A 117,706-nucleotide genomic window follows, 5' to 3' on the forward strand; every position below is an offset into this window, starting at 1 on the left:
CTGGTCAGGGCAGGAGAGTAAATGCCTTGGATAGGAGAATGATTTCTTTTTGTATCAAAATTCTGTGGTAAAGAAAATTTGCAAATGTATGAAGTTTTGCTTCATCTTAAAATTTTGTGTCCCAAATGTATTCAGTCTTTATTGCTTAGGTTAGCAGCCCTTGAACTTTTCCCCCAAAAGCCAAGTGTCTATATTCTTGTTTTTCTCATAAGTTCTTAACTCCAAAGATACTAGAAGTTCTTTGTTCTGCAGTTTCAGAGTAGGTGGGAATGTGGAGGTAGGTGGGTCTGGGCAAGGGAAAGAGAACCTCTCTGGTCACTGCCCTCCTTTCCTGCCGTAGCCCCAGAGGCAGCCTGGACTGCTCCCTTTGCCCTTAACAGTCCTACAATTGCCTGGCCCTGCACTTTCCAGGAAATTCACCCCTTCTTTCCATTCTCAAGGCTGCTGCTTAGTTTAGGATCTTATTACCCCTTACTTGAACTATTGCAATAGACTTTTTACCAGGTCTCTTTGTTTTTAGTGTTTCTTGACTCCAGTCTTTTCTGCCCAGTACAGTCAGGAGAAGTTTCCCACATTACAGCCATCCTCATGTTTCCTCACTTGCTCAAAAACCTACAATAGCTTTCCACTGCTTAAAATCTAAATTTAGCCCTTATTCCAAACCTTCTACATATGGCCACATAAAGCTCTTACCCCTGACTACACATTCAAACACCTGGGGAGCTTTTTAAAAAATACTGATACTCACACTCTACCACCCCCCAACCAGTGAAATCCAAATCTCTGGAGAGGGACCCCAGACATTGTTTGTTTCTGTTTTTGTCTTTTAAGCTGCTAGGATTCTCAAGTGCAGCCAGGGTTGAAAACCACTGTATTAGTCATTTATACTGGGGAGTTTTGAACTGATTCATCAGTCTCTGCACATCATAGACATTCAGAAAATGTTTGTTGAACCAAAGTGAACTGTATCATAGATTGCAACCACATTGATCATTTACTGTTTACCAGATCGCCACATTTTCTTGCCTCCACACCTGTGCAGAAGAAATCTCAGTAAATGGATGGGTGCGGGAAATCAGTCTGCAGTTGTCCTCTTCAGACCTGCTACAGTCTAGCCACGAAAGTGGTACTTTGCACAGGCCAGCTTTAGTGTCTCACTTCACCCTACATCTGTGGAAGAGACATGCTATCAAGCCAGCTCACAAGGAAGCAGGGAGACTGGATAGGGCAGTGAGAGAAAAGGAGCCAGAACTGTAGGGAAAGGAGGAAAGGAATATTGTGAATAAAAGGAAGTCAGACCACAAAACCTGAGGAAAGAAGCTTGTATTGAAAGGGTAAAAACTACTTGATAAAGAGACTGACTTCTGGACTCCTGAAAGCCTTTCCACTCTCCCAAGCCACACAAGTGCGATACTTACTGGTCTGGACTGAGTGGGGAGAGAGAAGCAGTATCTGATTGCATCCCAGCTGGCCTCAGAGGCACAGACCCTCCAAAGTGCCGTGGGCCAGGTGCAGAGACGCTGGTGAAGACTCTGCTGGGGGTCAGGGCAGGCCTGGGTTTTTTCAGCTGATTACTTCCACGTACTCCTAATTGAATACCACCAAAGAGGAAGAAAAAAACCACTTAAGCCTTATAATGCTCTCTTGGGTGCCAGACACCTTAAAAGCCATGGTGGGAAGCATTCACTAGTGGGGGGGATCATTCCCTAGTGTCATGGTGGATACTTGTTGTTTGAGAAGCAAGGGTTTCCACTTCCATTTGGCACCCCAGAGTTTAAAATCATAATGCCTATCCCCTTTGACTTTGGTCACCTCTGGGTTTCAGTTACCCCAGTGGAAGGAGCTTTTCATATGGGGGTTGACAGGACTGGAGACCGCTAGGAGCAAAGCCTCAATGACATGAGGGCCCAGTGAATCCTGTGACTTTGGTCTGCTTCAAGTGGATTTTGAGAACAGTTTTCAGATCAGACCAGATGTTGTTCCCTAGAAAACAGTCCAGTTTGTATTGTGCCTCCCAGCCCCTCCCCACTATATCTCAGTATATTAACCCCATCTGAGTTTGGAGACCAGTTTGTTCAAGGATCTTTCAAGTGCGTGAGCCCGGAGTGGAACTTCAGAGGCAAGGCTTCTTTCTTTTTGTGAGGAGCTTTGCTTGAGGCACTGAGAAGGCCTGTTTGGAACACTGGAGCATTATCCTCTTGAGAGGAAGTGCCAGGCTGAACATTAAAGACTTTGCTTCTAGGCTCAACTGTTCATTCACCAGGAAGTCACTGAACTTCCCAAACTTCTTTAAAATTCTGTGAAGTGGGATCAGTCTAATATACCTACCTCGAATGAGGATAGAATGAACTCCATATGCAACTATGAGAGTTGTAAAGATGCTATTCAATATAAAGATTTAAGCTACTTGTTATTTGTATCTCTGCAAGTGTTAGAGTTGAGGTGCCGTTACTTCCACCTGCGAGACCTCTACCTCCTCCAGCTTCCAGCTAGAGGACTCCTCAGATAGATTCACATTCTTTATCACTAACAGAGCCTCAGCTCCAAATATCTTTTCTGGTCTGCCCTGATGTTCTGAACTGGAAAACTGAGAACCTCAAGAATCAGAAGAAACATTCCAAATTTCTACTCATTTCCCTTAAGACCCAGAGCAGAGCCAGGACCTAAAGAGATTGCACCGTATCTTTTAACCCTTGGTTCCATCCCACTCTTGTTTGAACCTCCCACTTTTGTTGTTCCAACTATTTCTTGAGGTGAAAGAATTGGAAGAGAACTTTGATCCTCTTCACAGAAGTCTTTATTCTTTAGTCCAGGGTTGAATTTTTTGTTAACCTTTGCCTACTTGGGGTTAGAAGTGGGCCTTACTCTTACAGGATAAGCCCCGCATCATTCATTGTGCCTGTTGGATCCAGAATCCAGCCCTGTCGCACTGAATAACCATGGACTTCTGTGTCCTTTGGTGATTAAACCTGCTTCCCTGAGGGCTTGGTTCAAGTTCTACCATCAGTGTCTTCTTGAACTGATAAATTCACTCAGGGCTTCCTTCTTTGAGCTCCAGTGGCACTTGTGGCCTGTTTCCCACAATTTGGTATGTGTTTTTTTGCTGTTTTGCAGTGTTTTCTTATTGTTTTATGTGAGTCAGGTCACTGAACTGTCATGTAACCTCTTGTTATGTAAGGATAGGACCATGTTTGCTTTCTAGCACTGTGTTGAGTGCCTTTCAGTCAGCACAGTACTTCCTTACTTTCTTTTGCTGAGCCCTTCCTTGAAATAATGTCCGTGGTGTTGAGCCGTGTGTTAGAAAGCCAGGTGGACTTGTGCCCTAACCTCCGCCTTTGGGAAGCCATCTTACTGCCTTGACTCAGACATTGTATCCTGAACCTGTGCCGCCACCCCAGTGTCACCTTGTGCCAAAGGTCTGAATACAAGCAAGAGCTCTCAGAAGAGGGAGCCAGCATTTAAGCTCCTCTTCCAGCTGCCAGGACAGATGACTGTGCTACTCAGCAGGGTGGGCGGGGGAAGATGTGCCTGGACTAAAGTCTGAAAGGCGGAGGTCAGAGACGTAGGAGGAAACCAAGAGACAGTGGTGACAAAGTCACTACTATCTCGTCACAGAAACCAAGGAAAGCAACAGTTTAAAAAAGGGGGAGGTGAGTGGTACCAAATGGCTCAGGAGAGGTTTTCTGGGCTAAGGACCAAGATGAGTCCATGGGATCTAGCAGTTAGCAGAGGTCTTCCCTGACAACCCCATCTAAAACACCTCCACCCCGGGACTTCCCTGGTAGTCCAGTGGTTAAGAATCCACCTTCCAATGCAGGAGACACGGGTTCAATCCCTGGTTGGGGAACTAATATCCCACATGCCACAGGGCAGCTAAGCCTGTGCACCGTAACTACTCAGCCCATGCGGTCAGGAGCCCATGGACCGCAACTAGAGAGAAGCCCGCGCGCCACAACAGAAGATCCCACATGCCTCAGTGAAGATCCCGCATGCCACAACTAAGACCTGATTCAGCCAAATTAAAAAAAAAAAAAAACTATCTAAAACCAAAACCAAAAAAACCGTCTCCACCCCATCATTCTACCGCATCTTCTTTACTGTCTGCATACTGTCATTAACTAAAATCATCCTGTTTATTTCTAGCATATATATATATATATATATATACACACATATATATATATATATATATATAGAGAGAGAGAGAGAGAGAGAGAGAGAGAATACTCTGTGAAAACAGCAACTTTTGTCCTGTTCACTCTTGTATTCTCAGCTCCCAGAACAGTGCCTGACCATAAGATAGGAATAAATGCACAGACTTATCCAAAGTCACCAGCTAATAAGTGGGACAGCTTTGGTTTTTTAAGGAACAGAGCAATAAATATGCACACAGTTTGAATAATAATTTTAAAGATTTAAAATTTAATTTAAAACTTAACAAATTTAATTTATTTTAATTAAGTAAATTAAAGTTAATTTGTTTAACCTTTTATGATTATAGAAGGTTACCTCTTAGAAGGTAAAAGAAGAAAAGCATATGAGAAAATAAAAACTACATATGTAGCCATTTGTCTTTATTTAGAGATGAGTGATAATGCAGTATCACAAATTGAAACTTCTGAACTTTCTACAAATTACACAGAGAAGGAAATTTAGAACCTTAAATGCTTTAATATTTAATAAGAAAGAATCAAAAGGTATGAAATAAGCATTTGACTCAAATTAGGAAAAAGAATAACAAAATATGCTAAGAAAGCCAGGAGGAAGGAAAGGATAGCAGATATTGCTGAATTTATAAATAGGAATCTTGGTAGATAAATTCACAATGTTATTCTTTGAAAAAATAAAGTAAACAAAGAGGAAAAAATATATATACAAAATTAGAAGTGAACAAAGGGATACAACGAATGCACATTTTAAGAAAGTCCTATTATAACTAAGCTAATGAATTTGCATCTCAATGAAATTGTTAAGAAACAGATCTCCAGAACTTTTTCATCTTGCAAAGCTGGAACTCTGTACCCATTAAACCACAACTTTCCTTTTTCCCCTCCCCCGAGCCCCTGGCAACCACCCTTCTGTTTTCTGTCTCAATGAATTTGCCTTCTTTAGATACCTTATATAAGTGGAATCATACAGTATTTGTCTTTTTGTGACTGACTTATTTTACTCAGCATAATGTCCTCAAGGCTTATCCATGTTGTAGCATGTGTCAAAATTTCCTTCCTTTTTAAGGCTGAATAATATTCCATTGTATGTATATACCACATTTTGTTTATCCACTCATCTGTCAGATGACACTTGGGTTGCCTCTACTTCTTAGCTAATGTGAACAGTGCTTCTGTGAACATGGGTATATAAATATCTCTTGCTGTTTTTAACTGCTGCAGAGCATAGGAAAATAAAAAAACAAGCATATTTCATTTTTGTGAACACAACCTAATAAATCATATACACATATATTTCACATCAACCTCAACAATACAGATGCAAATTTCCTAAATAAAAGCATTAATAAATTCATCAATATAGTGAAGGAATAATGTATCATAACTGCCAGCATTTGTTGTGCATCCCCATTTAGAACTTGTACATGACCCCCCAGCTAGTAAGTGGTGGGCTAGGATGGCAGCCTAGGTCTGCCCAACCCTAGAGCCCATGATGTATTTGATGAGTTTGTTGAGAAGGTAACGTTGGCCCCACAAAAGAAGTCTACTAATATAATACCTCACAGAAGAAGGTCAAAAGAAAATAAAGACCCAAGACTCTTTCGTAGATAATAATAAAGTATTTGACATGAGAATCAACATTTATTCTTTATTTTTCAAACTCCCCTAATAAATTAGGAAAGAAAGAAGCTTTGTTAACATGATAAAATATATCTTCTGAAACAACACCCAGCATCATTCTTAATAAAGAAATAATGTTAGGGACAAGACAAACCCTTTCTAACTACTGTTATCTAACAGTGTTCTGAAAGGATAATCTAGCCAATGTACTGAAGCAGAATAAAGAGTATACTGGAAAAGAGACACAGTTTTTGGCTGCAAACTAAGTATCTACCTAAAAACCTAAGGATAGGGCTTCCCTGGTGGCGCAGTGGTTGAGAGTCCACCTGCCGATGCAGGGGACACGGGTTCGTGCCCCAGTCCGGGAAGATCCCACATGCCGCGGAGCGGCTGGGCCCATGAGCCATGGCCGCTGAGCCTGCACGTCCGGAGGCTGTGCTCTGCAACGGGAGAGGCCACGGCAGTGAGAGGCCTGTGTACCTCAAAAAAAACCCAAAAAACCTAAGGATAATCAATCATTAAAAATGGTTAGGCCTAATAAGAGCAGCAAAATTGTCCACTAAAAGATATAGATATATATATATATATATACACACACACATATATATATATATATATATATAAAACTTCTTTGTAGCTTTCTAGTACAGGCAATAGCCAGTTGTGATTGGGAAAAAAAAATTCTCATTCACCCTAGCAACCAAAACTATGAAATACCTTGGAACAAAATTAGCAGAAAATGTTCAGGACTTACATAAAACTAAGCTGTACAGAGGGACATGAAGAAAATAAATGGAAAGATATATTCTATATTCCGTGAAGGGAAGATTTAATGCTTTAAAGATGTTAATTCTTTAATTAAACCATAAATTTAAATGAAAGTCTACAAAAATTTTATTTTTTAACTTGAAAAGATTATTCTAAAATTAATCTGGAATTGGGACTTCCCTGGTGGCACAGTGGTTAAGAATCCACCTTCCTGGGCTTCCCTGGTGGCGCAGTGGTTGAGAGTCCGCCTGCCGATGCAGGGGACACGGGTTCGTTCCCCGGTCCGGGAAGATCCCACATGCCGCGGAGCGGCTGGGCCCGTGAGCCATGGCCGCTGACCCTGCGCGTCTGGAGCCTGTGCTCCGCAACGGGAGAGGCCACAACAGTGAGAGGCCCGCGTACCACAAAAAAAAAAAAAAAAAAAAGAATCCACCTTCCAATGCAGGGGATGTGGGATTGATCCCTGGTCAGGGAACTAGATCCCATGTGCATGCTGCAACTAAGAGTTTGCATGCCACAACTAAGGAGTCTGTGAGCCGCAACTAAGGAGCCTGGCTGCTGCAACTAAGATCTAGGGCAACCAAAATAAATAAATAAAAATAAATAAATGATTTTAAAAATAAAATTAATCTGGAGTAAGTGAAATAACCATTTCTCAAAATTGAAAGATGAAGAGTGTTGGGGGAAATTTTATTACCAGGTAATTCTTATAATAAACTTATAAGTTAAAGTAATAGCATACTGGTGGAAGAATAGGTTAAGAATTAGCAAAGTTTATTGTTCAAGGAGATAAGACAATGCTGTAGATGGCATGGACCGTATCTTGATGGAATTTGGTGTTGGTATGATGCCAGTGGCTTTTTTCAAGGCAAAGTGAGGTGAAGAGAGGAGACAGAGGGGTAGAGAAGCTAACTACAGGGAATGAATGAGAAATATCTAAGAATAGTCTTACTTTCTTTAGTCTAGGTGATGTTTTCACTTCTTTCACCCAGTAATAACCCACTACTATTTGTCCAACACAAGTAACTTCCTATATTCTCACTCAGGCCTAGGAAGAAGAACAGAAATAACCCGTGGGCCACTGTGGGAGTTCTTTTTTCGAGTTGCCGAAGGCCACAGAACTGCAAATGAGTGGTGTCAGACTTCCCAACCCACACTCAACCACGGTGCGATACTGCCTTCCTAAAATATGTATAGATATATGCATTCATTAAAACTATGGGAAAGAAATACACCAAAATATTAATAGTAGTTTTCTGTAGGTGATAGAATTATGGCATGATTGCTCTCTTTTTTTCCCTCTATACTTTTTTGAGTTTTCCAAATATTCTACAGAGAACATGAATCATTTTTATATTGGACAGAAAGGACAATGCCTACTATTTTCAGAAACCAAAGCTCCACTGCCCCTTCAATGTGAGAATCAAGCCAAGACCTTATTCTTGGACGGCATCAGTGAAAGGGCCTTAGGAATGCTCTTGGGCACAGCAGCAGAGGCATGTCATATATGGAAACCTTCCATGAGGGTGACCTCACCACTGGAACCCATTCAAAATAAACCTTGCTGCAAGGGCTAGCAGCAGAGATCTTTGGACAAAACCTGGAGGATGGAAAGCTAAGAAAGAATTGACCTAAAGAAGACAACCTCCGGGCTTTGTCCTGAAGAACTCCTGTGCATCCATCTGGGCTTACTGGCAGATCTCCCCTGTGCTCAGTTCCTAAGGAAGGATTACTTTACCTCACCTCGCCCTCCTCCAAAAACGAACTCCCACAGAGGCCCAAGGGTTATTTCTGTTTTTTTTTTTCCTGGGCCTGAGTGAGAATATAGGATGTTATTTGTGCTGGACAAATAGTAATGGGTTATTGATGGGTGAAAGAAATGGAAACCTCACCTAAACTAAAGGAAGTAAGACTATTCTTAGATATTCCTCAGTCATTCCCTGTAGTTAGCTTCCCTACCTCTCTGTCTCCTCTCTTCATCTCCCTTTGCCTTAAAAAAAGCCAATAGCAACATACCAAAGCACAATTCCATTAAGATATGGTTCATGCCATTATAGCATTGACCCCTTTGCCACCTTGAACAGCTCTTAACACCCCTGCCTACCATGCTTAAACATCTGTGTCTAGAACTTCTTTCACCCAGCTTAGTCTTCTATACCTTTCCATTGGCTTAGGAGTTTTAAGTTATTTTTAATTGAACCATAGTAGACTCAGGATAAGTTCACACAAATATTTTACTTCCCAGTCCCAGTGTTGCTCTGCAAGCACAAGGCCTCTGATATGGCCCTAGGAGCTTCAACGTGGCCTAGGAAGAGACCATATAATGAGAATAGAATCCTGTGTTGGTTTGAATTCTTTTCATTGTGCTTACAGAAAACTCAATTCAAACTGGTGTTCAGGCACAGCTGAATCCAGTGCCCATTGTCATCAAGGCTCATTTTGTGTTCTTCTCTTAGCTCTTACATACTCAATATATGTTCATTTAATTACATTTTTCCAATATGGTACTTTTGACAGCTATAGGTTTATAACCTATTGTCTTGATAAATCCAGCAGGAAAAAGAGAATTTCTATGTCCAACAGTTCCAACAAGTCCTGGCATTGAGTCGTTGGGTCATGACTTTGGTCATGACTTCATCCTTGGACCAATCACTGTGGCCAAGGGGATGGAATGCTCTGATTGACCAGGCCTGTGTTGTATATTTATACCCCATCTGAACTATATGCACTAGGAGTGGGAGAACATTCATTCTCCAAAGAAAAATCTTGATGGCATTAGAGGGAGGAATGGATGTTGGGCAGGCAAAAGCAACAGATATCTACAATAAGTGCCTAGAAGAAAAAGCTAGGGCACCATCACCACTGTGGGCACAATGACCCAAAGTGAGCAAGCTAATAAAACGCAAATGAAAACACCAAGTGCTGTTGGCTTTAGATAACAGCAGCTGGACTATGGGGTAGTAACCCTTTCACTTCCCAAAAGGTGGGTCACACATCCAGACCATGGGTCATTTATTTAATTTGCATTTATTGAACACCTACTGTGTGCAGAGCCCTCTTTAAAATACACAGGAAGTAAATGTTATACTCTCTGTCTTCAGGGAGAAAATAATGGAATAAGATAAACTATACTCCCATGAATTAGCACGAGACCAATTTCTTCGTATCGATTCGTACACAGAATGAACACCAAATCTGTTCGTGATTACTGAGGGAACCCAAGTTAAGGAGAAATGAATGTTTTCATCTTAATTTATTTATACTCTTAATTTATTTATACTCTACTTAGGTAATTTAATTTATACTCTGTAATTTTTTTGTATTCCACTTTTAATTCTCTCAACAAATATTAACTGTATACCTACTAAGTGCCAAGCCCCATGCTAGAGTCTGGATACCTAGTAGAAACGTTTTCCAGGATATGTAAAATACTACAAAGAGAAAATAAATTGAATGTAGAGGCAAAGGTATATAGAATACAAGGATACAACAAAGCAGATTCAGTAATAGAGCAAAAAAGTAAACCATGATCACTTCCATTCCCACCATGGATAGGCCACATGATATGTGATGTCATAAATAATATAAACATTTGTATAATAAAGCCAAACAGCACATAGAGGGTTATGTTTTTCCATATAAAAGATGGCATCTCACTACAGCACAATATGTAGTAAAAGTAATTCTACTGGAATGCAGGGAGTGGGGGCAGGCCGTATAGTTCAGCTCAGATACCTAACTTCTGTAAATCTGGTTTAACCTAGGGATGTATTTTGTAATATCTGAGAGCTCGGGTGGACTGCATGGATTTTAAACAACTCCAAGTTTCTCTTTGGTGACATTTTAATAAATATTTAGTGACAGTGAACTTGGAATTGTAATCTTTGGCAAGTACCTGGAGTTTAGCTGCCATTCTTTTTTTTTTTTTTTTTTTTGCGGTACGCGGGCCTCTCACTGTTGTGGCCTCTCCTGGAGCACAGGCTCCGGACGCGCAGGGTCAACAGCCATGGCTCACGGGCCCAGCCGTTCCGCGGCATGTGGGATCCTCCCGGACCGGGGCACGAACCCGTGTCCCCTGCACCGGCAGGCAGACTCTCAACCACTGTGCCACCAGGGAAGCCCCCATAACTGCTGTTCTTTATTGGCAGCTAAGTAAGATCCAAGGCTGTTGACTTTCAAACTTTTTTTTTAACACAGCTCACCAAGGTGGAGTAAGAGAGCCCACGGGCCCACTTAGTACATTGATTCCCACTTTACAGCAGAAAAGGTACTTGCAGTAACCACAAAGGGATTTTGTACAGCAAATTTGGGGAATCAAATTTTGAACAATATGGTTGTCTCATTTATGAACTTGGGAATAACATGGGACTACCTACCTAGGTAATAATTTTGATCTGTAGCCCTTTTCTGTCCATAGTTTACTAATAAAGACTGTTTTGTATACAGACCATTCCTTTTCCAAAAAAATATATAAAGCCATATCATCAGAATAAAAAAGGGTATCTCCATTTCTTTTTTTTATAGCAAGGGGCTATGCAACTAACTCATCCAAAGATACTATCAGGTTTTTTTGTTTTTTTTTTTAATGAGTGGAAAAGTACTGGTGTCAGAACTCAGCCTGGATCAGCCCTCAGGAAATTCCCCCCATTCTGGCCCATGAACTTCCTAGGTGTTATTCAGCGTTTCATCCCACACGAACTTGCTTTCCGGGGTAACCACTCAAAAAACTCTTCTGGAGTCTGCCCTTATTACCAGATTCCATTCTCACCACAAGATATTATTGAAGTAAAATATATGTTTTCGTTTTATTGAAATATAATTGACGTATGGCACAATATAAGTTTAAGGTGTATAACATAATGATTTGACTTATGTACGTGAAAAGATGACCACAGTAGGTTTAGTGAACATCCGTCATCTCATATAGGCAGATGAAATAACTCACTTGGGAGAGTGTTAGACTGAAGAAATAGAAAAAATTCTTTTCCTTGTCGTGAGAATTCTTAGGAGTTACTTTGGAGAGTTGTTACTCTTAACAGCTTTCATTTATAACATAGAACAGTGTTAATTATCTTTATTATGTTGTACATTACTTCTGCAGTACTTATTTATCTTATAACTGGAAGTCTGTACCTTCTGATCACTTTCATTCGATTCCCCCCCTCCCCACCCTCTGGTAACCTCAAATCTAATCTCTTTTTCTATGAGTCTGTTCATTTGTTTACTTTTGAAGAATAAGCGACCTATAACAGTTCCTGGTATACAACATAGTGATTCGATATTTCTATACATTTCAAAATGATCACCATGATAAGTCTAGTTGTCATCTGGCACCATACAAAGATATTAAATAATTATTGACTATATTTCCCACATTGTACATTTCATACCTTGACTCACTTATTTTGTAACTGAAAGTTTGTACCTCTACCTTCCCTCACCTATTTTTCTCCTCCCCTTCAAAGTAAAATATTTTAAGGCAGTGAAAAAATGTATCCTAAACCTTAACTTTTGTGAAGTCCTGAGTGGTCTCTTACTATTTTGATTTTTCACAACTTTTTCATTTGACTTGTTAAAGGTTATTTTGGCTACCCAAGAACATTTTGAAAATTAAGGCTGATTCTAAGTTATTTGCATTATGTTATGGGAGAACCTCACTTTCAGAACACTACTAGTTCTCAGCTAATACCAAATTGCAAATATATCTTTTCCCTCAGCGCTAGGGGAGGACGTAATGCTGCAGTTAAGAGCCAGCTCCAAAGCTAAACTGACCTGGGGTGGATTCCTGGCTCCCTCACTGGCTGACTGTGTCACTTCAATAAATGCCTTACCCTCCCCAGCTTCAAAGTCCTCAACTCTCTAAAATGTGGAAAATACCACATTTAGATAAGGGAATGCATACAGTTTGTAGCACATAGACCCAAGTCAATAAGTAGCAGCTATCAATAATAGTAATAATAATAATAATAAGGCCCAAGGCCAGTAGTTTGCTCCAAATCACACTTTGCGGGCTCTCGTCTTTCAGAGGAGCATCCTTGCCTTTCTAGAGAGATGGACAGAGGATCCTAACAGCCCAGGCTCAGCTGAGTCCCTATACGCTGAGGCCTTTCCCAGGGAAACCAGAGCACTTAATCACAAAATGAAGGTGGGGGGGGCGTGCCTTTCATTAAAAGCCACCCTTCTGTGGGCAGGCCTGAAGTGTCAGATAAAGCTTTACCTTTAGATGACTATCCAGCAGGGCTTCCCTGGTGGTGCAGTGGTTAAGAATCTGCCTGCCAATGCAGGGGACACGGGTTCGAGCCCTGGTCCGGGAAGACATAACCGCGGAGCAACTAAGCCCGTGCGCCACAACTACTAAAGCCTGTACGCCTAGAGCCCGAGCTCTGCAACGAGAGAAGCCACCGCAATGAGAAGCCCGCGCACCGCAACGAAGAAGAGTAGCCCCTGCTCACTGCAACTAGAGAAAGACTGCGCACAGCAACGAAGACCCAACACAACCAAAAATAATACATAAAAATATAAATAAATTTATTAAAAAAAAAAAAAGAACCATCCAGCAGGGAGGCTACCAACCCTACTTTTAAAGCCCTCTAGTCCCCCTTCCCCCATCCCTCCCCTCTAGCTTCTCCGGTCTCCCAGGCTGAAAATAGCCACCTGGGGCACTACATCACAAAGGCTTGCCAGGAAGGATGCAGGCAGGAATGGGAGAGGGAACTGCCTGATAATAAGTAAGGGAGGGAATGGGGATCCTGGGACACCTTCCAGGTCAGCCCAAGACCCAGGACTCCTAGAAAGAGGAAAGGGGTGTGATGTCCATTTCGAGCTCCTCCAGAGTTGGGGTCATCCCTGAGGGCAGGCAGGAAAAGGGCATGTGTCTTTTTAGTTAGCTGGCTGATAGGTTTCAGAGTTCTTCCTTTGGCTGTCACTTCTCCATTTAGCACTGACTGTCCAAGTGCTGGCTATCTCATAGCGACCACACGTGGGGTTTTTGGTATATTCTGTGCAAACAGTGCCCCCCACCTAAACTGCACACTTCCTTGATATGGGAAATCTGGTCTAGTTCAAACGCTTTTACCCTCCCTTAGCCCCACTCTAGGGATACACCCTCCAGGGGTGCACCCACAGACTTGCTCTTGGCTTAGATATTGGCAAGAAGGCTGAAGCCCACCCACCTTCCCTGTGCCCACTGGACCTGTGAGGACACCCCAAATGGGGTTGTCCAGTCTGCTCCACAGACTTCCCCACTGTCTGCCCTGTCTCATTGCCTTCCTCCAAACCCCTTCAGGTGGGCTCAGGGCAGATCAATACAGCCTCTGCACTGGCAGACACCCAAAAGGAGAATGAGAACTATTGCACCTGGATCTTCCAAAGGTCCTCTTGGAATCCCCACTCACTTGGCAGGAGTTACTTATTAGCAAGCCCTCCCCTCCCCACAGAGAAAGGAGAAAATTCCCTCTCACCATAACACTGCTCTCCTTCCAAGGCTGAGGGCTCCAACTGGGAAGACTCAGTCTCCTTCTCTCTCTAGCTTTCTCACATAGGTGTCTGGGGACTCCAAGTGGGGGGCAGGGACGCTGCTCCCAGAAAGTAGGGGGTTAAGCTGCCCCTCAGTAAGCCTTGGGGAAGGCATTAGGCTCCGTTTTTTGGCCATCTCCTATAGCTTGTTGTTTGCAGTTGGGGCCATAGCAACGATTCAGGGAAACAAAAATGTTCACTCAACATTCTGTACACAGATAAGAGTTAATCCTGTTGTTCAGATCCTCTAAATCCTTCCTGATTTTTTTGCCTCCTTGTCCTATCAGTTACTGAGAATTTTCTCAGTGTTAAAAATCTATCAACATGATTGCAAATTTGTGTCTTTCTCTTTTTTGTTTGGTCAGTTTTTGCCCTTGCTGTGTGTGTGTGTGTGTGTGTGTGTGCGTGTGTGTGTGTGTGTTAGGTGCATATAAATGTGGAATTGCTATATCCTCTGGTGGACTGACTCTTTTTTATTATAAAACATTTCTTTATCTTTAGGACTGTTCCTTGCCTTAAAACCTTTGATGTTAGTACAACTTTCTTTTGATTAGTGCTGCTTTCAGTTTTACTGAATCCTTGCATTTAAGGCGTATCTCTTATAAGCAGTGTTGATTATTGTTGATTTAATATCATCAAATATGCAGTCCAAAAAAAATTTTTTTTTTCGGTACACGGGCCTCTCACTGCCGTGGCCTCTCCCGTTGCGGAGCACAGGCTTCGGGCACGCAGGCTCAGCGGCCATGGCTCACGGGCTTCGCCGCTCCGCGGCATGTGGGATCTTCCCGGACCGGGGCACGAACCCTTGTCCCCTGCATCGGCGGGCGGACTCTCAACCACTGCGCCACCAGGGAAGCCCCAAAATTTTTTTATCTTTATTTTATTTATTTATTTTTGGCTGCATTGGGTCTTTGTTGCTGCATGTGAGCTTTCTCTGGTGGCAGCAAAGGGGGACTACTCTTCATTGCAGTGTGCAGCCTTCTCATTGCAGTGGCTTCTCGTTGCAGAGCTCGGGCTCTAGGCACCCGGGCTTCAGTAGTTGTGGCTCGCAGGCTTAGTTGCTCCCCGGCATGTGGGATCTTCCCTAACCACGGCTCGAACCTGTGTCCCCTGCATTGGCAGGCGCATTCTTAACCACTGCGCCACCAGGGAAATCCCGACCCAATTGCTTTTAAATTGTTCTCTTTATCTTAATATTCCACACCCCGCCCCCACCACCACCCTGCATACCATGGTTCCACTATGATGTGTCTAGGAATGATTTTCTTTGTATTTATCCTACTTGGGATACACAGTACTTCTTGAATCTGTAGCTTAATGTATTTCACCTGTGTTGTTGGAAACTTCTTGTCCATTATTTTTCAAATATTCTTCTTGTCTCATTCTTTCCTCTCCTTCTAGGACTGCAATTACACGTTAAACCTTTTCACCATATTCCAAATTTCTCTTTTTTGTATTTTTCCAAAATATAGATCATCTGTGATCTGTTTCTATTGTTTGCTTTTTTTGTTTCAGTCTTACTTCCTGGTATTCCTGATAATTTTTCAATTGAATGCCAGATACTGTGGACAAATATTTGTACAGGCTCTTTAATAGTATTATCTTCCTCTAAAGAGAATTTACTCTAAATTTTCACAGGTAGTTAGAAATCACCTTATTCCAATCTGGAATTGAACTTATTTATTTATTTATTTATTGCGGTACGTGGGCCTCTCACTGTTGTGGTCTCTCCCGTTGCGGAGCACAGGCTCTGGACATGCAGGCTCAGCGGCCATGGCTCACGGGCCCAGCTGCTCCACGGCATGTGGGATCTTCCCAGACTGGGGCACGAACCCGTGTCCCCTGCATTGGCAGGCGGACTCTCAACCACTGCGCCACCAGGGAAGCTCTGGAATTGAACTTATTTTAAGCTGGGTTCAGTCTTTGTGAGGCCTGGTCTATTTCTGGCTTGCCCTTATTCTCTAGAGCATAGTTGTTTTATGGGACAGTATTAGTTAGGGTTGTCCAAAGAAATAGAACCAAAAAGAGGGAGAGAGAGAGAGAGAGAGAGAGAGAAAGAGCGCATACAGCCAGCAGGCTGCAGATCCAGGGAAGAATTGCAGTTTGAGTCCAAAGGTGGTCTGCTGACAGAATTTCTTCTTCCAGGAAGATCAGTCTTCTTCTATTAAGGTCATCTACTGATTGGATGAAACCCACCCACATTGTGGAGGATAATCTGCATTACCCAAAATCTACTGATTTAAATGTTAATCTCATCTAAAATATACCTTCACGGAAATACCTCAATTAATATTTGACCAATTATCTGGGTACTGTGGCCTAGCCTAGTTAATACATAAAGTTAACCATCACAGGTCCCAGTGGAAAGCCTGGAGCGTTTGACAGTGCCCCTCCTCCACAGTGGGCTCTGAACTCCAGTGTTTTTCTCCCTAGCCTCATAAGTCTGCCAAAAGTACTGATAAGCTTCCCATTCTCAGTTACTGCTTCTTCCTCAACTTCTTGGTCTCTGCCCTATGCTGCTTAAACACTGAAAGATGTCTCAAGAGGAAAATGGCATAGAATATCAAGTTCACCAGAATGAGTTTTCTCTCTCCAGAAACCTGGCCTCTTATGTCCTATTTTGGTAGTTGGCTGGTGCCTTCCAACAGGTGTTTTCAGGTTTTATCCTAGGGGGAGGATCACTGAGATGCTGAGAAGACATTTTACTAAATCCAACTCCCAATTAATAACTCTTAATAAATGTTTGGTGGAACAATACTTCCATAATATGTAAAATAATGCATATTATATTGAATTCTATTTAATGGGGAAATGCTAGATCATGATCCTCAATGACACATTGGGAACATGCTTCAGTATTACCTGTGTAATTAACAGAACACAGTTGCCTGGGTGCCACCTCAGATTTAATGAATTAGAACTTGTGAGGGTTGTAGGGATGGTTAAGAACACTGAGCTAGAGGCATTCTCATTAAAGACAAGGATGCCAGTTGTAAGAGCAACACATTAAACATTGTTCTGAAAGTTCTAAATAGTGTAATAAAAATAAGAAACTAAATAAAATGTAGAAATATTGGTTTAAATAAATACGATTTTCAGATGATATGCTATCTACTCAAAAAAAAAAAAACCTGTCAAACTAATGAGATAGTTTAGCAAGATGACTAGATATGTGTGTATAATAATATATTATATATGTATATAATAAAATGCAAGTTTCCTATATGTCACTAATCAGATAGAAAATATAACAAAAATGTTAATATAGTAGCATCAAAAAACATAAAAACCTAGTTTGAAAAACAGAACTGTGCAAGGTCTATATGAGGAAAACCTTGAGATGTTATTAAGGGACATAAAGAAAGTTTTGAATAAATGGAAATACATACAATTATGTAAAGGTATAGATGTTTTCTAAATTAATATGTAGGGAATTCCCTGGTGGTCCATTGGTTAGGGCTTCAGGCTTCATGCTTCCACAGCAGGGGGCATGGTTCAATCCAATCCCTTGTCGGGGAATTAAGATCCCACATGCTGTGCAGCCAAAAATACATAAATACGTTAATTAATTAATTAATATGTAAATTCAATATAACCAATTAGGATCTCAACTCTTTCAGGGGATATGGTGAGAGAATTTCACAAAATGACTTTAAAGTTTTTCTGGAGAATAAATAAGCAATAATAACAGAGAAATATTTGAAAGAGAATAACAGTGCAATATTTACTTCAGCAGATATTAAAACCTAGAGCTATATTTAAAATGCTGAGATACTGATGCAGAAATGGGCAAATAAAGGAAGACAGTAGAATATAGAAAGAGAGAATATTTTAAATCATGGAGATGGTGTTGACTAGTTTATAAATGATGTTGCCTAGTTAACAAAATGCTGGTAATAGCTTTGAAGGAAGAGAGAAGACAGGGGAGTTTGATCCCTATCTCTTGTTTACATTAGAATAGATTTCAGCTGGATTAAATAAAGATCTCAATATAATAATGAAATAATGAAAGTGCCAGAATAAAATGCAGGTGAATATATAATTATGAGTAGAGGAATTTTTTTAAATGTGGCCCCAAGATACATACCATGAAGGATAAACAGATATTATTACATCAAAAGTTAAAGCTTTATCAGAGTAGCGTCTACCTTGGGAGGATTATCAACTGGGAGAGGTTACATGGAAACCTGATGTGGGTAATGATTATACGGGTATAAAGACTCACTGAGCACTTAAAATTTGTGTACTTTTCTAAATGTATGTTATCCTTCAATTTAAAAACACTTTAAGTAAAACTTCCTTTTTTAAAAAGATACCATGAAAATAATTTTAAAAGAAACGACAAACTAGGAATAACTATTTGTAACATTCACGGCATACAAAATGTTAATTAATATCTTAAGTATATAAAGAATTATTATAAATCAATAAGAAACAATTAGGCACGCTAATAAAAATGCAAAAAAAACTCACAGGCAATTTACAAAAGAAGAAATACAAATTGACAATAAACAAGAAAATATGTATAACTCACTAATAACCAAATAAATGCAAATTTAAACCCAGTACAGCACTATTTTTCACCTATTAGATTGTGAAGGTTAAAAGGTTTGATGCTCCACACTGAAGAAAGAGGCAACAGCTATCCATAAAACAGTCCTCTCACCAAAAATATTAAAACCCACGCAGGCTACACAGGGATGCTCCCACATAAAAATAGCCCTCCAAGACCACAGGAGATAATTGTTTCTCCTAAACTCATAGAATAAGAGAAATATAAGCAAAATGAAGAAGCAGAGGAACCACTCCCAATTAAAAAATCAAGAGAATTCCCTGAAAGAATAAAAAATGAAACAGACCTCTTCAGTCTAATAGACATGAGTTCAAAAAGGAGATAATAAAAATACTGAAGGAATTAAGAAAAGCTATTGACAGAAATGCAGATTCCTGTAAAAAAAAGGAACTAGAAACTGTAAAGAGGAGCCAAAAAAAGTAGAAAACTCATTTGCCAAGACAAAACCTGAGCTAAAGGCAATAAATAGCAGATTGAATAATGCAGAAGAATGAATAAGTGATCTGGAAGATAGAATTATGGAAATCAACCAATCAGAACACAAAGACAAAAGAAAAAAATGAAAACAGTCTAAGAGACCTATGGGATAATGTAAAGTGTGACAAACTATGCATAATAGGGATCCCAAAAGGAGAACAAAGAGGAAAGGGATCAAAAATGTATTTGAAGGAATTATGGTTGAAAACTTCCCAAACCTAAAGAAGGAAATAGATATTCAGGTACAGGAAGCACAGAGGGTCCCAAACAAGATGAACCTAAACAGACCTACCAAGATATATTATAATTAAAATGGCCAAAGTTAAAGCGAGGATTCTAAAGGCTGCGAGAGAAAAACAAAGAGTTAATTACAGGGGAACCCCCATAAAGCTATCAGCTGATTTCGCTACAGAAATGTGGCAGACCAGAAGGGAGTGGCAAGGTATATTCAAAGTCCTGAAAGGGAAAAATCTACAACCTAGGATACTCTACCCAGCAAGATTATCATTTAGAATAGAAGGAGAGATAAAGAATTTCTAAGACAAGCAAAAACTAAAAGAATACAGCAATACTAAACCTATCATAAAAGAAGTAATGAAAAGTCTTCTAGAGGGGTGGGATAGGGAGGGTGGGAGGGACGCTCAAGGGGGAGGGGATATGGGGACATGTGTATGCATATGACTGATTCACTTTGTTGTGCAACAGAAACTAACACAGTATTGTGAAGCAATTATACTCCAATAAAGATCTATTTAAAAAAATAGAAAAGAAGCAAGAATCTATAGGTTAGAGAATATCACAATTGGAAAGTTAATCACTTAAATAAGCCAGTATACAGATTAAAAAAATATATAAGATAAATTTTTGTGAAAGCAATAACCAAAATGAATAGCAAAAGGATAAACATGAAAATGTAAAAGAGGACATAAAAATCATAAAATGTAAGGGATGACAGTAAGAAAATGTAGATGATTTTTTTTTTTTTAGAATGTGTTTGAGCCTATATGACTATCAGTCTAAAGCAAGTAGATATAGTAGTGGGTTAACATACTTGAAAAACAAGGTAACCACAAATCAAAAACACAATAGATTCACAAAAACCAAAAAGAAGAGAACGCAAGCATAATACAAAAGAAAATCATCAAACCAAAACCAAATCAAACCAAACCAAAAGGAAAAACAGAAAGATAACGAAAGGAGCAAAGAAGAAATAAAAAATCAACTGGAAAAAAAGGTTTAAAATGACAATAAATACATATCTATCAATAATTACCTTAAATGTCAATGGACTAAATACTCCAATCAAAAGACACAGAGTGGCAGACTGGATTAAAAAACAAGAGCCTACAGTATGCTGCCTACAAGAAACCCACTTTAGGGCAAAGGACACACATAGATTGAAAGTGAGGGGATGGAAAAAGATATTTCATGCAAGTGGAAATGACAAGGAAGCAGAGGTCACAATACTCATATCAGACAAAACAGACTTTAAAACAAAGGCCATAAAAAGATTTAAAAAAAAGAGAGCTCCAAACCAAGATCTAACAGGACTCAAGAATTCTAATGAATTCAGGTATAACTCTAAAGTGGTGAAGGAGGTTTCAGGCATAGTTTGATTAAACTATCCCTTAAACACATCCAACTCCCCTTGCTGTGAAACAATGATTATCTGGCAACTTCTGATAGTCTGGATCAAGGGTTGGTTGGCAAACTGTTTCTTAAAGGGCCAGATAGTAAATATTCTAGGCTTGCAGGCCACTTGGTCTCTGTCACAGCCAATCAACTCTACTGTTGTAGCACAAAGCAGCCAGAGACAGTGCATAAACATGGGAATGGCAGAATTCCAAGAAGACGTTATTTGCAAAAACAGGTGGCCAGCCTGAGGGCTGTAGTTTGCCAACCTGTGGTCTAGATGGGGAACAATATTCCTTTCATTTTAAAGAGAATTTGGGTTTATCAACAATATCAACAGTAGTTTATACTTATTACCAAGTAATACATGGAACAGAACATCAATCACCCAACTGCTAATGTGATCAGCGAACCAGTCAATTCAGTGTGAGTAGACAGAATTCTGGATTTTGATCCTCACAGCACCTACAAGAGGCCCAAGGTGGGCAGCCAGTATACCTCCCTATCTGAGATCCTATGGCTACAACCGAGTAGATGTAAGAATGAGCTCTAAGAACCCAGAAGTCACCATATTGGCACCACTAAAAAAATGGCAGTTTGGAATAAAAATTGAGGGAATGTCAGTCAGTACAAAATCATCCCAACAATCAGTAAAATCCTCTAATGGGTGGTGACAAAAATTCAATAACATGTTTGTAGAAGAAAGATATCAAGTATAAGAAGTGGCAAACCAAATTCTGGTCCCCAAAGAGGCCTTAATACTAATTCTAGAAATTAATGATTAAAATAAAATGGTGAAATAAAATGTGAGGGCATTAGTATAATTTGTCCCTCAGTTTAATGAAAGGTATGGAAGGTATTGATAGTCACAAGAGGGTAACTGCAAGCTAACTCCCAAAGTGCAGTTAAGAATCATAACATTAATTAGGTCAGCCATCTACAGAAATGATACAAACCAAGAAATGTATGTTATCAGTTTTAGGAATAATCCAAATCTAACCCAGGTGATCTAGACAGTGAGTGGGACATAGTTTTCTTTTTTTATTTTTTAAACATCTTTATTGGAGTATAATTGCTTTACAATGGTGTGTTAGTTTCTGCTTCATAACAAAGTGAATCAGCTATACATATACATATATCCTCATATCTCCTCCCTCTTGCATCTCCCTCCCACCCTCCCTATCCCACCCCTCTAGGTGGTCACAAAGCACCAAGCTGCTCTCCCTGTGCTATGTAGCTGCTTCCCACCAGCTATTTATTTTACATTTGGTAGTGTATATATGTACATGCCACTATCTCACTTCGTCTCCGCTTACCCTTACCCCTCCCCGTGTCCTCAAGTCCATTCTCTACGTCTGCGTCTTTATTCCTGTCCTGCCTCTAGGTTCTTCAGAACCTTTTTATTTATTTATTTACTTTAGATTCCATATATATGTGTTAACATACGGTATTTGTTTTTCTCTTTCTGACTTACTTCACTCTGTATGACAGACTCTAGGTCCATCCACCTCACTGCAAATAACTCAATTTCGTTTCTTTTTATGGCTGACTAACATTCCATTGTATATATGTGCCACATCTTCTTTATCCATTCATCTGTCGATGGACACTTAGGTTGCTCCCATGTGCTGGCTATTGTAAATAGAGCTGCAATGAACATTGTGGTACATGACTCTTTTTGAATTATGGTTTTCTCAGGGTGTAGGACATAGTTCTTGATGAAATCAATGGTAGAGCCTGATAAAATGACCTGATTAGGTGAGAGCCCTGATATGGTAAGAGTGCAGCTTCCACTTACTTGCTACAGAACACTTACTACATGCCAGAAGCTTTACACACATGATTTCATTTATTCCTCCCAATAGTCATATGAAGAAATATTATTTATGGATGAGAAAATTAAAGCTTAGAGATGTTAACTTGCCTAAAGTTAATAGTAGGGGGCAGAGCTGTAATTCAAACCCAGACCAGGACTCTACAACTAATTGTGTTTTCAAGCGGATCATCTGTAGAACTCTATTCTGCAAAATGTTCGATGGGCAAATCAGTTGGGAAATTCTGAGTGTTTACTGTACTCTAGGACTTCTCTGAGCCTTTACTATAAATTTAAAGACCAGGGAAAATACCAACTGGATTGACTGGCCTTTCTAGACCATCTCTTTACTTGTCCTTCCTCTTTCTAACTGTACAAAGTGAATAATTAACAGAAAATAATACTTCCAGATTGTGGACTAGATATGGTAGGAGTATGTAATTAGGGTGCTCAAAAATGCTTCGATTTGTGACTCAGTATTTAAAAATGAATATTTATATGTAAAAACAAAAGTAAAGATAGGGTTTTTTAAAAATTAAACTTAAAGAAGTACATTGGCTGAACTTGCCTGGTGGTGCGGTGGCTAAGATTCCACCTGCAGGGGACACGGGTTCGAGCCCTGGCCCGGGAAGATCCCACATGCCATGGAGCAACTAAGTCCGTGTGCCACAGCTACTGAGCCTGCGCTCTAGAGCCCGCAAGCCACAATTACTAAGCCTGTGTGCCACAACTACTGAGCCCGTGTGCCACAACTACTGAAACCTGCACGCCTAGAGCCTGTGCTCTGCAACAAGAGAAGCCACCGCAATGAGAAGCCCACATACCACAACAAAGAGTAGCCCCCACTCGCCACAACTAGAGAAAGCCCACGCTCAGTGACGAAGAACCAACACAGCCAAAAATAAATAAATAAATAAATTAATTAATTAAAAAAAAGAAATACATTGGATAATAATTACAGTAAAGAGTATGCTCTAAGAATAGGAGTAAAAGCTGTTTGGCTTCCCTTGGTGGTTTGGCTCATTGAAGCTCTTAGCTGTAAACAAGCAGAAGATGATGCAATCTCTGACATAATTTAAACTGGGTAAAGCATTTAAAAAAAAAAAAAGGTTTGATGCACTCTAGTTAGGTTCCAGGAAAATGAGCACTCTCATACCTTAGTGGGAGAATAAATTGCAATGACTTTCTGGAGGTCTGGCTTAGCAAAATTATTTCTAATTAAAATGTGTATTCTAGGGACTTCCCTGGTGGTCCAGTGGTTAAGACTCCACTCCCAATGTGGGGGCCCAGGTTCAATCACTGGTCGGGTAACTAAATCCCGCATGCCACAACTAAAAGAGTTGCAGGCATGCTGCAACTAAGACCCAGTACAACCAAATAAATAAATATATATATATATATTTTTTTTTACAATTATGATTTTTAATATGTTTCATCTTTAGTTTATTATCTTATTTTTTGTAACTATTTGTGTTTTCTTTTTTTAAATTAATTAATTAATTTATTTATGGCTTTGTTGGGTCTTCGTTTCTGTGCGAGGGCTTTCTCTAGGGCTTTCTCTAGTTGTGGCCACTCTAGTGGGGGCCACTCTTCATCGCGGTGTGCGGGCCTCTCACTATCGCGGCCTCTCTTGTTGCAGAGCACAGGATCCAGACGCGCAGGCTCAGCAACCGTGGCCCACGGGCCCAGTTGCTCCACAGCATGTGGGATCCTCCCAGACCAGGGCTCGAACCTGTGTCCCTTCCTTGGCAGGCAGACTCTCAACCACAGCGCCACCAGGGAAGCCCATATACATTTTTAAATGTGTATTCTACTTAACCAAGAAATTTCTCCTTTTGGAATGATCTAAGGATATAATCCCATAGGTACCCACACATAAGTAAAAGCATATTCATCACAGTATTGTTTATAATAGTGACAAAGTGGAAACTACTTATTACAGTCAATCAGTAAAGGGTAGTTTGATAAATACATTGAAATATATGCAGCTAATAAAGTGGATAATGATGAAAATCTATGTTTATGGACACAGAAAAAATAAGAAATTCCAAGACATTTTGTTAAGTGATTAAAAGTGGGATTTATTTATTTCTTCATTTAACAGATGTTTCTTGAGGGCCCACATGTGTCAGGCCCTCCTGTAGTCATGGGGGATACAGCAATGAGCAAAAAAGCAAAGAACTTGTTGCCTTTCTAGAGTTGATATTCTAGTGGCAAATGAAAGATAATAAAAAGTGAAATAAATTATGCAGCATATAAAGCAGTGTGTACAGTACTATAAATGTGTATTTGTATTGAAAAATATCTGTTCGTAATGGTTGTCTGGATGGTGGGGATTTTTATCTTCCATTTCATACATTTTCTTTTTTTTTTCTTGAAATGTTTTGAACTCCTTTTAAAGCAGAAGACATCAATGAATTTCTATGTTGACAAAACATAAAAAGACAAAATTTTATTTTAAAGAGTGTCTGGATAAATGAGATATGCTGTTTCCTTCCTTCAGAGAAATTGAAACATCAACAACTGTGAAATGGGAGAAATTTTTTGACATTATAAATAAGTGCTCACCTCAATACATAAGGCAAATACTAACAGCCATAAAAGGGAAAATCGACAGTAACACATTCATAGTAGGGGACTTTAACACCCCACTTTCACCAATGGACAGATCATCCAAAATGAAAATAAATAAGGAAACACAAGCTTTAAATGATACATTAAACAAGATGGATTTAATTGATATTTATAGGACATTCCATCAAAAACAACAGAATACACATTTTTCTCAAGTGCTCACGGAACATTCCCCAGGATAGTTCATATCTTGGGTCACAAATAAAGCCATGGTAAATTTAAGAAAATTGAAATTGTATCAAGTATCTTTTCCGACCACAATGCTATGAGACTAGATATCAATTACAGGAAAAGATCTCTACAAAATACAAACACATGGAGGCTAAATAATACACTACTTAATAACGAAGTGATCACTGAAGAAATTAAAGAGGAAATAAAAAGATACCTAGAAACAAATGACAATGGAGACACGACAACCCAAAACCTATGGAATGCAGCAAAAGCAGTTCTAAGAGGGAAGTTTATAGCAATACAATCGTACCTTAAGAAACAGGAAACATCTCGAATAAACAACCTAACCTTGCACCTAAAGCAATTAGAGAAAGAAGAACCCCAAAGTTAGCAGAAGGAAAGAAATCATAAAGATCAGATCAGAAATAAATGAAAAAGAAATGAAGGATAGCAAAGATCAATAAAACTAAAGCTGGTTCTTTGAGAAGATAAACCAAATTGATAAACCATTAGCCAGACTCATCAAGAAAAAAAGGGAGAAGACTCAAATCAATAGAATTAGAAATGAAAAAGGAGAAGTAACAACTGACACTGCAGAAATACAAAGGATCATGAGAGATTACTACTAGCAACTCTATGCCAATAAAATGGACAACCTGGAAGAAATGGACAAATTCTTAGAAATGCACAACCTGACAAGACTGAATCAGGAAAAAAATAGAAAATATGAACAGACCAATCACAAGCACTGAAATTGAAACTGTGATTAAAAATCTTCCAACAGACGTGCTGATAGCGCTGTCGAAAACATGGTGAACGTTCCTAAAACCCGCCGGACTTTCTGTAAGAAGTGTGGCAAGCACCAACCCCACAAAGTGACACAGTACAAGAAGGGCAAGGATTCTCTGTATGCCCAGGGAAAGCGGCGTTATGACAGAAAGAAGAGTGGCTATGGTGGGCGGACTAAGCCGATTTTCCGGAAAAAGACTAAAACTACAAAGAAGATTGTGCTGAGGCTTGAATGTGTTGAACCTAACTGCAGATTTAAGAAAATGCTGGCTATTAAGAGATGCAAGCATTTTGAGCTGGGAGGAGATAAGAAGAGAAAGGGCCAAGTGATCCAGTTCTGAGCTTCATATTTTGTTTTGTTATGAAGGCAATAAACATTTGAGATTGTTAAAAAAAAAAAAATCTTCCAACAAACAAAAGCCCAGGACCAGATGGCTTCACAGGCAAATTCTATCAAACATTTAGAGAAGAGCTAACACCTATCCTTCTCAAACTCTTCCAAAATATAGCAGAGGGAGGAACACTCCCAAACTCATTCTACGAGGCCACCATCACCCTGATATCAAAACCAGACAAGGATGTCACAAAGAAAGAAAACTACAGGCCAATATCACTGATGAACATAGATGCAAAAATCCTCAACAAAATACTAGCAAACAGAATCCAACAGCACATTAAACGGATCATACACCATGATCAAGTGGGGTTTATTCCAGGAATGCAAGGATTCTTCAATATACGCAAATCAATCTACGTGATACACCATATTAATAAACTGAAGGAGAAAAACCATGTGATCATCTCAATAGATGCAGAGAAAGCTTTCGACAAAATTCAACACCTATTTATGATAAAAACCCTCCAGAAAGTAGGCATAGGGGGAACTTTCCTCCACATAATAAAGGCCATATATGACAAACCCACAGCCAACATCGTCCACGATGGTGAAAAGCTGAAAGCATTTCCTCTAAGATCAGGAACATGAAAAGGTTGCCCACTCTCACCCCTCTTATTCAACATAGTTTTGGAAGTTTTAGCCACAGCAATCAGAGAAGGAAAAGAAATAAAAGCAATCCAAATCGGAAAAGAAGAAGTAAAGCTGTCACTGTTTGCAGATGACATGATACTATACATAGAGAATCCTAAAGATGCTACCAGAAAACTACTAGAGCTAATCAATGAATTTGGTAAAGTATCAGGATAGAAAATTAATGAACAGAAATCTCTGGCATTCCTATACACTAATGATGAAAAATCTGAAAGTGAAATCAAGAAAACACTCCCGTTTACCACTGCAACAAAAAGAATAAAATATCTAGGAATAAACTTACCTAAGGAGACAAAAGACCTGTATGCAGAAAATTATAAAACACTGATGAAAGAAATTAAAGGTGATACAAATAGATGGACAGATATACCATGCTCTTGGGTTGGAAGAATCAACATTGTGAAAATGACTCTACTACCCAAAGCAATCTACAGATTCAACGCAATCCCTCTCAAACTACCACTGGCATTTTTCACAGAACTAGAACAAAAAATTTCACAATTTGTATGGAAACACAAAAGACTCCGAATGGCCAAAGTAATCTTGAGAACGAAAAATGGAACTGGAGGAATCAGGCTCCCTGACTTCAGACTATACTTCAAGGCTACAGTAATCAAGACACTATGGTACTGGCACAAAAACAGAAAGATAGATCAATGGAACAGGATAGAAAGCCCGGAGATAAACCCATGCACATATGGACACCTTATCTTTGATAAAGGTGGCAGTAATGTACAATGGAGAAAGGACAGCCTCTTCAATAAGTGGTGCTGGGAAGACGCAAGAGGGAAGAGATATGGGAACATATGTATATGTATAACTGATTCACTTTGTTATAAAGCAGAAACTAACATACCATTGTAAAGTAATTATACTCCAATAAAGATGTAAAAAATAAATAAATAAAATCAAAAAAAAAATAAGTGCTCAAATGTAAATCGAAACCACGATGATGCAGAGCAGTAGGAACTCTCATTCATTGCTGGTGAGAATGCAAAATGGTACAGCCACTTTGGAAGGCAGTTTGAAGTTTCTTATGAAACTAAACATACTCTCACCATATGACCCAGAAATCACACTCCTGGGATCTACTCAAATGAGTTGAAAATGTTATGTACACACAAAAACCTGCTCGAGGATGTTTAGAGCAGCTTTATTCATAATTAACAAAACTTGGAAGCATCAAGATGTCCTTCAGTAGGTGAATGGATAAATAAACTGTGGTACATCCAGAGCAAAGAATATTATTCACTACTAAAAAGAAAGCAGGGGCTTCCCTGGTGGCACAGTGGTTCAGAATCCGCCTGCCAGTGCAGGGGACATGGGTTTGATCCCTGGTCCGGGAAGATCCCACATGCTGCGGAGCACCTAAGCCCGTGTGCCACAACTACTAAGCCTGCACTCTAGAGCCCGTGAGCCACAACTACTGAGCCCATGTGCCACAACTGCTGAAGCCCACGTGCCTAGAGCCTGTGCTTCACAACAAGAGAAGCCACCGCAATGAGAAGCCTGCACACCGCAGCAAAGAGTAGACCCCGCTCGACGCAACTAGAGAAAAGCCCGTGCGCAGCAGTGAAGACCCAATGCAGCCAAAAATTAATTAATTAATTAATTTTAAAAAAAGAAGAAATCAGCTATCAAACCATAAAAAGACATGAAGGAACCTTAAATGCATGTGACTAAGTGAAAGAAGCCAGTTTTAAAAGGTTACATACTATACAATGTAAACTATATGACATTCTGGAAAAGGCAAAACTATGGGGACAATAAAAAGATCAGTGATTGGCAGGGTTTGGAGAGTGGGGAGGGATGAGTAAGTGGAGCACAGAGGATTTTTAGGACAATGATTCTGTCCTGTATGATACTATAATGATGGATACACGACATTATATATTTTCTAAACTTAGAGAACGTACAACACCAAAAGTGAACTCTAATGTAAACTTGGGGGTTAATGATATGTCATTGTATCAATAGGTTCATCAGTTTTAACACGTGTGCCACTCTAGTTGGGAGTGTGCTAGCGGGGAAAGCTATGCATGAGTAGTTGTAGGGGATATACGGAACCCTCTGTACATTCTGCTCAATTTTTCTGTAAACCTAAACTACTCTAAAAAATAAAGTCTGGGGCTTCCCTGGTGGCGCAGTGGTTGAGAGTCTGCCTGCCGGTGCAGGGGACACCGGTTCATGTCCCGGTCTGGGGGGATCCCACATGCCGGGGAGCAGCTGGGCCTGTGAGCCATGGCCACTGAGCCTGCGCGTCCGGAGCCTGTGCTCCGCAACGGGAGGGTCCACAGCAGTGAGAGGCCCGCGTACCGGAAAATAAAAAAAAATAAAAATAAATAAAGTCTGTTTAGTTTAAAAAACACACAGACAATGATATGCCACTTCACATCCATTAGGACGGCAACTATCAAAAAGTGTTGGTGAAGGAAGTGGAGAAATTGGAACACTTGTGAGCAGTTGGTGGGAATATAAAATGGCGCAGCCGCTGTGGAAAATGGTGTGGCAGTTCCTGAAAAAGTTAGAAATGGAATTACCATGTGGTCCAGCAATTTCACTTCTGAGTATATACCCAAAAGAATTGAAAGCAGGGTCTTGAAGAGGTGTTCGTACATGCATGTTTATGGCAGCATTATTCACAGTAGCCAAGAAGTGGAAAAAACCCAACTGTCTTTCAACGGATGAATGGATATACAAAATGTGGTACATACATACAATGGAATATTACTCAGCCTTTAAAAGAAAGGACATTCTGACATGTGCTACACCATGGATGAACCTTGAGGACATTATGCTAAGTGAAATAAGCCAGTCACAAAAAGACATATACTGTATGATTCCAATTATATGAGGTACCCAGGATTGTCAAATCCAGACAGAAAGCAGAATGGTGGCTGTAAAGAGGAATAGGGAGTTGTAGTTTAATGGGTACAGAGTTTCAGTTTTGCAAGATGAAATCGTTCTGAAGATTGCACACAAAGTGAATATACTTATTAATACTGAAATGAACACTTAAAATTGTTAAGATGGTAAATTTTATGTTATGTGTATTTTACCACAATTAAAAATAAAATAGAAAATAAAAGAACTAAAGATGTTATGAAACACAGACACCAAAAAGGGAAAACATTTGATTAAACTCCAATAAGGCAAATGCTACCAGACAAAACCAAAAGGCAAATAAATGTTAAACTGGCAGGAAAATAATTGCAACCCTTGTGATAAACAAAAGGTTAATGGTATCACTAATGAAATATACCAAGAACTCTTAAAACTCAAGAAGATAAAGGCAAAACATCCAATAGAAAAATAGATAAAGACATGAGCCAGCCATTCTCAGAGAAGGACCCCACCCCAAAAAGGTTTAATAACTGCCAAACATGTTCATTCTCATGAGTTATCAAATAATTTAGAATTTTAATTTTAAAACAAGAAGATGCTAAATTTCTCCTTTTGGATTAGGAAATGTTTAAAAGATGGCTAATTACCACATGGTTCTTTTGGGCACAAAGAGAGCCAGAGAAGCAAAGATGCTCAGTTGACCAACGGTCCACCAAAACAAACATCTTAAGATGCAAACACCTGTTTCCACATTTTCCTTTAAAAAAAACAAACAAACAAACCATTGAATGAATTTCTTTTATAATCGGGAAGAAAAAACTAAACCAATTCTTATGTGGTGAGTCACATGAAAATTAGCATGTTTCCAAAGGTAATAAACAAATGTAATGGACCAAAAGAAACCATTGACACTCAGGGTCTGAAAGAGTATGAAGAAGGAAATGTTCTCATACACTATTGGCAAGAGTGTAAACTAGTACAACCTTTTTGGAGGAGAGTTTGGCCATTTCCATCAATATTTCAAATGTTCGTGCTTGATCAGACAATTCCACTTTGGAAAGTTACCATGTAGATATACTCACACACACACAGAAAGGCACAATTTATAAAGTTTTATTAACTGCAGCAATGTTTGCATAAGTGAAAAATTGGAAATGACTCAAGAGCCCATCAATAGAATATTGGTTAAAAATTTTATGTTAAAAAATATATATTATGGTATATCCTTACTATGGAAAACTATGTTAGGGTTTAAAAAATTATATGAACTGATTTGGACAGCCATCCAAGAGTATTATTAAGAGAACATGGGAAGTTTCAGAACAGTTGTAAAAACATATGTTATAACATAATCCTGTTTTTATAAAATAATATAAAAATTAGTTCAAAAAATCTAGGAAAAATCTGAAAGAATACACATCATACTGAAAGCATGTCTGAGCCATCTCTGACTCAGGTCTGTATGAAATTGTTGGAAACGATACACAATTTTGTATTCTTTGAATTTTTTGCATTATTCTTGAAACCAGGAGAAAAAATAAAGAAATAACTGTTTAAGGGTGGGATTCCTCATACTATAAAAAACTGAGTACCTCTGGCACCTGGTTTAACCTCTGGTCTCCTCCACCTCTTTTCTCTCTATCAAAGTCAAGGCAGACTCCACCTCCCTAAGCATTTCCTAAGGGCTTCAGTTTATTCAGATAGCCTTCCTCTGTGATCTCTGGACTGTTTGGACCCTGAACCACAACCAGTTCCCTTTGATTATAGGCTCTTTATTGTTTATAAGCGGATTGTGCCAACCAAGGTGTGAACATTCACCCTGGCCACAGTGCAGAATGATTAGAAGAGAATGGAGTCTCCCAAGGAGGGAGACTAGCGGGTAGCACACGACCTGGGCACTGGCTCTTAGCTGCCCCGCCCAGTCAGGACTGACAGCACTGTGTCCCTGCTGGACATTTCCCACCTCATCTGTTGCCCTGCATGCCCCCCACCATCCACAGCGAGGGCTTTTTTAGGGACCAGAAAGACTCAGGGAAGCTTCCCAGGGGGCCTGGAATTTAGACTTGGTACTGAGCACTGAGGCCAATGGTCAAAAGATTAGTAAGTATACCTCATGATGGCTACGGTGTCCCTTCTCTACAGGGGCAGTCACAAGCCTCCATGAAAAGCCTTCCCTACTTCTTTCCTCTGGGTTCTCTAAGCAGTGGCCGCTCCTTACCCATACCTTTGCCTGCCTCAGTCCTTAGTTAATGGGCAAGACAGACCTACACCGAGCCATTGTGTCATGACATCCAAGCCCACTGAGAACTCCATGCAGTGTCTCCAAAGTGGGTGCAATTGAGCCTGGTCTGGTGCAAGCCCAGGACAGCTAAAAGTCGAAGGGAAATGCCATCCATACCTGGGAAAGCAATCCCATGTGCCCTCCTCACCTGTTTCCCCTCACACAAGCTTCTAACCCCTGGCCTGAGTCACCTGGGGGCCCAGGACAGCGTAAGCAGGTATTCAATTCTTCTGGTGAAGGGTAGGTAGGATAGGTATCCTGGACACCTGGGTGGGAGGGGAGAGGTTTGTAAAACACAGACGGCTGAGTCCTACCCCCAGGGTTTCTGATTCAGCCCATCTGGGTGAAACCTAAGGATCTGCATTTCTAACACGTTCCAGATCATGCAGTCGCTGCCTTCCAGTTGGCCTGGGGACCATACTTTGGGAACTGCTGGGTTTGAAGATGGGGTGGAGTCAGGAAGACCAGTCAGGAAGCTGTGCTGGACAGGACCAGAGCCAGAAGCAGAGCAGGGCCAGCAGGGATAGCAGGGAGGATGCAGAGCATTTCTGAGGGGAGGGGCACCAGAAAGGTGTCCAGGTGGGTGTGGGCATGAGGGAGAGCAAGGGGTCTAGACAACTCAGGTTTCTAGCTTGAAGGACCGAGGGGAAGGACTCTGAAGTAGGGAACCCAGGAGGCACAGCAGCATCGAGGGTAGGGGACGAGGATTCTGTTTTGGAGGATCATCTGGGTGGGGATGTCCAATAAGCAATCCGTAATTTTAGTCTGGATCAGGCAGGAGGCATTGGGACTGTGGGAATGTGGAGGTGAGAGTAATTGCCATAGAGCTGGTAGCGGCTAGCTTGGGAAATGAAGCAGCTACTCAGGAAGAGGACATGAGAAGAAGAGCAGGAACCTCAGGACTATGGACAAGCCTAAAAGCTTGCGAGTCTTATTAGGTGTGCCTCCACACTGAAGCAGCTACCTTGGGCTGTATTCCCAATGTTCAGGGACCGGCAGAGGGAATCCAGGAAGGAAAGGAGAAAGGAAGGAGACAATGAGGTTCCAGGGGAGGCTTCTGCTGTCCTGGGTCCCCAGGTGACTCAGCCCAGGGGTTAGGAGCTCGCGGTGGGTGGGGGCAGCAGGTGAGGAGGGCACGCAGGATTGCTTTCCCAGGTATGGATGGCTTTTCCCTTTGGCTTTTAGCTGTCCTGGGCTTGCACCAGACCAGGCACAATTGTATCCATTTTGGGGACACTGCCAAGGGGTGGCGGGCATCAGGGCCTGAGTAGGGAGGTGTGGAGGGAGGAGGCCCACTGCCATTCTTGGTATGGTTCTCTCTCCAGGAACAGAGCTCCATCTGGCCTCACTCTGGGCAGCTTATAAGGCCTGGTGTGAGTTTTGTTTATGCAAGTGCAGCATAAAAGGAACAAATCTGCCAGCATCGAGGCTGCTGCCTCTCGAGTCCTTTTGCATACATTTTTCAAATGATAATTCACTCTACCCAACCCCCTTCCCACCCCCCCACAAGGCCGATTTATTGAAAAAAGCACCTTATATGGTAATACTGCTAACACACCGTCAGCTGGCCTTTTTAGGGACTCTGCTTAAAGAAGATCCGCCTCTGGGGTTTTATATTGCTCTGGTATTTATGCCAAAGACACACCAGCCCTCAGTCACTGGGAGAAGGACCTCTCATACACTCGGTGAGTACTGTACAGCTTCTGCCATCTCTGTCTTTCTGGGGCTGCCGGACCCCTGGGTGCAGGAGGCGCCTCCAGATTGGCCTGGCTTCTGTGACGCTGGCCCAGGTCACACGTCAAGACCCTTGGTGTGCAACTCTGCCTACAAGCACACTGCTGCCTGCCAGGAAAAGGTATTTCTGGCCATGGGGCATCCTGGGGCAGGAACAGCCTGGAACGGGACTCCCTGCCCTCCTAACTGGGTGGTGGGTGGGATGTGTCACCTGCGGTCTCTGCTCTCACTGCTCATCAGAGCCAGCGCAGATCTACACCCATGAGGTGTGCTTTGTCGTGGCTCAGAATGTCTGGGAGGCTGTTTTAGGGGAACAGACGCTTTTCAGAGAAATGACTTCTGCTCGGGACATTTAAATCCAAACCAATTATGGCCCCTGTGTCTGTGTCTACTGGGGATGGGTGAGTATTTTCTTCAGACCCCCACGGGTCTCTCTGATTCATACTTGGCTAAGCGTTTTCTCACCCTTGAAAGCTCCAGGGTCATTGGAGGATGCAAAAGGTGGAGTGGAGTGGAGTAAGTGTCCTGGGGCATCATGAGGTTTTAGGGCTGGAAGGAAGTGGAACCATCTAATTCGTTCTCTGATGAGGACACTGAGACCTTAGAGAAGTTAAGCAACTTGTACAAAAGACCCACACCTGGCTGTGAAACCACCCATCAATGCCATCATCTTCCCCCAATGACACACACACAGACACAAGAGCATAAATAATTAAGAGGAAAATAGACCAAGGGGCTGTGTCCGCTTTTGCAAACAGAGTCTGCTAACATCTCTTTACAGCTGAGGCTGGCTGGGGTAGTGATGCAGGCCTTGGAGGCAGACTCCCCAGCTACCAAAGTTACCTCAATTTCCTCACCTGTAAAATGGGTGTAATGGTAATAATACCTATCTGGCAGTGCTGTTGTGAGGATTAAATGAGATAATATATGTATAAAGTGCTCAGGTCAACACTATCAGGGCCTGGCCCTGAGTGCTCAAACTTTAAAAATCACCTGGACAACTTGTTAAAACACAGATTGCTTTGTTGCCTCCCACCCCAGATTTTGACTCAGTAGACTGGGGTGGGGCCTGATAATTTCCATTCCTGATAAACTTCAGGGGATGCTGAGGCTGCTGGTCTGGGACCACACTTTGCATAGGGAAGCTGTAGCACTTGCTTTTATTATTTGAATGGGTTTAGACCTTGAGGTTAGCCCTTGGGCTGCAGCAAGACAGAGATTCCTGTGACAGAGATGCATGGGCACTAGAGAAACTCTAATGAGCAGAGATTCTACATGTTACGCCTGGGAAACCAAGATGGGCAGAATGATATCATGACCTTGAAGCTAGATTTCTTTCTTCCTTCCCTTTGTTCATTCTGACAACATTTATTGAGCACTTGTTATGTACCAGGCACTGTCTCTGCTCCTTAGGGACAGTGTAGGGGCTTCTGCAATCACTGGGAGAGATAGATGAGAACCATGGAGAAGATAAATATATGAAAGGGGTAAAGCACAGGAGGAGTCCCTCACCCAGCCCAGAAGTTATCAGGGAAGGCTTTCTGGAGGAAGGGGTACCTGAGCTGGGTCCTGAAGTAGGGGTAGTTCCAGGACAGAGGGAGCATGGTCTTTGGGACTTTTTAAGGAGCTCAACTCCACTGAATATAGATTTCAAGGCAGGAAGCAGGGAAAGCTAAGGTCAGAGGGGCAGGCAGGGCCAGATTACTAGGGATTGGGCAATGGGGCACAACAGAAGGATGATAGCAAGAGGTCTGCCCTCTAAAGGGACTGCTCGGGCAGCTGTGAGGGGAGTGGACCGGACAGGGCAAGAGTGCTACAGCAGTGCAGTGGTCCCCAGTTGGTGGCTGGAGCTGCATGGAGGCAGAAATAAGAGGGCCTGGGGATTGGTTGGGAGGGAGGAGGAAGCAGTCAGGGTGTTGGGCTTGGGTTCCATCCCGGGTGGGTGGTGCAGATCTCTGAGGGGCCATTCCAGTCAAAGGACGGTGATGAGGACAGCAGTCTCAGAGGTGGAGTTGAGGTGCCAGGGCATGGGGTGTAGATGCCCCATGGGCTCCGGAGCTCAGGAGAGGGGTTGGGACTAGAGCTGAGCAGGGGGAGAGAGTGAGTGGCCGAGGTAAAAGCCAGAAGAGCAGTTCCAAACGGCAGATTCCTGAGGATCAGAAATATTGCTAGCCAGAAGCCATTTGTTTTTGCTCTTCGCAGTACGCGGGCCTCTCACTGCCGCGGCCTCCCCCGCCGCGGAGCACAGGCTCCGGACGCGCAGGCCCAGCGGCCACGGCCCACGGGCCCAGCCGGTCCGCGGCATGTGGGATCTTCCCGGACCGGGGCACGAACCTGCGCCCCCCGCATCGGCAGGCGGACTCCCAACCACTGCGCCACCAGGGAAGCCCCAGAAGCCATTTTTAATTTAATTAGTGTATATTAACCAAGTCGAGATACCCCGAAGTTAGTAAGATGTGCTGCTAGAATTTTCCACCATAGGAGTGTTTCTTGTGAAGTCATTGTATGGATATATGTGTTTGCAGATTATAATAGGCAGCGCTTACTTGTCATTTGAAGCCCTCACTCCAAGATGTTTCCCCAACTAATATTTGAAATCTCACTATCTGAGAGGCCCTCCTTTTAGGACTCAGACTTTCCCCTAAAATGAAAACGTCCTTGGGAGCTGGCATAAATTCAACCTTCCCTTCAATAATCATTGATTGGTGAAGTGGATCAATTCATCTCCTTCCGGTATGGTAGGCTTCATCCGGGGGGCAAGCTCTAATGGAGAAGAGTAAGAGAGATCATAAGAATTATTATTTTTGCAGCCCTTTACAAAAGGGGCTGGCAAACTTTTTCTGTAGAGGGCAAGATAGTAAATATTTTAGACTTTGTGAGTCTAAAGGTCTCTGTCACAGCTACTCAACTCTGCCATTGTACCGGAGCAGCCGTGGACAGTATGTAGTGAATGGGTGTGGCTGCGTTCCAATAGAACTTTATTTATTATTTGATTTTCATATAATTTTCTTGGGTCATAGAATCTTATTCTTTGGCTTTTTTGCAACCATTAAAAAATGTCAAAACCATTCTTAGTTCGCGGACCTCACAAAAACAGGCGTTGGTTTGCTGACCCTGATTTAAATTGATTTCCAATTTATAAAGCACTTCATTTCCATTATTTCATTTGATCCATTATCGTGGGAAACGAATGTCACCATTTCCATTTTACAGTTGAGGAAACTGGAGGCCAAAGAGGGAGCCGTGGGACTTCGCCATGGGAAGGGGTGCCCAGAGGGAGGAGAGCAAAGAAGGAAGGGCAGGAGAGAACTCTGAAGCGAAACCCTTCTCCTTCAGAGTGAGGGTAGGGGGCTCTCATCTTGTCCTCATGTTTGCTTGGGGGTGGCCAGGGGGATGCGTGGGTGAGCAAATTCTTTGTGCTCATTATGTCTTTGGATTTGGCCACTTTTCAGAGAGGAGCGGGGAGCTGTGTTTCTAACTCTGTGAAATCCTCAATGAAGCCCAGATGTAGTACGTGCTGAAAGAGCCAGAACAGTGCACTCGGCTTTCTGCGAGTGCAAAGTGGTGTGACCCAGGAAACCACAGTGACGTTGGCTCTGGTTCAGTTGACACGCTCAAGTCTAGCCACAAATTACCAGCAAGTGGCTGAGTGAAGTTTAGAATTTCCCCTGGCAGAGACATTCCAGGAGAGCCTGGCTCCAGGGCCCAAGTCTTCTCCCCGGGCAGCACAGCACAGGCCACGCCAAGCTCCACTCCAGGCCAGCTGTCTCAGCTGCTGGGAAACAAAGTCCAACGTTCTTTCTTACTATGGGTGGGGAACTTCAAGGGGAGACAAAAGGGTTCACTGAAAAGCCAGACAGGCTTGAACTATAAGTCACAAGAGAGAGGGGACCCCAGAGGGAGACAGTCACAGAGGTGCAGCTTTGCCTCTTGGCCACCTTCTAGCTTTCGAGGTTGTTTTCTCCTCAAGGTGGACCACCTGCTAGAACAAGGAAACACAACTCTTTGTGACCAGCTTGTGAAGAAGACTGTCCCTGTGTGGTTCTAAATCACGCCCACATGACCGAGCAGCCCTGAGACTGGCCTGTGGGGACTCGAGCTCAGCTTGCAGGGACAGGGGCAGAGCAGATCGTCAGGGGAAGGCCAGGAAGGTGGTGGGATCGCCATCCAACATACACTGAGCACCTACTACGTGCTAAACACCGATGCAGGGGCTGTAAACATAAATCTAGACCTAGGCATGGCATAGGAGGGGCTCAGAGGCTCAGAGAGAGAAAAGAACACAGGCCCTTTTGTTTTAGGGCTTTTGCTGCCAACGGTGCTAGAGAGACAGAGAGGCAGAAGCAAAAACACCAAACATGGAGAAGTTGTGAGGGTTTCACTGAGGTGGTGGGGAAGGTGCAAGCCCAGGCTTCGAAGCCTGTCCTGGGCTGAGGCCAGCCCTGCCTCTCCCAGTGAGGAGCCGGAGAGCTAAGTCCTTTCACTTCTCTGAGACTTGGTTTCCTTATCTGTAAAATGGAACTAAAAATATCTTCCCTCAGGGCTTTTGTGAGGATTAAATAGATAATGTATGTGAAAGGCTCCCAATTTTTAAAAATTAAAAATACATTTTTACCAAAAATGGAAGCACAGAACATGTTGTGTTTCACCTAACAGAGCAGCTTGCACTTTTCCCAGGATATTAAATATTCTGCTCTCTCTGTCATAAGGAGGTTTCTGGAACCTAGTTTAGAAACCATTTTATTTATTACTCAATAACTTTTTTTCGCATTAAAGTTGGCCAAATCTTTGCATTCACCCATGAGTGTTTCCCAAGGATAAATTCCTAGAAGTGTCTTTGTGGAGTTAAAAGATATGTACACTTTTAAGGCTTTTGATAAGTAGTTTTGAATTCCCCTTTAGAAAAGTAGTACAGTTTGCCCTGTCAGCCGTGAACGGGGACCCACCTTCCCACAGCTCTGCTGGCAAGGGTGGCCCTAAGAACCAGACACAGCGCTCTGGCCGAAGGTGGGGCTAGCTTTTATCATGGCTCCAGGACACTGCAGACTGTCGACAAGACCCCAGGTCCTGCTCACAGAGGCTGAACGAGAGCTTTCACAGTTTGGTTATCTAGACTCACATCCGCACCCTCATATTTATCCTATTAAATTTAATCTTAGTGGACTCAGTTCATTTTCTCTGCTTTTTGAGATCTTTCGGATTTCGATTCTTCCAGCCAACGTGTGTGTTTTATCTGGACATTTGATCAGCATGTACTCTATATTTTCATCCAACTCATTTATAAACATGTCACATGAGAAAGGATCGAGAGTGGAGCTCTGAGGCATATCATTGCCTCCAGGTTGACAGTGACCTATCAATTAACACCTTTCAGCGACAATAACTCAGGCAGCTGTAAATATGCCTAACTGATTTATTGTTCAGCCCACATGGCTTTATCAATAGGGATATCACGGGAGAATTTGTCAGATGCCAAGATCAAGTGAAGCTCAATGTCTCCCTCCTTCTCCTGCATTTCCAGCCAGGGGTCCTGTGGAAAAAGGGAGGCTGGCAGTCTGCCAACACTTGTTCTTGGTAAACCCTAATCAATTTCAAGAAATCACTGCTTCTGTTTTTTAATTTAGTTATTTTTATTTTATTGAGTTTTGGCTGTATTGGGTCATCGTTGCGGTGTGCGGGCTTCTCATTGTGATGGCTTCGCTTACTGAGGAACACGGGCTCTAGTCGCACGGGCTTCAGTAGTTGTGGCTCGTGGGTTCTAGAGCGCAGGCTCAGTAGTTGCGGCGCACGGGCTTAGTTGCTCCGCGGCATGTGGGATCTTCCCGGACCAGGGATTGAACCTATGTCCCCTGCATTGGCAGGTGGATTCTTCTTTTCTTTAATTTTTTTAGTTATCATATTCCAACTTTATTGTCATCAATAAAATACCAATTAATATTTTTTTTCTTTTCTAGACAAATACTCCCATATAGCCTACTAACTTCAACACAGGACACCTCTAGCACAACAAGAGTCTATCCTATTTGAACAAAATTCCTGGGATTCACTTTCCTTAGTAAAATTCACTGTTTTTATGTTATGGCTAGTCTAACTCCAATATCCCACTACCACCACCTCCCCCCGCCACCCCCAAAGCCTTTGAAAACAACAGAAGGGGGAAAAAATGTTTTAAAATTCTAAAATTTTATATTCTATTTCCCTCTGAATTGCTTGGAAGAAGCTTACTTTTTTTTTGAATTTTATTTTATTTATTTTTTATACAGCAGGTTCTTATTAGTCATCAATTTTATACCCATCAGTGTATACATGTCAATCCCAATAGCCCAATTCATCACTCCATCCCCACCCCCCCACCCCCGCCAATTTCCCCCCTTGGTGTCCACATGTTTGTTCTCTACATCTGTGTCTCTATTTCTGGGCAGGCAGATTCTTAACCACTGCGCCACCAGGGAAGCCCACTGCTTCTTTAATAGTGCTTTCTTTAATAACACCTTCTGGAAACCTGCCTAATTTGCATATCAAGATTATCTGAGGTTTTAGATATCTGCCTTCTTTCCCTTTTTGAATATTGGAACAACATTTGCCATCTCCATCTCCTGACATCTCTCCATTTCTCCATTGGTCTAACATGGCAGAAGTTTAAGGATCTTCCCTGCAATCCAGAAACTGTTCAGACCAGAGACAACATTGTTTTGAACAACTAAGTACTTTCCTTCAATCTCCACCTCATCTCAGACCAGTGTCCTCTCACCAGTGTTTGTTCTACCTTTGTTATTCTGAAAATCCTTCTCCTTGACATCCATTGATTCATTCACTCATTCATCTGGGTAAAAAAAGGTTTAAGAGCCCACCCTGTGCCAGACATTGTGCTAGGCTTACAGAAGAATCGCTGGAGAACAGGACAGGCCCAGCTCCTGCCTTTACAGAGCTACAGATGAGCCCAGATGTGCAGAGTTGATCATTGCTGGGACAAGTTCAAGGTGCTGTGGGGCAAAGAAGAAGGGCCACTAACTGAGACCGGTGGGCCAGAGAGACTGAAAATGCAGTGTTGATGCAGAGGCCTGACAGGGGATGGGAGTCAGTAGCAAATAGGTTGGGGGAAGGGTGTTCCAGACCCTGTGTCTAAAGGGCCAGAAGGGAGACAAGATGACATATTCGGAGAATGGAAAGGAACTCCACATAGCCAGAGTAAGAAGGCCAAGGGGGGTCAGGGGGGAGATAAGCCTGGAGACACAGGCAGGGGCCAGACCCTGTTGGGCCTTGTAGGCCAAGGGCGAGAACTGGGACTTTATCACTTTGAACATGGGTGATCGTGAGGATCAGCAAGGACAAGCAGAGCTGGATTCAAGAAGTCACAGTGGGCCTGTCCCCTAGTGTGCACCCTGCTTTGAATATAACAGGCAAGGGCTTCCTTTTAGCCTGCAAACTGTGTGAATAAGCTTCTGCTCAGTCTCTAGGTAGCCTTTCTGACCTCCCGTTCTCAGGCTGTGATTCTGTCTCCTCTTTGCTTTGGTCATGGTATTTGCTGTCCTCCTTCCACGTAAGGGTGTTGGAGGACCAGCATCCCAGGTGTCTAGGGCAGCTCTCTTCTTCCCCTCCTGCCGCTCGTTCCAAATGAAGCTTGGTGGGCTGTCCTCTGCAGCCACCTTCTCTCTCCATGCCTCTCTTCTCTGGACTCCCACCTCCCCCAGAGCTGGGACCCTCCCCACTTCCACTCTGCCCCACTGAGGGGCTTCTCAGGCTGGAAGGCAATCCACACAACATCTCCTGAGCTGCCATTGCTTCTCTTGCTTCACCAAGTGCCAAGAATTTGTCAGGTGTGGTCTTTTTACACTGCCCCTCACCCAAAGAAAGAAAACCTGCAACAGACATTAGAAAAATTCATTCCCTCATCACTTTGCAGTCGTCCCAATTCAGATATCAGCATTGGAGGAAGGACTTCTCTGTTTTTCTCCATCTGAAGAAACAGAGACAGTGAGTCCCATCACGACTTCTCTCACTTTCCTCTCTCCTCTCAGGTTGCCCTGTCCTCCTCAAGGGGCTCCTACCCTTAGGATTGTACATTTTCACATGCATCTTTTTTTCCTTAATGATATGTATGATTGATTTTAATTATAAACTATACATAGATACAGTCTCCTTGTTAACAATTAAAACATTACAGCACTTCTCCTCTCAGTCCCCTTCCCACTTCCAGGTAACCACTATGATCAGTCTTAGACTTTTTTTTTCCAGAACTTTTTGCTATGTGTTCACATCCACACAAAAAGAAAATTATGGAAAATGCACAATATTGTTTTGTGCTCTTAAAAGAACTCATAAATGGTTTTATGCTGGACATTCTATTCTGCAACTTGCTTTGTTCACTCAGCAGAATGGTTTCGAAATCTATCCACATTAGTCCACGTCGATCTGCCTGGCCCTTCTCTTAACCTCAGTACAGTATCCCACAAGGAACTTTTGGATAGTACCAGATTGTGTGTTGGTGTGTTTCTCTGATTAAAGAGTGCCAGTGTTCCCACAACTTTGCCAACACCTATAATAAAACTTTGAATCTTAACAATACGATGGGTGAAAATGGTCTTATTTCATTTGCATTTCCTGATAGCTAGTGAGGCGGAACATCTTTTCATGTAATTGTTGGGTGTTTGCATTTCATTTTGTCAATTATCTATTCATAGTCTTTTTATTTTTCTCTTTTGGGCTATTTACTTCTTTCTTATTGATTTGTAGGAGTTCTTTTATATAGCAAATAGTAACCCTTAATTATGTTTACTGCAAATTTTTTCAATTCCTTTTCTAAACTTCAAGTCTTTAGAGATTCTTTCCATTGGATTAATGCTTTGTAGTCATTTCAGGTCTTCGAGAGGCAGGTGGATTAATTTGCTAGGGCTGCCATAATAAAGTACCACAGATTGGCTTAAACAAGGGAAATTTATTTTTTCACAGTTCTGGAGGTTAGAAGTCTGAAGTCAAGGTATCAGCAGGGCTGGTTTCTCCTGAGGCCTCTCAACTTGGCTTGTAGATGATTTGTCTTCTTGCTGTGTCTTCACATGATCTTCCCTCTGTGTGTGTCTGTGTTCCAATTTCCTCTTATAAAGATACCTGTTCTATTGAATTAGGCATACCTGACACCAGTCATATTGGATTAATGACCTCATTTTACTTTAATTACCCCTTTAAAGGCCTTATCCCCAAATACAGTCACACTCTGAGGTACTAGGGTTAGGACTTCAACATAGAAATTGAGGAGTAAACAGTTCAGCCCAAAACAGTAGGGTAGAGGGAAGAAGCCCAAATGCCAGAGAGTAAGGGGCCAGGTCCATACCTTCCCTCCTGGAACTAGGTCCTGGTTGCCAATGGGGTCAGGCCCCAAGACAGCCAAGAATACTGTCTCCAACGTGATTTTGACAAGTGGCCAATTACCTCTCTTCTCCCCAGTTCCCTAGGTGCTCTAGCCCCTGGTTCACTCGGCCAGACTCACCATGTGTGAAGAGGAGACCACTGCGCTCGTGTGTGACAATGGCTCTGGCCTGTGCAAGGCTGGCTTTGCAGGAGATGACGCCCCCCGGGCTGTCTTTCCTTCCATTGTGGGTCGTCCTCGCCACCAGGTATATGTTCATCTGGACCCAAGGCTTTGAGTTAGTAGGAGGACGCACTGCACTGTGGAGTCTATGCTGAGCTGCACGTGTGTGTGCGTGTGTGTGTGTGCTAAGTAAGGTAAGGTAAGAGGAAGACGTGTATGGATTGGCCCTGTTCTCTCAGAAAATGACATTGTTTTAGGACAGAGGAGACAAGAAATCCTCTGCCTTCCCTCCTGCCATCTCCACATTCATTGGTATCTGCCTCACCCTGTCTCCTTCAGTCCGGTTTCCAGGGGAAGAAGGACATTTTCCCTATCTTTAACCTTCTTCAGAGACCCTCCAATACCTGAATTCCTCTAAGTGGAGCTCTCGGCCAATTCTGTTCTCCTTCCTTCTCTTTTGCATTGCAGGGTGTAATGGTGGGAATGGGCCAGAAAGACAGCTACGTGGGGGATGAGGCTCAGAGCAAGCGAGGGATCCTAACTCTCAAATACCCCATTGAACACGGCATCATCACCAACTGGGATGACATGGAGAAGGTATTGGTGGACACCCCCTTTAGTGTGCTCATTTTAACATCATCAAGACCCACCCTCTGCCCTGTCAACTCTTCCTCTGCAATGTTTCTCACATCCTTCTTTCCTTCCTGTCCATCCCCCTGGGCATTCCCCAGCCTCAGCTGCCAACATCTCTCACTAGACGATTCCAATGGCTTCCTGACTGATTTCTTTGTCTCCTGCCTCACTCACCTAATTCATTCTCTGCACTTCTGCAAAGCTTGTCTTTCTAAAAACAGACCAGATCATGTCACTCATCTCCTCAGACTCTTCACTAACCAACAGTAGGTTCCTAACTCACTGTCTGGCGTTTGAGGACCTGGTCCCGCCTAAGTCCCAGCTTTATCCTTTCCAGCTTTCACTCCAGCGCAGTGCTTATCCTTCTTTAAAATGCGTTGCTGCTTCCAGAAAGGCAAATAGCTTTCTCCCCTTTATTTTCCGTCATGACCTCAGATAGGTGCATTGATGCTATATTAGTATGATGCTTCTCTAGTGAAAAATTTAAATAGGAATCTCTACCGGTTTCTAGAAGCTTTTTTCATGTCAGAAGATGTTGAGGGGTCGCCTTCCCTGGCAGCCCAGCGGTTAGGACTCCACACTTCTGCTGCAGGGGACGGGAGTTCGATCCCTGGTCTGGGAACTAAGATCCCGCGTGCCACGTGCCCCCCCACCCCAAAAAAGATCAAACTCTCACTAGATACCTAGGAAATATTAATATCAGGAACAAACCACCTGTAAATGATAAATGAAAATAAAATACTTTAAAAAAAGAAGACGTGGGGGGTAATTTTTTTTTTTTTTTTTTGCGGTACATGGGCTTCTCACTGTTGTGGCCTCTCCCGTTGCGGAGCACAGGCTCCGGACGTGCAGGCTCAGCAGCCATGGCTCACGGGTCTAGCCGCTCTGCGGCATGCGGGATCCTCCTGGACCGGGGCACAAACCTGTGTCCCCTGCATCGGCAGGCGGATTCCCAATCACTGTGCCACCAGGGAAGCCCGGGGGGTCATTTTTAAATGGTAGTTTGTGTTCCACAAAATCACGTGCAAAATGCTAATAGAGCCTTTCTAATATTCTTTTTTTAATTGAAGTATAGTTGCTGTACAATATTTCGAATATTCTTTTGATAAATTCCACTGACAGTTGTCTGAGAATTCTTGTTTCTGCAATGACTGTCTTTTGAAATGTAATAGAGGGCTTATTGAGCAGACTGCAACTGGGAATAAAGAAAGCTGATTTGAAATCTGTAGTACACATATACTTTTCTCTAAACCCTAGATTCAATTTCTCTAAACCCTAGATTCAGTCACTCTGAATGTGACATAAATAGGTAAAAATACAATAGCTCTTGCTTCACTCCGTGGGATGGTTAAGAGCACAGACACTGGAGTCAGTGGCAGGGAGATCTAGGAGCAAATCCCTCCCTCTAAGCCTCAACTTCCTTATTTGTGGAAATAAAAATACTTTCTTCATCAGGTTGCTTTGGAGGTTGAACTAGGCAAATATTTAGTATAATCCCAAGGCATGGAACATACTTAATGCTCCATACGTGGCACATATTATTATATTTCTAATGATATCTAATTTGAAAACATAATAGACAAAATATTTTATTCACAGTAGTAATATGAACTCTTTAAAGAAACCCCTAAAATATATTCTGTGCCTTAAAAGAAAAACTGAATAGGATAAAGCTGTCAAATCTTCTCAAATTAATTTATAGGCTCATTGCCATTCTAACAAAAATCTCACAATTTTAAAAATTGTATATATTTAAGGTATACAACTTGATGATTTGATATGTGTATACATTATGTAATAGTCACCATATTCAAGCTAATTAACATATCTACTACCTCACATAGTTTGTGTTTTTTTTTTTTTCCCCTTGCAGTGAGAACACTTAGGATTTACCCTCTTAGCAAATTTCAAGTATACAGGACAGCATTGCTATCTTTAGTCACCATGCTAATATATTAAGTTAGATCTCCAGAATTTACTCATCCCACATAATTGACACTTCGTATGCCTTGACTAAGATAGCCTCTCTTTTCCCTTCCCCCAGCTCCTAGTAGCTACCGTTTTACTCTCTGCTTCTATGAGTTTGGCTAGAAATATCACGAGTTTTAATTATGCAAGATCATAAAGTGTGGAAAAATAAATAAGACAAAATTTATGAGAATAAAATGAATAAGAAAAACTATGAGAGGAGACTTGCTATATCCAAATAGTAAAATATAATATAAAGTTATAAAAATTAAAACAATTTGGTACCGATACAGAGGTAAAAAAGAAATACATGGTAAATGAAACTTCCAAGACCAGAGGGTAGAGAAGGATTCAATAATTCAATGAATTATTCAGTGACAACCAATTCATTATTTGGGGCATAGGGAATCTGTTTATGGCCATTACTTCATACAATTTCATCAAACACATATCAATTGAATATGAAAGTTAAATATAAAAATTCAAATGATAAAAAATACTGTATAGTAAGTGTGAGTATGTATCAAATTTCTGGTGAAGAAGAGAAAAAGAATGACAAATGTAAGGGCTTCCCTGGTGGCGCAGTGGTTGAGAGTCCGCCTGCTGATGCAGGGGACACGGGTTCGTGCCCAGGTCTGGGAAGATCCCACATGCCGTGGAGTGGCTAGGCCCGTGAGCCATGGCCGCTGAGCCTGCGCCTCTGGAGCCTGTGCTCCACAACGGGAGAGGCCACAACAGTGAGAGGCCCGCGTACCGCAAAAAAAAAAAAAAAAAAAAAAAAAAAAAATCCCAAGAATGACAAATGTGACTTCTTAAAAATCATAACTTCTAGTGTGTGAAAAACAAAACCAAATTTAAAAGGCAAACAACAAATTGCAAAAAATATTCACAAGTGCAAAAGAGGATTAATACAAACAACTAATGTAAATTGATAATTAAAAACACAGTCTCCACCAGACAAATAATCAAGGGACATGACCAGATAATTGGCCAAATAGAAATTATCAAAAGTTGAAAATATGAAGAAGTTTAAACATATTTGAAAAATTATTTAAAAACTTATTTAAAAATTCAAAGTAAAACAACTAGGTATTAATTTTATCTATCAAATTATTTCATATTAAGAGTGAGAACACTGAATGCACTTAAGAGTGAAACAGGCAATTTCTATTCTGAAGTAAAGACAAACTTAGCCTCTTTGTGGGTGATAGAAACCAAAAAGTTTTCCAATTGCCATACTCTTTAGTTCAGTAATTCCATTCTTAGAATTTTTTTCTTTGGAAAACATCCTGAATAGAAAAAATAAAATGTAATATGTACAAAGATAGTTTTCACAAGATTATTTATAAACAAAAATCAAAGATACCATGAATAGTAATGTGATTAAATATATGATGATGATGGTATATGATGAAATGTGTAAACATTAAAAAAATTTTAGTTCAATTTATTGAAAATAAATGTTTACTATGGAAAAGAAAATTATTTATGTTACATTAACTGAAAAGTGACAGGAAACAAAATTGAACATAGAAGTGTAAGAGTAGTAAATAATAAATAAATGAAAGCGTATGAAGTAAATAAATGGTAGTAGTAATAAAATTTAAAATACATAAAGATGAAAGATCAGGGAGAAGAAAAAAGCCAAAGTGTTAACTATTTATTATTAAGTAATGGAAATATGAGAAATTTTAATTTCTCTTAAAAATATTTTCCTAATTTAAAAATTGTCAACATCCTTAACTTTTAAAGTACTTTATAAAAGCTTCCGAAAATGAAGTAAGATGAAGCGCAGATGCTTGGGCCCAACACCCAAAGATTCTTTTTTTTTTTTTTTTTACATATTTATTGGAGTATAATTGCTTTACAATGGTGTGTTAGTTTCTGCTGTACACCAAACTGAAGCAGCTATAAATATACATATAGCCCCATATCCCCTCCCTTTTGAGTCTCCCTCCCACCCTCCCTATCTTACCCCTCTCGGTGGTCACAAAGCACCGAGCTGATCTCCCTGTGCTATGCGGCTGCTTCCCACTAGCTATCTATTTTACATTTGGTAGTGTATATATGTCCATGCCACTCTCTCACTTCTTCCCAGCTTTCCCTTCCCACCCAAAGATTCTGACGTGTGAGCCTGGGATACAGCCTAGGAACCTGCACCTATAACAATTATCCCGAAGCATCCGGGGCCCACATTTGAGGAAATACTGACATCACATTATTAAGCCTAATTGCCATCTCCTTCATGTCTCCTGTGACACCTCCACAGCCCAGGGCCTCTGCTTGTGCCATTTGCTCTGCCTCAGATGCCCTGCTCAGTCTCTGGAGACCTTCCTTTGCTTTCAGGGCCTTCTCAAATCTCCTGGAAAACGAACTTCTCCTGCCTCTTCCTTCATTAAAATATGGACGTGTCTTGTATTTTGTCTTTTTGACTGCCTTTCTCCCTTCCAGACTTTGAAACTAAGATCACATTTAGCACCATCCTAGTACAAAGCCAGGGGTCCCTAAATACATGGGTACAATGGAATCAGAGGACCCTGTGCCTCACCTCTGAAGAAATCAAAGCCCTGTGTCCCTGCCACTCTTTGCCAAATTCCTCTGAAATAAAGGCTCCTGTTTGCTGTCCTGGATCACTAAAGAGGGAACAGTGCACAGCGGGAAGAAGTAACTTCCTCTAAATCAGTGATTCTCAACCGGGGCGATTTTGTCTCCCAGGGGCATTTGGCAATGTCTGGAGACATTTTTGCCCCTCACAGCTGGAGAAGTGCTACTGGCATCTAGTGGGTGGAACACGGAGATGCTGCTAAACTTCAGCCCCCCACAATAAAGAATTATTGAACTTAAAATGTCAAAGCGCTGAGGTTGAGAAACCCTGCTTTAAAGAACAGCCTGGTCAGTAATAGACATTGACAGTTAATGCATATCTGTCAGGCTTCAGCAGGAGACAGTATACACTCAGCTGGGGTTCTGAAATTAATTTAAGGAAGGACTACTTACAGATGTGAGCAGGGTTAGGGAACCGGAAAGGGATGCAGAGGCGCTCAAGTACCAGCAACAGAGGGAAGCTCTTCCAGCTGGAAGGCTGAAGAGCAAGAGCAGCGTGACTAGATCTCAGTGAGAGCTGGAGCCTGAGGAGGGGCTGCGCAAGAGGAGCTGTGCTCAGGGAGGCCACAGTGTTACCGGAAAATCACCCTGCCCTTCTCCCCCCTCCCACTCTCCAACCTCTTGCTGGTATCTTCTCTCAGCCAAGCACAGCCAGAAGCCAGAGAGCTGCAGAGGGCCTTGTCCCTCAGGGCACAAAGCAGGGGAGACAAGGGAGACGTGTAAATAGGAGCCAAGGTCAGACAGAAATAATCAACACACTAAGTATATTGGCCCCAGGTCTGAGTCCTGTCTGGGGCCTTATTGAGAGGGAATATAACCTCTAAAGAGCAATCAATTCCCATGGCTGACAGGCCTCCAGATCCAGTCCATTCTGAGAACATTGTGCCATCCTCCCCCAGCATGGGCATGTCCATAGGAAGTCTCCAGCCCACTGGGAGTCTGCTGGACTCATCTGACTTTTGTCCCAACCAGATCTGGCACCACTCCTTCTACAATGAGCTGCGGGTAGCACCTGAGGAGCACCCCACCCTGCTCACGGAGGCCCCGCTAAATCCCAAGGCCAACAGGGAGAAGATGACCCAGGTAAGAGGCCAGGAACTTGAGCACTGGCACAAGAACACAACATGGCTGCTTGGCCAGATTCTTTCTCCCATTCATGCATCAATGCAACAGATTTTTTTTTTTTTAACATCTTTATTGGGGTATAATTGCTTTACAATGGTGTGTTAGTTTCTGCTTTATAACAAAGTGAATCAGTTATACATATACATATGTTCCCATATCTCTTCCCTCTTGCGTCTCTCTCCCTCCCACCCTCCCTATCCCACCCCTCCAGGTACCCACAAAGCACTGAGTCGATATCCCTGTGCCACGTGGCTGCTTCCCACTAGCTATCTACCTTACGTTTGTTAGTGTGTATATGTCCATGACTCTCTCTCACCCTGTCACAGCTCATCCTTCCCCCTCCCCATATCCTCAAGTCCATTCTCCAGTAGGACTGTGTCTTTATTCCAGTCTTACCCCTAGGTTCTTCATGACATTTTTTTTCTTCTTAAATTCCATATATATGTGTTAGCATACGGTTTTTGTCTTTTTCTTTCTGACTTACTTCACTCTGTATGACAGACTGTAAGTCCATCCACCTCATTACAAATAGCTCAATTATGTTTCTTTTTATGGCTGAGTAATATTCCATTGTATATATGTGCCACATCTTCTTTATCCATTCATCCGATGATGGACACTTAGGTTGTTTCCATCTCCGAACTATTGTAAATAGAGCTACAATGAACATTTTGGTACATGACTCTTTTTGAATTATGGTTTTCTCAGGGTATATGCCCAGTAGTGGGATTGCTGGGTCATATGGTAGTTCTATTTGTAGTTTTTTAAGGAACCTCCATACTGTTCTCCATAGTGGCTGTACCAATTCACATTCCCACCAGCAGTGCAAGAGGGTTCCCTTTTCTCCACACCCTCTCCAGCATTTATTGTTTCTAGATTTTTTGATGATGGCCATTCTGACTGGTGTGAGATGATATCTCATTGTAGTTTTGATTTGCCTTTCTCTAATGATTAATGATGTTGAGCATTCTTTCATGTGTTTGTTGGCAGTCTGTATATCTTCTTTGGAGAAATGTCTATTTAGGTCTTCTGCCCATTTTTGGATTGGGTTGTTTGTTTTTTTGTTATTGAGCTGCATGAGCTGCTTATAAATTTTGGAGGTTAATCCTTTGTCAGTTGCTTCATTTGCAAATATTTTCTCCCATTCTGAGGGTTGTCTTTTGGTCTTGTTTATGGTTTCCTTTGCTGTGCAAAAGCTTTGAAGTTTCATTAGGTCCCATTTGTTTATTTTTGTTTTTATTTCCATTACTCTAGGAGGTGGGTCAGAAAGGATCTTGCTGTGATTTATGTCATAGAGTGTTCTGCCTATGTTTTCCTCTAAGAGTTTGATAGTTTCTGGCCTTACATTTAGGTCTTTAATCCATTTTGAGCTTATTTTTGTGTATGGTGTTAGGGAGTGATCTAATCTCATACTTTTACATGTATCTGTCCAGTTTTCCCAGCACCACTTATTGAAGAGGCTGTCCTTTCTCCACTGTACATTCTTGCCACCTTTATCAAAGATAAGGTGTCCATATGTGCGTGGGTTTATCTCTGGGCTTTCTATCCTGTTCCATTGATCTATCTTTCTGTTTTTGTGCCAGTACCATACTGTCTTGATAACTGTAGCTTTGTAGTATAGTCTGAAGTCAGGGAGCCTGATTCCTCCAGCTCCTTTTTTCATTCTCAAGATTGCTTTGGCTATTCGGGGTCTTTTGTGTTTCCATACAAATTGCAAAATTTTTTTTTTTTTTTGCAAAATTTTTTGTTCTAGTTCTGTGAAAAATGCCAGTGGTAGTTTGATAGGGAATGCACTGAATCTGTAGATTGCTTTGGGTAGTATAGTCATTTTCACAATGTTGATTCTTCCAATCCAAGAACATGGTATATCTCTCCATCTATTTGTATCATCTTTAATTTCTTTCATCAGTGTCTTATAATTTTCTGCTTACAGGTCTTTTGTCTCCTTAGGTAGGTTTATTCCTAGATATTTTATTCTTTTTGTTGCAATGGTAAATGGGAATGTTTTCTTGATTTCAATTTCAGATTTTTCATCATTAGTGTATAGGAATGCCAGAGATTTCTGTGAATTGATTTTGTACCCTGCTACTTTACCAAATTCTTTGATTAGCTCTAGTAGTTTTCTGGTAGCATCTTTAGTATTCTCTATGTATAGTATCATGTCATCTGCAAACAGTGACAGCTTTACTTCTTCTTTTCCAATTTGGATTCCTTTTATTTCCTTTTCTTCTCTGATTGCTGTGGCTAAAACTTCCAAAACTATGTTGAATAACAGTGGTGAGAGTGGCAACAGAATTTTTTTGATAATTGCTCTGTTTGTAGTCCATGCCAGAACCTAAGGGAGGTGGGAGTGGGGTAAATAAGCACAGTTCCTACCCTTAATAAAATTACAAACCATTTTGTGGACCAAGAGGTGCTGTGATTTCTGCCAGATAGTCTTCTATTCTGCATTGTTCTTTCAGATCATGTTTGAAACCTTCAATGTCCCTGCCATGTACGTCGCCATTCAAGCTGTGCTCTCCCTCTATGCTTCTGGCCGCACGACAGGTGAGTAGCCCTGTAACCCGTTCCCTTTCTGACTTGAGAGGGAGGAAGGGAAAGCTGGGCTCTTGCAGAGATTCCTGTTCAGAAGAATCAGTGGGACAGTCAAAGTCCAAGGAAAACCTTGGTTGGGGATAACAGAAGGGAAGCGCATGTAAAATGCAGATGCAAGTCTACCCAGTATAGCTGGAAAGAATTTACATGAACAAACCATGACTAGTACAACCTGCAAGGGCCATTTCCCTCACCAGTAGTTAGTCTGGGAGCTTGTACACCCTTTCCAACAATGCTAGAATGTTTCTGCTCATGAAGCAGCAATGGCAGAACCAATGATGTTGGATGTGTAAGTACGATGTGGCCTTGGTATAGAAAGGAGCTCAGGGAAACAGAGGGAACTTCAAAATAAAGTGATTTTTAATAGGGGCTTGACAGCTTGCATAAACATCTTTCTTTTTTTACATCTTTATTGGGGTATAATTGCTTTACAATGGTGTGTTAGTTTCTACTTTATAACAAAGTGAATCAGTTATACATATACATATGTTCCCATATCTCTTCCCTCTTGCGTCTCTCTCCCTCCCACCCTCCCTATCCCACCCCTCCAGGTGGTCACAAAGCACTGAGCTGATCTCCCTGTGCTATGCGGCTGCTTCCCACTAGCTATCTACCTTACGTTTGGTAGTGTATATATGTCCATGCCTCTCTCTCACTTTGTCACAGCTTACCCTTCCCCCTCCCCATATCCTCAAGTCCATTCTCTAGTAGGTCTGTGTCTTTATTCCCGTCTTACCCCTAGGTTCTTCATGACATTTTTTTTCTTAAATTCCATATATATGTGTTAGCATACAGTATTTGTCTTTCTCTTTCTGACTTACTTCACTCTGCATGACAGACTCTAGGTCTATTCACCTCATTACAAATAGCTCAATTTCGTTTCTTTTTATGGCTGAGTAATATTCCATTGTATATATGTGCCACATCTTCTTTATCCATTCATCCAATGATGGACACTTAGGTTGTTTCCATCTCTGGGCTATTGTAAATAGCACTGCAATGAACATTTTGGTATATGACTATTTTTGAATTATGGTTTTCTCAGGGTATATACCCAGTAGTGGGATTGCTGGGTCATATGGTAGTTCTATTTGTAGTTTTTTAAGGAACCTCCATACTGTTCTCCATAGTGGCTGTACCAATTCACATTCCCACCAGCAGTGCAAGAGTGTCCCCTTTTCTCCACACCCTCTCCAGCATTTATTGTTTCTAGATTTTTTGATGATGGTCATTCTGACTGGTGTGAGATGATATCTCATTGTAGTTTTGATTTGCCTTTCTCTAATGATTAATGATGTTGAGCATTCTTTCATGTGTTTGTTGGCAGTCTGCATATCTTCTTTGCAGAAATGTCTATTTAGGTCTTCTGCCCATTTTTGGATTGGGTTGTTTGTTTTTTTGTTATTGAGTTGCATGAGCTGCTTGTAAATTTTGGAGATTAATCCTTTGTCAGTTGCTTCTGAACATCTTTCAAACATTCATTCATGTATTCATTGATTTGTCCATTTATTCATTCATTCAAATATTTTCCATTACTCCCTACCATGTGCCAAACACTACAGGCCATGGGCACACACTGTCAAACAAGACAGACCAGCCATTATGGAGCTAACAGCCTAGTGGAGGAGAGATAAAAGTAAAGGATAATTTCACTGCAGGTGATAAGGATGGTGATGGGGAAATATAGGTATATGCAGTTCTGTATCCCGTGCTTTGTGCTTGGTTTTATGCTGTAAACGTCATGTTCAGTGGCCACACGGTAGTCATTGTGTGATGGTTCCATGATTGATTGCTTGATTTTACCATTTCTCTATTGCAGGACCTTTAGGTTGTCTCCAATTTTTATTTTTTATTATAAAATATGTTGTGACCAACCTCCTTGTATAAGAGTAAGCTGCTGATCCCCGGATATTTATTTTGGATCTGGCTCTTACTGAATCATCTGATTAACTCTAGTCATTTGTCAGTTGGTTCTCTTAGGTCTTCTAAGTATACAACCACGTTATCTGCAAATAATGATGATTCTGTTCCCTTTTGATGATAGTACCTCTTATGTGTATTTTCTGTCATACTGCATTGGCTAGAGCATCCAGGACAATATTAAATAATAATAATACAGTAACAATATTGTAGTGTTTCCCCATCAATTATGTGGCTGTTGGATCAGGAGAGATTTCTTATCACATTGAGAAAACTTATTTCCTTTCATGGTTTACTAAAAGTTTCATCAGTAGAGAATGTTATTTTTTTTCAAGCTGGTTTCTATAGTCCTTTTAGCACTACACATGTGTTAGTTTGATGCCTGAAGGATATGCACATTATCCAGTCTCACTAAAGAACGTGCAGCCTAGATGCCAATTGACGTGTGCATTTTTGTGAAAGTGTTTCAAAGAATATAAGAAGAGGAGACATTTTACTTGCCTTCTAGTCTCATTTGGGAAAACAAACCGACATACACAAAAATTGATGTACACAAAACATATGATTGATAATTCTCACCATGGGTGAATTTTCTAGCTGCTAAAGAAAAATATGGTAGTTGAAGATCTTTTGGTAACAGGTCCCAGAAAGAGACAGATGAAAGAAAATACTAAAGGTTTTCATAGGTCTTATCCTCTCTGTCCTTAGGCATTGTCCTGGATTCAGGGGACGGTGTCACCCACAATGTCCCGATCTACGAGGGCTATGCACTGCCCCATGCCATCATGCGCCTTGATCTGGCTGGCCGCGACCTCACAGACTACCTCATGAAGATCCTCACAGAGAGAGGCTATTCTTTTGTGACCACAGGTACCCAGCCTCTTTCTGGACTTGACTTGAGCTCAGGACCAAATCTGATCTAGGACCAGAAATTCTCATGACTAATGAGAAGTCAGTGGCCCTGTGTCCTCAAACTCTTTTAGGGTAAACGGGGAGGCCCTAGGCTGGGGCTGGGCCCCTAGACCAGACCAGATAGTCAGGGCAGCCTTATTTAAGGAGGAATGTTCCCAACCAAGACACCTTGGGGAGGGAGACAAGGCTTAGACCTACTCATCCTAAGAAGCGCTTGGCTTTTCCCTCTTTTAAGTGTGCTTTCACAGCACTCCTTCGCTCCCCAGGGACCTGCCACCTCTGTCCATGTCCACACCAGGATCAGAGCTAGTTTTTATTCGGCAGAATGTTGGTAAGAATCTGGTGGCGCATTTCATTACCTAGGGGGTTTATGGTTTGTCTGAGGACAAATGGAATAAGTAAGGTCTGAATTTCTAAGGGAAAGTGGCCCCCTGGGCAGGAAGAAGTTTTGGGTAGGAGTCTTCCTAGATTCTGTACACTCCCAGCATATAAGCCTCCATCTAGATGGGAAATGTGTCCTGAAAGGCCCTCAGGAAGGCCTGCAGCTTTGTCAGGGCTGAGTGATGAGAGCAAGACAAAAGCACATAAAAAGTTTTGCTTGGGAATCGAGATTTTGAACTTTCACTTTAGAAAGAGGAATGAAAACATTAATATTCATCTTGAGACTGAACCCAAAAGAGAAGGAAGAAGTTTTCATGGAGATCAAAATAGGACAACCAAACTAACAGAGCTGAGTATCTACTCTCCGTCATTTCTACTCTTTCTAGCCGAGCGAGAAATCGTGCGAGACATCAAGGAGAAGCTGTGCTATGTGGCCCTGGACTTTGAGAATGAGATGGCCACGGCAGCCTCCTCTTCCTCCCTGGAGAAGAGCTACGAGCTGCCAGATGGGCAGGTCATCACTATTGGCAATGAGCGCTTCCGCTGCCCCGAGACCCTCTTCCAGCCCTCCTTCATTGGTGAGGCTCGGCCTGTCGTCCTGGCCAATTAGGAGGGCAGGGATGGAAAGAGAAACACCAGGAGTCACTCACACTGTTTATTGTTTATACTTAGCCTATATTTTTCCAGGAAGGACCAAAAATACATAAACAATACAACTAGATTAAAATCTAATTTTAAATATAAGGGTAAGGAAATCAAAATAAAGGAAAAGTGGGATGGGAATATAAACATGAAACTAAGAATGAGATTAAAACATAAAATATTTCTTGGATCCCTCAACATTTAAATCATGGGGTCTGAAACCTATAGCAGTAAACAGGGTGAGTTTGGGGATCAGACCTGGTTTTAAATCCTGATTCTGCTCGTTCAAGTGCTGTACCTTGGACATGTTACCTTCTTCAAAACTCAGTTTTCTTATCTATAAAGTGGAAATTATGATAGTACCTACTAGATAGGGTTGCCACAAGGATGAAATAAGATAATATTTAATACAAGGATAACTACTTTCTTGAGAAGAGAGAAAGAGAAGAGAAAGGCCTGTAAGCAAATGTTGACATATAGTGTAGTGGTAAATAGCAAACTGGACAAAGCGCTATAGGCCTAAGAAATCAGGGAAGGCTTCTCAGAGAAGGTGAATATTTGAATAGAACCTTGAAGAATGAGTGTCATTTTATGGTATCTGGGAATGGAAGGAGTGCAGAGTAGGGAATGGCGTGCAAGGCAAATGGAAAGGTATGTGCAAAGTGTGGAGGAGTGACAAGTCATATTCTATTTGGGACATGATGGGTGAGGTGTGTGTGTCTGTGTGTCTGTGTGTTTGCACACAGAGGAAACGAGAGAGCCACTGGACCACACAAAGAGCATGGGGGTTAATCATATCAGCAATGTAGAGCCCCTGGAAGTTTTTAGACAGCAGAGTAGCAAAGTCAGTATTTCACTTTAGGAAGATTCCTCTATCTACAGTGTGGAATTATATCACATGGAAAAAAGACTGGAGATGGGGGACCCCAGGTAAGTGGGCATGAGCTGGTATGGCAGGCAGGGCCTTTTACTCTGGAAGATCTTGGTTCCAGACTAAGGTAGCTAGATGTCAACCAATAGGCAAAGATGGTATGATAGGTATATCCATACAATGGAATATTACTTGGCTATAACAGACTGTAACATGGATGGGCCTTGCAAACCTTATGCTACGTGAAAGGAGCCAGACACAAAAGAACAAATATTGTATGGTTCCATTTATATGAGATGTCCAGAATAGGCAAATCTATAGAGACAGAAAATAGATTAGTGGTTGCCTAAGGCTGGGGAAGGAGTGCAGGGGAAAATGGAGAGTGTCTGCTGATGGGCATGGAGTTTATTTGGGGAGGATTAAACATGTTCTAAAATTAGATTGTGGTGATGGTTGCACAACTCTGTGAATACACCAAAAACTAGTGAACTATACACTTTAAAGGGGTGAATATTATGGTACATGAATTATATCTCAATAAATCTGTGAAAAAAGTGATACAATGAAAGTATTCCTTTAGAAATATTCATCAGGGAACAGTGTGAAAGATCAGTCAGAACTGGGGGAAACTCAAGGCAGGGCGATGACCAGTTAGAGTCTGATCTTATAATCCATTAGGGAGGTGACTGAGGCGAACCAGGGTAGCTGCATCAACAGAAAGGTCACCTGAGGAGCTGTAGGTGTGACATGGTGGATGCTGACTAGCTACTGCGATCTCTACTAGGCATGGAGTCAGCTGGAATTCATGAAACAACCTACAATTCCATCATGAAGTGTGACATTGACATCCGCAAGGATTTATACGCCAACAATGTCCTCTCTGGGGGTACAACCATGTACCCCGGCATTGCTGACAGAATGCAGAAGGAGATCACAGCCCTGGCCCCCAGTACCATGAAGATCAAGGTGGGTCCTGCCCTGGCTCCCTCCATCCTGTTCTTTGTACAAAGACCTGTGTACTTGGGAGATGTTCCGAGTTGGGCTGCCAGGCTTACAGCTTGGTGGCCTCCTGGGTGCTCCATCATTCTGGCCCGAGACAGATTTCACCTTGGGGGATTATGTTCTTTGGGCCCTCATAAGCGGCAGACACATTTAGCCTGGGCTCTCAAACACAATTTCATGGACCCCATATGAGAAGGAGGTGAAAGAATTTGGAATGGAGAGAAGTTGAGGGGCTTGAGGAGGAAATGAGGAGGGAAAGAGGGAAAGAAAAGAAGGAGACAACGCCACACCATCTTTAAACTTTAAAAAGGACTTGGGTGGGGCTTCCCTGGTGGCGCAGTGGTTGAGAGTCCGCCTGCCGATGCAGGGGACGCGGGTTCGTGCCCCGGTCCGGGAAGATCCCACATGCCGCGGAGCGGCTGGGCCCGTGAGCCATGGCCGCTGAGCCTGCGCGTCCGGAGCCTGTGCTCCGCAGCGGGAGAGGCCACAACAGTGAGAGGCCCGTGTACCGCCAAAAAAAAAAAAAAAGGACTTGGGTGTCACCCCAGAGGAGGGTGAAAGTTCCAAAGAGAGAATGTTGGCTATAGGACAGGCTGCTGGTTCAAACTCACAGGAACATTCCTTGATTCCTGGACAGCCTCTGATGTGCTGTCCCATCTTGGTCACAGTCCTCCCACATGATGCTTCTCACTGCATAGGCCTCAACAGAACGGGAGCCCACCTGTCTTACCACTTCTCCCCAGCCTCTGGTCCCCAAGCAATCAGACAGATACTTTTAGGGCTTCTAGGAACTTTGCTACTACAGGATTAGAAAGAGTTAGGAGTAAAATAGAGATAACAAATAGGTTGAAAGTTACAATAAAGGCACAATAAAGTTGGTCTCTGGGGAGTAGGCCTGATCTGAGGAAGTGTGTTCTCTATGTCAGTATTCTAAGAACCTTCTTCACAAAGGCTTTCCCCCTGCCTAGCAGATGGTGCTTGGCACAGGGAAGCAGAGCAGGCCACCAGAAAACAGGTGAGCAGCGGGCTCTTCTCACCCAGAGCCAATTGGAGCAGCCACGCTTACCGAGGTCTGCCGCATGGGGGGCAACGTGCCAGGCCTGGGGCAGCGGCTTTTTACTAGGACGACGTGTCAGGATACCACACCTGATTCTGATTCAGCAGGTCTAGGGTGCCCCCACCACTTACACTTACAAATGGACACCAATGATTTGATGCATATTCCAATTTGTGAGCCCCTGCCCTGAGTTCAATAACATTGCCGGCCTTCCAGGAGTTTAAGATCTGATCTGTGGACATGATCAATGGAAGAACAGCTTAAACAAGACCAGAGGAGGGGAAAGCACACTGCAGGCAGGGGAAACAGAGTGAGTAAGCAAAGATGGCCGGGGATGTGTGCAGGTACAAACACCCCAGCCACATTGGACTGGGGGAGGTGAGGCAAGTTCCAGGATATGCAAGTGTGGAAGGATATGGAGTATGGTGGGAATGGGGCTGAGATTTAGGGCCTCCAGCCCAAGACAACCCAGAGTCTTCTCACAACTAGAACTGCCCAGCAGTAAAATCTGTTACCTTCTTAGTGGCTGTGGCAGTCCCTGAGGTATCTGTCAAAGGAGCAATGGGGTGACTTTTGTCTGCCTGAATAAGATAACTTCTAAAGACCCTACTTATTTAGCTATTCCATGATCTCTGCAATTTAGGAAATATGTAGGGAGATTCTTAGGAGACAAAAAAATCTATTTCATGTCTGGTTTGTTCTAGCACTAAATTCTTAGTCCCTTCAGAAACAGGAATTAGTTGAAGAGTCATGGTCCTTTGAGATATACTTTTAGGTGGAGTTCAAAGTTGTCTGACATGACAACCAATTTCTAAAGGCCAAGCTCAGGAATCCCAGTGGCATGTATGAATTCGAGAACTTCTTAGATACAAGAGACTGTTGAGTAGACTGGCTTAGACTCAGGAATGGAGGAATCCCAGCCCAAGCTGCCCACGCATCCAAACTCTAGGCAAGAACAGAACAGCAGTCCCCTTACAGATGTTTGTATTGGTTAGCTATTGCTGGGTAACAGCAACTATGAAATTTCAGGGCACGTAATAATAAGCATTTATTGCTCATGCATCTGCAGGTCAGCTGGGAGTCAGCTGATCTAGGTCAAGCTTGGCTAGACAGCTCTGCAGGCCCAGCCAACTCAGGTCAGGGGCACATCTCTCACTGTGGGGCCCAGGCTGAAGGTCCAGTAGCTCTTCAAGGGAAATTCTTCTCATGAAGATGGCAGAGACGCAAGAGAGTGTGCCTACCTGCATGCCTGAAACACATTTCTAGCCCCTGTGTCAAGTCTGCTGACATCCCACTGGCCAAAGCAAATACAGGGCCCAGCCCAAAGTCACAGGGTGGAACACTGAACTCTTCGCATGGAGGGGCAGGGGGATGGGGTGGGAGGAAGAGTGACAATCTGAGCAATAGTCTAATCTACCACAAGGTTTCTCCTGTTCCTCTCTGACCACAGAGGCTGTTCTTTTCCAGGACAGTCTGGCAGTGTGGTGAGATGATTCCTGGACCACCTTCCCTATTCCTTGGCGACCGATCATGATTCACCACATTTGCTCTTTGCAGATTATTGCTCCCCCAGAGCGGAAGTACTCAGTCTGGATCGGAGGCTCCATCCTGGCCTCTCTCTCCACCTTCCAGCAGATGTGGATCAGCAAGCCAGAGTATGATGAGGCAGGGCCCTCCATCGTCCACAGGAAGTGCTTCTAAAGTCAGAACAGATTCTCTGGGGCTCTCCTTGAGGCTGCTCTGTTAACAATCATGAAACATTAAAACCTACAAGCCTTACTGCTCCGTGTGGGGCTCTTTATTTTCCTGGGCTGACTCTCACACACAATGCTAAAGGCTTTTCACACCTGTTTCTAGTCCACACAATGACCCTGAGAGGTAGGTTCTATTATTACAGATGAGGAAATTGAGGCTTATAGAAGTTAACACCTTGCTGAAGGTCACACAGAGCCAGGGTTAAAATCCAAGTGTATGTGACGCTAAAACCTAGTGCTTCTTCTGCTATACCACCTTATTTCCTTTATCTTGAACATTAGTAAGAATGAGGACTAGATGACTCTTGGAGGGAGGAGGGTTAAGAAACAAGGGCTTTGGGCTTCCCCGGTGGCACAGTGGTTGAGAGTCCGCCTGCCGATGCAGGGGACACGGGTTCGTGCCCCGGTCCGGGAAGATCCCACATGCCACGGAGCGGCTGGGCCCGTGAGCCATGGCCGCTGAGCCTGCGCATCCGGAGCTTGTGCTCCGCGACGGGAGAGGCCGTGGCAATGAGAGGGCCGCGTACCGCAAAAAAAAGAAAAAAAAAAAAAAAAAGAAAGAAAGAAACAAGAGCTTTCATAGATGTAAGTCCTTGTACTCAAGGGTGATACACTAGAGACTGTGAACAGAAAGGGAAACGCAGGGCTTATAGGCTGTAACATGTGAGTGGTTCAAACACAATGTTATTTAAACTTAGGTGAAGGATGGTCATAGTGGGCTTAAGATCTCTATGAGGTCCTTTGTCATTGAGGACTAAGTTGTATTTTGTCCCAAAATACAATCAAGAAAGGAGCAGCATCCCAAGGAAGAATATTTTCTCTTCCTGCACTCCTGTTCCCCCTCTCTCTTCTCCTTTTTCTCTGTCTCTGTCTCTCTCTCATTACTTGCTACCCACTCCCTGCCCTTGGTCAAGTCTGTTTAATTTCACAAGTATTTACTGAATTTTTGGCATCTACAATTACTGGATGAGGCCAAATGGGATTTATGTACCCCACAAAGATGATTCCTGCCCATCAAGGTCACACTGCATAAAGGGGGAGACAGACACACACATATAAGACAACGATTTGAGGTGAAATAGAAGCCCTCACAAAATACTATGAGAAAATACGGGATAATAATAACAGCTAACATTGACTGAATGCTTATAATATGCCAGGCACTAGGTTAAGAGCTTCCATGGATTTTCTCATTTAATCCTCACCACAGCCCTATGAGGCAGGTACTAGTGTCATTCTCATTTTATAGCTAGTTTACTAGTTAACTAGATTTCCCAGCTAGTTATTGGCAGAACTAAGTCCTTACTTCTGCCTGGTGTGCCCTTTGCTCCTGCCACCTGGCCGGGTCCCATCCTTGATGCTCCTGAACAGAACCCACCCGGTCTTCCCAGACACACCCTTTGGAGACAGTGGAGCCCAGTGGAAGCACACAGACCTCAGTGTCAGACATTCTTCCTCCACCATCCCTGCACTTGCCCTCTGGGGGTGCAGTAGAGAAGCATATTTTCTTTTTCTTCTTTTTAATAAATGTATTTATTTTATTTATTTACTTCTGGATGCATTGGATCTTCGTTGCTGCACGCGGGCTTTCTCTAGCTGTGGCGAGTGGGAGCTACTCTTCATTGCAGTGCGCGGGCTTCTCATAGCGGTGGCTTCTTTTGCTGCGGAGCACAGGCTCTAGGCGCGCAGGCTTCAGTAGTTGTGGCACGCAGGTTCAGTAGTTGTGGTGCACAGGCTTAGTTGCTCCGCGGCATGTGGGATCTTCCCGGACCAGGGCTCAAACCTGTGTCCCCTGCACTGGCAGGCGGATTCTTAACCACTGCACCATCAGGGAAGCCCCAAGAAGCATACTTTCAAAAACCCCTAGAGGATTTACGTCTTGGGACAGGTTTCCCAGAAGCAGACCCTGAAATGATGACTCACATGCAAGAGATTTATTAAGGAAGTGCTCTCGGCAGAAATCAGTGAGTAGAGTGGGATAAGCAGGACAGAAAATGGTGGCTTCTGCCTGGTCCCCTGAGAGCCCTGGAGTATAAACCTTACTGCAGGCAATGAGCCAGGCTTTCATGGTCACATACCAGTGATAAGTGAAGGTACTTCCTGCGGGACAGAAAGTCCCAGGATTTCCTCCTGTGCAGGAAAAATGTTCCAGTAGGCTGAGGGCAGTCCTGCAAAGAAGAGCCACAGGCACAGGCTATTGGGAGAGAAAGCACAGGGAAGACGTGGTAGGATGCCCAGGCACAGCGATGCCGCTAGGGCAGTGTGGAGAGCTGACCCTCCCTGCTGTGGAGGGGCACGGCAGAATCTCCATGTGGGGCAAGAAGGGGAGGATGACCTCCCCTTCTTGATTTCCCCTCCCTACCCCACCTGATCTTACCCCACTTCAATAAGTGCTGTCCTAGAATTCTGCAGGGGAAGTCAAGTTATATGCTAGTAGAGAGGAGATCATGGATGGGTTACAGTGGCTTGAGGAGAGTGTAAATTCAATAGGAAGTCAACCAAATAGAAATAACATCCCAGGCACTGAGTAATGTTAGCATTACCTTACTTATTACATAATACCTATTGGTTGGTAACGGTGTGGCAGGTGTGTTAAATGCTGCACGTGGATTACCTTTCTTAATCCTCACCTCTGGCTGTCTGAATCCAGAGCCCACACTCTTAACCATTCCCTATGTGCCTCCTTTTATGATTAGGTCTATCAGTCAGAGTTCATTCAGGTGAGCAGAGCCACCATGCATATTACGGGGATAAGGGGGTTATTACAGGAATGAGGCTGCCCAAAAGTGGGACAAGCTGGGGAAGTGAAGGTCTGAAGGGAGCTGTGGGATGATCAGAGAGGAGTCACTAGCCCTTGAGAACTTGCTGGGATCTATCTATGGGCACATCTATCTGTCACAGTGTCTGACAACAGAGATCTCCTCAGAGCAGCTGAGGCTCCCATTCTACTTTCCAAATCTCCACCAGGTCCTCTTTTGACCAACTCGAACTCAGAGCCCTGTCAGGAAGGAGATTCTGGAAGCGTACGTCCCAGCTTAACCAAACTGAGTTAGCACAATCCAGTACATTAGAATATCTTTGATGTAGATGAGAATATAACTGACCAGACACCAAGCTGCAGAAGAAAGTCAGGGTCACATTTGTGTATGTTTATCTCCCCATTTTTAATGGTTGCATAGCGTTTTGGTAACACGGATCAGTTTACTTGTCAGCAGCACTTCAGAGCTCTCTCTAAGGACTAAGCAGAGTGTCTAGTACATAGCAGATGCTCAGCAAATATTGGATGAAGGAATGGATGCTGAAGGACTAGAGTCCCCGTGGGGCAACATCAACTCTTTACTCATAAACTCCAGCAGATATCTGACTATCCTGCAGGAGCAGGAAGTGACATTATTCCTCCAGGCAAGTGGGACGTAATTCTGCTCACCAACATACCGCTGTTTTCCAGGAAGAACTGATCACCACCTTATTTTCTCCCTTGCTCCGGACAATTCCTTTAATCGCCGTCCTTCCTCGTGCACATTGGGGTGGGGCTCCAACACTCACATTTGTTCCTTGAAAACTTACCTTTTGGCCACCGCTGGGCCAATCAGAGTCTCTCTCCTGGAAATTTGGAATTAAGATCAAGAAAGATATTGAACTTTGATGCATGGTAAACATAATAAAACAAGCATAAAGAAATACAGAGGAGTAGAAGGATCATCAATAATAGTGGGATAACTAAAAGGCAAAAGACATTTTAGTTTCTTACTTTACACTATACATCCCCCAAATGTAAAAGCTTTTAGAAGCAAGGATCAGAGTGAGAGAAAATATTCACAAAGGACTCGTATCCAGAATATACAAAGAACAATAACAGTAAGTAAAAGACAGATAGCCAATAGAAAAATGGGCACAGGACTTAAACAGGTCCTTCCCAAGAGAGGTTACTGAAATGGTTGATAAACATACGAAAAAATGTTCCATTTCATTGATCATCAGGAAAATGCAGATTAAAACTGCAAGACACCATTCTACAGCAGAATGAATAAAATGAAGAAAGCTGATGGTACCAATTGTTGGCAAGAATGTGGAACAACCAGAGCTCTCACGCACTGACGGTGACACTGCCTGTTGGTACAGTCAAACACTGTGGAACTGCATACTCTTTGGGGATGTCTACTGAAGCCCAGCATACGTCAATTCCACTTGTAGGCATATGCCCAAGAGAAATGTGTACTTAACTTTACCAAAGACATATTCAAGAATATTCGTAGCGGGACTTCCCTGGTGGCACAGTGGTTAAGAATCCGCCTGCCAATGCAGGGGATGCGGGTTTGAGCCTTGGTCCGGGAAGATCCCACATGCCGTGGAACAATTAAGCCCGTGCACTGCAACTACTGAGCCTGCTCTCTAGAGCCAGCGAGCCACAGCTACTGAGCCCACGCACCACAACTACTGAAGCCCACGCACCTGGAGCCCGTGCTCCACAACAAGGAGAAGCCACCACAATGAGAAGCCTGCACCCCGCAACAAAGAGTAGCCCCCACTTGCCGCAAATAGAGAAAGCCCGCACACAAAAACAAAGACCCAACACAGCCAAAACCAACCAAACAAATAAATAAATTTATATAAAAGAAAAAAGAATATTCATAGCAATGGTATCTATAATAGCTTTAATCTAGAAACTCTCAAATGTCCATCAAGAGTAGAATGGATAAGGGGACTTCCCTCATGGTCGAGTGGTTAAGACTCCATGCTCCCAACGCAGGGGGCCCGGGTTTGATCCCTGGTCAGGGAACTATATCACGCATGCTGCAACTAGAAGATCCCGCACATCACGACGAAGAGCCCGCATGCCGCAACTAAGACCCAGCGCAGCCAAATAAATAAATAATTTTTTTTAAGAAAAGAAAAGAGTAGAATGGATAAAACACATTGTGGTATAACAGCATAGTGGAATACCATACAGCAGTGAGAACGAATGAACTACAACTACATATATAACATATATAAATCTCACAGATATTATGTTGAATGAAAGAAGTACTTACTACATGATTTCAGTTATGTAAAGAACAGGCAAAACTAATGTCTGCTGTTAGAAGTCAGGTTATTGGTTACCTTTGGGGGTAGTAACTGGTAGGGGAAATGGATTCTGGGGATGCTGGTAATGCTGTTTCTTGATCCGAATCTGGGTAATAGAGTGTGCTCAGTTTGTGAAAATTGCACTAAACTATACGCTTACAATACACGCTCTTTTCTTCACTATATATTGTACTTCACTGTAAAAATTTTTTTAAATGACTTTTAGGTGCTCTAACTTTTAGGAACAGATTAGTTTCCTGTCTGCACCTAAACCTGCCAACAACTTCCATATTTACCCTTCACAGTGACCCTGAGGGCAATGAAGGCAAGGGAAACCATAAGGGTGCAGACAGCCTCTCAAACTTTTTTCAATGGATATTTTCCCAAGTCAGAGTTTACATAGATAAAGAAATGTAAGTAGTATTTCTACAGAGAGGTGGCTGCAGGGGAGGGAGTGGGGGATGGGACAGACTTTAGCTGCTCCAATATCCTTTAGCGCTCCACCCAGGTTATCCTAAATTTGCAATCTATTTTTTAATAGATTGTGCTTAATATGATATACAAATGTCACTTCAGCCATCTCATATAAACAACAATATAGGAAAAAGGTCCTGTGCCTGCTCTGCAAACAGTTACCCTGAGACAGGAAGGAAGAGGGCAGGGCACAGTCATTAAAAGAATGGCACAACCATTAAGAAGAATAGGATACCACAAAAGCCGATTAGACCCTACTAGGCCCAAGATGGCAGAAGAGTTGACTTCCAGTAGACCTAGAGACTCATTACACACTCACTGTAATACATTAGCAGGTTAAATGACACCCACAGGTGCCATGACAGTTCCAAGGCCAACCAAAAAAGGCACAAAAGTGGGTGGTGCCCCAATTCCTGGAAATCCCCACCCCTTCTCCAAGATGTTAGAATATTCCTCTCACTTGTTAGCCTATGAAATTACCCAGCCCTTAAAAACTAACCACCTCCGCACCTCTGGTGCTCTTGCCTTCTGAGATGGCCCACGCTCTACGGAGTGGGTATCTCCCTAAATAAACCTTTCACTTTACTATATCTCGCTCTTGAATTCTTTCCAGCGAGAAGTCAAGGACCCTCACTTGGCAGCCTGTCCCAGGGACTCACCCGAGACCTGGGATATGACCATCCTCTCATGCCCCATTTTTTCCTACAACAGTTCCAGCCACCAGCCCCTCCCCAAACCTTCTGGCAATCAGATTGGTTTCCTAAAAACTCCCATGTCTAAGAGTGCTGCCCGAACGCCGGATTGCCTGTTAACTCCTGGTTTGACTCTTGTGGAAGTCAAGCGGGGAAGGTGGACGCACCCTCTGACAATATTTCATAAATCCTTAGTTCTGAAGTCATTATGACCATGGAGTGTGGCAGGAAAAAGCCAGTCTGGCAGCAGCTCAGAATTGTCCCTGTCCCTCTGCAGAACACAATTCTCCACCAACAGCTAGACTCCAGTTCTATACACCAGCAAATCTCTACCCTTGCTCTTCTCAAGCTTTTACAAACCCTATTCTGAATCCCCACCAGCCGCCCCGCCTCCCTCCTCACCCCGCCATGGTTCAACCCCACAGAACCCAATCTATCTGATTTAAATGAGTTCCACACATAGTCCCTAAGCCTCCACCCTCTTTATTCTTACGGAATTTTTGGCTACTATGCAAATAGATTGAGTGAACTTTATTCAAGAGGCAAAATAAGAGGTGGGGGTGTAATTGACAAACTAATTTGTTAATTTATTCAATAAGGTGCCAGCATTGTGGTGCAAGTTACAGGGAATGGGAAAAAGTTAATTTGTGTAAATCATCAGATTGCATCATTTTCCTACTTAAAACTGTCCAATTTTTTTCCCATGTTAGAATAAGAGCCAGACAACAAACACTTGGGGAAAAAAAACTCGTTTAAAATTACAATTATTTTTATTTGTCTTTAGTTATGAAATTTATTCTAAAGCGATACAAAAATGCAAAGGTGATGGAATTCTTGACTTATGTGTCGTTTTAAACGTTGTTTGTCCAGTGCGCAGAAACGGAGGGGGCGAACCTCACAGTACCAACTCCAATTGTCATTAAACTCTCCCGTAACCCCACATTAGGAGTCTTCCTTTTTGCAACTCTTTATTACAAACATCGCGAGAACAGAGTAGTCCCTTTGGCCCCTCCCCTCAAGCCAACTCAACCCACCCACTTCTCCCCTGACGTCAGCGGCGCGCCGGAGCGCGTGAACACCGTGGGAGGAAGTGCTCTCGGCGGAAGTGATCGCTTCGTGAATCATCGGTGGGATGATCGCCGGCCGGCTCTATCTAAGGCTGCTGCGAGCATCCTCCAAGTCCATGGCTAAGCGCCCACTCGAGGGTGTGCCCCCCTCCAGGGGTCTACACGCGGGGCGCGGGCCCAGAAGGCTCTCCATCGAAGGCAACATTGGTAAGGGCCGGAAAGTAGCTGCCAAGCCTCGGCCTCCGCAGAGCAGGTGCCTGAGAGGTTGGGAAAGGGGGCCTGGAACCCCCTCCCTCTCGAGCAGATTTGGCCGGACTGCTTGTTCTGAGCTGCCAAACGTTTCCCCTCTCAAGGTGCGCTGTGGGCCTTTGCCAGTTGGATTTTTCAGACGTCAGGCCTCAGTACTCTCCCACAGGGACAGGTTTATTGAGGCATAAAAGCCACGCAGTCCGTAGATAGGACAAGAGCTAGCTTGTTTTGGTAGAGAAAAATGGAAGCGACAAGGAGCAGGGTGCTATTTCTTTGTTCTCCTAAGGTAAGGTTGCCAGATTTAGGGGAGAAAAAGAGGATGCCCATTTAAAATAGCAGTTCCGATAACGAATAATATTTTAGTGTGTGTCCTATGCAATATTTGGAACATACACTAAAAAAAAAAAATCTAAAATTCAAATTTAAGTGGGTGTCCTTATTTTATCTGGCAACCCTACCCTAAGAGAGTTCCTAAACTCCAGTCATTCAGATACCACTTTCACTATTTTTGCCATGTCTCTTTGCTGTTCCCACTATAATTTCTTAGCATTTTTCTTAGAAGCAGCTCACTTTTTAAACTTAAAAACGTGTGTTAAATTAAAAATAACTGTTATAAGAGAAAATAGAAGTCCAGTACCTTAAATAAAAATAATTTTAAAATAAAATAAAAGCAAAGCATTTCAGTGTTACTAAATGTTTCTAATGTTACTAAATTCTTACTTGAGGCTTTTACCTGCTAAAGTGCTGAGCCCTAAAAAGGGATTAGCAAGTGTTAAGTATTGAAGACATTCTAGCAGCAAACTGAGAATTTCTCAGTTTACAAATTAAACATATAGCCCTTTGAACAGCTTCCATATTCCAGCACTGTTCCTGGCACTGAGGATGCAGCAATGAACAGAACAAATAAAAGTCTCTGCTCTCAGGGAACCCTAGTAGAGGGAGACAGACTATAAACAATATAAAGTAAGTAAAGTAAACAGTATGTTAGATAATGAGTGTGATGGAGAAAATTCAGGGATGAGGGATTGAGGGAAGTTGCAATTTTAAATTGAATGATCAAGACAGGCCTCACTGAGAAAGTGACATTTGAGCAAAAACCTGAAGAAGGTGAAGGAGTGAACCATGTGGCTAATGGGGAGAAGAATCTTCCTGGCAAAGGGAAGACCAAATGCAAAGGCCCTGAGGTGGGAAGCGTGTTCAGGGAACAGGCGGAAAGTCGTTGTGGCTGGAGTGGAGTGTGCAAGGGGGAAGGTGGGGGGAGATGAGGTCAGTTGGTAAGAGGTGGCTAGATTGTATAGACTGTATAGTCCATTATGGATTTTTACTCTGGTTGAGATGGGAAACTGTTGGAAGGTTTGAGCAGTCAAGTGACATGATATGACTTAGATTATAAAAAGATCACTCTGGCTGATATGTTGAAAATAGAAGGTGTCAGGAAGTTGTTGCAATGATGAGTTATGATGTGTTGGACCAGGATGGTAACAGTGGAGGTGGTGAGGAGTGATTAGATTCTACTTTCATTTAAGGTAGCGTATACTGGATTTGGTAACAGGAGGATGTGGAGTATAAGATAAAGAGGGGTCAGTGATAACTCTAATCATTTTGGCCTGAGCAACTTGAAAGACAAGAGTTCCACTTTTCTTAGATGGAGAAGTGTGGGAAGAACAGCCTGGGGGAAGAGGGTCAAGTTTTTGGTTTTAGGCGTGTTAGGTTTTTATATGCTTACTAGATATGTAAGTAGGATTGTTGAATAGTCAGTTGGATATATGAGTCCAGAGTTGAGAGTCTCCCTGGACTGGAGTTATACATGTAGATGGTATTTAAAGCCAGGAGCCTGTGTGTGTTGATGAAAAGGACCACGTCCTGGGCACGCAAATGTTAGAGAGATTGAAGCAATAGGAAGGAACCAGCAAAAGAGACTGAGAAGGAATGACCACTGAAATAGGAAAGCCAAAAGAATGATATGCTAGAAACCAAGTGAAGGTGTTCAGGGAAGGAATGATTGACTGTGTAATGCTGTTTAAGTAATGGAGCTCTTTGGTGAACTTGAGCAATTTATAGGAGTTGGGGGGGGGTGAAAGTCTGATTGCGTAAGTTCCAGAAGAATGGGAGGTGAGGCATTGGAGACAGTGGGTTAAGACAACTATTTGCAAGTTTTCGTAGAAAGGGGAGACGTGGGGTGGTAGCTGAAATGGGAAGAGGGTTGAAAAGGTTGTTTTTTTCGTTTTTTTTTCTTTTTGTAAGAGGAATTAGATGATATTTATAAGCTGGTAGAGAGGGAAAAGACTGGTGAAACAGGAGAGAGGATAGACTTTCCAGAGTGATTTTAGTAAGCAAGAAGGAATGGAATTTCTTGCCCAAGTGGAGAGAGGTTGGCTTTACCTATGGAGCACAGTTTATCCCTAGTAACGGGGAGAATGGCAACATAAATGATTACTGACTCTAGCAGGCGTGGCAGGAACTGGTGAAGGTGTTCTGGTTGTGTCTGTTTTCTCGGTGAAATAAGAAGAAAGATCAGCCAAGAGTGAGTGTGAGGAGAGAGGAAAGACATGAAATAGTCTGGTGAGGGCTTCCCTGGTGGCACAGTGGTTGAGAGCCCGCCTGCTGATACAGGGGACACGGGTTCATGCCCCGGTCCGGGGGGATCCCACATGCCACGGAGCGGCTGGGCCTGTGAGCCATGGCCACTGAGCCTGCACGTCCAGAGACTGTGCTCCGCAACGGGAGAGGCCACAACAGTGAGAGGCCCGTGTACCGCCAAAAAAAAAAAAAACAAAAAAAAAACAAACTAGTCTGGTGAGTGAGCAGAAGAAATATAGAATTGCTGGGTGGCGTTAAGGACCCATTTGGACTTAGTGGTCTTAAATTTAAAGTGAGACCAGTCACCACAGCTGTGTGTTTTTCTCCAGCCAAATCAGAAACATTGAAAGGAATGAGAAGGGCTGCCTGCCTCATGGTGTTATTTAAAGATGTTCTGTCCCGTACTTTGGGAAACATGCCCCTAAAGGAAGCTCTGTCCTCAGAGCCCAGAGAGGTACAGAGTATTTCACAAAGTAAGTGGTTTGGACAGACCATCAGGTGAGGTTTGAGCTGCCTCTCCCAATTTTCCTGACCTTTTCTTCTTCACCTTTCCAGATTTCTATGCATCCTTCTTGCTTTCTCATGCAGTCCTTTAAGGAACTCACAACTAAGTGGGAGGAGCAGACTTCTAAACATAATTTCTGTGCTGTGTGATGAGTGCTATGTTTGGACATGGAAACTCAGAATCTCTGGGGTAGGAATTCCTACCCTAGAGGGAAGAGTGTTCCAGGCACAGGAAGTAACACTTGCCAACGCAGAGCCTGAAGAAACATGCAGTTTTAATATCAGGCTTGTGCCTGAAGTTTAAAGGACCTGTGAGAGGATAGCAGAACAAGAGTTTGGAAGGGTAGGATATGCCAGACGTTGAACAGCTAGGAGTTTCTCGTGTAGGCTGTGGGAGGATACTGAAGACTTAAGGCCAGTATGTGCCATGGCCAGATTGATTTTTAAAAGGGAATTGGCTAGAATGAGTAAATAAAAAGAAAGCTTCATAAAGCAGGCACTTTGTATGTCTCGTTTGCTATAGTACCCATCGTACCTTGCATCCAATTTGTTGAATGTATGAATAGGAACAGAGTTTGGAGTAGACAGACTAGGTTTTGTGGCTATTGTAGTCGTTGGAGGGAGGGAAGAGGTAGGCCTGAACAGAGAGAATGGCGGAACAGAGAAGACATGATGGTTTGAGAAAGAGTTTGGAAGTGGGATTGACAGGACTTGGTGGCCACTTGGAGGTGAGGGATAAGGAGGTTTAATTTGGACAGTGACTCTGAAAACTGAGGATGGGAATAAAGGAAGAGGAAATCTGGGGAGGTAAGAGTGATGCTTGGAGGAGGTGCCTCTGAGACAAACAGAGATAGATGTTCTGAGGTAGATTAGGGTATGTGCCTGCAGTGAAGAGACCGATTGGAGCTGAGATCTCAGCTATGGAAGTTGTTGACTTGTGGGGGTAGTTGTTGAAGCCTTGGAAGTGAATGCAGTTGCCTAAAGAAAGTGTGACTGATGAGAAGTGGACTGGGGGACCTTAATCTGGCTCTTTCTAGTTTTGTCTCCTATTATTCTCCATCACCCCACACACTGTGATGACTCTCCCCAGACAGAATGGGGCACCTCCTCTGTGTGCTCACATAACATTTTGTACCCTCAACTGCTGCAAGCGCTTGAGTTCTGCTGAGATTGTCTGCACCTTCAGTACCTTCCCTGGGTTAGCCACGTAGTGACTTGTTCATCTTTGTGTCACCAGCACCTAACCCACACCTGGCCCATTGTACTCATTCAGTGTTTACCAGATACTTGAATCCTGTGCTGTGATATCCATGTGGAAGTTAGTCATTGGTGTCCACAGAGGAAATACGGTAAACTGCTTTTACTATCAGATCAAATAGTTATCTTGTTCTCTAACCACAGGTGGCATCCCCCCAAATGAGAGTATCTATTCAGGAAACCTGAACAGGGGAAGGTGAACCCCTGTCCCAGCTGAAGTTAGATATGTCTATCATAGAGTTAGATATGCTTTTCTTGTAGTCCTGCTGCTCTAAATCTTAATCTGATCCTGTGGGTGCAGATAGCAGCATGTAAGGAAAATGGATCAGTGAAGTAGCAAGTAAGGGCATCTAGCCTGTGTTATGAGCCATATGCCATGTGTGATTAAGAGTCAAAAGCTTGGAACCTAGAATCCCTTAAAATCTAAAAAATAAAATACCTAGCCTATCTGTTAAGTGTGTTCATCACTAAAGTGTATTATCGCCTTCCAAAGCCAGTTATTTTATGATTACAAACCTAAATTGAAGAAAGGATCACCGCAGGAAATACTGTCAGTGAGTCAACTCAGACTAGTCTCACTTTGTTTTATTTTGTTTTTCTTTTTGTTTTTTTCATTTTGATTTTCAAAGACCCAACAGAGAAGAAACCTCACTTTTGCCATCTAGAGACTTGTATGTAAAGCAGTGGAGAGCTTCCCTAAATAACATATCCTCCAGCATTCAAAATTAGTGATTTAACATCACTAATGTCATCTTTTACTTTCATTAAGTATAAACATTTGGGCAAGAATTCTAGGGAAAAAAAGACCTATTTAATCCAAACATTGTATCCAATATACAGTGTTTGGAATAAGTTGGATTCTCTGTTTCTGTGATTCACCTCATTCCATCCATCCATCTCCATTCTTAGCACCTGGCCGGATACTCAGGATGCAAAGGAAATAAGGTTAGTCCCTGTCTTCAGAAAGTGAGCTCCCAGTCTAGAGGGAGAGAGTGGTGAGTCAACAAATAATTACAGTGTGATGCCTCTGTAGACCAGAGCAGGCAGTAATTAACTCTGCCCAAGGATAAGGTGGAGCTGGAGAGAGTTCAAGGAGACCTCACTGAGAAGGTGACAGTGAAAGGATGAATCAACTGGTGGGCAGAGGTGGTGAGGGCATTCCAGATCAGCAAGGGTCTCATGCTAAACACAGAAGTTTGAGTTGTACTCTGGAAGCTGTGAGGAACTTTTTCTTTTAACAACAAATTTTTTTTTCTCATGAAAAGAAGATAAAAGTAATCAGGGCTGAAATATATCAAGTTTCTTTTAAGTCAGCTGAGTGATTTTTTTTTCCCAGAATGCTTTTAGGCTCAGAGCCTATTTGATCCTTGGTGCTTAGCCTTGATATAAGTTCCTTGAGGGCAGCACCTCAGCTCACTTCATCATTTTAGTTATAGTACCCATCATTAGTGGCTACTCTGTAAACATCTGTTGGTTGAATGAATGAATGCAGCATCAAATGTAGTTCCTGAAATAAAGGCTTTAAATTTTCTTTGGAAGAATTTTTTTGTTTAAAGATAGGCAGCTTTATATTTACTGCTTTTGTTTGCTTTTTGGTACAGGATTTTACATCTTGTTCAGAAGAAAATGCCTGAAGATGATGGTATATTTAAAGAGGCTGCCATGAACTACAACTATATTAAATTTAAAATAATACATCATTTTGAGTGTTACATCAGATACTATTATCTTACTACTAGCTTTTAGTATAATGTAGCTATAACAGACATTGTAGTTTATAGAAAAATTTGTGGGAGAAAAGAACTATTATTTAGGAAGAGATGAATGTTAACAACAGAACTCTTTGATCCAGCCTGTGGAATGACGATCCTGGTGCTAATAAAAATCAACATGTTGATATAATGTACTCTAACAAAGTACCTCCCACCCTTTCTCAAGTCATGGCACACATAATAAAGTACAGTGATAGCCAAGGCCCTAAAGGAAGATTTAATGCTGCTTATGACATCTGATACCTCCCAAATTTCATGATATTAAAAAGTATATTGAAAGAGAACAGTTAAGCTGGGATCTAACTTAATTGTAATAAGTCTGAGATAATGATATCAAAAGAGACTAGTGCTCAGCATAGAGACCAGAGGGAGGCATTTGTCATTTGGCCCTGCCTGAAGAAGAGAGACTTTGGTGCATACAGATGTTCTGCTCATTAGGAGGAGGCCAGTGTAGCAGTGGAAAAGCAGAGAACGCCTTTCTTATGAGACCCCTGGGAATACTTTAAAACATTTGTCTTAAAAAAAATACAAAACAACTTTTTTTATATATATTTTATTTTTTTACTTTTTAATTATTTTAACATCTTTATTGGAGTATAATTGCTTTACAATGGTGTGTTAGTTTCTGCTTTATAACAAAGTGAATCAGTTATGCATATACATATGTTCCCATATCTCTTCCCCCTTGCGTCTCCCTCCCTCCCACCCTCCCGATCCCACCCTTCTAGGTGGTCACAAAGCACTGAGCTGATTTCCCTGTGCTATGCGGCTGCTTCCCCCTAGCTATCTATTTTACGTTTGGTAGTGTATATATGTCCATGCCACTCTCTCACTTTGTCACAGCTTACCCTTCCCCCTCTCCATATCCTCAAGTCCATGCTCTAGTAGGTCTGTGTCTTTATTCCCGTCTTACCCCTAGGTTCTTCATGACCTTTTTTTTTTTTTTTCTTAGATTCCATATATATGTGTTAGCATATGGTATTTGTCTTTCTCTTTCTGACTTACTTCACTCTGTATGACAGACTCTTGGTCCATCCACCTCACTACAAATAACTCAATTTCGTTTCTTTTTATGGCTGAGTAATATTCCATTGTATATATGTGCCACATCTTCTTTATCCATTCATCCAATGATGGACACTTAGGTTATTTCCATCTCCAGGCTATTGTAAATAGAGCTGCAATGAACATTTTGGTACATGACTCTTTTTGAATTATGGTTTTCTCAGGGTATATGCCCAGTAGTGGGATTGCTGGGTCATATGGTAGTTCTATTTGTAGTTTTTTAGGGAACCTCCATACTGTTCTCCATAGTGGCTGTACCAATTCACATTCCCACCAGCAGTGCAAGAGGGTTCCCTTTTCTCCACACCCTCTCCAGCATTTATTGTTTCTAGATTTTTTGATGATGGCCATTCTGACTGGTGTGAGATGATATCTCATTGTAGTTTTGATTTGCATTTCTCTAATGATTAATGATGTTGAGCATTCTTTCATGTGTTTGTTGGCAGTCTGTATATCTTCTTTGGAGAAATGTCTATTTAGGTCTTCTGCCCATTTTTGGATTGGGTTGTTTGTTTTTTTGTTATTGAGCTGCATGAGCTGCTTATAAATTTTGGAGGTTAATCCTTTGTCAGTTGCTTCATTTGCAAATATTTTCTCCCATTCTGAGGGTTGTCTTTTGGTCTTGCTTATGGTTTCCTTTGCTGTGCAAAAGCTTTGAAGTTTCATTAGGTCCCATTTGTTTATTTTTGTTTTTATTTCCATTTCTCTAGGAGGTGGGCCAAAAAGAATCTTGCTGTGATTTATGTCATAGAGTGTTCTGCCTATGTTTTCCTCTAAGAGTTTGATAGTTTCTGGCCTTACATTTAGGTCTTTAATCCATTTTGAGCTTATTTTTGTGTATGGTGTTAGGGAGTGATCTAATCTCATACTTTTACATGTATCTGTCCAGTTTTCCCAGCACCACTTATTGAAGAGGCTGTCTTTTCTCCACTGTATATTCTTGCCTCCTTTATCAAAGATAAGGTGACCATATGTGCATGGGTTTATGTCTGGGCTTTCTATCCTGTTCCATTGATCTATATTTCTGTTTTACAAAACTTCTTAAAAGGAAGAAAAAAACTATTACAGTCAGGTATCATAGCTTTAAAAAAGTTATGTCTAGTTTTAATATAAATACATACTTTTGAATTATTTTTTAAAATAATTATTCCATATCTGTGGGTGGTGCCTGGCGCAGCTGAGTTCCCTTGGAATGCAGTTTTAAGAAATGCCGCCCTATGGAAAATTACCCAGGCTCTCCAAGCCCTACAGCATCATGGATGGCAAAGCTCCTAGGACCTTCCACCACGATTTACTGTCATTCTTTGCTGAAACTCTGGCTTCTCATTGCTAAACTGGATTTCCAAAAGCTTTGAAATGGGGGATGGTGTGCAAGGTGGGGGTGTTGCCCTGGTCCCATTACATCTCATTTATTGGCATTCCTGGTTTTGTGTGTTTAAATGGCATAAGTCGGTTTCTCAGAGTACTGACTGCCCTTCTGATCTCAGAGGTGAATTTGGCACGCCCTAACCCTCAGGGCCCTTCCTTTCCATCTGCAATCGTTCCTTGGGTAGTTGTTTTTAACTTTTAAAAAATTTAAGTAATTCTAACAACCATTCAACCCCACCCATCTAAAAATCAGTTACCTTCATCTTTTCATATTAATTAAAATAATTTTTCAGCCCATAGCCAGAGACCATGTTTTAGGCTTAATCACCAACCTGCAGTCTAAATATTGACTATCTGTGCCAAATATTTTAAAGTAGGGACTATTCAGGACAGGTAGGTATCTGATAATAAACAAATTCAACCAATTTGTATTTCCTGCAGCTCTGTTGGGCACTCCATGACAAGCCCAAAGGGTTTTATTTAGTAGTCTGGGATGTGGTTTTGGAACCCATATTTTTAAAAAACCACCTCTGTTGATTGTGATCAGATTGTTCTAGATAGCAATCTCCAATATAAGTCTGCCTCACGATCACTTGGGGCATGCTTTAAAAATGTGGATTCCTGTGAGCCAACCTCAGAGATTCAGATCCTGTTAGGAAACCAAAATTGAGGCTCATGAAACAATCAAAACAATTAAATGCTAAATGTATCAGAGGCAGTTAATAAATATTGCTTGTTTGATTCAGCTGCCCAATGTGGTAGGAATTTGGTGTGAGCTGGAGATGTCCTGAACTTTGCGGAAGAGGTGGGCCTTATGCTTAGTGGGGGAAGGGATTTAGACACAGGCTGAGCAGAGCAGGGGAAGGCATTTGTTCACTGAAGTGTGGGAGGAGCAGAGGCTGAGCACATGTGCAAAGGCACACAGGAGTTGGGTGCAGGTGGGACTGAGAGATGAGTGTGACTGTACAAGATGTACAGATTTATGTGTTTGTTCTTTACCCTGTGTGTTCAGAGAGGAGTTGGAGTGGTGTGTAATAAATGTCAGATATTGGATGTGTGGGCTCTTCTGCTGAGATGTCTCTTTGCTCCTGATCAGTAACTATGAGTGGCTGATAGAATTGACTGGAAGGGTGCCTCCCCCTTCCTTCTCTTCCTTCCATTTGGGTTCCTCCTAAGGGTAGAACTCACTTGAGAAAGATCACCTCTCATAGGGGAGATTGAGCTCCAAGCACATTGTTATGGTTCATGTTTTGATTTTCAACAAATGTGGGTTTCGTAGGGAAGTGGAATTAATAATGTATTACTTGTTTTATTCATTCAGCTAGGTCATTAGTCTGGGCTTTGGTTCCTGCCCTGAAGGAACCCCATCTTCTACTTAGAGAAACAGAATTACAATGGCAGTGATGGAGTCTTACCCAGATTGCCAGGCCAAGCACAAAGGAGCTAATCCAACTTAGAGGCATCAGGGTCCTGAAAGCCTTCACACAGGAGGTGTATCTGAGCAGAATCTGAAGATTGAGTAGGAGTTGGCCAGGTGAGGAGAAGGCATATGCAAAGTCACATTTGCAGCAGACAGCATGGCATGATTAGAGTTGCAAAGAGTTTGGTCCATTGGGAGCTCAGGATGCCTGAAGGGAAGTGAGGCAGAGAGGTCTATGCAGGGGCCAGATTTTGATGTGTTTTATAGGCCATGCTAAAGGGTTTGAATTTTGTTGTGAAGGCAATAGGGAGCTGCCAGAGGATTTTAAGCAGTGTTACTTTGTGTTCAGTGTGACTGCAGTATGAATGATGGATTGAAGAGGGCAAGGCCAGAGTTGGAGAGGCAAGAAATGAAAGCCTGGTCTTGAGCAGGACGTGGGAATAGAGAGAAAAGGACAGATGTGGAAATTTTAGAAGGCAGGTTCAAAAGCAGTTGGTGGCCACTTGAGGTTTGGCAGAGAAGGAAGAAGTCCTGACTGAGTGGATAGTGCTGTCTTACCCTGCGGTTGGGATATGGGAGAAAGCTCAGTTTGGTGGGGAAGATGATGAGTTCATTTATGGAATATATTGACTTTGAGTTGTTTCTAGGACATCCAAGTGGAAATGTCTGGAGGGCTCTTAGATAGTGAGTCTGGAATTCAGGAAGGTATGGGCTAGATGTTGGTGTAAATGGGAAAAGAGAACTTGAATGTTGTGGTACTAGGTTAATTTCATCTCCAAAATATTTCTCAAAGCAATCACTGCTTTCTACCTCTTCTGCTCTCTCCTTGGTTGAAGCTACTGTTATCTTCTAACTGGTCTGCCTAATTCTACATCAGTGCAACAGCAGGTGGAGTGGTCTTTTAAAAATGAGCTGGTCTTTTAAAAATGACATGGTCATTTCCCTGCTTAAAACCCATCATCACTGATATCCCATTGCCCTTAGAATAGAATTCAAACTTTTTACCATGGTACAGGGCCCCATGTGACCTGGCCCTGGCCTGCCTACCAGCCTCTCCACACTCATTTTGAGCCATTCTTCTCCCTCGTTTGACCACACTGTCACTTCAGGGCCACAGATTCCTCTTCTGTCTTCTTGTACGCTGTTTTTCTCTTTTCCCAACCTTTCCCCCACTCTTGGCCTGACCAGTCCTTGTCTTTCAGGTCTCACCTCAGGTAACATTTTTCAGAGGAACCTTCCTTGATCTCCTGAGCTACGTTAGAGCCATCCTGCATTTTTCTTTCCTAGCACTTAATACAATTTGTTATTAGTTACTCATGTGTTGATTTGGTATCTGTCTCTCGTACAAGCTCTGTGAGGGCAAAATCCATCCTGTGTTTTGTTTACCATTGTACCTCCAGTGTCGGACAGTCTGAGCACATAATAGCACTCCCTGAATATTGGTTAGATTTGTTGAATGAATGAGGGTCATTGTCTTCATTTTCTATCTTGAAAAACGTATAATTTTTATACTGTCACCGAATAAATAGGACTGTGCGATTCAAGCTTTACAACACATGTAGCTGATTTCATCTACTTTTGAGAGTCTTTTCCATTTTTAACTGTTATTAAATACTCTTTTCCTCTGAGAGGTTGGGACATTAAAATTACAAATCAAATCTTAAGGGTATTTTTCCTATCTGTTGCCTGCATTCATTATGGTGACTGGTTAGTCTGACAGTGATGTGGCTGCTGAGTTTTGAAATTGGAAAAACTGGTACTTGTTCCCTTGAGTTGGGCATTTGTGACAGAGTTTAATAGCAGCCTTCTCCTGCAACCCTGATTTGAGATGCATCCCAATACATGCTGTTTGCATTGCAGCTGTGGGAAAATCCACCTTTGTGAAGTTACTCACGAAAGCTCACCCAGAGTGGCACGTAGCTACAGAACCTGTAGCAACATGGCAGAATGTCCAGGCTGCTGGCACCCAAAACGTAAGTTTTCAGTTGTGGTGGGTAGTTGGCAGGCATAGGTGAATAAACTAATTGTAATAATCTAATCTGCTCTGAGTAGGTGAAGTAGTCCAGTTTGAATCTCCTTTTTAAAATATCAGCACCTTCATTGCCTAAAGCGACCATGTACACCAGAGAGGATATGACTTGTTTGAATATGTTTAGTTTTGATTTTCGTGGTTTTTACATGTCTATATAAGTGACTGTCTCTGTTCTTTGTGGTTTCCCAAAGCATGTCCAGCCATCCTGGCTTTGAAGATTAATTTTGTCATTCCTACCTTTAAGTATATTACTGAAACTGACCATAAGGATTAGTAGTTAATTATAATGATTTTAACTTAATTGATGAAGTCTTAGAAATTGAAAGGGACCTTAGAGAGCATCTTGTCACATTTTGAGTCAATGCAGAAATAATAGCTAACGTTTATATAAAGTGCATACTATGTACAATGCTATCCCAAGCACTGTACATTCCATGTATACCTCGTGGCTTAAGCCCTAGTGTCAGGTATGTTGCTTTGGGAGAGCACCAAACCACCAGCCACATCAGTGTGAGTAGGGAAGAACCAATTTGAACGTGAACACTAGAGGTAGCTGAGGGAGTAGCAGCACCATGCCTCAGTCTCCACAGACTCCTGCAGTCCTGGGAACATTCACTGAGTGCATCATTCTTGTTTTTACAACCTATTGTTAGAAAGTTCTTGTATGAGCCACTTTGCATACCTGTGACTCTGACTCATTGGTTCAAATTCTGCCTGTTAAGTCTTTTAACTTTTCCATATGGCAACCCTTCGTACATTTCTAAGGCAATGATTTGCCTGCTTTTTCTCCCCCTCAAGTCTTCTCTCTTTGAAACCAAATACCGTTTTCCTCCAGACTATTTCTCATGCTGAAGTAACTTTGTCTAGGAGATGTGCTCCAGTTTGTTAGTTTTCCACCTAGATTTTAGTAAGAGTGGTACTCAGAGCTGAACAGGACATTCTGGATGTAGTCTAAATGGTATAGAATATCATAGAACTTGTTCTGGGTGCCATTTATGTGTTATTCCAACTTAGGATTGTGTTACCTTTTCCGGCAGACAAATAAAATACTTATTGAGGATATTTGTTTTTTAAACTGTCTCCATATGTCTATATGTATGTGTGTGCATGCGTGTGTGTATTTGTGAATTAACTTTTCCATTTAGAAAATAAATTATCTTTTTCTGAGTATGCCACAGGTCACCTGTTTTGGGGATTTAAAAAATATATCCACAAATGGTTTGATACTCTTTCCTTCAAGAAGTGGACCTTAATTCTCCCCTTGAGTGTGACCTGGACTTAGTGACTTGCTTCTAATGAATACAGTGTAGCAGGTTTAACAGTGTGTGACTTTTTATGGTAGGTCATAAAAGACATTGTATCTTCCATTTTGTTCTGTTTTGATCATTTGGCTCTGGTGTTGCCAGCTGCCATATAATGCAGCATACCTGTCTGTGAAGAGGCCCATGCAGCAAGGAGCTGAGTCCTCCTGCCGGCAGCCTTGTGAGTGAGTCTTGCAAGCAGATCCTTCAATCCCCAGTCAGGTCATCAGATGACTGTAGCCTCAGCCAATGTCGTGACTGAAATCTCATGGCAAACCTTGAGGCAGAACCACCCAGCTAAGCTGTGTCCCAAACTCCTTTCCAACAGAAATGGATTTAATGAATGTTTTTTGTTTAAACCACTAAATTTTGTCAAAACTTAGATAACTAATACTCCCATAATCCCATTATCCAGTGGTAAAACAGTTAACATTTTTGTCCTTTTAGATTTCTATCTACAAAGGAGAAAATGTATATATTTACATACACTTACATAAATGTGTAGAACATATATACATTTCCTCTTTTAAAACAAAAATTATGATTGTCACTTGCGTGTCACTTGATATCCAAGGTCTTCTTCCTTTTACCTTTACAAGGTAATGTCACTTTAATGGTTGCTGTATACTGCATAATATGGTGTACTATCATTTAGTTATTCAGTCTTTTATTTTGAATACTTAGTTTTCTAATTTCTCCCTATTATAAACAATGTCACAATGATGAATATTTTTGTCGCTATATCTTTTTTCTTTTTAATAGCTAATTTTGAGGGTAATCTAGAACTGGAATTTGATGTCGAAAAACAACATGTTTTGTTGAGACTTTTGTTATATTTTATAAAATTTTCCTTCAGAAAAGTTGTACTATTTTTCTCATATTTTCAGCAACACTGGGTGTTATTTTTTTTTCATCCCTTCTGATTTGAGAGGCAAGAAAATGAATGGTGTGTTATTTTATTTTACATTTCTTTGATTACCAGTGAATTGAACTTTTTAATGTTTATTGGCCATTTATTAGTATTCTTTAGTGAATTGCCTATTCAAACCTCTTGCTTTTTTTTTTTTCCTCTATTGAGATCTGCAGGTTTTTGTAATGGCTTCATAAGAACTCGTATGTTAAATATCATAGACATCAATTACAGGAAAAAATCTATAAAAAATACAAACACGGGCTTCCCTGGTGGCGCAGTGGTTGAGAGTCTGCCTGGCGATGCAGGGGACGCGGGTTCTTGCCGCAGTCCGGGAGGATCCCACGTGCCATGTAGCAGCTGGGCCCGTGAGCCATGGCCGCTGAGCCTGCGCATCTGGAGCCTGTGCTCTGCAACAGGAGAGGCCACAACAGTGAGAGGCCCACGTACCGAAAAAAAAAAACACATGGAGGCTAAACGATACACTACTTAATAACCAAGAGATCACTGAAGAAATCAAAGAGGAAATTAAAAAATACGTATAAACAGACAACAACGAAAACACAACAACCCAAAACCTATGGGATGCAGCAAAAGCAGTTCTAAGAGGGAAGTTTATAGCAATACAATCCTACCCTAAGAAACAAGAAACATCTAAAATAAACAACCTAACCTTACACCTAAAGCAATTAGAGAAAGAAGAACAAAAAAACCCCAAAGTTAGCAGAAGGAAAGGAATCATAAAGATCAGATGAGAAATAAATGAAAAAGAAATGAAGGAAACAATAGCAAAGATCAATCAAACTAAAAGCTGGTTCTTTGAGAAGATAAACCAAATTGATAAACCATTAGCCAGACTCATCAAGAAAAAAAGGGAGAAGACTCAAATCAATAGAATTAGAAATGAAAAAGGAAAAGTAACAACTGACACTGCAGAAATACAAAGGATCATGAGAGATTACTACAAGCAACTCTATGCCAATAAAATGGACAATCTGGAAGAAATGGACAAATTCTTGGAAATGCACAACTGCTGAGACTGAACCAGGAAGAAATAGAAAATATGAACAGACCAATCACAAGCACTGAAATTAAAACTGATTAAAAATCTTCCAACAAACAAAAGCCCAGGACCAGATGGCTTCACAGGCAAATTCTATCAAACATTTAGAGAAGAGCTAACACCTATCCTTCTCAAACTCTTCCAAAATATAGCAGAGGGAGGAACACTCCCAAACTCATTCTACAAGGCCACCATCACCCTGATACCAAAACCAGACAAGGATGTCACAAAGAAAACTACAGGCCAATATCACTGATGAACATAGATGCAAAAATCCTCAACAAAATACTAGCAAACAGAATCCAACAGCACATTAAAAAGATCATACACCATGATCAAGTGGGGTTTATCCCAGGAATGCAAGGATTCTTCAATATATGCAAATCAATCAATGTGATACACCATATTAACAAATTGAAGGAGAAAAAGCATATGATCATCTCAATAGATGCAGAGAAAGCTTTTGACAAAATTCAACACCCATTCATGATAAAAACCCTGCAGAAAGTAGGCATAGAGGGAACTTTCCTCAACATAATAAAGGCCATATATGACAAACCCACAGCCAACCTCATCCTCAGTGGTGAAAAACTGAAACCATTTCCACTAAGATCAGGAACAAGACAAGGTTGCCCACTCTCACCACTCTTATTCAACATAGTTTTGGAAGTATTAGCCACAGCAATCAGGGAAGAAAAAGAAATAAAAGGAATCCAAATGGGAAAAGAAGAAGTAAAGCTGTCATTGTTTGCAGGAGACATGATACTATACATAGAGAATCCTAAAGATGCTACCAGAAAACTACTAGAGCTAATCAATGAATTTGGTAAAGTAGCAGGATACAAAATTAATGTACAGAAATCTCTTGCATTCCTGTACACCAATGATGAAAAATCTGAAAGTGAAAGAAAGCACTTCCATTTACCATTGCAACAAAAAGAATAAAATATCTAGGAATAAACCTACCTAAGGAGACAAAAGACCTCTATGCAGAAAATTATAAGACACTGATGAAAGAAATTAAAGATGATACAAATAGATGGAGAGATATACCATGTTCTTGGATTGGAAGAATCAACATTGTGAAAATGACTATACTACCCAAAGCAATCTACAGATTCAGTGCATTCCCTATCAAACTACCAATGGCATTTTTCACAGAACTAGAACAAAAAATTTCACAATTTGTATGGAAACACAAAAGACCCCAAATAGCCAAAGCAATCTTGAGAAATAAAAGCGGGCCTGGAGGAATCAGGCTCCCTGACTTCAGACTATACTACAGAGCTACAGTAATCAAGACAGTATGGTACTGGCACAAAAACAAATATAGATCAATGGAACAGGATAGAAAGCCCAGAGATTAACCCATGCACATATGGTCACATTATTTTTGATAAAGGAGGCAAGAATATACAATGGAGAAAAGACAGCCTCTTCAGTAAGTGGTGCTGGGAAAATTGGACAGGTACATGTAAATGTATGAAATTAGAACACTCCCTAACACTATACATAAAAATAAACTCCAAAAGTATTAAAGACCTAAATGTAAGGCCAGAAACTATCAAACTCTTAGAGGAAAACATAGGCAGAACACTATGACATAAATCACAGCAAGATCCTTTTTGACCCACCTCCTAGAGAAATAGAAATAAAAACAAAAACAAACAAATGGGACCTAATGAAACTTCAAAGCTTTTGCATAGCAAAGGAAACCATAAGCAAGACCAAAAGACAACCCTCAGAATGGGAGAAAATATTTGCAAATAAAGCAACTGACAAAGGATTAATCTCCAAAATTTACAAGCAGCTCGTGCAGCTCAATATCAAAATAAAAAACAACCCAGTCCAAAAATGGGCAGAAGACCTAAATAGACATTTCTCCAAAGAAGATATACGGATTGCCAACAAACACATGAAAGAATGCTCAACATCATTAATCATTAGAGAAAGGCAAATCAAAACTACAATGAGATATCATCTCACCTGGTCAGAATGGGTATCATCAAAAAATCTACAAACAATAAATGCTGGAGAGGGTGTAGAGAAAGGGGAACCCTCTTGCACTGTTGGTGGGAATGTAAATTGATACAGCCACTATGGAGAACAGTCTGGAGGTTCCTTAAAAAACTAAAAATAGAACTACCATACGACCCAGCAATCCCACTACTGGGCATATACCCTGAGAAAACTATAATTCAAAAAGAGTCATGTACCACAATGTTCATTGCAGCTTTATTTACAATAGCCAGGACATGGAAGCAACCTAAGTGTCCATCAACAGATGAATGGATAAAGAAGATGTGGCACATATATACATATACAGTTTTTACTCAGCCATAAAAAGAAATGAAATTGAGTTATTTTTAGTGAGGTGGATGGACCTAGAGTCTGTCATACAGAGTGAAGTAAGTCAGAAACAGAAAAACAAATACCGTATGCTAACACATATATATGGAATCTAAAAAAAAAAAAAGGTCATGAAGAACCTAGGAGCAAGACGGGAATAAAGACGCAGACCTACTAGAGAATGGACTTGAGGATATGGGGAGGGGGAAGAGTAAGCTGTGACAAAGTGAGAGTGTGTCATGGACATATATACACTACCAAATGTAAAATAGCTAGCTAGTGGGAAGCAGCCGCATAACACAGGGAGATCAGCTCTGTGCTTTGTGACCACCTAGAGGGGTGGGATAGGGAGAGTGGGAGGGAGGGAGGGAGACGCAAGAGGGAAGAGTTATGGGGATATATGTATATGTATAACTTTGTTATAAAGCAGAAACTAACACACCATTGTAAAGCAATTATCCTCCAATAAAGATGTTAAAAAATATATCTTAACTCTGTCATATATTGTCAATACTCTCACCAGTTTGTCATCTTTTCTTTCCTTTTCTGTATGATGTATTTTGCAATATAATGCTTTTAAGTTTTTATGTGGTCACGTCTATTGTTTTCTTCTTAGTTACTGCCTTTGACTTGAAAGTTTAAAAAGACCTCTTACAAGCCAAGATTATAAAAACAGCCACTTGTTTTTTTTTCTCTTGCTTTTAAGGTTTTATTCTTTGTGTGACTTTAAAAGTTACAGGAGTCTGATTTTCCCCAAGTTTTTATCTGAATCCCCAGTAATAGTTTTGTTTAGTTTATTCCTGAGTGGTTATATATTTTGTTGTTATTGTGACTGGGATCTGTTTTCCCTTCATCTGTTTCAAACTGATTATTGCTATTTGAAAGAAAAGCAGTTGATTGTTGTATGTCTTGTGTGACTTAATTCTCACATTAATTTTTTTTTGCTTTATTTGCTTGAGATTTTAGAAAATAATAGTTTTCTCTAAATTCTAATCAGTTGTAAGAGTTTTCCAATATCCAAACCTCATTTCTGTTTTCTTTTGTTGGATAGAAGTTCCAGAACAATATTGAATAATAGCAGTGATGGTAGTCACTTTTATGTTTTCTGTGTTTAGCTAAAGTACCTCTAATGTATCATTGTTAAGATCTGTGCTTGTCATTCATTTCAATAGACCATGTGGAGGAGGTACTTCTATTACTAGGATATTAACTGTTTTTATCAGTAACAGATGTTGAGTTTTCATCAAAAGCCTTTTTTAGCATCTAGTGAGTTAACTGTGGGATTTTTCTTTCTTCCTTTTAGTTTTAGTCATAGATTGGATAATGATGTCATCCTCACATTCCTAGAATAAACCCTTTTGGTCATGGTGTACTGTTGCATTAATTTGCTAATATGTTTGGAATTTTGTGTGTATTAATAAATTTAATTGGTATTATATTTATGTGTACAGTTTTTGACAGGTTTTACCATCAGGGTTATGAAAGTGAATTGGAAGCTTTGTATTATTTTTAGCATAGAAATTATCTATTCCTTGAAGGTATGACAGAAATCAGTTTTAAAATTACATGGATTCAGTGCTGTTTGGGGGGAATAGTTATTAGACAACTGTTTCTTCCTCAGTTATTATTCAGGGTTTTTAATCAGTTTTGATAATTTTGTTTTCTAGAAAATTGCCCTTTTATTGAGATTTTCAAATTTAATAATGTAAAATTATTACATGTATTCTTTTATACTTTAAATTCTTCTGTATCAAGAGTTTTTGTATCTTTTGTCTGATGTTGCTTATCTGTGTGAATATTTTGGGAGGAATAGGTTTGATAGATGATTGTCTATTTATTTGTCCTTTTTTAAAAGACCCAATTAATGGATTTTAATTTTTAATTCTATTGGGGCTTGCATTCTAATTCATTAATTTTTGCTTTTAAATTTATTTCTCAGAATTTCTTTGCATTTTTAAAGCTCTTTAGTGTGAATGATTAATTTGTGTATTTTTCCCTTTTTTCTGCCTTAATAATAAAAGCATTTGCAACAGGAAATTTTTTTCATGGGATAAGCTTTGGCCCTGTCTTCTAGATTTTGACATATGAGAATTTAACTGAAATTTCTGAAGAGTTTGTAATTGTAGTTTAAATTTATTTTTTGCCTAAGATTTATTTTTAGTGTTTTGCATATTCTGAGTATATTTTGTATGTTTATTATTTTGTTAATTCTGAGTTTATTTTGTTATGATCAATGTGGCTTATCCAGTTTCTCACTGAGGAAACTTACTGAGATTTTCTTCATTGACTATCTATGATCAATTTTGATAAGTGTGCCATGGACTTTTAAGAATATGTATTATCTGTAAGGTATATGTAGTTTGATGTGACATATTTTATAAATTCCAAGATGTCATTGATTATAAGACATTATCAATTTAGTGACACTTCTAAGGAATAATTAAAATGTCTATTACGTTTAGTAAGCATTATAAGATGTATCCCAGTTTCAGATATGTGGAAAAAAATAATGATTAAGAGTCTTATCCTCCAAATTCTTATCTTGAGAGTCTACTGTTTTTATTAAATTCTGAGAGAAGTGTACTAAAGTTTTGTTCTTTTATTGTGTTTTGTCTATTTCTCCTTGTAGTTTTAATTGACTTTATATTTTTGTATTTCAGTGCTTTATTATTCCATGTAAAAAGGTTCATGACTTTTTTGTGGAGTCTTTATTGCTTTACTAGTCTTGTAGAATTTAATGCTTTTTAAAAAAATTAATTAAATTAATTTATTTGGCATGTGGGCTCTTATTGGTGGCATGCGGGATCTAGTTCCATGACCAGGGATCGAACCCGGGCCCCCTGCATTGGGAACGTGGAGTTTTAACCACTGGACCACCAGGGAAGTCCCAGTGCTTTTTTTTTCTTAATACAGCTTTGCCACATCTGCATTCGTTTTATTTGCATCTACCTGGTGGATTTTGCTGCCCCTCTACTTTCAGCTAATGTAAGTCATCTTGTTTTAGGCGTTTCACTTATGAACAGGATTTTTAGCTTTTACCCAATCTTAGGGTTTGCCTTTCCTGGGAATTTTTCTCTTTTATCATGATTATGTTTAATTTATTCCTGCCACCTTATTTTGTGCTTTCATCTCCTTTTTTTCCTTTTTGCTGTATTTGAATATTTCTTTCATTTATCTCCCCTTCATTCGTATGGAAATTTTACTATTTTTACTCTACTAGTGGAAACGTTTAAATTAAAAGTATACATGTTTAAGACTCACAGATATAGAAAACAAACTTGTGGTTACCAAAGGAGAGAGGGAAGGGGGAGGAACAAATTAGGGATGTAGGATTAACAGGTATAAACTACCATGTATAAAATAGATGAGGCAACAATGGTATACTGTACAGCACAGAGAATTATAGCCATTATCTTGTAATAAACTATAATGGAGTATAAATTGCAAAAATACAGAATCATTATGCTGTACACCTGAAACTAATATAACATTGTAAAACAACTATACTTCAATAAAAAAATATATATATATAAATGTTTAAACCTATTTATCAATGTTAATGGGGTCTCTATGAAAGAAAAAAATAAATTTTACTACTTTTTTTTATTACTTTCTTCTCCAGACTCCATCCCCCAGGTATAGAAATCTATAGCTTTATAGATCCAGAATGTTTTTACGTAGTGAAATTTCTCTCTCTCTCTCTCTTTTTTTTTTTTTCTGGCCACACCACAAGGCTTGTGGGATCTTAGTTTCCTGACCAGGGATTGAACCTGGATACCAGCAGTGAAAGTACCAAGTCCTACCAAGTCCACTGGACCACCAGGAAATTCCCTGAAATTTCTCTTTTAACTATAGAAATTGGCAGTAAACTTCTTCACCACATTCATAATAATTACTTTATACTTAACTGTTCTACTGGTCATTCACTGACCACTGTCTTCTTATTACTCCTTCCCATTTCTTAATTCTTTATTTTGATTCATTTTCCAATTGGTTGAAATATATTTTAGAGCACTTTTTTTTCAGAATGTGGTTGGTATAATTTCTGAGTGATTTCTTGTCTTAAAATGTCTTTAGTTTCTGTTGTAGGGAAGTGTTATATGGTTCTGATCTTTTTTTTTTAATAAGTAATTAATGTTTTCCCCCTCCTTAAGTTTTTGTTTTGTTTTGCTTTCATGAATTGTTGACATCTTGCTAGGTTATGTCTGGGGGTGTGTGTGTGTGAAAGCTGTATATGTAAATCTATATTAAATCCTTTCTGGTACTTAGTGAGTTTCTCTGGTGGAAAGTCTCACATCTTCAGAGATTTTCTTCAATTTTTTTCTTTGATTTTGGCTTCTTTTTCATCTGATCCGTTCCCCCTGACTATAACTCCTAGTTGTAGCATGGTTTTAAACTTCCTTTCTGTTCTAAAATACCTAGAGATATGTCATGTTTCTACTAGACAGTGATTCTCAGTGATGGTGAAATTTGATGAGAAGGAGACCTTATGAGTAGTGGTCTTCCTCTGCTGATCTCTTTTTTTATTGGGGGTGGCATTTCACCATTCTATATTGGAATTTTATCTCATGAGAAGGAAAATCGTTTGCTTTGGTTAGGTAACTTTGTCTGAGATATGGGTACTGTGAAGTTGCACATCAGTGTAGCCTTTGTTTGAAAAGTTGTTTGATACAAAATTGTATTCACTGCTGTCAGGTAGGACACAAGTGACATTACATCTTGATGTATCTTTCCAGAGAAAAGAAAGAAAAAACAAAAAATACCCTACCACTGTATAACAATGTATATTGGATCTCCTAAACTGTATTTCTTTTTATTTCTTTCATAATTTTCTGCTTTTTTTCTCTTAGTTTAGGGGAAATTTCTTGAGTTGATATTCTGTATGATATTCACTAGTTAGGTTTACTGCAGTTTACCGTCTACTGGTTACTATCTTCATTGGGAGTTTTGTTTTGGCAATTGCGTTTTTCTCCTCTAAGAATGTTCTTTTCATATTGCTCCGTTTTGTTTGTTTTCTGACCACGCCACGCTGCATGTGGGATCTTAGTTCCCCGACCAGGGATCAAACCCATGCCCCCTGCAGTGGAAGTGCAGAGTCTTAACCACTGGACTGCCAGGAAAGTCAGTTGTTCCTCTTTTATGATAGCCTGTTCTCATCAACGTGGCAGTCTCGAGTCCCATTGAGATTTTTTTGTTTTCTCCTGTTTGTGGCAATAGCTCTGTCTCCTGAGAGGCTGCTTGTCCTGAACACACGGATGGGTCCACTCCTTTTGAATTGCTGGATATTTTTATATCCAGTGATTGTCCCTCTATTGTTTATACGTTTGAAGGGATATTTGCATACGTTCTGTAGTTGAAATAGGTTCTTTAGAAATTGTGTAGGCCTCTGTACAGTTTTTTATTCTGGAACAGACTCCCTTTGGTGACCCAAAGCCTGCTGGTAGAATCCCCGCCCAGTCAACCTAGTGCATCTGCCATCGCAGTGCCCTACTCCACTCAGCAGGCTTCCCTGCAGTCTCAGAGCTATGCTGTAACCATGGGCTGCCTCCAGTCTCTGGTGACACCACCGGAGACTCGAGTAGATTCAAATTTGTCCTCCTGCTTCAACCTCCAGCTCTCAGCCAGGGGCCATTTGTGAGGCTGGTTTGTGTTTGTGGGTTGCAGAATTGAAAGCAGGGAAGTTGTTTTGTGATCCACTCTGCTCTACACACATACTCTGCTGAAGGCTTCCATAGCATAGGACCCCTCTTTGGAATCCAGGGGTGATATTTAGCCAAACTGGACCACTTGTGGTTGTCTAACCTTTCCCCCCACCCCGTGTATTTTGGTCTCTACCTGAAATACTTTCTTCTTAATCCCCATTTCCATCTGTGGAGATTCTATGTATCATTTACTTCCCAGCTTAATGCCACTTTTTTCCAGAAACTTTCTCAGATTCCCTCCACCATACCGTAATCACGCCTTTGTTGTATGTTCTGCTTTATAGTCTAGCTCTCCATATCTTTGTCACCCCCTTTCCGTATGCATTATGAGCTACTTGAGTTTGGGAACCATGTCTTGCTTGCCTTTATATGGAGAAATATTAGAATGAAGAAGTTAGAGGAAGCCAGGTTTGAGTCCCCATTCAACACTTACCATGAAACTTTGGACAAGTAAGTTCCTTAACCTTTCTGAGTGGATGTTCTCCTCAAGAAAATGGGCATAACAGTAGTACCTACCTCATGATGCTGTTCTGAAGATTAAATGAGATAACATAGCACAGTGAACATTGAGATAAATCTTAGTTTTGTTTCTGTACCCCTTACAGCACCTAGCTCACGTAGCATCTTATCCACACAGGCCTTCAGTTCATGGTGACTGAATGAACGCAGATCAGAGTGCTTTTCGCAAAACTCACTTTTGGGTTGAGTCAGTGGCAGAGCCCAGGAAAGAATCCGGGGTTCCTGAGTATCTTAGACACGTTCCCACCTGCACATGCTGAGTAAGTGGGTCTTCACATGCCTTTCATAAAGTGTCTAGAATCGAGGAGGAGGGATTTGTTTGTTTTTGTTCATTTGTTTGTTTAACAAACTGTAGCCTTGCTATAAGAGAGAGAGAACTCGGTTTGGTTGGTTGGATTTTCAAATAATCAGTTACTTTCTTGTCTGGGTTGAAGTTTTAGAAAGAAATAGCCACAAATGGAAGCTCAAAAGAGAAGCAACATAGTGTTACGGTGGAAATATCTGATTCCAAGTAGAGTTTCAGATGGTTGTTGATTGTTAAGTCCTCCTCCAACATGCTCCACAAACCCACCAGTCAGCGAATGTGCTAATTCTATGGGTGGTTCTTCCTCTGCTGTTCTTTGGTATGCTGAAGGTGGCATGTCATCTCCCTCTGTCAGATTCTTGTCTAGTAAGGTAGGAAAATCTCTTCCTTGATTATTTAGCTTTGACTAAGCTGAGGGATGTGATTATATCTTTTTAGTGGAAGGAAACTTTTGTAATTGCATCTCTCATTGATTATTACACTTGTGGGCGGGTGGGTAGAAGGGCGGTAAACACTGTGAAGTAAATATGCCTTCTAGGAAATTCTCCTCTTTCATAATTTACCTCTAGGCCTGCACTGCCCCCAGTCTTGGAAACTTGCTGGATATGATGTACCAGGAGCCAGCACGATGGTGCTATACATTCCAGACATTTTCTTTTATGAGCCGCCTGAAAGTACAGTTGGAGCCCTTCCCTGAGAAACTCTTAGAGGCCAAGAAGGCAGTACAGATCTTTGAGAGGTCTGTATACAGCGACAGGTAAGACCCTGAGCCCTCCACCAGTCACAAGCTCTGTGCTTAGCGCTGCATGTTTTCTCCTCTTGCTCAGACTCTGCACTGCTCTTGTCATTGAAAATGATACTTGAAAAAATTGTCTTTTTAAAGACAACACTATACAGATTTGTTCAGACTTATAATTTCACAGTTACCATATATGTCAAGAAAGGAGACTGTGTTTTTCATAATCTGAATGCATTTAATTTCTCACATTGGCACTGATTATGTTTCCTTATTCTTTTCTAGCATAGAAGCAGGCGCGTAGCTACCTAGTATAACCATTACATGCTAAAAGGCACAGAATAGACACTTAAGTAGCAGCATATGTTCTAGCAAACCAGATGAATCAGTGGTTGGTTATCACCTGGGGGAAAAAAGCAGTCGGAATTAAAATGTGTTCCTAAAAATGATAGAAATAAATTTATCCTTTTTTTAAATTCTTCAAGAAAGGATTTCTGAGTAGAAATAGCAGATTTGTAAAACTGGCTCCTATCTTGGATTTAACCTTTTTTGATCCTTTGTTGTGTGGCAGGGCTTATTGTTGGCCAGAATCTGTAAGAGACATCCAATCTCTTACAGGTCAGACGAAGAGCATCATCCTGACCACCTGAGGGAGTGAGATGAGGAGTCACTTTTAAAGAAAGCTAGCAGATAGCTTGGGAATTCAGCCCGTCTGTTCTAGAGGAGCTAGTCCATCTATGCTCTGGAATTCCTGGTTCTGCCACAAAACCAGTCTGTGACCTGTGTATAAGCCATTTGAAGATGAAGTGAGGGTGCCTTAATCTGGACATCACTGAGGGTTTTTTATCTGAAGGTTATGAATGACCTCTGTCAGTGTGAAATGGTGGCATGATGGTCTATCTTAAGCCCCTTGAGTTATCAAAATGGAAAATGTTGCATTTTTATTGTCCACTCACTTCTGAAAACACTAGATTGGTTACCCATTTAATTCCAAATTAGAAAAACTAGGTCTGCTCCTTAGTGCTCCCATAAAGCCTCCTGGAGGGAAAAAAATAAGAATACATTTGTAAATGTATTGTGATTTTTTTTTTTAGACATTACTTAAAAATCATTCAAGATATGTAAAACAAACCCTATAGACTAGGCATTCCTTCTCTGTGGACCCCAAGAGAGAGCCTACTCTTTATAAAAGCGAAATATGTGAATTATAAATGGTTGGGCTATAGATTTTAGTTCTTTTTCAACTGTTGGATATCCTACTACCTATTTTCCTTTCCCCTCTCCCAAGCCATGCCTCTTGAATTACGAAGATGAATTACATATTACTACCTGCTTGGAAACATTCACCATCTTTTTTTTTTTTTTTGGCCTCGCTGTGCAGCATGTGGGATCTTAATTCCCTGACCAGGGATCGAACCCGTGTCCCCTGCAGTGGAAGCTCTGAGTCTTAACCACTGGACCGCCAGGGAAGTCCCTACCATCAGTCTTTTGATTTCCAGCCCTTTAGTGAGATAGACATGTGAGATACCCCTTAGAAATAGAAATACTTTGTTTAGAAGGTACAAGACCTTGGGACTTCCACTCCTTTAAACATTTATCCATTTATTCATTTGCTCAGCACAGATTTGTTGAATGCCGCCTATGTTTAGGCACTGGACAGCAGCAGTAAGCAGAGCAGACCCAGTCCTTGCCTTCACGGTGACCTTAGTCTAACAGGGAACTTTGAGACTGCACGTGTGCTCATGTGTGTTATATGTGTTCCAAAGGAGGAACATGGCTTGTTTGGGAGAGTGGACGACAGGGAGGGAGAAATCTAAATCTTTTCTGTTTGAGTTGAAAGAAAATAATAGCATGTGGTTTTAGAGCAGGGACCTTTATGCCTAGGTCCTTAAGCTGGTTCTTCCCTGCAGCCCCTGCATTCGGGCTGCAGGGTTCCCTCCCCTCAGCAGTCAGCACCACGGCCTTCTATGCCCTCTTGCCCCTTCACCACCAGCTCTGGAGAAATAAAGAAGTGCTCATCTTCAAAAAGGGTGAGGGCCCTTTTATAGGACTTATTAACAGATATTTACTTTCTCTTTATAAGATCTTAATTTCCATCTTACCTGTGAAGAAGCTGAAAACATTTTTCAGATACTGAATTAGAAATTCGCCTCTTTTCTTTGTTGCCTTCAGCTAGGCTGTAGCTAAGCCATTTCCAGACTGGAAGAGTTGACTTCTGGAGCTCCCAAATTAGTGCCTTCATAGCCTAATGATGAAGTAGTTACAGTGACAGCTAAGGTGTCTTGAGTACTATGTGCCAGTCACTCTTGTAAGCACCTTGTAAGTATTACGTACAGTCCTCACAACTCTGTGAGTTACGTTCAACTGTTATCTTTGTACAGAGGAAGAAGCAGGCTGAGAGTTTGATGTCTTGCCCCTGGTGACACAGCTAGTGAATTTTGAAGCCAGGCCAGACTCAGGAGTGTGACTCTGCAAGCCATTCTCTTATTGCAACACTCGCAGCCTTGCGGTGTATACTTCCCTGAGCCATTCATAGATAAGGATTCTGAATTTCATTTTCCCAGAAGTAGCCAGTTGCTGAGCGTTGCCTTAGAAACTGGAGTTCATTGTTCAGGATGTAAATTGTGTTTTGTATCAAGATGCCTGAGGTTTGAAAGCAGAACTGACCCTCCTGACATGATGGTTTCTAGTTAACTCTTATTTCCTATTCACCAGATCCTCCTTTAGTTATGGAAGTAAGCAAGGGGCAAAACTAGTTTGGTTTTTAGATTTAGCTTTCTTGTATCTGGATTAGAAGCTCAGAAGCGGAGGAAGCAAGAGCTTATATGTGCTTGCTTTGGAGGAGAGTCTGCTTTCTTGGTAATACTGCAGTTAGTAGGAAGTGCATTTACTGCTCCATAGGTGACACCATTTAAATACAGTTCCTGCTCTACTTCTCAAGTAGGCAAAAGGTTGGCTCAGTAGCCTGGAGACTCAGAAGGCTTGAGTCCTTAAATTAAAAGTGGTGGGTGCTTTATACTAGATTGGCTTTTTGTTTGGGGGTTTACTTGCAGTAATAATAAGGAAATCTTAAAAGTTTGAGCTTGCATGCAAGTTTGAGTTTACATGCACCATTTGCTATATGTTTTGACTGGTTTCCAGCAGGGAAAATTGTTAGCGACCAATGATATTCTCTTTCAGTGTTCCTTTTCTTCCAGTGGATTAATCCATCCAGAGAGCTGTGATTTTGGCCTCTAAAGTCTAAATTCTATTCTCATCTTAGTGTTGAGCAAGGAGGGAGAGACATAGGTGAAGAATTCAGATTTCTTAAAGATGGGTGAGGAACTAGAAAGGTTAAGTGTCAACTATACTTCAGTTAAAAAAGAAAAAGAAAAAAAAGATTGATGAGCTAGAAAGGTTAAGTGGTTTGGACAGACATGGAACAAGTTGGTTATTGATTTTTTTTTTTTTGCTTCTCTCTTTCTTTGGCCTTTCATTCCATTTCCCATTCTCCTCCCCTCTCCCCATCCCACTTACATTTCCAATCAGGTATATCTTTGCAAAGACTCTTTTTGAAAATGGTTCCCTCAGTGACATCGAATGGCATATCTATCAGGACTGGCATTATTTTCTCCTGCAGGAGTTTGCCAGCCGGCTCAGATTACATGGCTTCATCTACCTCCAGGCTGCTCCCCAGGTAACACAGAATTTAAAGCCTTAGACTTTAGGGCCATATGAAACTTAAGAGGTGATGTTCTCTGAGCCCCTGATTTTCCAGTTGGAGAAGGTCGATTGTGGGTATTACCTGGAGCATGGAGAGCAATGGATGAGTACCCTCCCATCCTAGCGTGAGCCCCCACAGGCTTTCTGAAGCAGAGTGCTAAAGCCAATGACTGTGCATAGAAAGTGTCCTTCTTGAGGTAGCAACCACACAGAGAAAATTGGGCTTTATGTTTATCACCAGGGTCTGCAGGTTCGACCCTCTGATCAGCTAACCTGTAGCCAGTTGCCTCAGCTTTTCCTTCCCTCTAACTGGGTCATCAGAGTCTGTGATGGTCTTGGTGGTTTCCTGAATAGCATGTCAGGAGGAGGAAAAGTGTTTCCTCACCTCATCCTGATACCATCCTAATTTATAGTCTCCTTTTGAACCTTAAGGGTGCCACTGGTAAGGCAAGATGGGCTGTGGAAGTTGCATCCCATGACCCTCTGACTTGGACCGTGGAGCCAGCCCAGCACACAGTAGGGTGATGTTATGGCAGCAGCACTGGAGTCTCTGGAGACAGCAGTGGTCCTTAGCTCTGCCAACAGGCAGTGAGTGTGCGCAGGCCCTGGAAACCTTTCCCCAGAGGGGTCCTTGTCTGTCAAATCCAGTGTCTCAGGCTAGTGATCTCTAAGGGCTCTTCTGGAGTGGGAGTCAAGGCAGGGGTTATTTTTTGAGGGATGTGTTGTTCTCACCTTTTTAGACAAATATCTGACATACAGTCAAATGCCAGATATACCACATTATCTTAGGAGGGAAAGCTCCGTTCAGGCTAGAGGCCGTGCTTTTAGAGACAGGACTGAGTCTTGTGGAAGGGGGAAGGCTGAGAGCAGATTGACTGATCAGAAAATGGGTGGGAGAGCCCCAGTTGCACAGGCTCACAGGAGCCAGAGACGAGAGGACCGGATGGAAGGGCCTGACCAGGTTGAATGCCTTGGGTGTGACAGGGACCAGGTATTGGGGCTCTTTGTGTCAGGAGCTTCTGAAGATTGTGAGGCAGAAGCTAGATCATAGGAGGAAATAAAGAGATTACACGGAAGTAAATAGGGTCTCAGGTTTAAAGTGAAACTTAGCTAGAGATGCAGTGAAGCCAGAGGGCTCAGAACCTGTGAAAATAATGAAGCTGAAAGTGGCTGCCTTGCGTATTTATGACTTCTTGCACAGTAGTCTTCATTGCCTGGGAGCAGGAATAGAAGAGGCCAGTTATGAGGGTGACTGTACCGTAGGGGCAGGGATTGGTGTCAGTGATTAGGGGAAAAGGAGACCCCTGCCAAAAGGATGGTTTGAAGTAGCTGAGTGTAGGGTTCAGGGTGAGAGGAAAATCCTGGCCCCCAAGAGGGCTCATGGATGAGTAAGAGCATTGTGGACTTGAACTGAGTGAAGATTGTGGTTGGATTTTGAAGAGGTGACAGGTTTCCAGTAGGAGTTCATGGGATGGATAGTTGAAAGCAGAAGTAGGTTGAGGGGCTAAGCATTAAGAGAAGAATTGAAAGTACTGACCTAGCCTTTTCCTGGTTCCTAACCTAACCTAACCTAACCTGCTGGGACACTGGGACCCAGCAAGGGAAGGAAGAACGTCTTCCTTACTTCTTTGTGTACTTGGAATGACTTTGTGAGAAGAGACAATGATGATGACAGTGGTGGTGGTGACTGTTATTTTTATGGTGTGGCTGATACATCTTTTTGGAGAGACGAATTGGGGTATTTCAGCTGGGGTAGAATAAGGGTTGAAGGATTACTGCAACTTGATGGTAGAAAAAAATAGCTTATTCATTTTGATATTAAATGGGGATTTTGGTGCTATTTTGATGGCATTAGAGCCAGGAACCAGGAATGTCGATATCCTTCCCCTGAAGTCACCACTGACCTCTTCTGTGAGACCCAAAGGGAACTATATCTAAGAGAGAGCAGAACAGAAGTGAAAACATCTCTGTGTAGAAAGCTGTGCAAGTGCTCAATCCCCTGGCAGATGCTACGTTTAGAGCTCGAGGGATGGGCTCAAGTAGGGCCTTTTGCTCCTTCCCACCTACTCTCCCCTAAATTGTAAAAAGCAAGCGAGCCAACAGTAAAATATCAGAAGAGAAATGGCTGGGCCTCAGTGCCCCATGGAATCGGGAAGAGAGAGTGCAGCTGGCCAGTGTGCCTCCAAGAGCCAGGCCGTGTTTGCAGTCTGGACACAGCGTGCTGCAAAGGCCTGGGAACAAGTGGCACCTGGATGCTGGGCTTGAGAAGCACAGCGGCCAGACCCACTAGCAGTCACTGTCCAGTTGCTGTCTCTGACTTCAAGCAGTCCGAACAGCAGCTCTTCCGGCGGTGAGGATGCAGCGGGCAGGGGAATGAAGGGGCAGCTGCCATTTCCAGCTGCACTGTCTTTCCTATTCACATTCAGTATGTCCTCCCCATGAGGACTGAGGTAAAGAGGGACCAGACTAAAGCACTGTCTGCACAGGTTTTTTTTTTTTTAAAGAACTTGTTGTAACCGTATCAGTAAAGCAACAATTATGCCAAATGCTCAAAATAGAAGTTTACCTAGGCTTCTGGAGGGAAGAAAAGTTTGCTCTATTAAGCAAATTAACAGTGCAAAGGGAAATGATAGCCCAGTTTAGCAGGCGAGACTTTAGCATCAATGTTTGCCTGCCAGCAATGAATGAATAATTACAGCTTTTATAAAAAGAATTGCTCTGCCCTGTGTATAATTGAAACCATAAAGCCACATTCTAAAAAATACGCATTTTCATTAATTCTGATAATATTTTTCTCTCAGGAAAACTAGGTAGCTTTGCTATATTTAGAAATCCTGAAGCTACCTTGCTGGCAGGAATGTGAATTGGTCAGCCTCTAAGGAGGCAGCTTGGCAGCCTGTACCAGCAGTGCACATACTTTTGACCTATTAATCATGCTCCTTGGAATTTACTCCATAAATATGCTCCCACATGGGCAAAATGGTTCATGTGCAAGGCAACATTGTTTACAATAGCAAGTTATTGTAAACAGCCCAGTAGTCATCAGTAGGGACCGGTTGAATAGATTATGCTCCATCCATGCACTGATCAATTCTGAAGTCATGAAAAAGAACTAGAAAGTACTATACTGACATGTGACAATCTTCAAGACATATTGTTAGGTAAAGAAAAATAAGAACTAAGTGCGTGGTAGGAGACCTTTTATATGTATGGGTTTTTTTTTTAAAGGTGGGGTTAAGAACGTGAAATGTGTGAATCTCTCTGAAAGCATACAACAAGTCACTAACATCTGTCATCAGTGGGGTGGAGAACTGGGTATCAGGAAGTCAGTGGTGTAAAGCTGTGTGATGGGCAGGCAGGGGAACAAGGGGAGACGTCTGGGAGCAGTCAGTGATGAGGATGCCAGTAGGGGCAGGAGGACCGAAGGAGAAAGAGGAGGTTCAGAGCCAAGGAAAGCAGAAATGGAAAAGAGTCAAGTAGGAGCAAAAGGCCGATAGAGATAGACTAGGTCAGAAATGAAAACGTTCAGTGAGTATGTGCAACAAATATTTATTGACCACCTGCTCTACCAGGCCCTGCACTCAGCCCTGAACCAGACGGACTCTGGCCTGCCTCCTGGGTCTCCCCCAGTCATTGTGCCCTTAGAGCACCCTGTGCAGACCTCCCTCTGTCACCTGATACAGCTGAAATACCACTGGGGGTCTGTGTTTGTCCAGGGCCTAGCGTAGCGCCTGGCTCGCAGAGTGGTGCTGAGTAAGCTGGTACCAGAGATAAAGGCAGAGCCCTGCCTCTTCCGGGAAGCGCCTCTGACTGCCTAAGCCCAACTGCTGCCTCCCTTATCTGACCGCTGCACTTAAGATCCAGACCTCCCAGTTCAGCACTTGATTTGCTATTTTGTGTATGTCGTTTTACTTCTTATCTAACTAGATTATAGAATCCCTAGGACAAGGACTTCAACTAAGTTTAGAGCAGTTCTTAATTCAGGGGAAAGAGATGAAAAGGGGTAAGTGCTAAAAGTATTAACATGTTAGATCTGTGTTAATCAGTTTGAAAAGTTGGACATACGATCATAAATGAAATGTGTTTATATGATTTTCTTTCCTTAGAGGAAAGATGGGACAAGAGGGAAACAGCAAAGACTCTGCATCTTTAGGGCTATTGTACCCTACGTTTGGGGATAAAGTTTACATTTGGGAATAAAGTTTAAATGTTTGAAAGAGAGAAGTCCTAAATCAGTGAGTTAATCTACTTGTTCTTCCCAGGACAGATGACATTGAATAATAAAGCATTTGCCAGGGAGAGAGAGGAAGGAAGGCAATTCAGGCAAAGCAAACATTCAGAGCAAAAGTTTTGAGATGTGAAAGAGCTTGATCTGTACCGCAGTCAGGAGGCCAAATCTGGCTGAAGCCGTGGGTCCAGGGGAGGAAGGAGCTAAGGAAGTTGAAAGTGGAGAGTTAGGAGGGGTGGCCAGACTCTGGAAATGGCCTTGTATGACCAGTAAAGGAGAAGCTGACATTCCCTGAGCCATTGTGCTTCAAACTTTCTGATCAGAGTGAAATTATGCACACTCTGGAAGGGGTGGAGGATGGAGAGTTCGTCTCAAGCCTCACTTTTTTTACTTCTTTACCTTTGACCTATGCAGAATTTGCATTGTGCCCCGGAGTGAGTGTTTGATATGATATGAAAGAGATGTTTCAAATTACTTACCCTTTGGTAAATATGATGTTCCTCATACTTCCTTGAATCCGGGCTGAAGATGATAAGGACCCTGTGAGGTATTTTGAGCAAGGAGAGTAATACCGTTACAGTCAACCCTCCATATCTGCAGACACAGACCCCACTGATGTGGAGAGCCCACTGTCATTTCATACACATAAGGGACTTGAGCAGCCTTGGATATTTGTATCCTCAGGGGGTCCTGGAACCAACCCCCCCTTACCACAGATACTGAGGGACAACTGTATATTGCGATACTCTGGAAGGGTGGACTGAGCAGGAAAACTGGGAGGAAAGACAGCATTTGCCAGGAACTTGATGGGCTCCCTCTGTAAATCTTCACAGCAACCCGTGGGATTGATGAAGGGGGAGGAAATGGAAGCCCACAAAGCTTGCCCCGCTGCTGCCTGGTGAAGACGGGAATTTAACCCTGGACTTTGAGACTTTAGGGCCTGTGCTCTTTCCACAAGCTTCACCGCTTCCGGGAGGCAGGGAGCCAGAAGGCGCTTGCTCGTAGTCCAGGTGAGAGATGATGAGGCCTGACCAGGGCAGAGGTGAGAGAGGCAAGGTGAGAGCCAGCTGAAGAGAGATTAAAGAGAATTCGGTGACTTCCTGGATGTGGCTGGGAGGAGGAAAAAAAGGTTAATCCCAGGTTCCCAGGGTAGATGATGTTTGTTATTAACCTGTGATTGAATAAACAAACAAGGCAGCAGAAGCAAAGTCGTAGTGCTCGTGCCCAGGATAGACATGGCAAGTGGGTCTGAGAGCACCCCAGCTTTTGTAACAGCTGAAATAACCAAAGAGCTCAGCAGATCCTGGGGATTGTCTTTCAGGTTTGTCTGAAGAGACTACACCTGAGGGCCAGGGAAGAGGAGAAAGGAATTGAGTTGGCGTATCTCGAGCAGCTGCATGCTCAGCATGAAGCCTGGCTTGTCCACAAAACAACCCCGTAAGTGGAGAAGAGAGCAGCAGTGGACAGAGGCCTGCCTTCCTGCAGCCAGCCAGGAAGTTCAACATGCAGCCCCTTATGCAGGTTCAGAATGTGCTGGAAGTGGTTGGAATTGTCAAGCATTATCCAAATCAGAAGTTTAATATTGGATATAATCTATATATTCCAATAAACTTCTGATTAGATTCTATTTCTCCAGCTTTTTTGTTTTCTGACATTCCCTGACTGACCGTGGTGATTGATTATGATGACATAGTTGGCTCAGGGTAAAGGGCTGAAAAATTGTAGAGAAATTGTCAATGTACTAAGTTGACATTCCTAGTTTCAGCCTTTCCTCCCTTCAGGCTTGGTGTGGTGTCCATTTAAAATGTTTGAGGCTCTGACCTTCAGTATCAGTCTCAAGACTAAAGAGGAATTTCAGCCTCATCTTCCCAGCCAACTTTATGGAATTCTTTTTTTAAACTACTGTTTACATGAAATTTCCTTAAGAAGGTATGTGACCTTAGATCTGTTCTGAATTATTAAAACTGGTGAGTATGTGAAACCTGCCATCTTTTTTCTGTTCCCTAAATGTTCATGCTTCTTATAGGCTCTACTCTGAGGCTCTGCTGAACATTCCAGTGCTGGTATTGGATGTCAATGATGATTTTTCTGAAGAAGTAACCAAACAAGAAGCGCTCATGAAGAGGGTGGGGAAGACCTTAACTCCTGCTTTCTAGTAGATTTCCTTTTTGCACTTTTATTGCTTCAGACTTCAGTATGGGCCCTGTGCATTGTGCCTCAAATTGCATTTCACACTCCAAAGCCTGTGGGGCCTTGTAGAAGTTAGTAATATAATCCCTATTCTCTAATATTTTGGGCCAATAACTGTTAAATACTTGACTTGTAATATGTGCTTTCCAGCTGACTCCCTCCTCTAAGGTATTCTAGAACTAGGGAAATGAGACTTCTGGATTCTATCCAGCTCTGCCACTTGATACTGTAGGACCCTGGGCAGGTCACATTTCCTTTCCATACCTATTTTCCCTTCCTCACAAAAACTCATGGGCTTGGCTACATATGCATTATGGATGGACTATTGTGTAGTCTTCTGAAAATGTGAAATTAACTTTTGGTTTTTCTCTTTCCCACAGGTAAACACCTTTGTAAAGAATCTATAACCAGTACCAGGATGTTCTAGCTGTGATCTGGGCTCTCTGACTTTTTGAAGCCAGAAGAATACCAAGTCACCCACCTTCCCATCCCCACTCCCATCTCCTTTTACACCTAGAGTGCCCTGACACTCGGGGGTTAGGTTTCTATTACCCTTGGACCCTGCCTTTGTCTTCCTTTATATCTCAAGGACTTCTTAAATAAAGTCTACATTTTTGTGGATTTTGCTATCCAGTTGTTCATTTATTTCAGCGTGTGTCTACCGGTGCCTGCTCTGAGCTCCCCTCTAGCCTGGCCATTTTCACGTGAGAAAAGTCTTTGCTTTTCTTCTTCTTGAATCCTTCGCCAGCCAGACTTCCCTGTGTGTTCACTGGCTCCTTCTGACATGCCAGGGCGGGAACTGCTTCTACGACCCCTAACCAAGCTCTGCCTTAGTCATGAAGAAGGGAAGTAAAGTGACTCAGGAGTGGGTGGATGCTCAAGTGTGAGTCCCCAGAGCCAGGAAATGGAGCCCAAACTCCAGGAAGCTCCTCTGTCTCTTCCCATCCAGCACTCTTGGTTTGGGGGATGGGGTGGGGATTTAGACCTTTGTCTTAGAGCTGAAGAACCTGGATGAAAGAAAGGGAGGGAAGGAGGGAGAGAACAAATCATGAGCCTAAAAGTTCAGCATCTGATATTTAGGGTTCGGTCATCCTGGCACTCTGGCCTGCTCCAAACACCTGACCCAGTGAGTTTCAGGTGACCTTAATGGAGTGAATCTGTCTATGCTGGAAAGAAAGAAAATAATCTTTTGTGCTGCACTTCAAGCTTCAAGGACAGTTTATTGTTAAGAGAGAAAAATACATGGCTCTATAGAATGGAAGTGCTTCATTGAAAGAAGACTGCAGATCCACGATTCACCGGGATCGGAATTCCTGCACTGAGCCCTTGACAGTTGCACAGGCCCGCAGGAAAATGAATGAGCTTGGGACCCAGAGTGTCCCAGGAGACAGAAACCTGTGTTTCCCTTGATGCTTGGGAAAACGAGTGTGAGACTGGTTTCTAACAACTGTGGGATGTTTTGAAATCGCATGGCATTTCTTTATCCTACTTTAAAAAAAAAATTTTTTTTAATTTATTTTTGGCTGCCTTGGGTCTTCATTGCTGTGCGCGGGGGCTACTCTTTGTTGTGGTGCGCGGACTTCTCGTTGTGGTGGCTTCTCTTGTTGTGGAGCACAGGCTGTAGGTGCGCGGGCTCTCTAGAGCATGGACTCAGTAGTTATGGCGCACGGGCTCTAGAGAGCAGGCTAAGTAGTTGTGGCGCACGGGCTTTGTTGCTCCGCAGCATGTGGGATCTTCCCGGACCAGGGCTCGAACCCTTGTCCCCTGCATTGGCAGGCGGATTCTTAGCCACTGCGCCACCAGGGAAGGGAAGCCCCTATCCTGCTTAAGAAAATGTTAACAGCTTTACTGAGATGTAATTCACATACCATACAATTCACCCATTTAAAGTGTACAATTCAGTAGTTTTCAGTATAGTCATAGGGTCGTGCAACCATCGCCACAATCAGTTCTAGAATGTTTTCATCACCCTCAGAAGAAATGCCACACCAGCTGCTGTCACTCCCCCACAATCCCCACCCACATGCGCCCCACCCTGGGCAATCACCAGTCTACTTTCTATCTCTACTGATTGGCCTATTCTGGACATTTCATAAAAATGGAATCACATACTATGTGGCCTTTTGTGACTGGCTTCTTTCATTTTAAGGTTTTCAGGCTTCATCCAAGTTGTAACACGTATCAGTACTTCATTCCTTTTTATGACTAAATATTTCGTTTTGTGAATATACCACATTTTGTTTATCTATCCATCCATTGATGCACATGTGGATTCCATTTTTTGACAATTAAGAATAACACTGCTATGAAAATTCATATACAGGTTTTTGTGTGGACGTATGTTTTCATTGCTCTTGGGTATATACTGAGGAATGGAATTATTGGGTCAAATGATAACTCCACGTTAACTGTTTGAGGAACTGCTAAACTTCCAGAATTCCATGTTACATTCCCTCCAGCAATGTATGAGTGTTCCACTTTCTCCACATCCTTGCCATCTATCGTTTTGATTATAACCATCCTAATAGGAGGAGTGAAGGCGTATCTCATTGTGGCTTTGATTTACATTCCCTTAATGGCTAACTATGTTGAGCAAAACTTTTCATGTGCTTATTGGTCATTTGTATATCTTCTTTGGAAAAAAATGTCTATTCAAATCCTTTGTCCATTTTTTCCAATTCTGTTATTTGGCTTTTTATTGTTGAGTTGTAAGGGTAGATATTCTGGATACAAGTCCTTATTATGTATATGATATACACATGTTTTCTCCCATTCTGTGGGTTGTATTTTCATTTTGATAGTGTCCTTTGAAGCACAAAAGTTTTTTATCTTGATGACGTCAAATTTATTCTTGTCACTTATCTTGGCACCATGTCTAAGAAAGTTTTGAATAACCCAGGGTCACAAACATCTCCTATGTTTTCTTCTAAGAGTTGTATAGTTTTAGCTCTTACGTTAGGTCTGTGATCCTTTTTTTTTCTTTTTTTTTGCGGTACGCGGGCCTCTCACTGTTGTGGCCTCTCCCGTTGCGGAGCACAGGTTCCAGACGCGCAGGCTCAGCGGCCATGGCTCACAGGCCCAGCCGCTCCGCGGCACGTGGGATTTTCCCGGACCGGGGCACGAACTCGTGTCCCCTGCACCGGCAGGTGGACTCTCAACCACTGCGCCACCAGGGAAGCTCTATGTGATCCATTTTGAGTTAATTTTTGTGTAGAGTGTAAGGAAGGGATTCAACGTCATTCTTTTGCATGTGTATATCCAGTTATTCCAACACCATTTGTAGAAAAGACGTGTTGAAAATCAGTCCCACTTGTTCTTGTGTTTATTTGCTGCTTCAGCCTTTGGACAAGACCAGGGATGAACACAGGGTATTCGGTGTGTTTTGGAAACTCAATGGTTTTGGTCCTTTAGCTTTGAGGGGCCTGAATGTTTCATTCCCATTTAAGTTTCCAGGAACCACTAATGTAGAAATCACCTGTAAACCCAGAGTAAGAGCACTAGGCCCCCACCCTTCATTCATTTATTCAATCATCAACAAATATTTGACTCTCTGCCATATGCTAGGGACCAAGGAGATAACAGTGAACACAACAGAAGGCAGACCTTGTCCTCACCTCACAGAACTTGTCATCTAATGGAGAGGGTGATAGACACTGAACAAGTATTGCAGGTGTAGTGACTGTTTCAAAAGATGTACAGGTGTACCGTGGGGGCCTATAACAGGAGGAGCCAACATAATCTGGGATAGTCCCCCTGCAAAAGTGACATCTATTCTGAATTCTGAAGAATGAGTGGGGTATTTAGGCAGAGAAAAATGTTGTGTGCCAAGGCCTTCATGTGAGAATGAGGCATTAGGCCCAGACTGTCAAAACTTGATGAGGTTAATGAGCTTATCATTTAAGAATATCCTCCTCTCCACATTCTTCACTTAGTCTTCTAAAGTCTGAAAATCTACAAATTCAGCATTTCTTTCCATTTGTAAACATTGCCTTTAGAATGTAACTGTTCTCTAAGATAGTCAAAGCCATCAACAGTCTCACCTGGGTGAAATAATTTGCCATTTTCCAAATTGGTAGCTGAGCTGGTCTGGCGAGAGAGAGTACATATTTAATGAGACGTAGTTTGGGACTTTAAGGATGGGGGTGGAGGTAGGTCTGGGTGAAGTGTTTAAATATGGAGATTAGGTCTGCACTGGCAGGCCAGTCTGGGTGGGCTGTTCTCACTTTTGGATTAGATGGTCCCCCAGAGTCAAATAACTGGGATTAACACATTAAAACAGCTACATTTCTTTCCGGCTTACGATGTGGTAAAACCTGCTGTTCTAGAACCAGAATAATTACCTTAATGGGTTTATAACGTGGATTGAGGCTGTGAAAGTTCTCAAACTCTCAGGCTTTTAACATGAAAGGAGAAGGTGAAGTTTCAGGTGAAAGAGGCTGTTTTATATACAAATGTGAGAATCACTGGGAAAATGAAGCAATAAAATAACATGTATTTTAAAATTGAAAGACTAAGCTTCTTCAGCCCTCACTTTAAAGAGTAGGCAGTTTAAATCTCTGGACCACTTTCTCCTTTTTTTTTTTATTTTTTTTTTATTTTAGTGTTTATTTAGTTAGCTGTGCCGGGCATTAGTTGCAGCATACGGGATCTTCGTTGTGGCATGCGGGATCTTTAGTTGCGGAATGCGAACTCTTAGTTGCAGCATGTGAGATCTAGTTCCCAGACCAGGGATTGTACCCGGCCCCCTGCATTGGGAGCATGGAGTCTTAGCCACTGGACCACCAGGGAAGTCCCTACTTTCTCCTTCTTGGAACTCTTTCCTTTGTTGGTCTCTTCTGGCTTTTCCACTACTTGGTGTCTCCCTTTCTGTCTCCTTGACTGACTCACCTTTGTTTCCTCTCCTCTAAAGTGTTGGTGTTGCCCCCGGCACCCTTGGCTCACTTCTGTCTTTACTCACTCCTCTTGTTTGTGGTCTTATATTTGTTTTCTATTGTTGCCATATCAAATTACCATAAAGGTGACTTAAAGCAGTACAGACTTATTATCTCACAGTTTTGTAAGTCAGAACTCTACCATGGGTCTCACTGGGTTAAAATCAAATTATCAACATGGCTGTGTTCCTTTCTGGGGGTTCTAGAGGAAAATTTGTTCCCTTACCTTTTTTGTCTTCTAGATGCTGCCCACATTCCTTGGCTTGTGGTCCCTTCCTCTTCAATGTTGCATCTCTGACTCTTCCATCATCACATCTCTCTCTGACCACAGCCAGGAAAGGTTCTTTGCTTTTAAGGGCCCACTTGATTACATTGGGCTCATCTGGAGAATCCAGAATACTCTCCCATTTCAAGGTCTTTAGCCTTAACTACATCTGCAAAGTCCCTTTTGCTAGTAAAGTAACATTCACAGGTGCCAGGGATTAGGTTGTGGACTTTTTCTGGCGTGGGGCAAGCATTTTGCCTTGCACAAATCTCAAACACTGTCAAGGTGTGCACTATTAACGTGGGGTGAGGACTTTTAAAAACTTGGAGATGTTATGGAAAATGTGGATCATTTGCAATAACGTAGAGAATAGTACAGAGAACTCCCATATCCCTATTGCTCATGTCATAATCAATCAGCCTAAGATCACTGGGAACAGACCTGTATTTTGACAAAAATCAGATTTATTAACTCATTGAAATGAAGGAGACCACATACCAGAGAAGCTATGGGTGTCTCACCAAACAGGCAAAGAGAGAGTTATAGGACTTAGGGTAAGGATAGAATTTTGGTAAAATTTAAATGAAGCAATGTTTTGATAGGCTCAACGCAAAGCAGGAGTCAACATCTGGTCTGAACTGCACTAAGGAAAGGTTCATTTCCTTAGGAAGTGCAAAGTTAAGATTAACATGGAATGTTGTGCTCAGAAGCCCCTTATCTGAAGCTCTGAACCTGGTTTGCAAATCAAGACTGCTTCCCTGGGAATTCCCTGGCAGTCCAGTGGTTAGGACTCCGCACTTTCACTGCTGGGGGCATGGGTACGATTCCTGGTTGGGGAACTAAAATCCCGCAAGCCATGTGGTAAGGCCAAAAAAGAAAAGAAAAAAAAAAAAAAAACGACTGCTTCCCTGTGTCAAGGTGACTTAGATCCTCCTGGCAACAGAAGGGTGATTCATTTTTACTGATAAAATTTCAAACAGCAAAGTCTATGATTTTAGAGAACAAGGTTTCCCAGTGAGTCGGAAAGCAGTAGTCACACAAAAAAGAGGGTGGTTATGATACTTTAGCTGCAGTGTGCCCTTAGGAGGAATATTGTTTCATAGTAACTTTGTAGCTAGCCTAACCTATGTCTATCCTCCCAGCCTGACGAATGGCAGGGCAGCTTTTTCTTCCCCTGAACATGAGCTAATTTTTACTTTTTCACCCACTTCAGTTATCTACTCATAGCCAATTTTGTTTCATCTATAGCCTACCCACCATTCTCAGATGATTTTGAAGCAAATCACAGACAGGAAGATGACTTTTAAAGCTACAGCTATATTGACCTCTGGATGTCATTACCTGGACATCCCTTATGCTCAGTGTGTACAAGACAGAGTTCTCAACCCCACCCCCACCTCGGCCAGCAAAATCCGTTTCTCCTGCTTGTCCATTTACCCAGTTGACTCACTAGAAGCTTTGGAGTCATCTTTGCCCCTCCAGCTCTCATTGTCCCCTCCTTTTTCACCAAAGTCTACCTTTTCATCTCTGAAATCTCTCAAATCTTCTCTGCACCTCACTTTGTTTCTCTAGTTGCAGGTGTAGTGGATATTGTGGTTGACTCGCCAGCATTCATTCACTCTACCTGCTGTGTCAGGGCGCTCACAGGGCTCCCTTCTCGGTATGGGCGGCCAAAGCCAGGAGTGGCTGGAACGCCCACTCACCGGCCAAGCCCCGGCCAAAGCCCGCCCATCGCTATTACCACTAATCGTCTCTTTCCTGAGATGCCTCAAATAAACCATGAATTAAAGACCTGTGGTTGCTATGCAAAAGAACAGCTTCAGGTCGGGTCTCAGGACCCACCCCTGCCACCAGATAGCTGCCCCTCAGCCCTTCCCGTGTGGAAGTATCCCAGCTGCCATGTTTTTATAACCTCACCTCCCACCACTCATTCCATAAACCCACAAGACTAACCTAGGTTCCAGAATACAACCTGTGTTTCCCGCATAATGCGATGCTTTTCTCTCCCTCCCTCTCACCTTTTCCCCACTCTTTTTTAACTGGAAGACCTACTTATTCTGCCAGTCCCAAGCGTGCTCCTCCTCTCTGTGTGAGGCTCTTCCCTCTCCCCTCACACAAGCATCCAGGCTTTGTGCCTTGGACCCTCTGCTTATTAAACTATGCATCAGACCTGAATAAAGTTGTCTGGAGGTACCTCTCCCTCCTGGGCTTTGCCATCCTCAACGCAGACCATCTTAGTCACTTAGCACAGTGCCTGACATGTATCTATTTATTGAGATTTAGTGAGTGACTAACAGAGACTTGCTAAATAAATGAATGTTGTAACCGGAGTCATGATCTGCCCTTTCTCAGGTCACTGGGTGTGAGAGCTCCATATCACAATCATCAATGTATGAATTACTTTCCAAATGTTAAGCACTTTGAGGATATGCAAGAAAATTATAGGTCCAGACCCCACCCCCCCCGCGTGTCGTCAAAGGGAGCCGATTATTGAATGTCTACTGTGTGTGTGCCAGCCCCTCCCGAACACGGTGTAAATGTTAATCAATCCTCTCAATAATCTTATGAAGGAAGTGTAATATTCCAGTTTTTATCAGTGAGGAAACTGCAGCTCAGAGAAGTTCCGTAACTCACACATGGTCTATCAGTAAGCGATGGAGCCAGGACTTAAACCCCGGTCCATCCTGACCCCCTGTAGAGCCTGTTCTCTTTCCACATCAAACTGACTTGTAAGGGAGACGAGTCTAGACTTTCAGAAAAGAGGGCAAGCACGTACTTCTTTGGCTGCCTGTCTGGGTTTACCAGCCTGCTTTTGTTGCCTGGGTAGGAAGACCTTCTAGCTTACCAGCACTCCAGCACTGCTGGGTGGAGGCTCTCAGGTGTATCTTTTTTTTTTTTTTTTTTTTTTTGGCCACACCACGCAGCTTGCAGGATCTTAGTTCCCCAACCAGGGATTGAAACTGGGCCCTTGGCAGTGAAAGTGCAGAGTCCTAACCACTGGACCCCCAGAGAATTCCAGAGGAAGGAGTTTTTCTTTTTTTTGGCTCCCAGGTGTATCCTAAATATACCTTTGGCCCCCTGGGGCCCTGAGCAGGCCCTGCATCTTCAAGGTGGTGAGCCCCTTCAGATGCTGGGCAGTGGGGTGTATTTGGAAGTTCGAAGGTTCTGGAATGCCTTTACAAGTGCCTTCCTATCCCAGTTCCTGGACCAACCTGTCCATTGGGATCAGGTGGTTCTCCTAAAACACCTTTAATAATGTTAATATTCTCCTTTAAAAAGGTTGCTGTCTACATGCAGAGTGGTATCCTGGATTGGATCCTGGAATAGAAAAAAGATATTAGTGGAAAAACTAGTGAAATCCAACTCAAGTCTGGAGTTTGGGTAACAGTAATGTACCGATGTCATCTTCTTAATTTTAACAAATGTACCATATAATGTTAAGATGTTAGCACTAGGGAAAACTGGGTGAGGGCTATATGGAAACTCTCTGTGCCATTTTTGAAACTTTTCTGTAAATCCAAAATTATTCCCAAATAAAAGTTCATTTTTCAAAAATGTCAGTGCCTCTTGCAAGATGATGACTAGGTTCCTTAACTGGGCTTTTGGGGTCCTCCAGCTTCATCTTCCCCTGCCCCTGTGAAAGAACCCTCTGTTCCAGCTCAACGGTCCTCTGAACTCACTGTCTTCTGAACCAAGCAGTGCTCTCCTGGTCCCCACATTTACCCTAGCCTCACCCCCTGCTGGACTGATGACAGCCAAAGACTCCATCATGGTCTGAAACTGCAATGAGAAGCAAGTTCCTGTGAATGTGATGAAGCCCCAGGGCCCGTCATCTGCAAGGTCCCAAAGGGTCCACCACAGTTATGGTGAGAATGTGACCCCCCTGCAACTGTTGCTCTCACAGAAAGTTCTCAGGGACCTGACTCTGGTAGGGATAGCTGACTCCTAGAATCTAGGCCATGTGCCCTTGACATGCCAAGTAGCTGCAAGGGAGTCTGGGAAAAACAGTATCTGAGTTCATCTTCACTGTGGGAGGTGGGCTTTGCTGCCAACACAGTGGTCCTTCACACAGTGGGAGATGTTCACTACAGATGGATTTTCTAGAGCCAAAGTTTCCACGAGTCACCATTGGGCTCAGGTGACACTTGGGAAACTCCAGCTGGGTCTGGCCTGGAGGTTGCATGGTGCAGACCGTGCTCCTATATTTGATTCACTAGGTCAGAGTCAGGGGGACTTCACCTCCTGAGAGTACCTGGGTTAAAACCCTGAAAGTGAGAAGGGCCCAAATTCACATCTTTGTGAGCAGCGATGGAAAAGGCAACACTGGGGAAGCGACCACCTGCTCTGAGGCAAGAAAGCACTGGGCATCTGCGAGAAGATCCAGCGTTCAATGTTCTCCTATCATTCCTGCAGCCACCGGGAGCGTCTGATTCCTCCTCTCACTCATCCCCAATATCCAGGCGATCATCTGAGGCTAGTAACAGCCCTCCTAATATGTCTCATATCTGTTTCATCAGCAAGCACCCTCTTCAAGAAGCCTTTGCTGACTGCCTCACCCCCACAGCTGGGTCAGGTGCCCGTCATTGTGTTCCTGTTGAGTGCCTTTGGCATATATCTTATTGTTGCACTTGCCACATAGCATTAAAATGATCTATTTCTTTGTCTCTTTATTAGACTCAGAATGAGTCTTATTCCTCTTTGTCTCTCCAGTGTCTGGCACATACGAGTGAGGAGCTCGATAAATACTAAACAAATGGAAAGAAGTAGGCTGAGCTTAAGAAGGGCCCCTTGGGGCTTCCCTGGTGGCACAGTGATTGAGAATCTGCCTGCCAATGCAGAGGACAGGGGTTCGAGCCCTGGTCTGGGAAGATCCCACATGCCGCGGGGCAACTAGGCCCATGAGCCACAACTACTGAGCCTGCGCATCTGGAGCCTGTGCTCCGCAACAAGAGAGGCCACGATAGTGAGAGGCCCACGCACCGCGATGAAGAGTGGCCCCCACTTGCCACAACTAGAGAAAGCCCTCGCACAGAAACAAAGACCCAACACAGCCAAAAATAAATATAAATAAATAAATTTTTTAAAAAAAGAAAAAGAAGGGCCCCTTGGACTAAGCAATGAAATGTCCCCTACACCCTTACCCCTTATGCTCGCAGCTACATGCTACGTACTTGCCACGTCCCAGGCCAGCTCCCAGCTAGGCTCTGAGCAGCTTATCTACCTCTGGACTAGATTATGTGATTGTGTGACCCGTAGAGTAAATGGCAGAAATAGAAGATGGGCAGTGAGCCCTTGGATTCTGCTGGCAGCGCCCCTGCCCCGGGTGAACCTGGAGCCACTGGGGACCATGAGTGCCCCTTGAGGAGAGAATTGCAGAAGAAAGCAGCAGCCCGGGGCTTGACTCGGTAAAACTGCATTAGCAGCTGTGGATTGCCCTCCTCAGACTTCTCTTACGCAAGAAAGAAACTCAAAGTGACTGTCGTTGGGGATTTTATCATTACGTACAGCTGTGGCTCTGAGGGTATTGCAACATTCTCTCTTGCCAGTTTGGGGCCCTGCTACAGGGCAGTTGTGTCAGATGGCTTGCAAATGGGGACCCCAGGGAATGTTACCTGATACTAGGGACCACCTGAAGTTGACAGATGAGGAATGATAAAAGCATGGAGGGAGAAACTGTGTCACCTTGGGCAAGTCTTGATACCTTTGGTTTCTTGCATTGACAACAAAGATAATCTTCAAGGTCCTTACAGTCTTATGTTCAAAATATTTGCCCTATGAATGAAGAAGTCACATGGAAGGGATGGAAGGCTTGGGTTTGGTGTAAGACAAGCCTAGGTTCCAATCCTGGCTGCGCCACACTAGCCAGCGGTGCAACCCGGGCACTCTTAACCTCTCTGAGCTTCTACTCTTAACCTCTGAAAGTGAAATAAACTCTGCACCTACTTTGCAAGGGTGTTCCAAGGATTAGAAATACTGGAGATAAAATTCTGGGCACAGAAGTAGCTGATCAAAAACTGGAGCCAGCATGTCTGTGTGGGTGGAGCGGTGGTAAGAGTGGGAAAGTCCTTCACAGTCTGTCTCTGAGCTGAGCCTTGAAGGACGAGGTGAGGAGTGTGATGGCGGCAGAACGGCAAGGACGCGCAGGCAGTTGGGCAGCACGGGCCAAGGAAGGAAGAGACATGATGCGATGGTTACGAATGGATACAATGTGGTCCCAAATGGAGAGAGACAACATGACCCTAAGTGTGACGCAGGACACATGGTAACAGGTGCTACTTCCGCCTACGGGAGCTTCATGGGTCACATGGCATTCGAGCTGGGCATTAAATGATAGCAGGATTTCCAGAGCTTTGGGGTAAACACCAAGAGCAAAGGCAGGGAGCTAAGAAAAAGTCCTGTGTGCCTAAGGCAGGGGAGGCCGTGACGCTAGAGGAGGGCGGCAGTGGACGAAGAAGGCTTGAAGGTTTGCAGTTGAGCGCTCGGAGCGGCCGAGACACGCCGGGCCGGCGCCGACCCAGCGCTCACAACGACTCGCTGACTCTACCTGCTTCTCCGCGGCGCCTCCACGCGGGTTGCGTCCGCGAGGCCAGAGCCAGAAGGCCGGGGTCTGGAAGGAGCCTCTGAAGTCCCCGGGGCGCCCTGGCAAAGGGGCTGGCGCGGGACTTGTGCTCAGAAGGCGAAGGGCTGGGAGAGCAGGCGGGCATTCGCTGCAACTTCCTTCCCGCCTGGCTGCTGGCTGCTGGCTGCGTGCCCTGAACTTGACCTCAGATGACCTCTGTGTTCCCTTCTTGGAAACGGTTCCATTGCCAGGAGCAGTTGAGCTCTGTCTTTGGCTTTCTTTTTCCTTCAGAGCAGGGATCTCGTCTCAGCTGAGACTGGTTCCTGCTGCCCCCCGAGTCTCCGCTCCTTCAGCAGCACCTTGCTTTCCCTCCACGGCCGACAGCGGGATGCCTTCTGTTAACAACCTGCTCTCCTTGCTTCCTGTCCACCTTCATTGTTCTTAAGACTGATGGCTTTAAGAGTGTGAGATCACTGTATGGATAAAGAACAAGGGGAGAGGTGTGAAATCCCGCCCCACCCCCCACCCCCCGGCCCCGGCGCCTCAGACACACAGCTAGTTAACAGCTGAGCAGAATCAACCCAGGAGTTCTGACTCGCATGTGGATGCTCTCAGTCCTGGCTAGGAGCTGCTTAACTGTGTACCCTCAAATTCATTAGTGCCCGGAGCTGTGGACCTTGGCTCATTTGCAAGTCTTAACTTGGATTAATGTCAGTGTCTTGAAATTCTTGTGTGAAAAAGTGAATTATGTTTTGGGTATTGTCCTTGTTGACAATACCATGTTTGCGTGTTTTGTGGATTGGGTTGGCATGAAAAATAATTCCAGAAATGCCTGGATTTGTCCAGTGTTGCTGATTAGTGTTGTCTTAGGAGACTAAATCCAGTATTAGCCCCAATAAGGGGAAGGAACTGCATCATTTTCTCCGTAGTCAAATGCACAAGGTGTACCCACAGCATACTTATCAAAAGAAAGAGATAGATTTCTGGTCAACATACAAACTAGAAATGATTACTCCCAAACAGGCTGCTTTGTTCAAAAACTTTTCCACACTTACCTTTTGAGCCAGTATCTGGGTCCCAGTAGAGAACCAGGTTCTGTTCACCACTCAAGGCCCCAGGTGCTGTGCAGGTTGCTGGGAATACACTGGGTAGCAAGACAGACACACATGTGTACCTTACAAAGGACCTCTTCGCTTAAAAAATAAAATGTCTAACCTAGGCTTGAATACCATCTAACTTGTCAGGTTTGGTTCTGAAAGATATTTCTGGCTGCTTTCTAAAATTAAGCTTCTCTTCAAAGGATGGAGAATGAATTCACCGATCGAAAATACTCAGAAAATAATGTAGCTTAGACAAAGGCAATCTCAAAAGAGGAATTACTAGACATTTTAAGCAATGGCCACACAATCTCCCAAGGAGATGATTTAGATAAGAACATTTATTTAGAAGTAGACACTCTGGGGACTTCCCTGGTGGTCCAGTGGTTAAGACTCCACACTCTCAATGCAGGGGGCCTGAGTTCGATCCCTGGTCAGGGAACTAGATCCCGCGTGCCACAACTAAGACCCAGCGCAGCCAAATAAATAAATATTTTTGTTGTTGTTTTTATTTTTTTAAAAAAAAGAAGAAGTAGACATTTTGGGGTGTTTGTGTAGCATGCAAAGGCACATTTTCATGAGAACAAAGTTTTGGCTTCCAGAGGCCAGACACCTTTCAAAGCAGGATGACCGAGTGGTCTGAACCAACTCAGATCTATTGGCTGCTGTCCACTGCCGATGAGCCGTCAGGCTAGGACTGCCCCAGGCATCTACATTTGACAGCACCTGCCTACAGGATCTCCGAATCAAATCAAATTACAAGACTGACACAGCTTAGAAACAAACCTGTTTATATGCATGGGTTCCCAAGTTGCCAAGGATATTTCATTGATCAAAGACAGTTGCTATCATCTAAGTTTCCAGGTTCTCAAAAACAGCACATTCAAGGCTTCCCTGGTGGCGCAGTGGTTGAGAGTCCGCCTGCCGATGCAGGGGACACGGGTTCGTGCCCCGGTCCGGGAAGATCCCACCTGCCGCGGAGCGGCTGGGCCCGTGAGCCATGGCCGCTGAGCCTGCGCGTCCGGAGCCTGTGCTCCGCAACGGGAGAGGCCACAGCGGTGAGAGGCCCGCGTACCGCAAAAAACCCCAGCACATTCTATATGCTTTCTATTTCACACAGCGCTTTCTCATTCATCCTCTGCTTGAAGCCCCACCCCAAATCTTGCATTACATATTCCCATTTTACAGATAGACTGAAGTGCAGTTAAATGACTCACCTAAAGCACACAGCTAGAGAGGCCA

At 42.3% G+C, this 117,706-nt stretch overlaps 3 protein-coding genes across 4 annotated transcripts; all 3 read left to right on the top strand.

Annotated features, from left to right (window-relative positions):
* Positions 1-26,184: 26,184 nt before the first annotated feature.
* LOC309969626 (large ribosomal subunit protein eL42-like) lies at positions 26,185-26,529 on the top strand (the record flags this gene model as incomplete). Its single annotated transcript, XM_082851451.1, has 1 exon — positions 26,185-26,529. One exon carries the CDS (start codon positions 26,185-26,187, stop codon positions 26,503-26,505), a length of 321 nt encoding a protein of 106 aa, XP_082707577.1. The 3' UTR covers positions 26,506-26,529.
* Positions 26,530-33,989: 7,460 nt separating this feature from the next.
* Positions 33,990-61,008, top strand: ACTG2 (actin gamma 2, smooth muscle; the record flags this gene model as incomplete). The annotated part of the gene is made up of 9 exons (XM_082851659.1): positions 33,990-34,022; positions 43,513-43,682; positions 44,066-44,194; positions 49,775-49,885; positions 52,390-52,474; positions 55,151-55,312; positions 56,122-56,313; positions 58,033-58,214; positions 60,865-61,008. Exons 2-9 carry the CDS (start codon positions 43,557-43,559, stop codon positions 61,006-61,008), a joined length of 1,131 nt encoding a protein of 376 aa, XP_082707785.1. The 5' UTR covers positions 33,990-34,022; positions 43,513-43,556.
* Positions 61,009-68,395: 7,387 nt separating this feature from the next.
* On the top strand, positions 68,396-104,193 carry DGUOK (deoxyguanosine kinase). Of its 2 annotated transcripts, XM_082851901.1 has the most exons (7): positions 68,396-68,568; positions 80,437-80,549; positions 93,326-93,513; positions 97,021-97,168; positions 102,744-102,859; positions 103,449-103,548; positions 103,993-104,193. In XM_082851901.1, the coding sequence occupies exons 1-7, from the start codon at positions 68,427-68,429 to the stop codon at positions 104,017-104,019; spliced, it is 834 nt and encodes a 277-aa protein (XP_082708027.1). In that variant the 5' UTR covers positions 68,396-68,426; the 3' UTR covers positions 104,020-104,193. The 2 variants fall into 2 exon arrangements, with proteins under 2 accessions (XP_082708027.1, XP_082708026.1); XM_082851900.1 differs by lacking the exon at positions 103,993-104,193 and having other exon boundaries at positions 103,449-103,880.
* The last annotated feature ends 13,513 nt before the right edge of the window (positions 104,194-117,706 follow it).

The sequence above is a fragment of the Leucopleurus acutus genome (assembly GCF_964270905.1).
Source record: "Leucopleurus acutus genome assembly, chromosome: 12".
Taxonomy (NCBI): Eukaryota; Metazoa; Chordata; class Mammalia; order Artiodactyla; family Delphinidae; genus Leucopleurus; species Leucopleurus acutus.

Excerpts from the sequence above, each read along its gene's own strand:
- DGUOK (XM_082851900.1), top strand. The coding sequence starts at position 68,427 with ATGATCGCCGGCCGGCTCTATCTAAGGCTGCTGCGAGCATCCTCCAAG. Across the intron at positions 68,569-80,436 it reads CTCCATCGAAGGCAACATTG|CTGTGGGAAAATCCACCTTT; the intron begins GTAAGGGCCGGA and ends TTTGCATTGCAG. Across the intron at positions 80,550-93,325 it reads AGGCTGCTGGCACCCAAAAC|GCCTGCACTGCCCCCAGTCT; the intron begins GTAAGTTTTCAG and ends ATTTACCTCTAG.